The 144,179-nt window shown below is 41.2% G+C and overlaps 8 protein-coding genes across 13 annotated transcripts in view; 2 read left to right on the top strand and 6 right to left on the bottom strand.

Annotated features, from left to right (window-relative positions):
* The window catches only part of LOC144528784 (growth factor receptor-bound protein 10-like), a 41,071-nt gene extending 18,927 nt beyond the window's left edge, over positions 1 to 22,144 (bottom strand). The window contains exons 1-5 of one of the 2 annotated variants that reach the window (XM_078267610.1): positions 21,838 to 22,144; positions 19,584 to 19,691; positions 12,604 to 12,697; positions 7,745 to 7,997; positions 6,843 to 6,966 (exon numbers count right to left, since the gene is read on the bottom strand). In XM_078267610.1, the coding sequence (XP_078123736.1) occupies positions 6,843 to 6,966; positions 7,745 to 7,997; positions 12,604 to 12,697; positions 19,584 to 19,634 (522 nt within the window). In that variant the 5' untranslated portion in view covers positions 19,635 to 19,691; positions 21,838 to 22,144. Of the gene's footprint in view, positions 1 to 6,842; positions 6,967 to 7,744; positions 7,998 to 12,603; positions 12,698 to 19,583; positions 19,692 to 21,736; positions 21,805 to 21,837 lie in introns of those variants that run through there. The other variant, XM_078267611.1, reaches the window with a different exon arrangement.
* Positions 22,145 to 45,433: 23,289 nt separating this feature from the next.
* On the bottom strand, positions 45,434 to 48,229 carry LOC144528517 (uncharacterized). Its single transcript, XM_078267152.1, has 5 exons — positions 48,147 to 48,229; positions 47,993 to 48,009; positions 47,046 to 47,160; positions 46,739 to 46,912; positions 45,434 to 46,543 (listed from the first exon to the last, which is right to left on the bottom strand). The coding sequence occupies exons 1-5, from the start codon at positions 48,147 to 48,149 to the stop codon at positions 45,824 to 45,826; spliced, it is 1,029 nt and encodes a 342-aa protein (XP_078123278.1). The 5' UTR covers positions 48,150 to 48,229; the 3' UTR covers positions 45,434 to 45,823.
* A 1,452-nt stretch (positions 48,230 to 49,681) lies between these two features.
* On the bottom strand, positions 49,682 to 57,101 carry LOC144528518 (uncharacterized). Of its 3 annotated transcripts, XM_078267154.1 has the most exons (7): positions 56,993 to 57,101; positions 55,089 to 55,134; positions 54,542 to 54,579; positions 52,602 to 52,715; positions 50,886 to 50,938; positions 50,327 to 50,712; positions 49,682 to 50,212 (listed from the first exon to the last, which is right to left on the bottom strand). In XM_078267154.1, the coding sequence occupies exons 2-7, from the start codon at positions 55,113 to 55,115 to the stop codon at positions 50,084 to 50,086; spliced, it is 747 nt and encodes a 248-aa protein (XP_078123280.1). In that variant the 5' UTR covers positions 55,116 to 55,134; positions 56,993 to 57,101; the 3' UTR covers positions 49,682 to 50,083. The 3 variants fall into 3 exon arrangements, with proteins under 3 accessions (XP_078123280.1, XP_078123281.1, XP_078123279.1); XM_078267155.1 differs by lacking the exon at positions 52,602 to 52,715 and having other exon boundaries at positions 56,993 to 57,100; XM_078267153.1 differs by lacking the exons at positions 54,542 to 54,579; positions 55,089 to 55,134; positions 56,993 to 57,101 and adding exons at positions 51,038 to 51,783; positions 52,082 to 52,325 and having other exon boundaries at positions 52,602 to 52,692.
* A 3,295-nt stretch (positions 57,102 to 60,396) lies between these two features.
* On the bottom strand, positions 60,397 to 62,409 carry LOC144529441 (uncharacterized). Its single transcript, XM_078268536.1, has 5 exons — positions 62,207 to 62,409; positions 62,048 to 62,064; positions 61,839 to 61,944; positions 61,517 to 61,693; positions 60,397 to 61,418 (listed from the first exon to the last, which is right to left on the bottom strand). The coding sequence occupies exons 1-5, from the start codon at positions 62,207 to 62,209 to the stop codon at positions 60,759 to 60,761; spliced, it is 963 nt and encodes a 320-aa protein (XP_078124662.1). The 5' UTR covers positions 62,210 to 62,409; the 3' UTR covers positions 60,397 to 60,758.
* Positions 62,410 to 65,512: 3,103 nt separating this feature from the next.
* On the bottom strand, positions 65,513 to 69,035 carry LOC144529443 (uncharacterized). Its single transcript, XM_078268537.1, has 6 exons — positions 68,939 to 69,035; positions 67,726 to 67,767; positions 66,460 to 66,512; positions 65,990 to 66,372; positions 65,746 to 65,875; positions 65,513 to 65,581 (listed from the first exon to the last, which is right to left on the bottom strand). Exons 2-6 carry the CDS (start codon positions 67,749 to 67,751, stop codon positions 65,568 to 65,570), a joined length of 606 nt encoding a protein of 201 aa, XP_078124663.1. The 5' UTR covers positions 67,752 to 67,767; positions 68,939 to 69,035; the 3' UTR covers positions 65,513 to 65,567.
* Positions 69,036 to 69,553: 518 nt separating this feature from the next.
* Positions 69,554 to 73,051, top strand: rpl14 (ribosomal protein L14). The gene is made up of 6 exons (XM_078268538.1): positions 69,554 to 69,657; positions 70,266 to 70,367; positions 70,460 to 70,554; positions 71,128 to 71,227; positions 72,357 to 72,410; positions 72,956 to 73,051. The coding sequence occupies exons 1-6, from the start codon at positions 69,655 to 69,657 to the stop codon at positions 73,013 to 73,015; spliced, it is 414 nt and encodes a 137-aa protein (XP_078124664.1). The 5' UTR covers positions 69,554 to 69,654; the 3' UTR covers positions 73,016 to 73,051.
* A 2,643-nt stretch (positions 73,052 to 75,694) lies between these two features.
* LOC144529440 (SNF-related serine/threonine-protein kinase-like) lies at positions 75,695 to 93,215 on the top strand. Of its 3 annotated transcripts, none has more exons than XM_078268534.1 (8): positions 75,695 to 75,774; positions 80,188 to 80,552; positions 80,984 to 81,202; positions 82,296 to 82,542; positions 87,361 to 87,502; positions 88,847 to 89,059; positions 89,211 to 89,345; positions 90,497 to 93,215. In XM_078268534.1, exons 2-8 carry the CDS (start codon positions 80,430 to 80,432, stop codon positions 91,806 to 91,808), a joined length of 2,391 nt encoding a protein of 796 aa, XP_078124660.1. In that variant the 5' UTR covers positions 75,695 to 75,774; positions 80,188 to 80,429; the 3' UTR covers positions 91,809 to 93,215. The 3 variants fall into 3 exon arrangements, with proteins under 3 accessions (XP_078124660.1, XP_078124659.1, XP_078124661.1); XM_078268533.1 differs by lacking the exon at positions 75,695 to 75,774 and adding an exon at positions 76,762 to 77,013; XM_078268535.1 differs by lacking the exon at positions 75,695 to 75,774 and adding an exon at positions 78,953 to 79,061.
* Positions 93,216 to 100,744: 7,529 nt separating this feature from the next.
* Positions 100,745 to 103,907, bottom strand: LOC144528808 (1-acylglycerol-3-phosphate O-acyltransferase ABHD5-like). Its single transcript, XM_078267645.1, has 7 exons — positions 103,804 to 103,907; positions 103,126 to 103,208; positions 102,497 to 102,899; positions 102,123 to 102,274; positions 101,539 to 101,650; positions 101,277 to 101,457; positions 100,745 to 101,114 (listed from the first exon to the last, which is right to left on the bottom strand). Exons 1-7 carry the CDS (start codon positions 103,845 to 103,847, stop codon positions 100,995 to 100,997), a joined length of 1,095 nt encoding a protein of 364 aa, XP_078123771.1. The 5' UTR covers positions 103,848 to 103,907; the 3' UTR covers positions 100,745 to 100,994.
* Between the last annotated feature and the right edge of the window lie 40,272 nt (positions 103,908 to 144,179).

The raw sequence follows: 144,179 nt of genomic DNA, 5'->3' as shown, positions 1-144,179 counted from the left end.
CACACACACATACAACAAATGCACACACTCTTACAAGCTAACACAGGCAGTAAACTGGTTGTCTTAAGCCAGAGCAGATCTGTTCCACAGTAATACAACCCACTGATTGTAAAAAACGATCTTAATTCATTCATAGATAGGGGGGGTGCAGGGGTAGTGATGGCCACCATCTTATTAATGCATTCTGGGATGTTTTATTATTTACAAACCGTGGTGTCAAAGGATAATATAAAACTTACAAATGTAATGACTGGACTTAGAGGTTGACGTGGTTTGACAGCAGGAAAACAAACCTGGAAGAAAAATGATAAAAACTTGGATGCAAAAAAAGCATAATGTGGAAAGTTGTAAGTGGCAATTTATTTGCTGCACCACAGACAAATTAACAGCAAGTAATTACTACTTAGAGTATTGAAAACATAGTGAAGCATACAAAGAAATATAGTATGTGATGAAAAATGATTTGATAAAAACTGGAGAAAAAAAATGATGTCATGTGCATTATGAATGTAGATTGCCAAGAAAAAGAAAGTAAAACCTTTGCAATTAACTACATTTATGCACAATGTATCCATAAAATGTGGTCTAATCTTGATCAAAGTCACAATAACAGACAAATTCTCATCATAGACATAAACATAAACTAATAACACTCAAATACTTTGTGAATTGGCATATTTATTAAATATTCCAATGTTAAAAATCCAAATAGGAAAGCGTATGTGAACCTCTTTACAAGAGACCTTAAAAAGCTACTACAAGTCAGATATTCCCATCAATGAATTGAAATTGTAGATAGTGCTTAGTAGTGCCTTGTTCTTTACAAAACACATGAAAAATATTGACTACTGACACTCATCTCTTCACAAGCTGATGTGAACCATCCCTCATTCACATGTGCTTTCAGAGGACTTCAGAAAAAGCAAGATGGCAAAAAAAAAAAAAGGTGGAAGAGAACGCCTGGGGCACATGGTGTGTTCCATTTGTAATTGGAAGTCGGAATTTTTTGAGTTCTAAGTCGGAAACACGTCCCCCTGAAGTCAGATTTCAGAGTTTGGAAGTCAGAGAACCTTACAGAACATCGAGCAAGCCGCTGCTCCGTGCACCAACAGCAGTGAAAGCTGTGGTAATATACAGTTTATTAGCAATCAGTCTTAAATACAGTACTGTCCAACTTCTATCTGTGGACATGTTGTTACGCTGTTTGTATACACAAAAAACAGCCTAATGTGTTGTTATAAATGGTATCGCTAACATTGGATAGAGCAAACCCCACGGTGAAATTCGACTTGTTTTAACGGAACACCATCAACTCGGGTGTGACGTCATTCCCAGCTCAGCCTTTCAACTTCTGAGTTAAATGGAACGCACTAACACTTACCTGATTTTTTACAAGTTTTAGGGTAGCTGTCAGTTATCTGAGGCTTCATAGAAGTTGTAAGATGTAACACGAAAATGCCATCAAACACAGTGAAACATTAACTACAAAATGGCTTAAACGTAAGAAAAGTAATGTTTCAGAATAGTTAAAGGGATAGTTTGGATATTTTTGAAGTGGGGTTGTATGAGGTACTTATCCATAGTCAGTGTATTACCTACAGTAGATCACTATATTTAGAATGTTTCACCGCTTTACCTTGCTGTCAGACAGCTCTGTTTAAGTTTACAGAGGGGGAAGTGAAAACGTTATCCATGATCTCTTGAAAGCCACCAGACTCCTTTGACAAAACTAGTAATTTTACCTCGCAGAACACGTGAGTTGCTGTCCTACCGCTGCCTCAATCGGTTAGTTTAGTATCACTTCCAGACAAATTTAAAAAATCTGTTAGTTATTTTTTTCTGAAGATGTATATATTACCTGCCAATTATTCTACTGTAAATGGCATAACATTTTTACAAAATGGCTATAGATATTCATTTAACGGCCAATTCTTAGATTGTTCTGCAATAGTAGAAATTATTATACCAGCAACTACAAACCACTGTTGGAGGCTTCCATTGTAGACTAACACACCAATCACCAATGTCAGCATTTGAAGGCTGGTTGCTGGTGACTTCCCACCCTGGTCTAATACAGCATCAGTTGTCTTTCATGTCTGTGAGTGGTCGGGTTTCAAGCCAGACAGAGCTGATTAGCTCTGCAGACAGGCCAAACTCAATTTCACCTCACTGGAGCGCCACCACAAAGCCTCAGTGAGTGGCTCACTTCCCCCCCCACCCCATGACACCATCTCTCTCTCACAGAGAAAGCCTCCGAATGACTGATAGATTATCGATACTTAGTATACTTAGTCCTGGGAATCCCTTCTTGTGTAAGTATCACCCAAAGTTTTTACTAAATAAAGTCATGTGGGCGTTGGTGCAATTTATCCAATAAAACAGAACTTGGCATATAGAAATAAAACTTTAGATTTGGCAGAAATGTTTACACAGTGATTTATTTTTCCATGCAAAGATCCCATCCACCCATCATCTTTAATCCAATTTGTGTGGTCTGAGAAGGAAACACAAAGCTCTGCAGCCACAGAATGAATGCCTGCTGCATAGTTTGGTCATGTACAATATCATTGATATCATATGATAAAATCCCAATAAAACTCCCTCTTCAGGAATTTACATTTTATGTTTTGTCCAAAAGCCTAATTTTAAAAATGGTTTAATCAGTGTTGCAATCAGATGCAGACAATCTGAATTCGTGGCTCCCCTCAAAGTTCTTCCAGATATTATACACTAACAACCAAGGTTCTTAGGTGCCTTAAACAATCAGTTCTCATCATTATCTAGTTGCATTTTCTATAGTTTCTACAGGAAGAACTGAATGTTTCATCAAGTTCTAGTTTGACATTCCACATGTAATCCTCCGACAGCACATTCAAGTGTGTGCGTGCGTGCGTGCCCGTGTGTGTGAAGCGTAAAATAAAAGCAGCAAAGCAAAGAAGAGTATGTTCCCTGATAAATTACAAAGTTGCGTCATTACATTGCCACGGCATTGAAAACATTTACTGCTTGGCAGAAACTCAAAATGTCCTGCAAATCTTCATTACACACACATGCACCTGATCTGATTGCAGTGGGTCAGCAGACCATCGCGTGCAAAAGTTCATCAGCTGACCACAGACAGAGAGGGAGGTATGAGTCTTAAACTCGGAGAGTGTGTGACTCTGACTCAAGTGCCTTAATTTAGTTTTTGTGACACTGCTACAGCATATATACTGTAGCCATAGATTTAAAAATAAGTAACTGTCTTATCAGCTATTAAAAATCTCTTCAAGCAAATTAGAATAAGAATAATGCATAGTAAAATACAGTATTATCAAATCACTAAGCACAGACCGGCTATTAAAAGACAACCAGAAGGCAAACATTGTAAAAATGTGAGGGACAATGTTGTTTAGCATAAGGTTCAGAGTGTTGACACAACGGCTCAACATCAACAATGCTGAATTATCTCAAAAAGCATCCACCTCTTTCAAGCGAGGAGGATGGAGGGGAAAAGGTTTGACAAGTCCATCACAACATTAGCTCCAGACATGTATTAGATATCAAAGACAAATAAAAAGAAATTCTTCTGATGATGTCGCTAGAGGGAAAGTCTGGGGATCTCCAAAATGTGGCATTAACGTCCATGACAACTTTTATGGCAACCCATCCGATGGTTTTTGATCTAGCGGTGCTAGAGGAAAAGTCAGGAGATCATTAAAGGCATTAGGATAATGTCTTTGCAGAATTTCACGGCAGTTCATCTAATAGTTGTTGAGGTATTGCAGTCAGGACAAAGTGGTGGACCGACCAAACCGACCAACATTGCCATCCCTAGATGTGCTGGCATTGCTAAAAAGAAAATCGATCAGAGTGTAAATGGTTGTTAAATTTCACAAGCACCAAATATTTTAATAATACTATAATAACTATAACTATACTATAATAATACACTGAATAACACTCTTTCACATCCTTTTTTTTCCATTAAAAGCCTTGTTCCACAGGGAGGTCAGAGGTCAGGGTCATTTAAAGAGAAGTTAAGGGGTTCAGTGTCAGTGTTGCTGTTGCTTAAAGCTACTGCAGCAGGTTGGATGCTTGCCAACACAGGGGGCTTGAAACAGAGTTCTTTGCTTGAGAGATTGTCTCTTTAACCACTGGGCCTCCCTGCTGTCCCTGATGTTTGTAATGTTGTGTCTCTGGCCACAAATAAAGGCCGGAGTTGCGTTACTGCCGCAGTCATGATGCCAAAGCAAACCCATTCGCCCAGTGTTGAAAGACATGACCTGACCAAATTCTTGTCAAAGCCGGGGTAACATTACTGAAATGTATGGTGTAAGACTGCCACAACTTGCGTGGGAAACGGCTGCTATCAGAGTTCAGCATTAAGTCAGACTACTGAACAGTCTTTGGCAGTAGCAGCAACTAAACCCCATGCAAAGAGTTAAATAAGATCCCCTAAACTAGTTTCTAAAATCTGATGGAGACACAGCATCATGTTATCTGTTCATGATACCCTGAGGACAAATCCATTTATGTTATTAGAGACAATGAGGGCCAAAAACCTGTCATGTCACGCACATACCGTATACAGTTTTACTGGCTCATAATATAAGCTCCCTTAGAGAAAGACTGAAGCTTAGTGAAGAATGTTCAACTCTACAGCTGGAGGGAGAGATCCTATGATAAAACCATGCCAATGCAAATACGATGCAACTATGTCTGTAGACGAACAGATTGTTGTGTCAGCCATCCTCAAAGCTTGGACAAAACTGACTTGCACACATCCATGCATACATGTACTCAAACATCTTCATAATCTTCACTAGCCTTTAGCCTTTCTGTTAGTTTACACATAGCATTACACAACATAGCATGCCAACACAGGCACTGACGTCTGGAGCTAAAGTCGTGGCCAGTGTGACGCTGGTCTTGCTGAACTTAAGTGATTTGATCAGTAAAGGTTTCATTCAATCAGCAGAAGACTAGTCATGGCATTAGAAAGAATTAAAGTACACGATGGTTCCACACGCATCCACCAAAGGAGGCCATTTAATACTGGGGCTGGTTTAGTCATAACATTGTTAAACGAGACTAAAAGTCTACAGTCATGCTAACAGCTATGTAAGGCTTAAGGCTCTGACACACCAGGCCATCGGCCAATATCAGGCGATCATTGATTGTCTGCCACTGTAGTAGCAACTGTCCAATAGCTGCTGATTTTAGTCTGAACCGACATTGCCATCCCTCGAACAATGCAATCAATGTTGCTCCATGTAGCCTTTTAAGCATTAATGTATCACTGTCATATCACTTTGGTTAATGAACTAATCAAATTACACTGGAGAGGTTTCTTTACACTTGTGGCTTTCATTTCCCATGATCCCCATCACTTCCAGCCACACATTTATCAGTCTTCCAGCCACCATTGCTTGTTGTTTCTCTTTTGCTGACAATGATAAACATGATGGAATGTTGGAAGTGATTTTTCCATGAGCTTTATCGCTGTTCGTGCTGGAAAAATACTACCATCTTCCTGTTTTTGTGCCAATAAGCAGTCTTGAAAAATGTCCTGCCTAATCCAACCTGGGTAAATGCTACAAAAAAAATGCAGTAAAGAAGAAGTAAAATGCTGCCTACCTCTGAGCCATAATCAGTTTGAGACATTATAGCAGAAATGTGTCATCTATGTCAGATACAAAGCATATGCAAAGCAGTTTTAAGAAATATCTAAATGTAAATATACTATTTATAGCAATATACAAATGCATTTTCCTCTCTATAGCAATAAGATACATAAGACAATAGATAAATGAACTAAACTGGATAAAATGTAGATGTTCTGGGAAAGACAACATGATGCAACATCTGGTCAGCTCTCACAGACTCAAACACACACAAACGATTCTTTGTACAAACTGCAAACTTGTTCTCTCTCCAGACCTTGTGAGATGAGATCAACAAAATGCAAAAATAATGCTATCACATGTTTTTGTGTGCGTGTGAACTGAATATTGCCACTTGTGCGTGTAATTATATGTGTAAGTGCGCAAGAAAGGTTGAGCATCTAAAATAACTCTTATTGTTCAGGGTGGGCATCCTGAAAACATCTTTGAGAGGGATGGAACATTCCTGGGACAGGAGGCTCTACCGGGGGAAGGAAGGGCAAGGTTAACACACACACACACACACACACACACACACACACACGTTAAGAGCCAAGGTTAAAGCGTGTGAACCGGAAATGGGCGCCTGTCTTGCCAGAGTCGGCAGACAGGTTCAGAGAGCTCCAACCTGCAGATGTTCCCAGCCGTATTCCCAGCTCCGCTACGGAAGTCTGCGCTCTGTCTGCAGCATCCTGGAGACATTGCTCACCTCCGTCCACAGCAAAACATGTCTGTCACTCTGTGTGTGTGTGTGTGTGTGTGTGTGTGTGTGTGTGATTGATAATGATGCTTCCACAAGAACACACACATACAGTACAGTCAGATAACCCAGGGTGAGCTGTGTAATAGAAGGTAAGATTGTCCGCAGCCAAAGTCAACACATGCTGTTCTGACCTGAACATAACAGGCCAGTCAGCGGGTTTCACCACACACACACACACACACACACACACACAATAGTGGTCAAGTAAAGGACATCAAATACAACGAGGAGTCCAAAATATATCACAACTATTGTGATACTGACCAGTAACCATTTCAGAAACGTTGGTGGGGTTAGTTTTTCCCTGTCCCAGCACTGAAAGGTAGCCACTCAGTCACGAAGCTTCCAACACTAGCATACCTGCCTCCTCCAGTCAGTTGTATAATTTCAGTGAGTGTGTATTAGTGCCAATGATGCGGTATGGGTGTGCTTACGTGGTTGTCAGAGGTCTGTATGGGGCTGAGCACGGGGGAGCCTGCTGGACTGCAGAGCTCAGGGAAAGGGTTGGGGATGGCAGGCAGGGAGGCTGGACGCAGCCGATGCTCTTCCTGCAGGCACCTGCAGAGGGAGACACATACACTAATGTCATGGCTGGCTAGTCATCGCAACACTGACAATACTGCACACACATGATGATGCCGCAGGGTTTCCCCCAGTGTATTGCAAGCCCGGTGGCCCACCGGGCCTAAGTTGCCCCCTACCAGGTCTAAGTCTCTGGTAATTTTTTTAAAATGTATTTTTAAGACGTTCTTTAAACTACAGTTACAGTGGGACTGCTCGGTTGGAAACTTAGAAGTAGTCATATTTTCAAATCTCAAGTTAGCTTTTAGCAGTGACTTAATGTAGGGCCCCAATGGAATCTGCCTTTTAGCTTTTTTTAATTCTCAATTTTGCCATGCCATCCATCAAAGAAAATAATAGCCTTTACATTATTGCTGCCATCAGTCTGTGACTGGCCCCAGCTGGGCCCTTGGAAAAAAGACACTTACCACCGGGCGATTAAAAATTGCTTAAAAGTTATCTTTGACCAACAAGATATTTTTGAGTTTGGTATAAAATAGCAAAGTGTTTGTGGCCTTTAAAATCACAATCAAAAACAAAACAAGACTAACGTCAAAATGCTTTAGAAGCTTATTAATAACACTTTTCTAATTAATGTGATTTTCAAAGAGTGTCTTATTGTCTTAATTTATATTTTCTACAAAACAACAAAAGCACACAGTTCAAAAGTGTTCTTCCTATCTTGTTTTTTATACATATTTTCAGTTTTGCCAGCTGTCTTTATCTTAACATTAGAGAGTGAAATGGATGCAGGGGACAGGTAATGTGTGTCTACCTGACGGCCTGGATGTGCATGGGCTGAGAGTGCCGCAGCTTCTCCCTGGAGGGGGAGGAAGGGAGCAAGGGCGGGGTGTGACGACGGTGGGACTGGCCCTGTCCCGCGTAGGCATGGTGCATGTGGTGGTGTTGGTGTGGAGCATGCACATGGCCATTGTTCAGGATTAGCGCCGTGTCTGCCTGCGTAGAGTACACACTCTCCATGGAGGAGTTCATGTCATTCACTAGCTGCTCCAGATCCACATCGTCGTCTGTAGAAGCGGGCGGACAGTGGGATGGGAGAGGTGGAGAAGGGTGGAAGAAGAAAGTGAGTGAGTGGCAGCAAAAGTTGCAGGACAGCAGATCCACTCGCCTCAGGAGGATCCTGTTAGGGTGAAACTCCTACTGTGCATACTGAGACAATGCCACATCATTCTGACCTTTAATTAGTTGTTATTTAACACAGTCAACAGTCTAAATATTGTCAGAAGCACATTGTGGTCCGGAACCATCGAGCACAAGAGCAGAGAGAACATACAGCCTTGTTTTGAAGTATCACTACTCCTCGTGTTGGATTTCATTTTGGCTTGGATTTCTTCCAATGGCTGTGTATTAGACTAACTCGCTAGCTTCCCATTGGTCAGATTATGTGAAACCTGTCATTCAAGGGGCTGAGTTGTTCATCAAGCACTGTAAATTGGAACCAACAGTCACCCACAGACTGAACCCACACTAAACCAAACCAGGGTGAAAGGGTCTCTAGAGCTGCTCTTACAGGGCAGTCAACAAGGCAGTTGCCAGTCATTGCTTGTCTTTTAACCTGACTGGTTATTAATTAACTGAAGTCAGTCCAGGATTAATACTTAATACAGCACAATCAATTGCCCTTCAGAAACAAATGGAGTTGAACTTCCAGACTGCATTTTCTAAACATACACTTCTTATAAGTATATGTGCACTGCCAGCTAGTGGGGAAAAGTGTACTAGCGGGATTGAAATATCTCTCATAAAGCCAGTTTTAGGTCAAGGGCAGATGAGTGCAAGACTTAGTATGTCCATTAAATGTCCCTACAAGTGTGGTATGTGCTACGGCCTGTGTGTGTGTGTGTGTGTGTGTGTGTGTGTGTGTGTGTGTACATGTCCAAAGCCCTTTGGTCCTATGTGTGTCCCACCCCAACACCACACACAGAATTCCTGACATTCCTGTCAGAAGAAATTACAGCACTCAGGGAACGTTCACGATCAGGACAAAGTAGGGCACCAACACACACACACACACACACACACACACACACACACACAGCCTTGGACACCATGTACTCTATGCAGTGTTGTTGAGCATGTGCATGTAATTATACAGAATTAAACAAAAAAAGTACACATTGTACTGCATGTACACACACACACACACACACACACACACACATCTCAGATCACAAAGAGGTATGCATGACACACATACACACACAGAAAAGACATTCTGGGACAGAAGGGCATGTGATGCTGGGGTTCATGAGTGGGACATGGGTTGGGGAGGGGACACACACACAGAAAAAAACAAGAGAGCACATACTGTAGGCCTTTTTCACATTTGTACTTGTCATAGTAGGAAAAGCACAGATATGAGTGAGTCCATATGAATAATACCAGGAAAGGAGACAGCTCAATGAAATTCAGCCATCATTCTTTTTTTTTGAAGATTAGTTTTTGGGGCTTTTCCCTTTATTCGATAGTGACAGTGGATAGACAGGAAAGGGGGAGAGAAAGAGAGGGGATGACACGCAGCAAAGGGCTGCAGGTCGGATTCAAACCTGGGCTGCTGCAGAGGACATGGGGCGCACACTCTTACTGGGTGAGCTAGAGGCCACCCCAAAACTTCAGCCATGATTAATTTTTTATTATTTACACGTGCTTTTCTTACTGTAACATGTCAAAATAGCTTCTGTGAAAAAGGCCTATTACACATTAAAGGCTGCAGGTGGAGCGATAAATGTAACTCTTCAGAACTTTATCCAGAAATCTTATCCTCCATCTTAATTTTGGCAATAGGAATTTTTTTTTTTCTCTTCCCTGTTGAAGCACTACTTTGCGATTAAGGCTGATAAGCCGGCAGGAGATTTACATAAAAATGTAGCCTAGTGCAGCTTTAAGAGGATAATGATGGTTTCATTGGCATTCCTCTCCCTCCTCCCGTTGCTGGCTTGGCCCACACTGCACTACTGGCTTCAGTCGGTGAAGCCAGAGGACATATAGCATGAAAATGCCTCCTCCTTCTCTTCTACTAACTGTGACTTTGAATGTATGTAGATGAACTGCAGCAGCACTCTGGTTAGCTTCTGACAACAAAACCTACCATACAAGTGTGGCCAATTCATTCCTGTAATATCCCAGAATACACTGAATGAGCGCTTTTTGTCCCTGGCCACTTCAACCCGCAATCATCGATCTCTGACGGCAGTCTCGAGGTCAGAGAAGAGAGCTGGGTGTTCAGGTTTTTAAGGGCAAAGTGCAATTGAATTACTTTATTTGCAATAAAAAAATATATACTCCAGTTATATTTATCATAAACATGCACTTGGTACTTTTGCAGGAGTCAACAAATCATTTAATTCTGTACCGAGATCACTTTGAATTTTTTGTTGTCACTGTAGTCACATTTTGCATTGTAGGAAGCCCGTTTTTTCCTTATGGATAATAAAGTGAAAGTGAAACTAGTGACGTCTGAGCACACTCATCACACAGGATGTGTAAGTGCAGGTGAGTAAAATGCTTTTAACAATCATTACTGAGATGCAAGTTTCTGAACTTTTAACTTTAACTAACTAGCATAGGTCTGTATTTATAAAGCTCAATGAATTAACTCTATTGAAGTGAAGCAGGTCAAGTCTGGAGGAAAAGCACACAAAACAAATAAGAGGCTTCATAACAATAAATACAAACAAAACATAAAATCTGGTACAGTATATTGGCTGGTTTACATGCAGTCAATGCCATGGTATGTATGACACATGTCGTCAGATCATCATAAAAGACAGGCCCAGCATAAATGAAGGGCGTGTAACCTGACCTGGCAATATCTAAATATATACAGCACGTCCATCAGTGAGGTTGATGTGATCTTTCTCTGGAGTACAAAGTCAGAACAAAACAGCAGCTGGGTGTCTTTGACTCTGGCTTTTTTGTTAAAGCTATCAATCAGGGTTTTTTTTCTACCAAGACATATTATCAGGGAAACTCAATGATTGATGGCTACACTAAAAACTGAATGAGTCTCCTTAAAAACAATAGGCATTTGACAGATTAAGGCTTATGTAACTTTATATGATGGCCTTTAGCATAGGAAATTCAGATCAGTTAAACATCTCATCTATTTATTTATTTATTCAGAACCAATCTTCATCTTATTTTACTGGCGTCTGCTCTTTGAACATTAACTAATCTGTAAAAGGAGTGCTTGTTTCCCTGATGCTGATGCATGTGATCCACATACTGTAGATGGAAATTTGGATCACTGTACACAAACCTACAGTACACTTTCTTTTGCAGAAAAGGACATAGTAAATTCTGTGGAGTAATAGCGTCTGGAGAAGAGAATGAAGTCACACTCACTCTGTGTGTTAATCTGAACTTCTCTGTTCTTTGTTTTGGTAGGTGGGCTGGGTGCACGTGCATGTTAGTGTATGCAAGTCCCTCCCCTTGAAACTGTTGCCGCCCCCCCCCCCCCTCCGTCTCTTCGTGTTCGGGTCCCACTGGCTAGCTAATCTCCGTTGCTCTGGCCCAGGCCGGGAGTGCACGGGAGAGCGGTGGTCCAATGGCCATTATTACCCATGGTGGCTGGATGAAGTCGTAGCAGAAGCATAACGCACACCCTCTTGCAACGTCAAAGGTGAGCACCATGTGCAGGCAAACCCAGCCCAGACTCTGAATGTCGTAAATAACACCTTTAAGTTAATTGCTGCAATCTATACTTTTTATGTGTAGTTAAGGAAAGCAGGAGTATTATTAGTGCAAAAGTTTTTCCAGTTGTTAAAAAGGCAGAGAAAGCCCCCTCTTATCACTCTGGGGTCGTCTGTGGTGTCACAGCCTGTAATGTAACCACAGTGAGTATGAACCAGCATACCTTCTACTATATCCACCCCCTGCCCCACAGACATATGGCCTATGTACCATAAACTCCCCTCTGCCCTGCACTGGGTGACCTATAGCCCTATATATACACACACACCATCCACTCGCCCCTGTTCATGTGAAGTCTTAGTTAATACTCTCACAGAGCAGACAATCCACTTAACCACCAAGCCAAGTGAAGGATAAGAAAAAAGGTTGGGGAGAGATAATTCACATTCTCTGCTCTTCACAAGTTGGCCGCTTTCCAAAAAGGATTCCCAAGATTTTCCACAATGGCTGAAGGGATTTCTAGGAATATTTTAGGAGCAGGCTAATGCGCGCGCTAGTGTGTGTGTGTGTGTGTGTGTGTGTGTGTGTGTGTGTGGAGGGGGGGTTGTAGAAAAGTGCTGAGCAGTGCTAAAAAAAGTGGGGGAGGCACTTTAACACTTGACTATAACCTCTCCATCTGGAGAGCAGAGCCTGCAGTGATGAAGGGAGACAATGTCCTAGATGGAGTTGGCGATAGCGAATAAGATGGGGATTTCTAGGAACACAGGAAGAACATTCAGTGGAACCGCAAATGTGTTTTGGCTCTGGAGAGATCCCATGAAGAAAGGTATGAAAAAGGGAAATATGGAAGTAACTGTCATCCATCTTTTACAACATTACGAGTAGATAGAGAGAGAATGGGGAATATGACAATATTTCATAGTTTCTGATTTTCATCTCTGTATAGATTTAACATAGGTTGGATGAGGAGAGGAGAGTTACCATGGTGATGTGGGACATTTTGATTGGCTGAGCGCTGAAAGCCTGGAACAATCAGCTCCTCAGGCCTGCGAGAGGAAGTGCGGTCCATGCTCTCCTGTCAAAAAAGGCAGAAAAAATAAAGATTTTATTGCGGTACAAACCATGCAGTGGGTTTGACATGTCGAATATTTCAGTGAAGGGTAAGACAACTTATTTTCTTCTAAGACAACTTATTTTCAGAGTTCAAAGGGTCCGACAAAGGGTGGGTTCATGCCTCTGCTTTCTAGGAACATCAAGCCCTAAGTTCAGAGACCTGTGACACTTTGATCCTGTGGCACTGTGACACTCTCTCTCGCTCTCTCTCTCTCTCTCTCTCTCACACACACACACACACACACACACACACACGCGCACACTAGTCTTAAACTCACAAATGGAAACTCACATGAGATACTGATTTGTGCGTATCAGAAAAAAAGTAGATACCAGAAAACATACCAGCTCACACTTATACAAGTTCACACGTCTGGAGATGCACGCACACACTGCCAAGCTCCTCACATATTGTCTAATTTGAAGCAGCCTCAAGGCAGGATAGCTGCAGAGCAGAAATGGAGGGTAGAAGGCCAAACAAATTGTCAATCTTCCCTTTTCCAGGAAAAAGCAGAACGAGGAAAGCATTGCTTCCAGGAACTGCTCGTGGCCAGGGGTCCAGTTGTGCATTCATGCACGCACACACACTCGCAGCTCCCCTCAGTGCTTCAGAAACATCCATAAATGCCCAGAGTAAGATTTATAGCTCTGAGAAGCCAAAAGCTTTCCAAGGAAGGCAACTTGGCTACAGGGCCTGTGTACTGACAAAACAAAGTCTGCAGGCTTCAGCTAGAGCTACAACAACTTGCTCACTAAACTCCCTCTGATATCTTACTCATCATATGAAAGACAAGCCCTTTTCACACATGCACTGCAAACCTAAAATTATCTGGACATTACCCGGCGGAGCTGTATGTGAGAACACAAATGTCCGAATCAGTTGGACTAGACAATAAATGGTATTTAGCTGCCAGCTCCATAGCACAAACTCTGTGTTATCTCTGATTAAGTCCAAAATGTGAGAGTTCACAGCAAAAGAATGGGCATGTTGATGGTGTTTCATGCGGCTCATGCAGAACCAGAAGAAATCAAACATCAGGGTGAAGAAGAAGAAAATGTCAACTGAAGAGACAACGAGATTCAGGAACTTCTGTTGGTAAGAGCCGATACTGACATTGTCAGACAAATTGAAGGAACAAGAGACTTGGTTTTTTTATGACCAAATTATGAAAGCGTGGTGTAATCCGCATCATGTCCTGTCAGCTGCACACTCTACCCAGCGCCAAGCCAGGTCTAAACCAAACCAAACGTTTTTCCAGTAAGTGAGAATGTGTCTGACACAGACAATCTCTTGTTGAGTCCTACATGTGTGAAAGGGAAAACCCTGGACTATTTTAGAACCACATTTCTCAGACATTGCCTGGAGTTCATAAAGTAAAAAACAAGCAAACATGCAAACAACAATGAGCATTACTCCAGACGAGATAACCTCACATTTACCTCTTAAACTCTGCTGGATCCACAGGTAGGTCCATCTTTACAAACTGATGTTGCATGGACAAACCATGTAAATTGAAAAAAAAGCTACTTAGCTTAGCACACAGACTGGAAATGGAGAAATAGCTAGTTTGACAATGTTCAAAGGTAGAAAGTGTGGCAACCAGCACCTTTAAAGCTCACCAATTTAAATGATAGAGATAACTTACTATTTGTTACATCTGTAAATTATGTGCCGGATTATTTCTTGGCTAAAAGCAGTAACTAAATGAAGCTAGGATATAGGAAATAGTGGTACATAAAGCCCCATAAAACTGTGAATTGACGTTTTTACATTTCAGTTTTTGTACAGATAAAACAAATTAGATATAAAGAGTTAAAATATCTTAGAAAGCTGTTGGTAGGGGGATTTTGTTACCTTAGGAAAGAGCCAGACTAGCTGTGTTTATTCACGGTTTCCAGTCTTTGTGTGAAGCTAAGCTAACCAGCTGCTGGTTGTAGCCTAATACGGCAGACGAGAGAGTGGAATAGATCTTGTCATCTAACTCTTAAGTAAGCGAAAGTCTTACGTGTTTTACTATTCCTCTAAGATACCAGATATGTCAGGCTGTATTATGGGGAAATGTGGATACAATGATGCACAGACACACTTCTACTAAATGTACATAATCTTAACTAAATAAATAAATTAAGGTGTAAGAATCTTATAGCCACAATGAAGAGTTGGGAGTGGCACATAGAGAATATGTATGTCATTGTTTTTTAAATGTTAGGAAACTTAAGGACAAATCAAGAGTTTAAGAGAGAAATGTTGTTGTTGGTAAACATTACAGCCATACGATCTGTGTCCGTAATTCTTCTTTCAGCACTGGTTTGGGATTACCTTTTCCTGGACATAAGAGTGTAATTGTGTCCACTGCATGGAGTTGGGGGCAGGACAGTGTCCTAGATCTAGTAACAGATATCACTAGCAGCGGTGTTAATATATAGCTACAAGTAAACCCAAGGCAAATCCCCCCTCCCCCTCCTCAGCAGCACTAGCTGATCTGTATAGATAGTGTGCAGGCCATGTTGATGTGGCTTCTATGGTGTGCAATAAAGTGCCTGTTGTTAAAAGGTGAACAAGTTTGAGTCTGCAGCCTTGCTAGCAAATCTGTGAGGCTGCACTTGGGCACAGAGGTGCTTTTGAGCTAAATGCTGATGTCAGCATGCAAACATATTCACAAGGACAATGCTAACATGCTGATGTTTGTGTACCATGTTCAATATCTTAAGTTAGCATGCTAACTTTTGCTAATTTGTGCTAAACACAAACTACAACTGAGGCTGATGGGAATGTCATTAGTTTTGCAGGTATCTAGCCATAAAAGTATTGGACATTTTGACCTGATGATGGTGCTAGATGAAAAGTTACGAGCTGACCAAAATTAGTAGGATTCATCCTGAGCGGGATAAGAATGTCTTGAACTAAAATTGTATGGCAATCCATCTACTTTATGTTAAGATATTGTTTGTTAAGATATTTCAGTGTGGAATAAAGTTGTGGACCAATTGACCAACGTAAAATTATAGCTAGTTGACAAAACCCAAACCCAGCACTACTGGTTTTCTTGAAGGACTAATTGGTTGTTTTTGCATCTTTGGCAAGATTTACAGAAATAGCCTTATTAGACATACTTTTCAGATGCAATATGCTGGTGGATTGACTACAGTCTGTGCTAAACCATGTTGGAGTTCCTTCCAAATGAGATTTCTTTAAAAAAAAAAAAAAAAAAAAACTTAAAGTGCTCATATTATGCTCATTTTAAGGTTCATAATTGTATTTAGAGGTTATATCAGAATAGTTTTACATGGTTTAATTTTCAGAAAACACCATATATATTTGTTGTACTGCACCTTGCTGCAGCTCCTCTTTTCACCCTGTGTGTTGAGCTCTGTTTTAGCTACAGAGTGAGGCATCACACTTCTGTTCCATCTTTGTTGGGAGTTGCACACGCGCCGTACCTAAGGACTACTACCCAGTCAGAAGCAGAGTATGAGGGTGTGCTACGCAAGCAGCTAGGCGAGCATTATAATTGAACATTATGTCACAGAAGTAAAGGCTGGACTACAACAGAGCTATTTGGAGCAGTTTGTGAACAGTGTTTTCTCTGGAAGATGGTAATCCTTTGGGGTGGACTTTGGGCTTTTTCACTTTGTAAACCTATAACATGCACACAAAATCTATATATAACACAATAAAGGAAAGGGGAAAGCCAAAAAGCACAATAGGAGCACTTTAACAGGTCAATGAACAGTGTCAAACGGTTGTCAGAGGTTGTGTGAAGAAATCTTGTTCAAGGTTGCTGGCTTTGAACAATGTTGTCTCCTCCCGCTTGTTCCTTTCTTCTGGAGGACTGCTTGCTTTGATTCTCTGTCCTACTGAAATTAAAGAGTCATTTCCTGTGGTTTTCATTTATTTCAACCAATGTTATGGTTCTTGGAGTCCGTAGAACTTCTACAAACGTCACCGCTGTCACTCCACTGTCACTCTATAGCCCCCAGCATTAACATCTAGGCATTTCAACATACTTTCAGAGAATCAATTGCTACGCTTCCTCGAAAGTGCGAGACTGAGCGTGCCCATTGCCGTGGTGACCACTGCGTACAGCTGCTAACATCTGAGCTCTCAAAACATAAAGATAGGAATAAACTGTAATCCATGTTCTCAGACAGAACAGACACGTTCGGGACTGTTTGCATAAATAGTGACGTTCAGGGGAGGATCTGTTGAACGCTTCATTCTTTCTGCTCTTCCGACTGGTTAAAGTCATAACTCAGCTGAGCTTCGAGTGTATGCACTGTGGTTTCTCAGTGCTCTGCAGTTCATGTGTATGCACATGAACAAATACACACTCATATATAAGGAGATGGGAGGGAAAAAAGAGAACTGCTTCCTCAGAGTCATCTCTGGCATTGATCCAAAGTTCTCACTAAGAGACAGACGCATACACTTTGGAGACAGGCCTGGAACGAAGCCCAGATTCCCAAACATGCCTGGCGTTATGTAAGTATGTAGAAAAGAGGGCTCATTTGGTCCTTATCTATACACACTAAACCTACAGTGACTGCCTGCAGAGAGACTCCATGGGGCATATGTGTGTGTGCCATGCTGTGTCACGTCAACGGGCAAGCTTTACATAAAAACACACACAGAGCAATGTTGTAACCCACTTCTCTCCCTCTAACTATGAAACTCAGTTTTTTTCTAGATGCAGAGAGGAGGAATGTTGTTTTCTATGGGGGATTCAATTCACTATTCACTGCAGTCTTACTGGTGCAAAACCCTTTCCTGGAAGCTAACGTGACCCAATCCAACTTCATGTCAGCTCAACAGGGGCTCAGCGGTCCCACGGTTTGGGTTAGCAGGGAGGTGCATTTATGTACCTCCACTAAGAGGAATAGTGGCTACGTCACCTCTATCGTCCCATCCGTCCCAGTAAGACGTCATGCCATCAATCCCATGCTTTCAGGCCTGTCACACAACAAAGCCCACGGCTTGTTATTGTTGTTTGTTTAGCGCTCTATTTATAGACCTCCACGATGCTCTTTAGCCAAATTCTTTAGGTTACTGGAGGGTTAGAGAGGAGAAAATCCGAGCTAAGAAACAAAGGGCACATTCTGCAAGAGTTGGACAGTGGAAGTGGGTCTGTTGTGCTGCATATATGCCATATTTCACCCAACTAGGCTAAGAGTCATTTACTGTGAAGCAAGTAGACTCACAGAGCCACTGTACAAATGTTGATACACACATAGAGGTTTGTACAACTATATGTGTTAGGACGTTCCCCTAACTACAGTATTTCCCTAACTCATAACCCAAACATAAACCCTTTTCTAACCTAAAGATAAAAAGATAATTCCAAATGTAAAGCTGCAATAATCAGTATTTTTATATTAATGAAATAATATGTGTAACATGAACAGTGAAAAGTTAGCAATTAGCTTGTAAACACAGAGGAGCATTTAGCAGCTACAAAAACACATATTTTGTCTTAGGAGACAGAGCTAAAGGAGAGAGAATATTGGACTTACGCTCCCCTGGTGGCCAAGCAACAATCCAAAAAACCTATTCAAAATAAATGCTAATTTAGCTTAGTGTCTGCTAAATACATGAACAGACATCTGTTTGCTGAAACATACACCGTAAAGGTGGTATGCCAATAAAGGTGTTTTCAGATTCTAGTGCTTACTTCTATTTTTAACGTGGATCTTACTTTTGTAGATATTTACATAATTATTATTCATTATGATAACATTTTACTCACCAACTTCATTTCTGAAATGAGAGAAAAACGGCGACAATGCAAGAACGAAGTTTAACGCAGCAAATACACGAGCAGTTAGCTAACAGCTAACTTACGTAGCTTTCGAATTATGCAGGAAAATAGCAAACTTTGCCCCACAGCCGAGTTCACAGGTGTCAATTTGACTCAATGCAGAGGTTTTTATGGACAATATAAAAATGCTGTAAAATAAATGTACCAACATTTGAGCCAAGATATCAATCCTAATCACATTTAATTGATTACTTGGCAAAGACAGCATATGCTTTAGCATTAGCATGCACAAAGACAGCACTATCTACTAACAACACAGATGAAAGTTGGGCAGATCTTTTTTTTAAATACTATGTCCCCCCCACCCCACAACTTTGATCAATAATTAACAATATTAAGAAGCAACTTTAAAAAGGATCCAAGTTGAATTTTATTGAAATAAAAGTTCAGAACGATATTATAAACAAACTATTGTTTTTCACATAAATCATGTTTATTCAACTTAGTTTTATTCCATTTTTCTACCTGGTCATCCAAGGCACTGTATTAAGCCTCACACATAAATGATCCCTTTAAGTTAGTTAACTTTAGTACAAAACATACTCACAATGATTCTATTATCAAAGCAGTTAAGGTTTGCGTGACTTCCTGCCATCACTGATTACAATACTATTACTTTTCCATTGTTGTTGTTTGTCCATCGTGGACATTGACCACCTCTATAATCAAGGCATTTTGCTTTGACTATCGATGAGGTGGAATATGACTCAAAGACATTTGGACTTGTCAACCACAGGTGCAACTAATTACATTAATAATGGGAGCAATGTAATTGTGTATGCTGGCTCACAACTGGCAAAGCCAAAAGAAATGGGGCCATCGTTAAAGTTAGTTTTTCTCAGCTTTTCCTGGTATGTCAAGGAAAGTCAAAATATCCAAAGTAGAAGGGTCTACAGCCCTGCATGAGCTTTTCTGTCTCATGAACCAAACTGTAGTGTGTACAATTGCTGTAACATTTTCTTGATTAAGATGTTCCCATCCAACACTGACAAGCACTCATACATACATACATACAACACCCAAAATATTTACCTGGTAGTTTGAGGGACGCAAGAAGTAGTCAGGGCATCCCGCTAAGGCCATGGTGTTCCTTCAGTGTTCCCTCTGTAGGGAATGACACCCTCTGGTCTTACCAGCACCCTGCTCATGAAGGAAGAACACAGCACAGGATACACAATGTATGAAATATACTGTACATAGAAAAGAAAGCACCTATCACTAAACTGACTGATTAAAAAATGATTGAAAAAAGAGAAAAGTAATGAGGCAACTCACGAAAAAGTAAATTTGCAAAATTAACAAACCATCCCAAGTGAGTGTTGTGATCCGTGCTAAACACCATGCAACAACTTTGCCAAAAATGGTATCTATTTGGTATGCCTAAAGACGAGGCAAAAAAACCCTACACCCCTCTCTCTGCTAAAGAGAAAACAAAGCCTGCATATGCGAATGAATGTGCGTGCATGGATGAACATGTTCACACCAAATCCAAATGTAAACACAGCCATTGTGTACGACACACACACACACAAGTCACTTCCCAAACAAAGCCTGGGGCTTAAGACTAAATAAGAAACCCTCTCCAAGCTAGCAACACATGACCACTCACCACCTGCAGACTGAAGGGGACAGCAAAAAGGGGGGAAGAGGGGGAGAGCCTTTCTGAAGGAACCCGAAATAGGATTCGGCTTTTCCACTGCATTGTGCAGCATTATCTGCTGTGAGTGAACAAGGGGGAAGTTTTGCATGTGTGTGTGTTTGGAAAGAGGATACACACTGCAACAAATTTCCATTTCAACCTCTTCTGCATTGAGTCTTGTGTTGCTTGGATGACCATGCAAATCAATTTATTTTGTGCATTGTTATATAGACGGACATTGATGCAAGTTATCTTCAAAAGTGTTAAAACTAACTAACTTGCAGCAACACCCCAAACCAACCACTTGAATATGAGGATAAATGGGTACCTTGGCCCCGCATTATGTCATTTTTGAATCAGATTTCTTTCTTTATTGTTTTGGCTGGAAAATCCTATTCTCGCCTGTTGGTGGAAATCCCAGATCCCCATCAAAATCTAGTCGACTGCTCCCTCTAAGAACTCATACATATCTGCCCACCCAATTTCATGGAAAGCTGCAATAACATTTAGAGAAGTCCAGCTCATTCTCTCAATTCAAGAAAAATACAAATGATCCACAAAAGGAAAAAATGCCTTGTTAAAGATCAATTTTTCTGCAGCCCACACACAAATTTCAGGAAGGTGCTGCAACCGATACTGCTTCCAACAAAGGTTCGGCAAACTGAACACACACACACACACACACACACACACACACACACACACACACACACACACACACCTCTGCATCTCTCTCACTAAATAGCTCAAATCACTCCTTGACTCTGCTGGTTTTTCTTCACTTTCTCACCCAGCATGTCTCCATTGTACAGGTCATTATATAACAGATATCAGATGGTTCAAACAATGTCTCTTCCTCCTCCTCCTCGTCCTCCTCCCCCTCTTCTCTCTCTTTTCACCCCACTAATTACTGTTTCCACGGGGGCTTTGCTATCTTTAGATTGCTCTGCTGACTGAGAATCTGTGTCTAAATGTGTGTGCACAGTTGCACACATATTGAAAACACAGCCTTTCAGCTGCTGATAATTCCACTCCCCCCCCCACTGCGACCGGTTTTATATCTCACACGTTCTTACATAGGCTTATGCGTGTGGTCACACCTATCAAACTGCTGGCCAAAAGGGCAAACGGGGCTGATCGTATGTTTGGCTAATAAGCCTGAAAGCAAAGCCAAAGCGCTTGACATTTGCTGACATTTGTGGTTCCTCCTGTAGAGAAAGGAAGTAATTCAGCTTTACTGGTCATACGAGGAGATCTACGGAGAGAATTAAATGGAGAACGGAGCAACTTAATAATGCCACACATGTAGACCCACTGGTGTGTTGAGGAGTAGCCTAGTTGTAGTGTTAGAAAATAACTCATGAAGTCAACAACATCTTCTCAGATGCTCTGCATCCTTTATATGCCAATCTCTTCATGGGCTATATTACCTACCTGACAGACTTTAAGATATCTACAGTGACTTTGTATCTCATGCCACAGCTGAAAAAAAAGTATTATCTCTGCCAATAAAAACGCTGGTAAAGTAAGTTGAACGGCGTCTCACCTCCTCTGCATCCATGTGCATGAGCATTAAGCTGAAGAGTGTCTGACACTGAGTTAAACCATATGCCTTCCACACTACAAACAAATAACCTAAGTGCTTACGGTAATCAAAGGGCAGCACGCAGCTCAAGAATCGTGTCCGGGACGCACGGCGGAGCAGCACTCGGCGCGCTTCGACTGTCTTCGTCTGGATCTCCACACACAAACTGATTCCCTCCCTAAAAACTCGTTCCCTCTATGCTCTCTCTCGACTGTTCAGTCGTCTGCACCCTTTTCTCCCCGAGGTGCTTTCCTTGCGCACGTACACACATGAACGCAAACTTGCACACACCCCAACACACGCACACATGCACTGTTCTCAACCAGCACTTTTCGACCAGCTGACGCTACTCGCTCGCTATCCACACACGCTCGCTCGCTCTCTCTCTCTCTCTCTCTCTCTAAAGGAAACCTCTCTCCGCCCCGCGCAGTTCACAGCAGCACACTGCAAAAAGTAAACATTTGTTTTACAAGCTGTTGTTCAATATATAAATCCCACGTTTATCCAAACAAGTACGAGGATACGAATTTATCCCCAGAGTTTTCACTGACGAAGCGGTCATTTTATTTTAAAAGAATTTCCACGTTTTTAAGACTCAAATTAACTATGAAGGTTGACATTTTTTGCAGTGTGTTCAAGACCTGACTTTAACCCTTCAAGTAGAGGGGGCCTTGACACAGGCACAGTTGATTATAGAGTCATCCATCCATCTGGTGTCACTACTGCAGGTTTTTAAAGTATGTACCTGCTGTAGCCTGCAGCGCATTTAGTTCTTTATGTCAAATATCTCATCACTCATATACAGCGGCAGACTAACAAGACAGCCAAACTCTAAAGTTCATACAGGCATATTACAGCAGGAGTTAATCTCATTATGTCACTACTACTGAGTACCATAAACAGAATGTATGGTGCAATGGGATCTTGAGTACAGTAGTGAGTACTATAAACAAACAGAAGGTCGCAACAGAATATTGCATGTGGCCTGAAACCATAGAGGTAAAAAAGGAAAATCACTCTCACTCTATTACTGAGCACCATAAACACACATTAAGTACATTTGGAATTTGTCAAATTACACATGTAACAGACTACAAAAGAACACCTTAACCTCACTTGGCTCACTTGCGGATCACAAACACCTTGTAAGTAGGGCTGTAGCCAGGATATTAGAAATACTGGGGGCAGCAGTAGCTCCGTCAGTCCATAGGGACTTGGCTTAGGAACCGGAGGAATTAGTCCAAGTCTCGACAACGACAACTATTTAATAAATTGCCAGGGCATTTGGTAGCATCTTCATGTCCCCCACAATATGAATTGCAATGATTTTGGTGATCCCCTGACTTTTCATACAGAGCCATCATCTGGTCAAAATTCCATCAAAATATGTCCAATACTTTGGTTTATGTTAAAGGGGTGATAGAATGATTATATAGGGTATTTCACACTGTACCTTAAGGTCTCCTAAGAGGGTATGTAACATTGGTTGGGCTGAAAATGGTCCGATTGCTATTCTATGGGCCCTTAACTACCCTGTGAATATCGCCCTATTTGGAAGAGCTTTTCTTCCAAATATGGTATGCTCATGAATATTTAGATAAGCTGCGCACTGATTGGTTGAGTGAACCACATACACATACATTGGAGACGAGACAGCAGGTCTCATATTTCAGACACTGCAATGTTATACATTGTTTGTCTGCTATTTCGTTATTAAATTTACTTCTGAGACTTTTTTATGCGAGAAATCAACTATGTAAAGCTCAAATATGGTCCGTTTTACGAAAATTGATGGCTAATTGCAAATTTGGTAAATTCAGGAGCTCCACACAGTCTGATGAGAAAGCAGCAGCCTCCTGGGCTCCATACCCAGTGAAAGTCACCATTTCTGGGTTACTGGACTACCGGGGCTTGGGGCTCCGCGGAGCTGGCCGGCTGCCAGCTGCCGGCATAACTATTGTATATTTACAGTTTGAATTTCGTCACAGCATGTATATCACAGCTACCCTAAGGTCTTACAAAGCTAACACTTTTGTCCAAATTTCAATTTAAGGCATTTTTGTGAATTTGAGGGGTCTCTTTAGGAGGAGCTGCTAGCTAGGCTATGTGTCCCATTCAATCCTATGGGAAAAGATCGCTGCTACACTTTCGGCATAACTATAGTATATTTACACTTTGAATTTCGTCACGGCATGTGTATCACAGCTACCCTAAGGTCTTACAAAGCTTAGCTAACACTTTTGTCCGATTTCAATTTAATGCATTTTTGTGAATTTCAGAGGTCTCATTAGGAGGAGGCAAACTAGCTCTCATTGATTTATTTCCCCGATCATTTGTTTAAATAACTCAACACACATATCCATTATAAGATTAATTGGAACCTGTGGTAAGTGGGCGTAACAAGCTCGCTGACCACGCTCTCACTCACACACACCGGCCATTTAGCAGGAAGAGGGGAGGGAGAGCAGCTACTGCAGGCCCTGGAGCTCTGTCAGGGCAGCAGCGTTTGGTAGTCCAGTAACCCAGAAACTGTGACTTTGCGCGGGTATGGAGCCCCGCAGGCTGCCGGCCGTGACGGAGCTCCATCTAGCTCACAGCGAGCCGGGGTCTGTGAAGGAGGACAGGCCGAGCGGCGAGGCAGCAACCCAGGCAGCACCGGCCACTGAATTCCGACACACAGTCGGACAAAATTTGCAATTAGCCATCAATTTCATAAAACGGCCCATATTTCACCTCTACATAGTTGATTTCTCGCATAAAAAAGTCTCAGAAGTGAATTTAGTGATAAAATAGCAGATGAACAATGTATACAATTTCTGAGATCTGCGCGACCTATTCAGAAGACTACCTGATCTCAGATCAGTGGTGTAGCCTATGTAAATGTTGGGGCTTGACAAAGATAGAGACCAGAGGCAAATAAGGTACAGCCACATAGTTGACGTCAACTAGAGATTGCCTGTTTCAAATTGTGAGATTTGCAGAGGAAAGAGGTGTCAAGGGATTTTGAGGTTCTATGTATGTCCTATTTACCCACCAAACTGTCGTTATTTAACTTTGACAAGGTAAAATCGGTTTTGCAACACCCCTTTAAAATACCTTCAAAGCTAATGACATTCCAGCAGCTACTTGTGTTAAGTGCTAATTAGTAAGCTAACATTTGCTAAAATTTGTGTTAGCATTAAGATGGTGACTGACCATGATAAACATTACCCGCATAGTAAATCAGCTTGTTAGCATTGTCACTGTGAACAAGTTAGCATTCTGACGTTAGCTTTTAGCTCAAAGCCCCGCTGTGTCTAAATACAGCTTAACAGAGCTGCTAGCATGGCTGTGACTCTTAGTATTGTTAATTAGTGTGTCAGTGGTGGCTACGACCCTGCGTATAACCCCCTATAAAAGAATACTGGAGAAATTAAGTTAATTTTTGGGTGTTTGAATTTGAATATCATTCTGAACATTATCCCATACCCTAAACAACTGAACGTGAAAAAAGCTTTAGCAGTGGTAGCTACAATTACAGAGCTCCCACCAATGCTATGTAAACATGCTGTCTCTGATGCAATTTACCTTTTTTTTACAGGCCAAACATTGTTTGTACCGTGTTAGATAATCCTTGACACCTCCTCTGCTTTCACCTATCCATCATCCAGTGGTCATTCACAAACTCAGGTTTCACTCAGTCACAGGTTAACTTAACCCTTCACCTTATCTGCTTTCTGACCTGCAGTATATGGACACATGTTGGGGTTGACAGCAGATAAGGAGGAGGCTTGGAGAAGTGGATCCAGGAAGAAGAAGAGGATACTTTATTTGAACCTAGCTATTCATATAACTGCACAACATTCACTAAGGTTAGATGTTTATTGTCCACCTAAGGTGGCACCTTATCTGCCAATCAGACAACCCAGCAACAGCCCAGAGGGAGAAGTATCATAGTAACTGCTTTGCTCTTGCTTCTGCAGACACCCCCCTGCCTCTGACAGCCAGCTTATACACATGTGTAAGCCCGCCAAATCTAACATGAGCCTGCACATAAGTGAGCCCAAGGCCACATGTACGTGAGGCTTCGTCAGATTCGCAGGAAAAAGTTCTGCTCTGTAAGTAGTTCAAAGGTACAGGCTATTTCCAGAATCATTGCTCCACGTAGGCCTTTGTTTACTAAACCAACACCACGAGGTACACTAGAAAAATATTTGGATTATCAAACCCCCTAACCATCACATGGGAGTGTTTATACTCACGTACAGAACTTGGCAGAACTTCTTTGTATCACTTTGGTAGTATATGTACTATATATGTAGTATATATGGACATCTTGATACTTTTCCCCACACAGTGAAACAACTGATTTTAACTATAGTAAATTCAAGTTGATGATAGCTGCTAAAAATAAAAAAATAAATGCCTTTATTGTACATCTATCTTTCAAGTATACATGGGGAAAGTGTTGGATAGTCAAAGGATACATTTTGGGTGGGTTTTGCTTTAAATGTCACATAGATTGAACCCTGTATGAAGACGTGAGCCGTATTTGCAGCAGGAAGGGAATGTATTTTACACTTCCTTCATTTAGATAAATAAAGAGCACTTTTTTACACTGGTTGAACCACAACAGAGCAACCTCTACTGGACTTCCCATCCAATCATGGACAAAATTCTGTACCTGTTCACCCCTTCTTAACAGTAACATTAAACTGCTGACACACACACACACACACACACACACACACACACACACACACACACACACACACACACACTGCAACTTTTTTGAGGAGGAGAAGCAGTCAACTGGATCATCTTGAATATGACTTAGTAACAAAGTGCAGATTGCAACAATTTTCATCTTTAATAATTTACTTTAGGGTAACTGGTTATCTAAAGGACATGTATATGTATATTTCTGCCAGGAAGGCTTTGACATTTTGTTTTCACTGCAGCGTCACCTGTTTCAATAAATGTTGCAATAAAAGTGTCAGTATCATGAAAGAATGCCGTACTGTCCCTTCATTCGACCATGTTTTAAACAGGGGTGTTGGTTTTGAAGCAATTTCAATTATTTGGCTCCAACTGGCAGATTTTCTAACTTGTAAAAAAGACAAAACATTGACAACAAACGTTAGAGAAGATTTTAGGAATATTTGAGGTCTGTTTTAATGCTCAGCTTGGGATACTGCTCATGAATTCCAACATAAAAACCCAGTGTGCTGATAGAAACCAAAGCACAAGCTTTTAAGAGATGAGAACATCCACTACTTCAAAGCACAGTGCCTTCTAGAAAGGCCAACAAACTTTAAAGGCTAAGGCCTGGCTTGATCTGATGACCGGTGAGTCCCACTGCTCTGTTTGTTTGCGTTCATAGGTTATGTGTAATAGAGTTACGCAATGGACAACAGAAACAGCTTGATGCTTCTCCCTGAAATGGGTCAGACGCACAAACACATGGACACGCACAGTGTTTTGAAAACACAAGAGAAGCGTGGTTGTTACATAAAAAATTCCATTGACCCTTTTTTGGGAAATAGTTAGGCAACCCAGATGTGGTGGAATCTGAGTATCTCAAGGTCTTGGAGGTCAACTCAGACTTATATACACAACACACCACTACTCACGCCACAACCACCATGAGCTAAATTGCCTCCAGTTGTACATACAGTGTACAGTATGCTCACATGGTATGCATAACAGGCTAAAGAGTCACATCAAAGTACTGCCCTGTCTGAGTGTGCGTTTTGATGTGTGAGACTATTTAAATGGCGTAAATGGTTGGGTCCAAACTCAGTGTGTTGTGACCGTTTTGAAACCTCTGAGAGCTCCGCAGAGTAAATAAAACTCCAGTCCAGCCACATGGAACTGGGTCATTCTGACATTGTGTGTGTGTGTGTGTGTGTGTGTGTGTGTGTGTGTGTGTGTGTGTGTGTGTGTGTATATGTGTGTGTGTGTGTGTGTGTGTGTGTGTGTGTGTGTGTGTGTGTGTGTGTGTGTGTGTGTGTGTGTGTGTGTGTGTGTGTGTGTGTCATCTCTTCCAGAGTACAACGTGTGCTCACCGCATGTTTTGTAGGCGATTCATTGTGTGCGTTTGTGTTTGGGGGTGTGTCTGTGTGCACAAAGAGTCCGTAGTTGGGTGGTCTGTGAGCTGTTGTTGACAACCTACTGTTTTTAAGTGATGTTCACCTCCGAGCTGGAATGCTGCTACTTCTCCAAACACAATATCATACATGCAGAGAGGTGAAAGAAGTGGCTGATAGAGCAAAGATCTGCCTGAAGTAAATGGAGTAGGGATGATTAGTTCTTTTTTAGCAATGCTAGTGGCGTGGCTCTCGGGATGGCAATGTGTTCTGTCGGTCCACTACTTTAAACCAGACTCAAACATCTCCACAACTATTGCACAGATTGTCGTGAAATGTTGTACAGACATTCATGGTCTCCAAAGGATAAATCCTAATTACTTTAGTGATCCTCTGACTTTTCCTGTACCGCCACCATGAGGTTGCCATTTGTTGTTATGAGTGAAATGTCTCACCCTTTATTATATAATTAGAGTAGGGCGATGACAGGAAATGAGGAGAGAGAAAGACAGGGAATGGCATGCAACAAATGTGAACGTCTAAATGCAAACTAGGAACTTTGTTGTTCATGGTTGGCACATTAACCGCTAGACCACCAGGGTATGTAAAAAAAATAGTTTTCAATACTTTGGTCTAGGACCACATACCTGCAATTCCCCTCAACCTCAGTTGTGCTTTGTGGTTAATGCTTATAAGCAAATGTTAGCATACTAACACGTTAAACTAGCATGGTTAAGATGGTATACAATACTGCTAAATATCAGCATGTTAACATTGTCATTGTGAGAATACTGAAAATACTAAATACAGCCTTACAGAGCCGCTAGCATGGATAACTCTGTGTGTTTAGACGGAAAGAAAAGCAATTTTTCGAAACACAACATTCACAAGCTGGACAGTTATTTGCCCCAAACAGCAAATGACTGTACATACATTAGCTGTAACATTAAGCTAGCTAGCAAAGTCAGCATTTCTCAAGTTCTTGTTATTTTCCTCTAGTTTATCTCCTCTTTTGGTGGAACGTGTACGTTCAAAACTTGTTTTTGACGTGCAACAGAAAACTCAGATTGGACAGATAGTCTAGCTAGTTGTCTGGATTTACCCTGCAGAGATCTGAGGAGCAGTTAACCATAGTCCTCAGAAATCCACTGGAGTTTAAAATTCCAATACAAAGAAAGCAGAAGGAAACGGTCATCCCGCCGAAAAGAGTGAAATCCAGCAGAATTTCCTTTGGCAACGGAGCAATCCCGGAAGTGGAACGTCGTGAATATAGACTAATTTAACCCCAATTGGGCTAGTACTTCTGCTTAATTTATACAATTTCAAGTCATATGCTAAAACATCTATGCAATACATTTTTTTATCTGTCTACTTGATCATTTCTCTCTGCAACTGGAATTAACAACTTCCCTTTCTAAGTTTATGTTAAAATGTCTAAATTAGTCTACAATATAAGATTATGATTTTCAGTTAATTGCTTCCCAAAACATATCTGGACGGGGGTCCACTGGATTTTACTTTTGGTTTTAACCTGGCAACAAATATTTTCAAACGTCACTAATCCCTTGATAATCATTAAATCTAAATTAGTAACAAAATATTTTGTTCCGGTCTTTTGCCTCCACATGGAATTGGGATCTAATCAAGCATCTATTACAAACTTAAATCTTATTAAGAGCGTAGAACACCGTGTTGGAATTTACAGTAAGAGATTTTGGTTCTTTTGGTCGCCATAAGCCCCCTACACACATACCAATACAGACAAGTACATTTTAATTGCTTTATTTACAGTAAATCTACATTCAATTTGTGCACTGCAAAAAAATCCTTAACAGGTTCTCTTTTATCTTTTAAGAGAATATTACTGCAAATTGGGTAAATGTGACTCACGATGGCCATTATTTGCAGCATGTGCAGTGTGTGTGTGTGTGTGTGTGTGTGTGTGTGTGTGTGTGTGTGTGTGTGTGTGTGTGTGTGTGTGTGTGTGTGTGTAAAATGTGCACTGGCCCCAACTCTGGCCCTCCAAAGTCACTTGGAGTGAATCAGGAGATCAAAGTCGAAGCTGTAGATTAATCCACATAACAGGAGCTTTTCCACTAATAACAGAACATTCTTGTCATTGTGGCTGCCTGGTGCATCAGTGCCACCGAGCCTACAATATATAGCACAGCACACCTCCTAGCCGAAGAACGAGTGCCACTCCGCAGCAACAGACTTTCGTTAGCAGCTAACCCAGAAGCTCACAGTCTATGGTAAGACAGTACGCACCCTGAGCAGGGCCCCAGAAGCTTTGAAGCAAAGTGAACATAGTGGCCAAACAGTGGAATTGCAACATCACGTGATGACCTCTGGCCCAAAAAATATTTTCCCCATAGACTTACATGGTGAAAAAGATGTCTGTAAATCATTAGATACATTTTTTGACCATCACAACCCCCCACAAAATGATTAATTTCACTATCAGAACTTGATCCATTCGATCCGATAACATTTGAAATGTCTATAAGAGCCGCATGATTAAAGGTCCAATATGTAATATATTTACTGTAATACAGTAAATCCAAAAATGACCCCAATGCGTCATCAGATATTACGGAAACATGATAAGTTCAAATACAGTTTTTTTCTGACAACAATGCTAATGGCAGTATTTTCTCCTTTTGAAATTTCCGTTCTGTGACAGAATTTCTGTTTGTGTTTTGGCCTGTGTGTTGTTATCAGCTGCCCAGGTTGACAGCCAGGCCAGGTTGCCAGATATACCTGTAAAAACATAAACCTAGCACGTTACAGCTGTTATGTTAGTACAGCATAGTGTTAGTAAAGCCATGAAAGCAGCAAACAAACAAACGGGACCAACGAAGATACATTCTACCCGACCTAAAAAAAAAACCGGCATGTTTTTAACAGTTGCGTGACCAGAGACGTTACAAACCCCTGGTAAATATTGGAGATGTATTTGAAAGATGGAGACAGCTTAGAGCCCAAAAATGACGCTGGCTAATTTCCTCCTGAACAGGTAGCTAAGCATTAGCTTCAGGCTAATTTATCACGGCTACCAAGGACGGGCATTTTATGTCATTTCAACATTCATGTACTCACATTGAATTATATAGCTACAGTACCTGAGTTGGTTACTCGCAAAAACAAATTGAGACACAGCCAGTAAAGTGATCCTGACTGGCCCTGGCTAACCCTAACCCTGCTAACGTTACCGGAGGACCAGGCAAGGGGGCCACTGTTTACAACGTGTAGCCTGTTCAAGCGTCTGTAGCCGACAACGGTGAGTTATTTTAAGCCAAGAGAGGGGGGCTGTAAAAGGGCCGTGAGTTTGCGATTTAGCGATTGTTGCCGTAATTCTTAGCCAATAGAGTGTGTTCAGTCGGGTGGAAAGGACAGGTTGCAAAATTAAGTCTATTTTTTCTATGTCAAAGGGAAAATGACCCTACTTCTCTCTTGATTTATGACCTTTACACACCGGTAAATCTCCACTGGATGACTCACGTCAGTATGGTTGACGGAAACTTTCCCTCTTTAGGGTTTAGCTCAAGGGCGCGGGAAGGGGGGTGCTGAGGGTGCTGCAGCACACCCTGCTGGCAGATGCCGCAGAAAAGCATACAAGATTTTTTCTTCTGGCATAGTAATAAAGCTTAAATTAGCAAGATTTCATCTGTAGATGTTACAGTTGATTTTTCGTCGTCCACCACCGAGGAAAACTCTGTTGGGGCAGCTGAAGAGCCTGAGTCTGAAATAATGTTAGCAAGCAACTTGGCTAACGTTAGCAGCACCATCATAGCATCTAACGATAACTTTACAGAAGGATTCGAAAATCCCTGTCAGCCAAGCAACTTCAGTTATCCTGGAAGGAGGTTCGGGACAGAAACTTTTCAACGGTCTTTTCAGCTGAGATGAGAATGAATGATAAGCCGCTTCTTGTGTCATTTGAGTGCCATCTAATGGGCACAATTGGTAATTAACCTGAAATACGGGAATACGTTCAGCTTACTTCCTATTCAAAGAACTACGCTTTATACGCTGGTTCAGTGTCTCCTGAAACTTTGGTTATTCTGCAAAAGTTGCTTTAAAGAAAATTCCGTTCCCTGTGAGGGCAATGCCTGTAAGTACAATTGTTTTCATTGCATATGTTTTGTGTAACAGAAACCGCTGTGACGTGTGTCCTGGTCGAGAAATGTAAATGTGAATGTAATTGTTGATTCTGCTTTGCTAGGCTGCTGTGTATCATTGTTGGTGCGAGTACGTCGCCTAGTGGTGAAAATGGGTAGTGCATTTTGTGACGTTATTGTTGTTAACTAGTGGATGAGTTTTGTTCCCACACGTTCAAATGGTGAAATACTGCTGTACGGCTGTTCTATACATGTCGGATCCTTGGAGCAATACGTCCGTAAGTGTTCTTTTGGTTGTTGTACGCAGATATCATAATTAACACTTGTGTGAATATGTATGCAATAATATAATAGTTATTAAGATGTAATTTCATGTTAGCGTAGCTCATTCTTTTTCCTCGTGTAAGTTAGCTAGTATCGCTAGCTGCGTGTGTATATGCTCAGGCTAATATGTGTGTGTATGAAAATGTGAAAGGAATATTTGGCTATTTAGTAATTATATTTTTGTTTGTATTCCTTAGTTTTACAAAAAGAAAACAATGCTTGGAGTGAACTCTTCAATAAATCTCCACCTTAAGAAGACGTCAAACCAGCTTCATTCATTGCCTTGTTCGCTATCTGCCTAAGCATTGTTAGGACACAACTGCTAGGACCGAATAACGTGGTTAGGACACATGCTGTGGAGAAGGTACACGTTAGGAAATTGTTGGCGAGGTCATTGCAGCCTGATTATTGGCATATATTTTCAAGCCAAACATCTTTAGTGTGGTTTTGACGATCAGAAAAGTAATTTACCGTAGCTATATACTGAAACAAGCTAATGATGTCAAGTGCGCGTCTGTAATGTTAGGGTGCGCACAGTGGAGTTGGAGTGGTGAGTGCTGTCGCATAATTGTGGAACAGTGGAATTTGTGGCTGCCCAGGACTTTTCTAAAACTTCTCACTCTCACCCATACACTGCGCTAAAATGACGTATTTAGCTGTCAAAATCCGAAACATTTCCTGGGGGGAGAAATCATCAGACATCCATTATTTTGTTATTCAGCACCCCTGGTCAAAAATAGGTTCCCGTGCGCCTGGTTTAGCTTAGTGTTTAGCTTAGCGCAGCACCATTGCAACAATAAACAACACTGGCTTGGCCATGTCATCCTCTCATGCTCCACCCTCTCGCCAAAAATCATCACATCCGGTTGCAAAGAACCAAGATGGCGACGCCTGTATCGCCAAAAGGTTTCAAAACAGCAGTACAAAAACCAAGTGGTGATGTCACGGATGCTGCGTCCACTATTTTGATGTTCTATGGTAGTAACATCATTTTTTAGTAGAGTGCATTTGACTTCTGAGGAGACTTACTACTAGACAGCTAGATATTAAGATAAGTACTTACTTTATTAGGCTTCTCTGCCCACTGTCATTGGATCTGCTGCCTTAAGGTTACATTGACTGCGTTTGTTCTGCTGATTTTGTTCATTCTGCTGCCTTTTGCTGTTTGCTACTTGGTTTTGCTGCTTTTGTTGCTTGCCTCCTATCTTTGCTGCTTTCACTGTGGGTTCTGCTGCTTCTACTTCTTCTACTTCTGCTGTGTGTTTTGCTGGATTTGCTGTGTTTTTTGGCAAGGATTTTGTGGTCTTACTTGAGTGACTGAAACTGTTTAGGGTAAATCAGACTAGCTTAGTGTGAAGTGTGGAGTTGGGGAGTGGTGCTTAACAACTGTCCAGGTGCTTTGTTGAGTGATTAGCTAGGGTGGGGCCTCCTCACCTGTAGCCAACACTAATCACGTCCTTGTATTTAATATTGGCATTTGCGGCAGCTTCAGCGGCAGCTTCATCAGACGAAGACTCAGAGGACAAAGACAAAGGAGTCTACACAGGAGTCTATATATATATATATATATATATATATATATATATATATATATATATATATATATATATAAGTAACGAGTAACGGAATACATGTACCGGTGTTACGTATTCAGAATACAAATTATGAGTAACTGTATCCCGTTACAGTTACTATTTAAATAGTTGGTATTTAGAATACAGTTACATTGTTGAAATCAATGGATTACATGACGATACTTCTCTGTTTCACAGGTTTATTCACTCTTGCAACTCCATGCATTTCCCAGAAGCCCCCAATATGAAAACGAAACAATTTGCTATTTGCGTGATCACTGATAGAGGTAGAGATGGAGCCGGAACGGGCACAACAGGGCCAGGGCAGGAATGCGTTTCTATCTTGGAAATTCAAACAGCAATTCACATTAAAGAAAGAGAAGGGAGAACGAAATATAACTGTGCAGTGCAGTGCAACTTCTGCTTGCCAGCAACCAACTTCCTTTCAGCGTCCAAATTACTCCACCTCCAACCTGAAGAAGCATCTTAAAGTAAGTTATTTTTTAGCCAAGGGTAGTCGTCTGCTGTAGTTTTACTGGTCACCTTGCTATTTTATAGTTGACGTGCGACTTTACATTCTCCTACATGCTGATTTGCTAGCCCCAGAGCTGTTGAAAGACTAGCCCCGTTTGACATGTTAGCTAACGTTAGCTAAAATTAGCTCATGGTAGCTTAGACTGCGGTTAGATTTTTGTAGTATGCAGTTCGGGACTACAAATACAAAAATCTATCTGCTTGTTTAGGTACACATTCAGCCAGTTGGAACAGAAGAACACACCAGAATAGGCCTGTTTAGTAAGCTGTATGTGATGGCCGCATTCCTATAGTATAAAATATAATATACTATACTTATAAAATGCAATTCAATGTGAAAGTAATCCAAGTATTCAGAATACGTTACTCAGATTGAGTAACGTAACGGAATACGTTACAAATTACATTTTTGGGCATGTATTCTGTACTCTGTAACGGATATATATATATATATATATATATATTTCTTGAAGCTGCACTTTCATATGGCTCTTTGTAGTTTTGCTTATAGAAAGCTAATGTACTTGCACTTACTACTTGTTATCTGGAGTTTGCACCTTCAGGGTTGAAAGCACTTAATTAGAAGTCGCTTTGGATAAAAGCATCAGCTAAATGACATGTAATGTAATGTAATAGTAGGGGAGGGGTTATGTTAAAGAGGACTCCTCTGCATTGTCATCAAGCTATGATTTCAGTGTGCCCAAAAAACCTGGACACAGCAATGGTGAAAAGCAGTTTCAAACGGTCTAACTACACAATTCAGTACTACACAGTTTTCAGTCTTTTCACATGTTTTCAACAAGTATTTTCTAACATGTATAATGTGTTTAGAAAGAAATCATTGATTTTGCTTAACCAAGACTTTAACATTACACATAGTCATCTGATCCATTGTTAATATAAAATATTGGGGAGGACATCTATCAAGTCATTATTAATAAGCCCAAAGTCCAAGTGAAATCACAAACCACTGGTATCAAAGGTCAAAGCCAAGTTTCAAGTCTTTATTCATTCTGTCAAGTCCAAAGTAAAAAGTGATATGACTTGAGAACACACCTCTGGCGAGAGGTGAGCCTAATCTTCAAACTGTTGAGAAACCTGTGGTTGAGGACACAGAAGCTCCTACTTTAACCACTTTGAGACCCACGTATTTTCAGCCTAATATCTCCCTGCCGGAAGCAGTGTGCAGCAGATATTCCCGATCAAACAGAGAAATCATTTTTAATGGTAACGCACAGAGCAGGCCTGTGTTTTGTCTCAGAGAGAAGGCCTCAGCCGTTGCCAGGCAGATGTTTGGGTTGGAACGATGTGCGGTGGAACGCCACCCTTCCATTTGGCTCAGGCTCTGTAGGCTACAGGAATACTGTAGAAAGTACTGAGAAAGCAGGGAACACAACTCCCCTTTCAATAGCATGATAGAGAAATGTTATTCCTGCACCTGCAAGTCTTTTCTTTTATGAGAGCACCAGAGCAAAAAAAAGACTTGGAGCAATAATCATTTGAGGAATTTAATTTTGCCTTGGCTAAATCACTTGGAATGTTAGCATTGCGCCTCAGAAACGGAGTCAGTCCTGCCACCAAGGATTTTCATTATGAGCAGGGCCAATGAACCGGGAGAGTGAAGCTGAGTGAAAAATCTGTCTTGTTGAGTAAAATACAACAAACCAAAACTTTGTGAGGAATGTAGATGAGATTTTAGGTATGATTAAAAAAATGTTTTTCTATATTAATCTTTTATCTTGTCATTAAGGGCGCACATTCTTAGACAATGGACATCTATCTGGATTACAACCTAGATAAGCACTGACAATGGATCAAATTTAACAATTTTCCAGAGGTTACATAAGACTGTATAATCATTTAACACTTTAAACTGCCGACCTAGAGCACCAAGAAGACACTACGCTCTAGTCAGGGCTTATCAACTCCAACTGTGGCTAAAAAAACACATAATACCACTGGAAATGCTGCTGTGTAATTGCGGATTCGTGGTATATTAAGATGCTGGCTGTGAAACATTCTGTAGATTAACAGATTTTCCCCTGTGCACCAGGCAGGCCGGCAGTTCCCTCCGATCATGTCCTTTCTCCCTCTTTAAGTATCAGCTATCTGCTGCCAAAAGACTGACTGGATATTAATAGCAACACTCCCAGATTCTAAACCACATTTGTTTAGGTCAAGGCTGAGCTTAGCCTCCATTAAACAATACAGAGAAACTCAAGCAACTCTGGCAGCGTAAAGAAGAGGAATGAAAGATAAACTAAACACATATCTGTATATGTATATGTTCTAACTGCTTCAGATGGAAAAGTCGATTGGAAAGGTTAATCATTTAAACTCGGGTGACGGTGAGTGCACTGCAGATGCGTCAGCCAGCAACTTGGAACCTCGCAGCTGAACGCCAGCCAAGCAGGAGTGAGGGTTGCAGCCCGAAGATCAACTGTAAAACCAAGATGCCATTTAACTCTTGACGACCACTTTAAATCAGAGACAACTTATCATTTTGTACTAGATTAGATGTTACAGCTCTTTTTATGTCAGTTAGCAATCTATATGCAACATGTTGCCAAAAGTAAGTGTACATGTTACTCTTCATGTATTGCGTGAGCCAACTGTGTTTATGCTGAAAGAGCTGTGGTGTTACTGTGAGCTTCAGGACTATAAAACAAACACAGTTAGTGGGGTAATGCCTATGGGTAATGCACAGCAAGGGTGTCTCTATGTAAAACAGTGACATCTAGTGCACAGGACTCAGCAGACATGACAAATAAACAATTTTGTTCATATTTTATTATTTTTGCTGCATCCATAATCTCATACTGCACATAGCAGTAATACAACTCCAGTTGTAACCTTCGCAATGCAGCCGAACAGTTTGATGTTGCAACAGAGTAATTTCAGAGAGGTCCAGATTATTACTTTGTCCGTGCCCAGCGGGACTTTCCGTCTTAGGTGGCAGGAAAAGGTGAAACATGGAGCGCATTATGTAACATGTAAGACTGTGAGTTTGGCCCTGTCGACTGTGACTGGATGACCAATACCAAACCCTGAACAGAACATTCCCTTTTAAAAGTCAAGCCTCATTTTTCTCATAACAGCGGGAACAAAATCCAACAGGAAGAGGTGTGTGTGTGTGTGTGTGTGTGTGTGTGTGTGTGTGTGTGTGTGTTGTGTGAGAGTGTCTGTTCTGCAGGGCCGTGTCTGAACTTCTAGTATCTCTGGAACTGGCGTTCGCCCAAACCTTGACACATCTGTCCAGAATTGGAAGACAAAAACAGAGGGAGGAGGGGAAAGAGTGTGCAAAAAAAAGACTGTGTGTGTCTGTATGTGTGTGTAGGTGTAGATAAATAAGTTTCTAATAGCTTGGGACAATAATACCTCTGCTCCTGTGATGGTTTGTTTCATATAATAACAATAAAACATGGTACTATCCACAGCTTACAATGCAAGCTGGGGCTGCTAACGTGCACTAACATCCACAAGTGTTGAGTATCTGTGGTGAACAGGTTAGGTAAACAGTAGCGCTGATAACCCTGAGGTTAACCTGGCCATTGGGATTGGCTTATCTCTTCATGATGGCTTCAAAAAACCCTGGCTGCCAGCCAACAGAAACAGAGTAGGCAACACACTGTCCCAATCAATGGCAAGGAAACATGTCAGTACTTGCTAGACCTCGTAGTTTTCCTATTTTAGCTGTGATACTCAAATGTTGGGATAGAAATCATCAGAAATGGTTTGAAATAGTTAACCAGCAAGTCAGTAATCCTTTAGGTAGTCTGGTGTCTCATATTAAAAATGTGCTAATGTGACTTAACTTAACCTCAACAAGAATGCACACCACTTACCTGGTGAGTTTTTTTTATTTTTTTTATTTTTTTTTTATTTAACCTTTATTTATTCAGGGGAGGTTCACTGAGAGGCAGCCTCTCTTTTGCAGGAATGCAATATTTGCAGGTAATAATATTGGAAAATGTAAATATGCTACAGAAAAGAAACAAATACCGCAAGGGTAAAGAAAACCGCACAGGTATTCTCACACAGGTTATTTGTTCAGACATTGCTCAAGCAGATTCGGACAGAGCTACCGCTATGATGGGTATCATGAGAGGTCACCAAAATCTAAAATGTACTGATAATAATTATTGAATTATAGAATTATTATTACAAAAATTGTCACAATGTGTGGTGCTATTAGGCACAGCCACTAATAAAGGTATAAGTTGTCCCACCTTATTAGGTGGAACAAAGCTTCCAGGAGATTGACGGAGATGTCAATCTAGCACAATCAAGCAAATAATGTTGCCAATTCTGCTGCCTCAAATGGCCAAATAAAAAAAATCTGTTATTGCAGGCTTAAAATCTCCATCATGGTATAAGCTGTCCTTGCTCTACGTAGCTATGTCCACATCATAGATCTAATGAAATAAAAGAAAAATCTACTGTGGGATTAAGGTATATTCTCAGGTTAGTCTGAGACAGCACTGTGGAGATACGACTGTGTGTAAACATAGCCAACAGTAGTGTGGGTTACTTCAGAGCACAGGAGGCGAGAGGGCAGCAGGGGAGCCTTATTGCACATCTTGTAAATGCATCAGCTGGCCTCAAACTTGAGTAAAAATCTACTGTGAAAAGTCATTATTCTGCTGTCCAGGCCTGAGCTGTTTTTATTGGAGGTAAGGTCATGGTGCAAGCTCTGGTGCTGGTTTAATGAGTGGTGTGTTTCGGCCTGAGAATGCAGGGGAAAGGCCACAATGTCCCTTCAGGAAAAGGTCAAATTTATAACTGTGAGTGTATGTATGTGTGCCTGAAAGTGAACACAACCAAACCTCGAATCAGAGTACCCACCCTTTATTTGACATGAATTGTTACGAGGAGAACTCCTAGTAAACATCATATCATCATATATATAGTAAATGAGGATGGTTTTAAAAGGGGCAAACACACAAATGAATTCCTTGCTGTGAAATAAAATGACCCACATTACATTAGTGCATTTGAAAGTGATTTACTGGCAAAGTTAAATTATGAGCTTTTGTGGCGCTACATAGCTCTGGGCAGCCCAGTGTACACTGCCACGTACACGCACATATACACATGAAGCAATTTTGTTAAAGTGAGCCCCTAAATATAGCCATCGCGTGTTATTATCACAGCAGGGGTAGTGCACTGTTATCTCTCACCCTTCACTCCCATTGTTTTACTACTCCAGCAGATGACAGCTTCACAAGGGCTGGGGCCCACTTGCTCTGTATATGGCCTGTTATATAAGACATGCACTGAAGCTGGTTAGTTCACTGTATTTTCCAGCAGCAACACTTTATAAATGATTTCATGTCAGGTTTTATGGGCCAACGAAGACTACATCCTCCCACTTTGTGCTACAACACACTCTGGTCACACATGTTCTTTTTATTTGTGTTTATCAAGAATGGATTTAGCCCTAAAGGGAAGGCTGAAAATGGCATGCACGTGGTTGTATAAATAAAAATGCATGAGTGCAGGAAAAAAAGATCACAGTTAAATACCAAAGACAAACTCCGTCTTCATTAGACTGTAAAAGCAACAGCTGGACTCTGATTGGTGGGGAAAGCCTGGCTTCTTCTCTCTCTCCCTCTCCTTCTCTCTTTCTCTCTCACACACACACACACACACACACACACACACACACACACACACACACACACACACACACACACACACACACCATGGGAACATTGTGTTACTTTCTTCTTTGTTACAGAGCAGCGATATGAAAACGTCCACCAAAGGATTGCTGAGTCACACATTCAAAAGTGGCCATACTTAACGGCATGATGGGAAGTGATGGTAGAAAGGCAGCGGCCTCATCCAAATCCCTCAAACCCCCTGCTGTGCTGCGGCCTAGCCTTGGACTGCCTGGCAGTCTGGCTCAGTGGTTGCAGACAGACGCAACAACATGAGACACATACACAACTATTCATTCACAAAAGCTATTGTTAACCACGCTGGATATGTGTACTGAGCACTGGCCTCTTTCAGCGTGTTCTAACAACAAAATAACTTACTTTGCTGCTATTTTTGTCACACACACAAAACACAGTCCTCAGGTTGTCCTCTACACTGTTAACACTCAAACAAACGTACTGGTGATTGGGTGGTCAGAGGGATTGGTACATACCAGGAAGAGCTTAGCATTAGAGCTACAAAAGTAAAAGTAAAAAGTAGCAGACTATTGAGTCTGCACCCTCCCACATACAGTACATTTCTGAGCGGACAGGATCTGATGCGATGGCTTCCTTTTTCAGCAGATCTACACAAATCCTTTTAAAGTTAGGCTTTATTTGATTTTAAAAACATCTCAGAAACAAGACCACAGTGCTTACGGTTTGTAATATATGCATGACTCTTATAAGATGAATAAATTAAAGAAATAGTTTAACATTTTGGGAAATGCACTTATATGCTTTCATGCCAAGAGTTAGATGAGAAGATTGATACCCCTCTCCTCAATATCTGAAGTGTTGTTCTTTGTGTGGTTGGGAAGCGTGCAGCAAAACAATATTGGCTTTGCTAGCTGTAGCTACTGTTTGCAACTTTTTTCGCCATGATCTGGATCTTCTTTATTGGTCATGCCTATGTACATTCCCAGTATAACATTACAGAATTTCCTAACAAAAGCTCAGTTATGTGTTTTCTTTACCTATGACATTCAATGTAATCTCGCATTGCCAGACCTTCCTGCACAGTGCTGTGGAAGAGGGTCTGGCTAGTCCACAAAGCATTCCGTGATGGGAGAGAAACATGCTCTGGTTTATTAGCATGTCTTTAAAACAATCAAAATCATCTTGGGCGGTGTCAAGCGTCGCACGGAGCCCCGGTTCTGCTGCAAAATAGCCTCGGGAAGGAACTTGATTTGGTGGAACATGTGTACGTTCAAAAGTTGTTTTAGTCGTGAAACAGAAAACTCAGATCGGACAGATAGTCTAGCTAGCTGTCTGGATTTACCCTGCAGAGATCTGAGGAGCAGTTAACCATAGTCCTCAGAAATTAATTAATTAAAATTCCAACACAAAGAAAGCAGAAGGTGACGAACATCCAGCTGGAAAGGAATTTCCGGCAGCAACGGGGCAATTCCGGAAGTGGAAGGTCGTGGATATGGTAAATCCTAATTCGGATCTGCTAGAATGATCGACGTAGTTAGGTTTAGGCTTGAGGAGTGGGGATTGGTTAGGGTTAGGGTAAGAATACTTGGGTAAGCCAATCAGAGGCAGAATAAGGTGGGCCACAAGGCACATTCTTTGACGTTGACATGTCTAGCTGCTCGCTCACAGATAAACCAGAGAAAACCAACCAGCTAATAGAAAAAAGAGCAGCTGGGTAAATGTTCCTGTTTCCTTACACTTGTGGTCCCGATGTAATAAAGACCTGTCATTCTTTGTGCTACAGTAAAAGTTGCAAATATGGCCGCTAATAAAGGTACTTTGGCGCTGCTTATCTTGTTAGCATGTGCATATCTTCAAGTGAGCCTTTCCAGCCAAACACCAAAACTTCCACGGATCAGTTAGGCTACTGTGTGTTGTGATGGTACATTGAAAGGGTGTGCACGTGTAGGCATGCTAAAATAGCAACCACAGATGTTGTGCTGGGTAAATGAATAACCGAACTCAAGAGAAAATTGTTTGTTTGTTTGTTTGAGAATGAGTGGGTACTGGACAGTTAATCATACTGCAAGTGCAACCTCTTATAGTGGAGTGATGACGATGTGTGTTAACTATCTGAGCATCTGTTTTACTTAAAAACATGCTTTAATGCATTGTAGGGTGGTTCAACAAAACGTACATTAGATCAGAGATGATCTGTCAAACAAACATGACTCAGATTTTCCTGACATGAAACAACAAGGGCAACTTCAGTGAAAATATTACAGTCTAACTGCAACCATCTGTGTGTGTTTATATGTGTGTGCACGCAAGTGTGATGCAGCATTCATCATCTGTGTGCATACTCAATGTGGGCGCTCTCATAGTGAAGAACATTTGAGAGTCCTACCAAGGCATTCGGTTCCAGGTTAGCACCAAGGATTGCCTGTTCAAACAAAGATTAGAGCAGTGAATTACGTAAGGTTTAAAGAAAAATTTACATTCCGTCTCCTGGACGTCACCAAGTGCCAGTGTTTTCATCAGAACCGACTGAGAGGTCAGACAGGATTTCCCTCACCGGTAGCAGTTGGCTACACAAATATAGATTTGAAAACAAACATGTTATTGGAGAGAGGGCCACAGGAAAAGCCAGACAAAGCATCTGTGACGTAGCAGTTGGAAATAAAACCCAAATTTCCCATCACTCATCAAACATTTCCTGAAGAATGACATTTTGTTTGGTTCTCAAGACTTCTGATTCAGAAATGGCAAAAAAGAACACACAAGTAATAATAAGTAATATTAAATTAGTTTGATGATATTTCGCTTTAATGAAGTGGTGGGTATAAGGCAAGGTAATACAATACGACTGTGTCCAGAGTTGGATTTCCCTGATTACAATCAAAACAATCTGTATACATCTGTAACAGTTTTTCATTTTGTTTGCACTGCAGCAGTGCTTTGGGTGAATGAATTCATTGGAGTGTAATTATCCTAGCACTGAATAGGCCTAATAATACCTGATGACAGGTAAATGTGAATTATTTGTTCTTCCCGTTGCACTTTGATCCCTGTCTTTCCTTTAAAAGATGGGAAATGACTATGCGGACCATAGCATGCTTCCTGTCATTGTTTGGTCTGAAAGCTGCAGTCTGGCATTTTAGAGGTGAAGGTGATAGAAGAAGCTGGAGGATCACAACAAAACAGCCAGGACAATGTAGTCACAGCTTACTCCATTTCCAAATTACAATAAAATCTGTACCAGAGAAAAATTTGATTATTCTGCTATTGGCTTCAAGTCTCTGTATTCTACTGTTATATTAAACATTTAAAATACAATCTAATCTATAATATATAGATAGTGAAATGATGATTTTATAATGAGCTCAAAGCAGATTTTAAAAGAACATGGTTGTGCTGCCATCTAGCGGTGCTTCTCTGCCACTGAGACAGCCCTTCAGGAGGAAAAAGACAATATGAAATCACCTGTCAAACTGAGTTTCAGTGTTAATCTTCGGGTCATGTTTAATTTTAAGGTTATGTTATAAAGGAGAAGTGTGAAGTTTATTATGACTATATTTCATGTGCATGAAAAGTCATTTTGCTGTCTCTGGACATATTTGGTCACATTGTGCTAATGAAGATACTTCGCTCCAGCTCACACCTCATATTCAATTTTTATATCTGCTACAGTCAGGACTCTCATCACTCTCCATCTCCCACTAACTCTCTGTTGGACTGATTTATTCATATACTTGCTATATATACTATTTATTTCATACTATACTATACTTTATTATTATATTAATATTCAATTCAATTCAATTTTATTTATAGTATCAAATCATAACAAGAGTTTTCTCGAGACACTTTACAGATAGACTAGGTCTAGACCACACTATAATTTACAAAGCCCCAACAATTACAGTACTTCCCTCAAGAGCAAGCATTAGCAGTAGCTATTGCGACAGTGGCGAGGAAAAACTCCCTTTTAGGAAGAAACCTCGGCAGACCCAGACTCTTGGTAGGCGGTGTCTGACGGTGCCGGTTGGGGGTGTGATGAACAGTGGCAATAATAGTCATAATAAAGATAATGGAACAGTGACTACAATGGTAGTCGTAGTAGTTCATGTCATAGCAGGGCACAGCAGGGCGTTACAGGATGTAGCGTGGCACAGCAGAGCATGGGTGGACGCAGTGGACGCGGCAGGACGCTGCAGGACGCAGCCGGACATTGCAGGGAATCTCAGAGCGTAGCAGGGTGTAGCAGGTCCACAGCGACAGCTGCACCCAAGACCCAGATCTTGGCGTCACCCTAATCCAAGGCGATATTCTGGGCGAAGAAGAAACATAAGGACTAAATATAAACTCCCCAGAGCTAGGTTAGTAACAAGCATTTCTGGGAGAAGGATGCACATAAAAGGAACAAATGAAAAGAGAGATGGGAGAGCAGCTCATTGTGTCATAGGAAGGAAGGAACTTTCCTAGCAGTCTAGAATTATAATAGCATAACTAAGAGAGGCAGGCTAAAGAGAGGTGCCTGGTCGGGCTTGAACTCTCCCCTGCCGGATTGGGCTGTACTTCCTGCCTCCCTCTACTCTCACTATATTATTGACTAAATGATAGGTAAATCTGATGACTATGAAGAGAAGCAGAGAGAAGCAGGGATGCTGTGTCTGCAGCAATACGCCCTGCCCCGCCAGTCTAGGCATACGCTGCAGCTCCTCACTCCCTAATTATAAGTTTTATCAAAGAGGGTCTTCAGTTTAGTCTTAAATGTGGTGCAGTGTCTGTCCCCCGAACCCAGATTGGGAGCTGGTTCCACAGGAGTGGAGCCTGGTAGCTGAAGGCTCTGGCTCCCATCCTACTTTTAGAGACTCTAGGAACCACTAGTAGCTCAGAGTTCTGGGAGTGTTCTAGTGGGACAATAAGTTACTAAGAGCTCTTCTAGATATGATGGTGCTTGACCATGTAGAGCTTTGTAGGTCAGGAGAAGGATTTTAAATTCAATCCTGGATTTTACAGGAAGCCAATGCAGAGAAGCTGATACAGGAGAAATATGGTCTCTTTTCTTAGTTCTTGTCAGAACACGCGCTGCAGCATTCTGGATCAGCTGGAGAGTCCTAAGGGACTTATTTGAGCAACCTGATAGTAAGGAATTACAGTAGTCCAGCCTGGAAGTAACGAATGCACGGACTAGTTTTTCAGCATCGTTTTGCGACAGGATATTCCTAATTTTGTGTTACGAGAATGATCCTCATAAGGAGCAAGATTCCAGATGGGCCCATCTGAGCTTTCATTTTCTCAAAGGCATAGCAGGAAGGAAGGAAGTGAAATGTTCATGGCATGGGACCTTTAATTGAATTATCCCATCTCTATATACTGGCAAAGGTTGCAGGAGAAAAAAAATCAAAAAAAATGATGAATGTGACTTCACATCACTGTAATTTTATTGTGAATAACATGATCAATACATCATACTGTATATCCTATTCATGTGACAAACAAACGCATCCTATTCACACAATCCACACACCATATACAATTTTCAACCCGTTTGTCACCTCAACCTGGCAACCTGTTGCGCAGTTGATCTCTGCGCAAGCTTCGCGGAAAGCAGACCCGAAAGCGAGCCGATAAAAATGGCAGGTGAATGTGGTGTTCCAGCAAATAAATCGAAATATAGCTGTAAATTTCAACAGTGTTGGGCGCAACAATTTACATGCTTCTTACCTAGTCATATCGACAACCTCCACGCTTTTTGTAAGGTGTGTCGCATATATTTGAATGTAGCACACCGCGGGAAAAATCAAAATTTCCCAGATTTTGAAAACCTAATATTGGCAGGTTGTGGAGTGTAGAATTCACCACACCATCTACTTAATCCCATCGTGCCCACAAAACCTTTAAGCTCTTTCCTGACACTGTCTTCAGCCTTCTTCCTGTCCTCATTGTACTTTGTCTCAGACGTTGTCTCAGATGATAGGGCTGCTTGCTCTCTAATTTCTACCACATTTATAAGCAAGTTGCTCACACTTTCAGCTTCTGCACAGTTACCATAGGACCATTCATCATCTGACGTTGGTGTCAACCCAAACAAATTCCCACATGATATACAAGGAAGCTTTTCTTTTTTTTCAGAGAGGTTAAACGCCTGGCACCTGACATGCTTTGGAAGTTTGATGGTTCCATCAAAATATTTCTTCTTGACGTACTGTTTGCTCCGCTCTGGATAGTAGGTCATCACTGCACCAGCTACATAACTGTCCCAGCTGCTTAAACAGGATGCAGCAACCAGGATTTTCCCAGGATTAGGGCCAGAAGTGGACATGGAGACTCCGTAGTACCTGACTGTATTCGGGGTGTTGGTGCTGTGAGAGACACAGATGGTGGAGGAGACCAGGGGCTTTTTTGTTTTTTTACCATCTTTCAGTGGACGGATGAGCTCTTGCAGCCACTTTATTATTTCTGTTTCAATCTCTTCTTCTTGTCTTTCCCCTTGAAGAGTCTCTCTAGTCAGGTAGACAATCTGCGAGCAACCAAAAATATTATCAAGCTGCTGTTATTTCCACAGACGCATCAAATCATTTACTGAGTCATGCTTTGTGTTTGTGAATGCACGTTTATCACAAACTGTAGTATTTGAGGACGTTTAGGTGAAGTATCAATTCTATACAACTGAAAAAGAAGAATTGTGCTATTGTTTGCCAAACTACAGACTTACCATGTCCAGCACACATGAAAATGGACTCCGCCTGGGTAGTTGAGAGGAATAGAGTTCAAAAGGCAGAGGGTAGCGGTCCTTCAAATCATTAAGCTTCTTATCATCACTCACAATATCTTCTGGGGAAAATGGTGGCTTGTTGATCTTTCCCAAAAAGAAGACGCTATGAAGAAACTGTAAAGTCAAAACACATTCAAACAGTTATTAGTTTTTATTTTGAGAAACCAAAACACACTATGCCAGGGCCATGCATTGTGTCCAGAAACAGAACATTTTAAAAGTTTATAACAGTTCTCATCAGACATACCTCATCCATTAACACTGCAGTATATTTTGAAGGGGTGTTACTCAGGTTCCACATTTCCTTGATAAGCGTGAAAGCATTGCTTCTGAAAGCTTCTCCCTGTTTCAGACGTTCTTCTCTAAAATGATAAACATTAATTGTTGGTAACACTTTACAATAATGGTACATGCATTATCATGAATTAATACATGACTTCATGTATGGAAAAGCATGTACAAGGATTAATACTATCTCACGCATGACTTAATGCAGGAACATTACATTAATTACTGCATCAATAAGGTAATTAAGGTTTTTCAATCATCATGATTTCTGATTTATTGATGCTGTTCATGTCTTCTTCATAGGTAAATCTGTAGTTAAAGTGACAGGCCGAAGAAACTGAATTGTAGTGTTGTAATCATGATTAACTAAACATTACTTCTTCATTACTTCATGTTTGTGGCCATTCAAATAAAGTGCTGACCTGGTCCATGTTTAACATTGATAAATAAGATAAGATTAATGGTGGAATATGCAGCAATCATCTTTGTGACCCCACAAATGATAAACATTGTCAAAAAGACATTTCTGGTGTTCAGACACTTAGAAGTTAGTAAAAAGTCAAATTCCCATGAAATGTAGTGACCTCGGTATCATTTTGCCAGCCCACTCCTTTAATTCTTAATACATTACATTTTGATAACATTAATCATATCTTATTTATCAAGGTTAAAGATGGACCAGGTCAGCACTTTTTTTTTTTTTCACAAACATGATGAAGTCATGAAGAAGTAATGTTTAGTCAACAATTATTGATTGATTGGTTCATGCTTTTTCATGCATGGAATCATGCATGAATTCATGATCAATGATGTACCATTATTATAACGTGTGACCGAATTGTTTTTAGGGAATTAAAAGGCAGAGTGCCAGTAACAAGTTGTGATTAGGTAAATCATCAGACATACCTTTGCTGTGCAGCAGCCTGATGCCATCCGGAAAAAGAGAACACATTACAACAATTACACATTTCTCTGATAACACAAATAAATGTTTTGTCGAAATGTAATCGTAATGATACCAAGTATAGGAAAAGAAAAGCACCTAAAAGTAGCCACTTACCATTCTGGATTACAAGTAAATGAAACAGAAAGAAGGAAATGAAGCCCTGCCCCCTGATTCACCACAACTTGGCATGATAGTTGTACGAAGATATGACTACACGGCATCCATTACATCTATTGTTCTAGTAGAATGTCATGGTACAGAAAAGTCTGTATAGTACCTGTATAGGAGTGCCAGCACAAACACATGAAGGGCACAGGCACAAATGTTGGATGCTGAACTCTAAAGTTGTATTAAAACCTGTTTACGTCATGTGGTGGAAATTCGTAGTGGAAAGTATTTATTCTTTGCGCAAAGAAGGTTCAGTTCATCAAGAGGGTCTAAGAGAAACGCACAAGACTTTTGGGAGGGCAGCATCCTTATCAAGTTTCTACAAAGCTGTATAAGGGTGAAGGAAGGGGGGATGGGGGGTCTGAAACAGTTCTGAATATTAGGGAATAGCAACTTGTCGAATTCCAAGGTCAAGAAGCACTAACACATCATCTACTTTGAAACATTTGTGCTGAAAGCAGAAACTGTGAAATGTTTAAGCAATGGAACAACAACATGTATACTTGAGAGTGGTGCTTACACCTCAAAAACGTTGGTGAACTAAAATGAAAGCAGAAATGGAAAACCTAATTTAACCATGGGTCAAATGTACTGATTATAATTCAGGTTCATACAGTAACTCAGCACGGTGTATGATGTAAGCTTTTCCAAAGAATATTTTGTGTGGTTTTCAAGGCTTCTGATTCATAAATGAGAACACAAACACACGCACACACACACACACACACAATGAAAGTGAGCCAAATGTGAGTAAGAGTCATAAGACATCATACGTTTGTGTCACTTCCTCCACGGTTATTTCCACAACTGTAGTTGACAACTATAGAATTCTGGTCTTAATCAGTTTTAACAACCAAAATCTTTTCAGATAGAGATCCCTGAAGTGAAATGTTATCAAATCAGGTTCTGTGACCTAATGTGGATCAATCTAGGGGAACCACTACAGGGGTTTAGATATTTAATTAATTTCAGTCAAATGAGGAGAGTATTTTACATAACTGCACCAATGACCTTATGATCTGTTAATGTAATGTGAAAAACAATCAAGAGGTATAAAAACTTGGGCTGTTTTCCATAATCAACTAGCTATTAATAACAAAATCTGGAATAGATGGAATGACTCAGTTTTGACCGGTTAATGAGGGAATAAAAGATATTCCGTCTAAAATGCCGCACCAAAATCTCCCATAGGTTAAGTTGGATTGAGGTGACTGAAGGCCATGATACATGATTTACATACATTTTCATAAAACCACTCACTGACCCCTTATTGTACCCATTAAAGCATCGCATCCAACATATCTTTCCACTTATTCATTCAGGTTTTTCCTTCAATCCGTCATCAGTCTGTGCGCAGTCATCAACTTTGTGATTAGATTGAACTGCTGAGTCATTAGTTAATGAATCAATAAAACACATAAATCAGATCCGTTTTTATTAATAAAGGACCTCTTGGTTAAAAACAATATAGAAAAAACAACCAGGGTAGAAAAATTTATTATTTATAAATTTGTTTACACGTGACACATACACAATGATGTTTTGCCGCAGCACAGCACCCCCCAAGCAGTAATGGGTTATGTGCCTTGCTTACAGGCAAATGAGGACAAGTGGCCTCAGAGCCCGTTGCGACTTCCTGGAGCTGTCCTGTTGGATCTCTGTGCCGTTTTGGGCCCAGCATTACAGATGACCACTCAGAAAAATCACGCCGTGCCAGTCAGACCAACTTCAAGTAGGATGTCCCGTCCCCTCACTTTTTCAGATCTACCATGGTCTTTATGAAGCTCTTTGAGCAAACCCTTACCACAAAGTTGTATTCCAACACATCTTTATGAGAGTTCAAATTTGAAATGTTGTAGCCTGCAGCCACAAACGTGCATGTACTACGCTAAGATGTAGAATTTCATATTGTCCAGGAATCTGGAGTTTTCTGAAATCACCAGTTTATGATGCTCTTCGTCCAGCTGCTTCCCCACATCGCTCTTCCTCACCTCTGCCCAGTCCTCCTCGGTCTACACACAACAGACAATATCAAACATGTTATCAGTGCTCATAGGCGATCAATCATCAGGGTCAACAATCACACAGCCTTCTTTGTTCCCACAAGCTTAACTGTAACTGCTCACCATATCTTTGAAGGCCTCCCCATCGTAATAGGTCTTGGACGCTGGATACTCTATTCCCATGTGAAATAGCCGATTCAGACTTGAAGCCACCAAATGCAGCTCCTCCCCTTCTCCATCGTAGGCATACACCCGTCTGTCCTCGCAGGTCATCAAAACCAACTGCTCACACGGGCACGAGGTTCCCTCCACAACACCTATAACCTGCATGTTTACTGGCGTAGGAAGGTAGAAATTATTCCACCCGTTCACCTCGTTATCTTCCCCTGAGTAAATGGTGTCATCCAGGTTTCCTATCGTCCATGTGGCGCCAGCTGGATTCATTAAGGGTACCGTGTTGTGTCTATTCTTGGACACAAGGCCTGACACCCTTGTCAGGTACTCTGCATCTACAGCACATGTTGGACAAGAGGAGTTTGTTTGAATATGGAAAATACTTACAGCAAGGTTTTATGATGTGATGCAAAGATGTGTGTAGTCTTCTCTATAAATTGCACGTTCTACTTTGTACTGCAACTACTGCACAACAATGTCTCTTAGGAATAATATAATATTATCTTACCTGTTTCGCCGTTGCACTGTGGGAAATTAAGTAGATCTAGCCAACCTGCCGACCTGAAAGATAAATAAACGTTTGTTTGCGCAATTAAAGGCTGCTAGTCAATCAGTGTGCTTCAGTCCCTTATTACCCGTTTGAACCTAAAGAAAAAATACCTTCGGTTTGTGTTTTCAACAGCCATTTGCACACGGTCTGCTACTGTCTCTCCTAATTTCTCTTTTTCAGTGCCAATGTCCTGCACTAAACTGTCAGCCATCTTGGGATCTTCTTCATCACTTTCTTTATTTCCTCTCCTTTCCCAAAGGGCCGTGAGTTGGTTTGGTTCCTGGCTCCTGTCTCTACGCCACATGTCTCTGATTCAGGTCTTCAGTCTCCAAGAGACAGTCACATGTTCTTACATCATATGTTGTGAACTGGGCCATGTTCAGCCCCGAAAAAACATAACGCATGTTTTTTTTGTTTTGTTTTTTTAAATGGAAACGGGTGCGTTGAACACCCTGTTGTGTGTCTGCCTTTAAACTTTGGACACACCCACCAAACAAGAGAAAACATAACTCAAAGCCTGTTGCACACCATTCCGAGGAAACCTGTTGTTCAACCAGGAAACCGTAGCCAAACGGTGCACACCATTTTGAGATTAAATGTGCCCCTGCTTTATCCTGCAAATGCTGTCCTTGAATGAGTTCTCGCTCCTGTGTGGAAGTGTAGTCGGTCCTCTTTCCTGGTCTTCATAGCACAAAAGAGCTTTTACTGTCCACTTAACATGAAAGTATTCAATTTGCACAACCTAATCCAACATTAAAACGCCCACCGCTGACGCACCTTTGCCTTGGTCATTAAAGTACACGTGGCTCCAGTGTAGATGGCGTGCTTCAAAGGCTCTTGGGATCCTTTGTTGTCCCTAAATAATTGTCCAAAAGCCAAAACTTAAAGTTTAATATGTCAGTCTCTTTATTTTTACATTTTAACAAAAGCAAAGTACATCTCTCATAATAAAACACACTAACTTTACACCGACTAACGGTCAAAAACTGTAGACTTCGCCAACACACTTAACTATGGCTATCCACAGCGTCACACACTGGTCACCATTGAAATGACTCCAACACACACCGGATATTCCATTCTGTTTAGTATCCCTGTCCCGTATGAATTTGATTGGGATTCACAGTTGGGAAGATTTGGTGAAGTTTACTCACTAATCTTCTGGAGATAGCCGTTTGAGAGTGCTGTCCAGATCCTTGCTCCTGTTTGGTGGAATCTTCCCCAATAGCTGTTAAATTCATTGGGCTTGTTCTTAAGCGTTTTGGGACAGCAAGTGTTCTCCGTGTGATTTTCCCTTTCCCCATCCAATGAAGCAGGAGTTATCACAGGCATTTGTCTGGCAGCGCATTTCCTCGATCAGCCATGACTCTCACCGGTATGGGCTCCTCATCAGATTGCCTCCCGCAGTGAATAGAATAGAATAGATCTTTATTGTCATTGTTTCACAACAACGAAACACAGTTTACCAGCTCTTAATATGACAGTTTAAATAACAACAAACAGAAATAGAAAATTTAAATAGAAAATAACTGTTAAATATATAAAAATATAAAATATAAAACTGCCTGGCAGTGTGGGGTCGGTGGGGTTTGCGGCTGTGTAGCTGTCCTATATAGGGAGTCTTTATCCCCTGCCATATACATCTGGAGTTATTGCTCTATGCGCTGTCCATACCTGCGTTTGGCCTCACTGATGCTCCTCCTCAGGCTTCTTCGTGCCTCTCTGTAGGCCTGCAGGTCCCCAGACTTAAACGCTGTGTCTCTTGTTCTTAGAAGGGTCCTCACCTTGCTTTTGAACCATGGTTTTTGGTTAGGGAACAGTTTTTCCTCCGAAACACTCTCAGCGCAAAAGTTATATATATATATATATATATATATATATATATATATATATATATATATATATATATATATATATATATATATATATATATATATATATATAAATAAGAGAACAGCTGATGTTTGTCCCTCCAGGTCTGCCCCTGCAGCAAAAACTCGCCAGTCTGTGTCTTCGAAGCAGTCCTGCAGGGCTGCAGTGGCTTCTTCAGTCCATACGTCATGGATGGTCTCTGTTTACAGCTGAGTGGTCTGGATGCAGGGATCAGGGACAGAGACAGGTGATCTGAGAGTCCCATATGTGGCAGAGTGCTGGCTTTGTAGACCTGATCTAAAGTGTTCTTTTCTCTTGTCGGGAAGTTTACATATCTGTGGAATCTTGGCAGAACTGACTTCCAGCTGCTGGCTAATGGAGTGATGTGGTAAATAAACAGCTGTTTTAAAGACCGATGTAAACTCCCTGGGCAAGTAGTAAGGTCTGAGCTGTAACATCAGGTACTCAATATCCGGAGAGCACTGAGTGTCTTTGACTGCAGCATTCACACACCAACTGTTGTTAATTTAACAACATACTGGAGACAATAGTCTTGTCCACCCTGAAGACAGCGCGGCTCGCTAGCTCAATAGCAGCGTCCGGGATGTACTGATCCTGCCAAGTCTCTGTTATTATCATCGCACAGTGGTCCAAGCTGTGCGAAAGAAACCCGTAGTCGCATCTTGTCCAGTTATTATTGTCTGTAGTGCAGATGTTGTTGTCGTCTGCAACCTTTAGCAGCTCAGCTCTGCTGTACTGTACATATGTTGCTGATAATGTACGTCCAAAAACCCACAAAAAGGACCCAATAAACACAAAATAGCTGTAGCTTGAAGAGCACTGGGCCGCTGCATCTACACACGCTATCATCTTGCCATTTTTCAGTGGTACCAGCCACTGACACCTGTTAAATCAACACCGTGGGTTAGACGTAGGTGCACCTCAAAAAATGTAACTACATGTTGCAGCGATGCACGCCGCTCGGCCGTGGCTTGGTAGCGTTGCATTTCCCCCTACTCATTTCCGGGTTCTCCTCCAAAAACAACATAAAACAAGGAGAGGGTTAACTTTTCCTGCTACAGATTTCCAACCGTGGTCAGGGGAGACACTTTGTTTCTCACTATGCCTCTAGAGTCGGTACACACACACACACACGCCAGCCCTGCTATTCTCTTAAAGGAGGTCAACAAACACTAACGCACAAGTATAAATTTCAGGCCACTCAAGTAGGCTACGGCGAAAGCTCTGTGTGGAGCCTCCGCAGCACCATAAATCAGCCTTTCCGCCTCACATAACAGGGAGAACCATAGCAAAAATACTATGAACCACAAAACTTCCTAAACAGGCCTATGTCAAATGACAAAGTATCAAATAAACATTATACTGAAATTAAAGATTAAGCAGACACAAAGCATTGTTACTTTTGGGAACAGAGGCTAGTGAAAAGGGAGAAAAGCAGCTTTTTAACAGTCCCGTTTATCACCAACATCATTTCCACAACCGTGTCCCTGCATATCCATGCCAATCATCGGCTCCATAACTGAGCAGCCCAGCGATGCCAGCGACTGTTTTGAGGTTCTTTGTATACATTTAGCTATTCATTGTAATGTTGGAAGCATATAGCTTATAGCATTAAACTCCTTTCATGTATTCAAAATAGTTACTGAATGGACCTTATCTTTCTTGTTGTATGTTATTGCTCATTTAAACCTCACTGAACAGAAAAAAGAACTGGTTCTTACTGGCTGTTTTTCACTGGACCGTCATCCATTCTGCATCTCTGTCACCAAGAAAACAAAGTGTGAATGGTTAAAAGCAGTGGCAGAAAAATACTTAAAACCTTTACTCAAGTACTGAATGTACTGATACTACAATGGAATAATATTGTCACAGAAGCTGGGCCATTTTGGAAACACTAGGCAATATACTGCATCAATAAAAAACAACTAACCTATTTGTCAATTTGTTAAATACATTTAAGTACAAGTACTGTTGGACCATGGTTTAAATGTGAGCAACAAAGCCATTTATAGGTCCCATATAGATCTTTATTGCATGTCATACCCTTCTCCATCTTTGTCCGTCTCTACTATGTGTCAGAATGTTTAAACTGTACTTCCATTTGAAACATAGTGGAATTAAATGTTAACATGGTGAACAAATGAGACAACTGAATATTCTGTTTCATTATTTAGTATTTAACCGAAGAAGAAATTAATGAATTTAGAATTTGTATTTAGCTCATGCCAATGAAAATAAAATATTAGCTAACCAACAGGTGTTACTTACTTTTCCGTAGATTGGATCTTCTCCCATTTTCAGTCTCTTTTTATGTCTAAAACAGAATTTTTTTTTGTCAATTCAATAGTTTAAGACACAAAAACTGCAAACATTAAAAGACTGTGGCCGGGTTAGCTCAGTTGGTAAAGCAGGTGCACATGTATAGACGATTAGGCGTCCGGTATACTCGCCGTACCCGACCTGTCGTGCGCCAATGTGACGTCATGGGAGCGCCGTAACTATTTATACTTTCACGTGGCGGTAGCTACACTAGTTGCAGTCTTCTCCTGAACAGAGGTGGCGCTAATGAGCAAAGGCTACCGACTTTGCTATTTCTACGGACCAGAAGAAGATGAAAAAAAAGGTAAACAACGTCAATGCTTCGATTTGATTCGATGACCTACTTCGTCAGATCAAGCCTTTCATTCACCATAAAAGAACTCATCTTAACCCAGTAAGTTTACAAGAGAGACTTGCAGTCACTCTGAGAGTCCTGGCATCCGGTTGTCCTCGAACTCGTCCATGCTTCCTGTTTTCGCTTTGTCGTGCGGTGCTGAAAAAAATCCGGTTGTGCACTTAAAATCCAAAGAGCACCATGTCATGGGACCTTTAAATCCTGGCGCACCAGCGAGATCTACATCATTTTGACGTCACATTGGCAGGCGCCCGATTGGGTGCAGCGACTGTAAAAAGGCCTTGACTCCTCGACGCATGGGCCGCAGTTTCGACTCCGACCTGCGGCCCTTTGCTGCGTGTCGTTCCCCTTCTCTCTCCCCTTTCGTGTCTTTATCTGTCTTGTGGAATTAAAGGCCTAGAATGCCCAAAAAAATAATCTTAAAAAAAAAAGTATAAAATAGTATAATTTTAAAAGCTTTTTAAAGTGATTATAATAATCACCTTACACATTAATAATGGTTTATTTATGATTTTAGGCCATCATAATTTGATCAACAACAAAATCCAATTTAAAGATAATTTTCAAATGCTTTCATTAAAGTACTTTTCAAATGCCTTAATTTCAATGTTAATCGAGTTTGTAGTAGAAGTTGTATTAAACGTTGAACTTTTGTTTCTGAAAATGTGATATTTGATAAATTATTCAAATGTAACATTCCAGCCTAGATTCACTTTCGTGGCAACTGCCGATTTGCTACGAAATCCCCAAAGTCCCGAATGATGTATTACTTTATTTAAAAATAGTGTGCATTATTTGTGGCTTATTAGGCCATATATTAAGAATGCTACATTTACTGGAGATGCACACTGTTATGTTTTCCCAAATAGAACAGTACTTGTATAAATCCGAATCGTAATCTCTTTAAAATTGACTAAGTATTTCGGCTTTCCGTGCGTAATTAACGTTAGCCCTGAAGTGCCTAATGTACCATGAAGTGAGTTTTATTTTATTTGTTATCATTAAATAAGGTTTTAATGTTCTTTGGATGGAAATGTATATCTTTTTTTGACATGTGTTGTAAGTACGATGTCGATGTGTTCAAACACTGTATAACATATTTGTAAAGTTCTCAAATAATAAATAAATTAAATAAAATACAAATTAACGTTAGGCCTCCGCATAATATAAGTGTGTCACAAAGATCAGCAGAAAGACATTTGCCCTTTCATTTCCTGTAAAGATAGAGGCGGAAGCTACGGGCGACAGCCTTGTTTTTTGTGTGCTAATCATCTCAAATGGTGAAAACTAATGACATTTCGCAATGTTAAATCTGAAAACAATGTTTAGTAAGAGGCACAAAACAGCCTTGTTGTCCATTATGACCGTTAATGTTAGCTACTGAATTGTTTTAACAGAGAGAGCTAAACTAAGCTACTGAGATACATAGTTTTAGTAGCCTAGTCCTATGTGAGAAAACGCCTTATGACATGAAATCAAATGAGAAAAGCCTAGTTACCACAGCTGAAGAGTAGCGTGGAGCCTTTGCTGTCTTCACTGAAAAGATGTCGTTTGCATTTACAGTTTGGGTGTATTGCGACTAACGCGCATGCGTTCGCGAGTCGCCAAGCCCTGTTTTTGTGCTGCCTTCCAGTGCCCTCGTCACATGCCACAGGCCATCCCCCACACGCTGCGAAGGTTGCATGATGCGTTTAAGATCCTTTATACTACTGGTTTCGTGCATTACATTCGGAAATTACAAACAGGAACTCTGTACTGGCAGTTTTATGGTTGGTACTACTGGATTTCTTAGGTATTTTAGTTTAATATGTTACCAATATATTTAACATAATCTTTAACATTTAATATATTTAGTTTTAAAATGGAGCCCGCTACAGCCTCTGAAAGACACTAAAGCTGGTCAAAAAGGTTCAGGGCATCTGAGGAAAAAATTTTTTTTTTCAGAATATCATCCTTGGTGATCTTCTGACAGAAAAAGGGGGCAGGTGCAGTGAGGTCTTGTGACGGTCTTGTGACAGTGACCTGAAGTCAAGTAATTCCATCTGATACCACAGCTCGGCAATAAATCCTACCATGAAGTTTATAATGTTTTTGTTTTTTTAGTTTGAACTGTTTTAGAGGGTATGATTAAACTTTATGGTCACGTCTGTAATACCTTGCTTAGTCGGCTGCCACTGCGACCAAGCCCTAGATAAGCAGAAGAAAAAAGATGGATGGAATAGTGAGAGGTGCTCCCCTCCCAATTTATATCAATGATGTTTGGGCTGATGTGTTGGACTGCAATCATTTTAGTCATACTTATTGTTTCATCATCACATAATACTTACGTGCTGTACATCCCAAAGGAAGAGGATGGAAAGAGGAGGATGAGGGAGTGAAATACCACCAGTGAGAAGGTTGAAAGTTTTATTCTGATGTCCGCTGCTCTGCCACCAGACTACAGAGCAACTTCACACACCATAATATACAGTAAATGGCATATGGAATGGCATCTTTTATGCTGGTTTTGCACATTAACATACCACTTAGGGTTGCACAATATTGATAAAATGTGATATTGCAATATCGATTATGAATATTGCGATATAGATATTCATTTTGATATTTTTAAACATATGTAAAATTACAAAAGCTATGGCAAAACGCATCAAAGTAGATTCATAACAAATTAAACAAGTTTTCTTACAACACAAGGTTTATTTCAACCAATAGTCATATTGGACTGGTACAACATGAATAAATAAATAAAAAGGACATGTTTTACTGGTTGGACAGTATCAAATAAATGAAAAGAACAGGACACAACATTTCTTTCGCTTCTCTGATTCGCTCCGCTTTTGTTGTCTCTATCTATTTCTTCACTTACACTGTCACTCTGTCGAAATATGCACACACGTGGTACGCAACATAGGGTTTGTCACGTAGTGGACCCGTGTGCTGACGTGCACTAACATGTGCAAGTGGCACGGTAACTGGCCAATGAAACATGATCATTACAGCGTTTGAAGCGGGCTCTAAATCAAACACAACTAAGCCACACAGCCAACAGACGGGACGCAGCGCTGCACAAAATAAACAAAATATTGCAAATATTGCAACCCCTTTTGATATAATATTGCACAACGTGATATTGCGATAACGATATTGAGTCGATATATCATGCACCCCTAATACCTTTTGCACTTCCCTTATTCCCACTTTCACAAAAGTTTTCTATTTACACTATAGTTTCAAACACTCATATTATACTGATAATACACATATTGCATATACTTTTGTATGTATATACTGCATACATAACGTAATGTAATGTATATTTTCCTTGTAAATTAAATTTAGTTTTCCTTTAAATTTCTTCCTTTAGTGCAATTTTTAGAGTTTGTTCTTTTTCATTGCCTATGTTATTGTTTGAATTCTGTTCTGATTTAAATATTTGGAATATCTATTTATACATTTTTGTTGTGTGTGCAGCATTGAAGGGGCTACAATTAACAATTGTATATGACATTAATACATCCTTAACATGTTACTAGAACTTACATGTGCATTTATTACGTGCACTGATAAGGCATGGTTGAACATTTACCACCAGAGCATTTTATGGTTGAAACCAAAATAAAACAAGCACCAGCGCGCTGCAGACGTCTGATCTTTTTCAGTCCCACACGGTACACTTATGTTGTACCTGGTTCCAGATACTCCTTGTTCCATTAGATTAGATTACATTACAGGTACTAAGAAAATGAAATGCAGTGCTTCTCCGTGTTCTCTCCCACCAGAGGTGGATGTGCACAGCAGAGAAATGCAGGAGTGCTGTGTTCATGGATGTCCAGAACATGGTTCACCAAGCTCTGCCACTTGGTCTCCGTCACATCTGGATCTTCATTAAAGCTACAGTCTAGTACAGGTGGTTGATAATGGCTGGCCTTCACAGTTTCAGGACCTCTCAATTCCTCATACTTTCCTGCAGCATCTGGATCTTCCCCTATAGCACTGTTTAGGAACAGAAACAAAATGCCAGGAGCAACGCATGCAACATCATATTCATTATTAATTTCACTTGTTTTCATTTTAAACAAATTGTATGACCGAAAACAATAAACATTTTCACCCCTTGCCCTCCCTTTTAGCCCCGCCCCTGCTTAGTGAAATCATAACGTTGACTAATCTGGAAGTAGACTAAGCAAACGTTAGGAAACAAGAGGTGTACAGCGGTCACTCCAGAAGCTGCTGCTGACGGTGGAGCTGATGAAGCAGCTGTCTGTACTGAAGGAACCACAGCGTCTATGTGTGTCACACAGTCCTCAACATCCTTTAAATCTACATTGTGTCCTTTTTTGAGTTGATTCTTAGCAAAAACCCCTTTCTTCTTTCACAAATATGTGCTCATTCATGTGTAATTACTTCCACCAACTAATCAAAGTATTCTCGTAAGCGCAGAATCTGACATTCAGAATCATTCAGAATACATACGAGCAACTCGCTCGAATGACGGCAGCCATGTAGCGCCTCCATCTTTAAAATACATTAGCCAAAGAGGGACATACCTCCGCATTTCGCCCTCTTACACCTATTAGCACCGTGACGAATGCCAGGGGGAGATTACTCGCCAGGGAAGCGAAAAAGAGAATTAAAACGACAACGCAAAGCAACCAGACCAAAGTTAATACTGGAGTGGCTAGAACAGCTGCGTGTAAACGGTGGAGAGAGCTAGAAAGTAATATTCAGTTGGTTGTCATATACAATTTCACCGCTTTGGGGAAGAAATTCTTACACAATGTAGCTTTAAGTTAAAAACGTATACTGTGGTCCTTGATGGTGCCCTGAAGCTTATTGTTAAAGGTGTGATTTACTTCTTTAAATGAGGTTGCAGGAGATCAAATCAAAACAAATGAATGAACCTAATTTTTCATCACCATCATTTTATTGTGAACGATACATTTAGCAACTTTGCATCTTCTGCATGGTTCATTTAAACAAAAATGTTTGTTTACAATTCGTGCCATGAATGCACTGATATCTTTATTGTTACAGAAGCAGCTGGAGCATTAATACTTTGCCACGATAAAGCATGCTATCTGACAGCTCTGATCACATGATTTTCATGTCCATATAAGAAGTAATTTCAGTTCTCAGAGGTTAACAGTGAAGTTTTTACTGATAAAGAATCATATCAAAAGAGATCTAGTCACTTTATAAGAAAGGACCATGAGAATTGTACTTATCAATATTTAATACCAATTAATGTTTCCCCTTTTTTAAGATCAAGTTCCTTGTGGGGTGTAGAATTGACCTTTCCATTTAAATCTCTCCGTGCGCACAAAACCTTCAAGCTCTTTCCTGACATTCTCTTCAGCTCTCTTCCTGTTCTCCTCTGTGCATGTCTTAGCTTTTGGTCGGGCTTGATCTTTAATTTCTACCACATTTGCGAGCAAGTTGCTCACACTTTCAGCTTCTGCACAGTTGCCATAGGGCCATTCCTTTTTTTCATTTGTTGTCAAACCAAACAAATTCCCGCATGATCTACAAGGTGGCTTGTCTCCTTCTTTAAAGAGGTTAAACGCCTGGCACCTGACATGCTGCTCCGGAAGTATGATGGTTCCATCAAAATATTCCCTCTTGACCTTATTTGGATAGTAGGTCATCACTGCACCAGCTACATAACTGTCCCAGCTGCTAAAACAGGATGCAGCAATCAGGATTTTCCCAGGATTACGGCCAGAAGTGGACATGGAGACTCCGTAGTACCTGTCTGCATTTGGGGTCTCGGTGCTGTGAGAGACACAGATGGTGGAGGAGACCAGGGGCTCGTTTTTACCAAGCTCTAGTTCACTGATGAGCTGGCGCAGCTTTTCTATTATTTTGTTTTCAATCTCTTGTTCTTGTCTTTCCCCTTGATGAGTCTGATTTGTTAGGTACACAATCTGCAAGCAATCACAAATGTTATGTTATTATGTTTTAGGTATTATGTTTAAGGTTATCAATAAATAGTAACAACACCAAGATGAATTGTGTGTCTTACCATGTCCAGCACACATGAAAATGGACTCCGCCTGGGTAGTTGAGAGGAATAGAGTTCAAAAGGCTGAGGGTAGTGGTCCTTCAAATCCTTAAGCAAGTCTTCATCATCACTCAGAATATCTTCTGGGGAAAATGGTGGCTTGTTGAGCTTTCCCAAAAAGAAAATGCTATGAAGAATCTGTAAAGTCAAAACACATTCTGTGTTATGTGTAACTGCGAAGAATCAGGTGTACCAAGCACACTATGACAGGGCCGTGCAATGCATTGTGTCCAAAACTGGAACATTTCAAAAGTTATAACAGTCCCCATCAGACATACAGTACCTCATCCACTAATGGTGTGTTAGCATGTTCTGAATTCAGCTTCACAATTTTATTGATGATCAGAAAAGCATTCTTTCTGAATGGCTCTTGCTTCAGATATTCTTCTCTAAAATAATAAACATCAAGAATTAGAGATAGATTAAAGATTAGAGATTCAAAAGCAGAAAGCAGCAATAACAAGCTGTGGTTGAGTAAATCAGCTGACTCACTTCTGCTGTGCAGCAGCCTGATGCCATCCGAAATAAAACACAACACATTACAGTAGTTACACATTTCACAACACAACACCAATGAAGTTATGAATGTAGAATGTAATCATAATGATATAAAATATAGGCAAAGGAAAGCACTTAAAAGCAGCTACTCACCATTGTAGATCACAAGAAAATAAAACAGAAAGAATGAAATGAAGCCCTGCCCCCTGATTCAAACTACCACTCCTTAGTTGCTTCCATGATGTAATGTATAACCAAAGAGTGATCCACTAACAGAAATAGTGAGAGAGATCTTGAAGGTCAGTTTGTTCTACTGGAATATCAGAGTACTGCTTTGCTACAGGACAGAGACGGAAGTCTTTGTAATTATGTTACTGTAGAGGGAGTGCCAGAGAAAAACATAGGAACATTATGTTGGACGCTAGATAAGATTGTCTTGCGCAGGAGACAGGATGTTTTTGTGTTAAGTGCGACCTCTATTGCGGAACTAAACTGAAAGCAAAAATGGAACACCCTGCCTATGCAGTAAGACCTAACTTATCCATAGATACTAAGAAAGAAACTTTTGAATTCTGCTTTACTGTACATCTTTACTGATTGAAACTCAGTATGGTGGCTTGACCTTTCTCGAAAACATGTTTTTGTGTTTTGGAAACAAACTAAATATGTAGACGTGCCAAAATATGCTTTGTTGGTCCCAGTTTTGCTATTATGTGTGGTGTCCTGATGCATCTTTTCCATGTGAACTCCTTTCAAGTGTTGAAGTTGGTCACACAATTCAGTCTAAAACCAATGTCCTCACATCGTGTGGTTTGTCAGTGTTCATTTCAGCCTCCCTGAAGAGAATAAACATATTTTGCAGTTCAGTGGTTCATACTTTTATTGTTGAAAGCAAAGTTGGAAAAAAAAAATAATATATATACTGTAGATTCATTTCAAGTTTCAACAAAGGAAAAGCATTTTCTTAGAGTCTTTTTGAAAAGTGTCATGTGCCATAAACTAGTGCTGTGATATATTTACCACTCTTATTATCCTATCCTATTATCCTAGTTATTGTCCTTTGTGTTTCTCTCTCTCTTTTGTAATATATCTCTTCTCACTGCACACTCATTTGTGTAAAGTCGGATTTAATTCGGAGTGTGATGAGAAAATGGTGGTTTAGCTAGAACTGGCTGGATTTTTGAACTAAAATGTTCAAATATTGTAATGATGACTTTTTCTCTCACTCCATCGTACAATACAGAACAGTCAGTCTCAGCTCCTCTCCCTCTGTTACACTGCCTGTACGTCATCTAAACATGTTTCCCCTATGTCTCACCTTCATAGTACATGGAGAACCATTTTAAATAAATGAAGCCTCCAGTATTAGGCTAGTGACTGACATGGAGTATCTAAATATATTAAATAATGATATTAAACTGCTGCAACCCTTAAATGTGTTTGGGAAAAAGACTTGGGTACTTTTTCGATGAACCTCAAGCAGCTTGAGATATAGAAATAGGCGCAGATCTACATCACTAGATGAGGTGATAGATTGGTTTAAAACAAATCTTTAACTTGCATGTTTGGTCCACACTTAGATCTCAGTACCTTGTTCTTAAAACTTAAAAACTGTTCGTACTGCGGTCATTGATGTATGAAGGATATTTTTTGATGGTGTCCTGAAGCTTATTGTTAAAGGTGAACCGTTTCCATCAGGCTTCTCCTGTTTAAGATACTTCCTGGTTAATTTAATTATACCCTCTCTATATACTGGCAAATTATGAATGTGACTTCACATCACTGTCATTTTATTGTGAATGACGTGATCAATACATCATACTGTAGAGTATATCCTATTCATGTGACAAACTAAATTGATTGATTGATCAACTTTAGCATCTTTTATTTATTCAAACAGCTGACATACATGTGGATTACAATTTTTGCCATGAATGCATTGGTATCTTTATTGTTACAGTAGTAGCTGGAGCATTAATCATTTGCAATGCTAAAGCATGATATATTGACAGCTCTGATCACATGAATTCCACGTCCACACAAAAGTAGGGATTTCAGTTCCCAGAGGTTTACAGTGACGTCCGTTTCATTTTAAAGTTTATGATCCCATGTTATTGTACTCATCAATATTTCATATTCAATTGTTTCCCCTTTTTTAAGATCAAGTTCCTTGTGGGGTGTAGAATTGACCTTTCCATTTAAATCTCTCCGTGCGCACAAAACCTTCAAGCTCTTTCCTGACACTCCCTTCAGCTCTCTTCCTGTTCTCCTCTGGGTACGTCTCAGATGACGGGGGGGGCTGCTTGCTCTCTAACTTCTTCAACATTTGTAAGCAAGTTGCTCACACTTTCAGCTTCTGCACAGTTGCCATAGGGAAATTCCTGACAAATTCCCACATGATCTACAAGGGGGCTTTTCTCTTTTTCAAAGAGGTTAAACGCCTGGCACCTGACATGTGTCAGTGTCATGTGCCCTTTGATGGTACCGGGGAAAATCAAGAATTATTAACACAGTGTTTATTTTTAACATAAGCAAAAGGTTCTCAAAAGGTGGAGGAGGATGGGACTTGAAGGTTGTGCCAAACAATCGAAAGTAATATAACAAAACACTACGTAACACACAGGGCTGTGTATTGGCAAGAATCTGGCGATACGATACGTATCACGATACATGTGGTCATGATTCAATATATTGTGATAGAAATTACGATACTGTGCGTAAGGCGATATATTGGGATTATAATTTAGAAATTTAAAAAAAGACATGATGTGCATAAAAGTCAAAGAAGTTTACTTTAGGTAAACAATTCAGTACACAGAAAACCAAACGGCCAGTTTGGGATTGTGGTTCTTAGTGAGCAAATTTTTATATGTTAAAGTAGGCCAAAGTTCAGCCATAGCTACATTGTTAGCTTCTAGCAAAAAGTCAGGCACTGCTAGGCAAGGACACTAGTGGTGCGTCTCAGCATAGCCATCTAGCGGTAGGGGGTTAAACACAACATAAACATGAACCACTGTCTTACATGAAAAAAAAAAAATCGATATTGCGTTTTTGAAAATCAATATAGTATTGCTAAATAAAATATTGCGATACTCAAGTGTATCGATTTTTTCTTACACCCCTAGTAACACAAGAGAATGTATCACAATAACAAATATTTGTCTCGCAAGCAATCTGTTAAATATTGCATGGTAAATATTGGATTGAGATCTGGTGAAGGCCATAGCATAACATAACTCATAACTCACATCATTTTCAAAATGAAAACCTTTGACCTTGACCCCTTATTGCGTGCATTAAATAAACTGCATTCAACACTAATTAATTTAGGTTTTTACCTTGAACTGGTCATCAGTCTGTATGATTCATCATCAATCGTGCTTAGACTGAATACCACTGAGTCATTATTTGATTAAAACAGATACACTAGATCAGGCTATTATTAAAAGAACCACGGAACAAATTATATAGTGTATGTATGTACTTGTGCAAACAGTACAAAAACCAAAAAGCATCAGCTGCAGACTCCTAAGAGGGGACAGGAAGAGAGAGAGAGAGAGAGAGAGAGAGAGAGAGAGATGGGGAGAGAAATTAGACGGCATATTAGATTGCTAAAGAAATAAATGAGTGTGACAAAGAAATTAAAGGTGTGACCTTAATCTTCACCCTGCAGCAAAGACTAAAAGACCAACCTGTGGTGTGTTTGGTGGATTTGAGATTCTTCAGGAGTTCAGACTTTTTTGACATCACCAGTTCATGATGCTCTTCATCCAGCCTCCTCCCCACATCGCTCTTCCTCACCTCTGCCCAGTCCTCCTCGGTCTACACACAACAGACAATATCAAACATGTTATCAGTGCTCACAGGTGATCAATCCTCAGTTTCAACAATCACACAGCCCTGTTTGTTCCCAGCAGCGTAACTGTAACTGCTCACCATATCTTTGAAGGCCTCTCCTTTATAATAGCTCTTAGACGCTGGATACTCTATTCCCGCGTGAAGTAGCTGATCCAGACTTGAAGCCACCAAATGCAGCTCCTCTTCCTCTCCATCGTAGGCATACACCTGTGCGTCCTCGCAGCAGATCATCAGAACGAGCTCGTCACACGGGCACGAGGTTCCCTCCACTACACCTATAACCTGCATGCTTACTTTCTCAGGAAGGTAGAATTTTCCCCACCCGTTCACCTCGTCATATTTCCCTCTGTACATGGTGTCTTCCAGGTCTCCTATCGTCAATTTGGCACCACTTGGATTGATTAAGGATACCGTCTTGTGTTTATTCTTGGACACAAAGTCTGACACCATTTTTTGGGGTTCTGCAACACATACACAGGATTAAAAATGGAGAGTATTTATCATAGCAAAGTTTTATGATGTGTGAGGCAGTCATGTGTGTAGTCTACCTCTTTCTCTGCTGATTCGCTCAAGCATAGGCAACTGCAGATCGTCTGCTGACCTGAAAAGGTAGAAAAGTCAATCACTCAACATTTATTTTTAATAGCCCTTTACAGCAACCAGCAGGTATCCAAAGTGCTTTACATCAGTGACCAAGAATAAAAACATAACATACAGATCCAATCTGAAAATAATACATAAAAGCAGGAGGAAGGAAAATGTCACAGCACTAACCCTAACCCACTATGTATTAAATCCATTCTAAATAAATACGTTTTGAGGTTAGATTAAAAAAATAAGATACGTCTGTAATAGTGCGAATGTCAGGAAACCTGTTCCAAAGTCTCGGGGCAGCAACTGCAAAAGCGCAATCACCCCACAGTTTGTACCTCGAGTGAGTTTACAACAACAGAGCTGAAGGAAGAGCTGATATTGACAGCAGTATTCACTGAAGCACTTCAGGAAGAATATACTGTAGTGATGATGACCACAGGAAAAAATATAGCCTACATATAAAAAAGGCAAACTGGTGCCTTGGCTTAGGATAATCCCCCCGCTGACATCAGACAGTCTGACGCAGTTAAAAACTTTATATCTAAAACTCATCTTTTCACCCCAAGTTTGTTATTTATTCATATGGTGACTCGGCACTCCTGTACCTTAACATTAACCTTCCAGAGTGTTGGTCTCAGTCAATAAACAGCACTTTTTGCCAGAGTAAATTACATTTCACATCACAAGAATTCTCCTTAACTTTCTGAAAATCACAGCACCACACTTTCCGTTTGTATGCCTCGGTCTCTCTTACTCTCTCTTTTTTTTAGGGATGTTCCTCTTCACTGAATCCATCGGCCATCTTGTTAGCTTATCTGTCTATTATTCTCTCCCCTTCCTGCCTCCTGTCTGTACTCATTCATAAATCTCTGATTCTGGTATCCATCCTCCAGGAGACACTGCCAATGTTTGCTCAGTCTTCAGTCACTGTTTTTACATAATATGCGTATGGTGTCCTTAAATGAGTTTTCACTCCTGTGTCGAAGTGTATTCTGTGGGATTAAAACTATATAAATAAAGCTGACTTATTTAAGCAGCACAAACAAACTTTCATCCACCCCCACTGTATTGGGGTTCCTGCTCAAGTTTGATAGCATATATATATATATATATATTTATTTTTTTTTCAACAAAGGCTATACAATTATTAAGATGTACTTGTCTTCCTTATGTCATTCATTGCTCTTTTAAACCTCCCAAAACAGAAAACTGGTTCTTACATGAAGATCACTGAACCATCCGCCATTCTGGCTCTCTGTCACCTAGAAAACAAAATTAGTTTTGTTAAACGTAGTGGTAGAAAAATAAACCCTTACTCAAGAACTGAATGTACTAATACTAAAATGGAATAATAGCACAGATTCTGGACTCTTTTTATTTTATTGACAAAAGACAAAACAATTAAAACCTTATCAACAGAAAGCAACTAAACTTTGCCACATACATTTGAATAGAAATACAATATACACTTATTTATTTATAAACACAAAATATTTGCAAAATATACAGACTTAATTACGAAATAAATAATTAGGCCAGTTTTTTGTGTGAATATTTGTAAAATAATATATTTCTGGATTTCCGTAGCCTATAATCCCATTTTTTATGTTTTAAATAAACAAATTAAATAAAAGTTGTATAAATAGGAATTATAGGAATATCTCGTGATATACAAAAATAACATTATTATTATTATTATTATTATTATATTAGCCTTATTATCATCATCATAAAACATAGCCTACGCTGAGATACGCATGCTGCGTCTAGTGATGGGACAACCGACTCTTTTACGCGAGTCGGTTCAACCGGACGGTCGTTGGTTGGCCTACAGAGTTAATAGATTCGGTCACCGGTTCGCGTGACCTCGAAGACTCTTGCGGTTACATTCGCTCTCGACATACTATTTACACACTCATACTGACCGACACTAGACTCACGCACTGGCCACGGTTACATTCGGTAGCCTGGTGCGCGGTCTCCTCGTGACAATCTACCATGTAGCAACATTCACTTCTCTAACATTTAACTTAACATAACTACCAAGATATGGTATGGCACTCGATTCTCTCGGTTCAGTGACAGGAGTCGGGATAATTAACCGACTCTTCGGTCAGTTCGTCAACACCAGCTGCGTCACAAGGAATCATCAGAAACATATTTGCCCTTGCATTTCTTCTTCGATCTTTCATCCCAAACGTGAAACTATAACAATAATCAAATTTTAGAATGTTAAATTTGAAAACAATGTTTAGTAAACTACGCAAAAGGCACAAAACAGTATTAAACTAGCCCTTGTTGTTTTCCATAATCAACGTTATTGTTGCAAACTGTTTTAATCGCAATTAGCCTACTTAGCACTGAAATAGATTTATCGAAAGCGTGAGAACAATCCACATCAAACAAACTAAAATAATAGTAGGCTATAGTTACCTTAGCTAGGGAGTCGACTGAAACCTTTGCTCTCCTCACGGAAATATGACAACAACGGCAACGTTCACTCCCTAGTCCTGTGCTGCATTCAAGTGCGCATCAAATGTTGCACACGTATACCAACGCTAGTAATACGTTGGTCTCAAATTCCCTTGGACAGGAACTATGGGCAGTACCGGGGTATATTACAAACAGGAGCTCTGTCGTACCGATAATTGTCGGTATGTTTTTTACAAAATCAGCATTATAAAGATGCTACATGCAAAGGAGGAGTAAAAGGAAGAAGTCGTACGTCCCCCATTTCACTATTTTAAATGCAAAACCTAAATATCACTCTCCATTTCCAAAACAACACTTTTGTGTAAATCGTGGCTTTCTTCGTTGTGTTTACAACCACCACTTAAGCTGTTTATGTGTTGGGTTGATTCTACTAGAATAATATCGATATTGCATAGTGTCTGTGAAGGCAACAAAGATTGTGACGCAGACGTTTTGACCTGGCGGCCCAGTGCATATTTTACAGTTTTGCGTCATATTAAGCTTACTTTGTCGAACGCTTTTCAAATATTATATCATTTTAACAATGAGTAGCTTTATTAGGATGCTCATGTAACAATATAAAACCAAGACTGACTGCGCATGCGTACTGTATAAGCGGAAGCCGTATGTGCGCCAGGCGGAAGCTGTAACGTCCTTTCTGCTCCCGGACTGCCATCATGGTGAGCTCGCCATAAGAGTTTTAGCATTTCAATGTCGAATTTCTTGTTATATATGTCATTGTTCTGGAACAACAAGAGTCATGTGTATTTCTAACACACTCATACGCATATTTGTTAAGTGTTTGATATGGGCATGCAGGTTTATTTTAAGTTTTAACGCTTTGTAAGATGTCGGCTACTGCCCGCACTACAACGTGGTCCATCAGGCTAAGAAGGCCGAGAACTGCTCGGTTAAGCGAACACATTTCACTTGTTTTGTCCGCAGAACAAAGGCTTTTATCCTGCGCATACGGCGTTTTTCAATTTAAAAACGCTTTATACATTCTGCTCAATATTGTCCTACGGCACACACGTAGCAGAAACGTTAGCTAGTCGAATGTTATCAGCTGCTGCTGTACATTGCAATGCTGCAATGCTTTAAGTCGGATAAAGTTAACGTTAGTTCCTCAGCCTCCAAACTTACCTGTTGGGTTGTCGCAGAAATAGTTTGTGTGTACACTTATATTTAGTTGGCTAAAACTGTACTGTACCCAACTGTCCACGTACAATACAGACAGACTCCTTTTCAATGTTAGGCCTTTCTGATGTGCAGCTCTCTGTCTTCTCAGGTGTTTAAACGCTTCGTTGAGATCGGCCGTGTTGCCTACATCTCTTTCGGACCCCATGCTGGCAAGCTGGTGGCCATCGTAGATGTCATCGACCAAAATAGGGTGAGTGTTCTGTAGGACAGTGGATTGATCAGTGTTTTGGCCTCACCTTTCGCCTTGTTGATTTACATTTTTTCACATGCTGTGCTTTTTAGGCTCTTGTTGATGGTCCCTGCACAGGCGTGAAGAGGCAATCCATGCCCTTCAAGTGCATGCAGCTTACAGACTACGTCATCAAAGTCCCTCACAGGTAAATGGAAATGCTGGTCAGATTCTTAATAGTAAAATGACTGTGGAAGATTTGATTGCAAGTTTGATTCTAGTCCAAATGAACATACCTAAGGATGTTTAATTGCAAATATGTCTGTGTTTTACTCAGATATTTAGTGTTTTTATAAAGTGGAACAAATGCATATTGCAGTAAAGATTTGTCTTTTTTTATATAAAGACAACCACCCATGATGTACTTACCAAGTTCTACCAGGCTACATGCATTAATCTGTTTTAAAACATTTTTTGATATTTTCTGTCATTAATACAGACAGCCCAGCTTACCAAAATTAATATTTGTGTCCACGCTGTACTGCAAATATGCACATAAGTGCATCCAGTGTGACCACCTGGATTTCAATATGTCTTGTATTAACTGTCCAGTTAACTGTCATCACATCACCTTACACATGGCCAACTTTGAAGGGCCTTAGAAGGCCAACATCATGATTCGGTTTTTTTTTTTGGGGGGGGTTACTGTAAAGTGGTTACATGTAATGAAACCTTAATGATTCCTCTAGAATGAGTACTGACTGTATGTAATGGTTTACAGTGCCCGCCAGAAGTTTGTGAGGAGAGCCTGGGAAAAGGCCGAGGTCAATCAGAAGTGGGCACAAAGCAGCTGGGCCAAGAAGATCGAGGCAAGACAGAAGGTAAAGGCTATATTTCAGTTTCTGGAGATCTTACAATGTTTGATAAATATATACATTACAGTCACATTATCTCAGGAGTAGCAGTTTAATTGTCCTGCTGTTGGATTTCTTGGCTTGGCTTCTATAGCATAGATTATTGTTAAGAGGTGTTAACATTTCTAAAATGTGGCAGTATAGTTTTTTTTTATCCATATTGGGTTTTACTGTTAATTTGGATGTGAATGCAGTAAACTGTAGGTGTAATTTTGCCAGTTTATTACTTGGGAGACATGGGTATACATTTTAATTTTTTTTTTTTTTAAGTTGCTTTACACTTGAAATGTTTAATTTACATGACTCTTATAGCCTAGGTAGTTGCTAATGGTTAATTGAAGACATGGGCTCCCATCTCACCCGAGGGAGTTGTCTGAGCAGCTGGGTGGTATTCAGTATACAAATATGTTTAGATGGTGTGCCGGTTAGGACAATCCAAAACCTGACCGGTGCAGTGGTAGCTAGTGCCTAATGGATTAATTTCATCGCCACGTCAACCAACATGCGTCAAGGCAAAACGCCATGTGTACCAACATGGTAAACCTTCGACTGCAGGGCACCCTCCGGGAAACTGGTCAATTTTAAATTGCAAACTAATTTTAATCCAGTAGTTAGTGTAAAATCTTCATCCAGCTTGTATACATCACCTTAGTGCTTCTTTATTTACCATAAAGAATGTTTGATAGATCACTGTTAACGACTGAGTTGAGCATGACAGATCCGGATGTTGTCTTGTTTGTGATCATTTAGATAGTAATTGATGGTGTAAACATATGACCCATCCGGTGTGAAATACTTCTGAACGTTAAGGTTGTATTTCATAAATCGGTTTCTATTGATGGGGCAGTACTTGTATTGAGGAGACGGCCCACATCCCCCTCAACAGCTGTAGGCAACTCTGGATTGTTTAACACACTTTTACCACTTACCACACTTTTTACCATTGGAAGGGTGTTGAATGTAAATGGAGCACAGCTACTGTTCACGCCACCAATGAACATGTCCTTCCTTCCTAAAACTGAATTCTGGTGTGCTAAGGCGATTCTTAAGGAAACTGGTTGTATCCCTGACCTTTTCTTCTTTGTAATCTTTGCAGAGGGCCCAAATGTCTGACTTTGACCGCTACAAGGTGATGAAGGCCAAGAGGATGGTAAGTGCAACAGTCAACACAAATCACCGCATTTAAACAGGGTTTAATTAATGCGAGACCAGTGGGCCAGCAGAACAACATATGTTTAATCCTGGATGTTGAGTACAAACAAATGAGGGGAAAACATTATTTTGAGCACACATGTCACAACTGTCCTTTGTACATTTCTATGCCTCATTCATTCATTCCTTATTGATGATGTTCATATCATTTTTATTAATTATAAGGTTTCCACTTGTATGAGATGGGGGAGCATAGTTGGTTTAGTGAGGCCAGCTCTCAAATATACCCTGACTATTGTCCACCTTGCTGTGTGAGGCTGGCCTTGTACTGCCGTTGGATACAGCTCCGTCAAATGTAATCAGTGTCAGTCTTTTCACAAATGGTTGACTAAACTAAAATTAATGATGTCAGTTTGATTTAATTGTGCCTTAACAATAATAATGCCACTTCATTTTAAATGTTCAATTAGTTTAAAATGTAGCAATCCTACAGCAGTCGTTAAGTATCTTTAATTAATGCACTTATAATTTCTGTCCCTGCAGAGGAACAAGATCATCAAGCATGAGGTGAAGAAGCTCCAGAAGGAGGCAGCAAAGAAGTGAACAGTTGTCACAAAATAAATCCCCTGTTCAATTGTTCATCCGTGTCTTCTCTTCTTTGCCCACTCGGGAAAACATGCAAGGGCTCCGTTAGAGATGTTTCCACTTTGGTGTCCTTTTATTATGAATACACTTTATGGACTGGTAAATGTCAACTTCCAATGTGTTACATTTCATGGAAACATACAACTTACCATAATGTGTAGGGTGCTGGAGAATGTACTCTTGAGCTGAACACATGATGCAATTTGCACTAAAGATTTCTTGATGGGAGGCTGTATTTTGTAGCACACCATGTCAGTTAACGCTGTAGTACAAGCCATTTCAGGCCAAATTAAAAGGTCCCATGAAGTGGCCTCTGCCTATTTAAAATTTGTATAAGAATTTATGTATCCACTTGTTTGCAGAAGACTGAATGTAGTCTGAAGTCTTGTTTTGTCCAGCAGTGTAGTGCATATCTGTAGTGGTTCTTGTTCAAACATGTTTTTATGAGGTAGCATGCTTCTCATACAGACAACACTGATTCAGTTGCACGGTTCAGCAGTCATGAAACCAAAGGATGTTATAAAAGCATCCACTTGACATTCAGTCACTTAAAAACGTAGGAACAGTAGTTTAGAAATGGGCAAAGGAGTTATAATCTTAAACATTTTCTTTTCTTTACAAACTCAAACATTTACTGTATAAACTGAAAAATGTCTCAAGGGTTTGCTTTACTTTGAATCACTCCACTAATATTTAGTTGCATAACCATTGTTTCTGAGAACTGCTTCACATCTGTGTTGCATGGAGTCTGACCAACTTCTGCCACCTGTGAACAGATATTCCAGCCCAGAACCATTGAACTACATTCCACAATTCCTCTGCATTACTGGGTTTTGCCTCAGAAACAGCATTTTTGATGTCACCCCACAAGTTTTCAATGGGATTGAGGTCTGGGGATTGGGCTGGCCACTCCATAACATCAATCTCTGCTCGCTTACTGGTGTGTTTTGGGTCATTGTCTTGTTGAAAGACCCATTTCAAAGGCATTTCCTCTTCAGCATAAGGCAACATGACCTCTTCAAGTATTTTGATGTATTGAAACTGATCCATGATCCCTGGTATGCGATAAATAGGCCCTATCACCACAGTATGAGAAACATCCCCATATCATGATTTTTGCACCACCATGCTTTACTGTCTTCACAGTGTACTGTGGCTTGAATTCAGTGCATGGGGGTCGTCGGACAAACGGTCTGCGGCCCCTAGACCCGAAAAGAACAATTTTGCTCTCATCTATCTACGGAATGTTGCCCCATTTCTCCTTTGGCCAGTCAATGTGTCCTTTGGCAAATGTCAACCTATTCAGTACATGTCTTTTTTTCAGCAATGGGGGTTTCTAGCTGATAGCTTTGCTTCACATAGCCTTCTTCTGATCCTAACAGTACTCACAGGTAACTTTAAGTCTTCTTTGATTTTCCTGGAGCTGATCATTGATTGAGCCTTTGCCATTTTGGCTATTCTTCGATCCATTCAAATGGTAGTTGACCATTTTTTTCCCACGTCATTCAGGCTTTGGATGTCATTTCAAGGCATTTGAAATCATTTTGGCTGAGCAGCCTATGATTTTCTGCACTTCTTTATGTTTTCCCCTCTCCAATCAACTTTTTAATCGAAGTCCGCTGTTCCTCAGCGCATGTCTGGAACGACCCATTTTGCTGAGTATTTCAGTGTGAAATGCACTATAACCAGCATGCACAACATTTGCTTCCTTCCTTCCTTAAATATGGGCCATAATTGACACCTGTTTCTTCACAGAATCAATCACCTCACTTATTGAACACAACACTGCTATTATTTTGAACATGCCCCTTTCAATTACAGATTAAATTACACAGAATGAGCAGCATGCATGCCATGACTGTTGGGTCTGTTGGTTTTCTATGACTCTACAACACTTACTAGTAAATTATTTGCCATGTAGAAATATCACTTTTACCAAAAAGTTTGATTCATGAGGTTAGTGATGTTGGACTGCTATTATTTTGAACACAATTGTATTTACCTAAATACTGACGTGTTTAGGACCTTTGCTCTTCCTAATCTAGTCTTGGCCTAGGACTTAATTTGATCTGAATTGCTTCACTACAGCCCTGGTAGAATTATGAGTGTAAATCGTTTGATTTGAAATAGGATGGGAAATTCATATAAAGTAAAACGCTGGACAAAATCATATTCTATTGTTGTTGTGTTAGAACCCTTTTCTCAAACATCCACTAGATGGCAGTCACAGCTAATGGTGGATTTTGACCCCTTTGTCTATCTTTTTATTCACTTAAAAGAAACAAATCTTGAATATGAATTGAAAATGAATACTTTTCTAATTGAATTGGTGTCGCTCACCACTCATTAATGGCTTTGACTTGTAACCAGTCTATGCTTGTAACTTATGATCATTAAAAAAGATGTTATTACAGAGCATATGCAGCCTGCAGCCCAGTCCTGGCTGAGATGAATTAGCATGGTAGGAGATCATGTCCCCAGCTAAACAGGCTCTACTTCAAATCCCAGAGAGGAGCTTGCAAATATTACATAACAACACACTGGAACATTGTCCAGCTAGTTCAGATTAGAGAACAGGGTCACATAACAGAGTTAATGCCAACACACCTTCCCTCTCACCACCACCACCACACACCAAGCGTTGGATTCCTCGCTGACAGCCCAAGAAATGTGGCGGGGGAGTGTTGAAGGAGGCCCGAGGAGGGCCGACTCAATAGGTAAGATAACAGCTGATAATTACCTATATTATTCTTCTGTATCCTGACTGAGCCATATTCTAATATCTATTTCACAGTTTATGTTGCGTTTAAATTCCTTAAATTATGTGAACATGAGTCAGGTAAAGATAAATAAAGTACATTCTGTGTTATTATCATGAGGCCTGTCAAACACGCTTTTCTCTGAGCGTAGTTCTGACGTCAGAGATGAATGGTAGCTACGGATGCGCAGTGAGTGAGCTGTCATTCAGTAGTAATGACACCGGAAAACAGGCCAATTGCCCTTCAAAATAAAATCATAATACATAAAGAGTGCCCATTTTATATCCTGTAGGGCAGCATAAAAATTGGAGCCGATGTCAATGTTTTCTAATGTTTTTGAAAAAAAACAATACCTAGGCTTTGAGGCCATTGCCTGTTATTCACAGTTTTAGAGTTATTTCTTTATCTTAGCAGTTCTCACTTATTGCTAAATATATTCCAAGTTCGACTTCTGTGTTCCTGCGTTAGTTCCTTCATGTCTTGGTATGCTGTATGCCAATATATATATATATATATTTTTATTTTTTTTATTTTATTTATATATATATTTCATATCATATTTAAATATCTCTCTTTTCTCTTCCTATAAGAAAGTTGTGATTTAGCATAAAACTCAACAGTGTATTTATCCAATCAAATGTGATTAGTTGTTGAAAGCTTTTGTATTTGAAGATCAAAATGATTTAAACATACTGCCTAGTGGTTCATTTTCTGTTAAGAAAGTTATTTAAAACTCCCAAAAGGTATGAATAAGTGAGGAAAGAAGCTGAAAGCCAAAGCAAAAGGTCACATGCCTATCAAATTAAAAATCACGTTTTACATCTCAAAACGTTACTAAAAGATGTATTTCATAGCTTAACTATTCCACTAGAACTAATAAAGGACATGCTTTTATTTTGAAAGCCAAACGTCCTGTAGTATCCTGTTACCAGTGTTTTTGACGCAGCTGAATTAAGAGCAAGTGAAGAGAGGCGGAGAGAAATACAGAGGTTGAGTTGAAGACAGTGAGACAGACTTTACACAGGGATTCACTGGAATAATCGTTGGCCGGTCTTCTGTTAGTCGGTACCGAGTGTTAAACTGCCGGAGGATTTCAGCCCGGTTAAACCACGCAGCTCACCGCGCGTCGCCCCGCACACATCCGCAGTTTTAAAGAGAACAGATAGGACGGCTGGCGCTGCTTCAGATTCCTCTGTGGTAAGTGGACTGGTGAAGCGCATGCAGGCTGATGGTGTGGTGCCCCTGTAGTAGTATGTGTCAAGTTTAGCTCGGCTCCGTTAGATATTAGGGGACTTTTTTCTTTAATGCGTATCCTTCGAAGCGCGTGTTAGCATGCTGTCCGTGTCTTCACAGCGCTCATATGTGTGCTATTGGCGCAGGCTGGTCTGCGCTGTTATGTTATTGTGGATGCTGCCAACAGGCATGTTGACAGTAGAGGGGGGTTGGAAGGGTCCCATATGGACAGTAGCACCTATGCAGTGATAACTGATCTGTGTAGAATGGTCAGCACAGCTTGAACACAACGACCCTTTGATATTCCACTTAGTTGACAGTAGTGAACTATTTATCATACATATGATGCTACTATAATTCTATTATATCCAACTAGGGACTTGATGGTGTACTGTGTAGTTTACAGTGACCTCTCATAGGTATCTTTATTATAGTCCTACAATAACCCCATACAGACAAGATAATGTAGTGTATTTTTCAGTACTAAATAAATGTTATGTTCTATGCATATGACATTCTTAAAGGCTGCCTATATTCAGTGTGTGAAAATAAAAAGTACTGAGTCCAACAGAATAAAACACTACATTGTTCCTGTATTATTTCTATAGGGACTTAACCATATTTATATAGCACCTAATGTCACAACCACTCCTGTGGTGTCCCTATAATATTCCCTCCAGTGATGTATATTTCTGTCATATTGTATATGAGTAGAAGTGGTTCCCAACCTGGGTACAGGGATCCCTGCAAGGGTTTGCAAGTACATTCTGAGGGGCCATGAGATTATTAGGATAGGACAGCAGGAAAAAAAACACATTTCTGCTACTTAAAATGATAATTTTTTTTCTAAGCTAATCTTTAGTTTTTACTCTGTAATTTATATATAAAAGAAAATCTATAAGTCTTCGGTTGAACTGGTAACAATTAGTATTAGTGGTGTTTTGCCAAAACGGTTAGGTACCACTGTATTATTGTCCTTAACTAATCTAATCTACCAGATCTTTGTACCAGTATTACATCTTGAATTGCTTACCATCTGCAGTGTGTCAAAATCTTTTCTTGTAAACAGACTTGAACAACTTCGACACATTAATATCTTAATCAAGGTTGTATTTTGGACCAGGAAACTGATTCCAGTTAACCAGAGACTTGATAACCCCCAATTCATATCTTGAATCTGGGCAATGAGAGTGGAGCAGCTCTTATATAACAGGTCCTTGACCTCATATGTGTGTGTGTGTGTGTGTGTGTGTGTGTTTGGGTGCACACATGCACACTACTACCTTTGTAAATCAATAGATTTGGCATCTCGAACAGTTACATAACCGACCACAAAGCGTACATGACTGGTACACTGCCGTACTGTATGTTCACATGGACATCAAGTGCATCTTTAAACCAATCAAGTGATTAAAAACACACTCTTGAGGTAAGAGGTCTGGATTTAGACTAGCAGATCCTGGTTTGACCCAGGCCAACACAACAGCTCACCACCACCCGACAGCCCACGTTGATCTCACCTAACCTGTCCCTGTCCACGGAGTAGAGACAGATAGAGATGTCATCCTCCTATTATAAGAACAATGACTCACTGACTCTTTTCTCACAGGTACAATCCTCAAACTGAGGATCACATAAAAAGCCCAAAGAGCTTTTTAGTCTTTCAAAGTTTCATTTGAGCAACCACATATGTGGGTTAGAGACGTTTTCATTTTTTCATCTTACTGTATCTAGTTATGTTGATAGGCGTGTTCCCTGGTAACAGTTATGCCTGATTGATTGCCAGTTATCTCTGTGAATCCAGGTGAGTGGGACACACCTTGACAAAGATCACCACCCAGGAATGTTCCTCTTTGCCTGTACATTGTGTGTGTTTTGCTGTCTCTGTGCTCTTGGCACGCAGGTAGATTCCTGGAGGAGGAATGCCGTGCCTCCCCTGGAGGCGTTGTTTCATAATCAGGGCTGTGAAGCAACACGCTGTATTCTGGTGAACAGAGCGGAGGGTCAGAAATGTGAGCGTGGCATTATGTGAGATGAATTAGTGTAGAATAGTAGTGTTTTGTCATCCTTGAGGGGCAGAACATATCAAATGACCCATTCATTATGAAGAAATTCTAAATATAGTCCAATAAATAGTCAATAACTGATAAGTAGATTAACAGAATATTAGTCAGCGATAGTTTTAATCAAGAAAAAATAAATATTTTCTGGTTCCAGCTTCTCAAATGTAAGGTTTTTCTGCTTTTCTCTGTTGGATTTCTTTGTTAATTGAATGTCTTTGGGTTTTGGACTGTTCCTCTAACAAAACAAAACATTTAAAGGCGTCACCTTGGGGTTTTAAGAACTTGTTTTATTACTCTTTTTTTTGACATTTCATACACTAAACAATTAATTTACTAATGAAATAATATAAACAAATTAATCATAATACAACTATTGGTTAGTTGAACCTACCTTTCTTGTATTTTCCCTTTATCAAAGCTGTGTTACTGACCCCTTGTAAGAGTTAGTGTATTAATTAAAGTAAGAAATGTCGCATCAACACATGAGTTAATTGTATATATGCAAGAGGACTCTGAGTCAAACTTTACTCTTATCCAATGCCAGTGATTGTCCCCAATTATCCATATAGAAAATGGAGTCATCAGTATATTTGATGATGCAGGCCATGTGTTGGGTGGTACACTTCTGGGTCTGGGACTACTAGTTTAAGTTTTAATTTAGCTTTTTGGTTTTGTAGTAAATGAAGATTGGAAACTTTTTTTGATTTCACAATTATAACAGATTTTGTTATTAAATGCATCAGCATGTTAACGTGACATGACTGTCATTGTGAGCATGTTGGCACACTGACAGCGTAGCTGTAGAGTCTTAGTTTCATTTTGTTTTGATTTGGTTACAAATGAATTATAGGGACCTCTTTGATTCCACTATTATAACTCATCCAATTATTAAATAGACACTAACATGCAGAGAATGTGGCCTTGAGGATCCCAGTTCATCAGACAGGTTCATGACGCAGGATTTCCTCCGAAGCAGTGACTCAGTTCATTGTAGAGATTCATTGAAGGGTTATATTGTCAATATGAATGGGTGAATTTTGATTCCCTCTCTCTCTTGTACCATTTTCACCCTAAGATCAAAAGAAGATGGGATTGAAGTGAGCACTGGCAGCGCAGCAGGACAAAGCTCTGTGAATATTTACCGGTGCCATCCAGTAGGGGATCTTATCATCAAATCCCTGAAACTACCTCGAGAGACCTACAGCTGGTCTAAAATCCACCCAACCAAATTCCACCTAACTTCAGCCTACGCAGGAGGAGATGGAGAACTGACCGGAGACCAGAAGGCAGCTCCTCCATCCGCGTCCACCAGCAGCGATGGCGGGGCTCAAACGTCATCACGATGGGAAGATCGCCGGGCTGTATGACCTGGACAAGACGCTGGGCCGTGGACACTTTGCTGTAGTCAAACTGGCCCGACACGTATTCACTGGGGAAAAGGTACGCTTGCCCATTTCTGTACATGCAAGTGCAAAACGTAAGTGTCTTAGAGACAGACATACCAAAGAAGGGTGATGAGTAACACTTGTAGATATTTGAGTAATGTCTCATACGTGAGATGCGTGGATAGATTTGCCAACGTATTGTGTTGATCTTGGCTTTTGTGAATGTTTTAGCATCACATGATGGTCTCAATGGTGTTCCTAGAGGCGTTACCCACCTGACGAAGACCAAAACACTAAATACTTGTAATGTTTCTGTTTGATAACCATTGCAACATCTTTAGTATCGGCTCTACACATCAGCAATTAACTGATTCAGTCGGAAAGTGTCAACAACCTCTACAGTATGCAAAAGCTGCTGCTGATAGTTGTAGATCGGGACAGATGTATGTCATCAGTTCTGTATTTGACATTATGTTGCTCCTCTAGGTAGCAGTGAAGGTGATAGATAAGACTAAGCTGGACCCGGTGGCGCGGGGCCACCTTTTCCAGGAGGTGCGCTGCATGAAGATGGTGCAGCACCCCAACGTGGTGCGCCTCTACGAGGTCATCGACACGGCCACCAAGCTCTACCTCATCCTAGAGCTGGGAGACGGAGGAGACATGTACGACTGCATCATGAAGCACGACGGAGGCCTCACTGAAGAGGTGAGTTTGTCCTACCTGACATGGGGACTCGCTACCATCTCCAGGGGTTGCTCGAGATAAAGCAAGAGAAAGGAGATCAATAAAGTATCATATCCATATTTATTCTCCTGTGAAAGAATAAGAATAACTGAAGTTCAAGTCTCTAGGGGCAGAATTGATGAATGAATAGATGTAGCTCTTTTTCATTTTAGTTGAGACTATTTTGTGGGAATGCAGTGAAGGGCACTTCAAAGGTAGTTAGAAGCTCACCAATGCATTGCGCATACCAATTATTTCAAGTTAATCAATTACACACTCCAGGAAACAACTGTGTGACATTGAAAGCTGTAACAGTATAAGTTCAGCAGGGAAAAAGGGACGCGGCGTTCTCAAACTCTGCAATGGTAGCTGTGGCTTTGATGCGGTCGTCAATAAGCAGGTTGAAGTTGGTTTTGCGGTAAAATAAGTTGAAATAAGAGTTGGCATCTTTGGTAAGATTTGTCCATGTTATACTGCAGAGAAGTAGTTTAGAAATTGGAAATTCCTTAATTTTTTCCCAACCTAAACAAAGACATTTAAAGGTGCCGTAGGTAGGATTGTGAAGATCCAGGACTTAGCTAAAAAATTTGAACATTGACAACTTCTCAGTCCCTCCCCCCTTTCTGCTAAAGCCCAAAACGGTCTCCTAAGCCCCTCCCCCCACAAGGGAGAATGAATGCGTGTGCATAAGCAGTGATTGACACACAGTTAGACACCCCCCCGGCCCTGATTGGTGCATCTGAACAGGGAGCAGTGGATTTTTGCAAAAAACTACAGGCTGTAGGTGGTGCCAGAGGAGCCATATATATATATATTTTAATTACCTGCTTCATGTAGTTCTACTGGAACATTGGGTCAGTTCCAGCAAATATGACAGAAAGTTAGTTTTATAAGTCGTACCTACTGCACCTTTTAAGGAGACACGCTTAAATAGCTTTCATGTACAGAGTTATCTTCTCATCTCTCACCAAGAAAGCAAATACAAAATGTTAAACTATTGCTTTAAAGAGTCCATAAAGGCATTGCCGAGATACATTACTATTGCTTGCTACCATTCCTGTCTCTCCTCTCCAAGGTGGCCAAATGTTACTTTGCCCAAATTGTCCACGCCATCTCCTACTGTCACCGGCTGCACGTGGTGCACAGGGACCTGAAGCCAGAGAACGTGGTGTTCTTCGAGAAGCAGGGGGTCGTCAAGCTCACCGACTTCGGCTTCAGCAACCGGTTTCAGCCCGGGAAAACACTGAACACCTCCTGTGGCTCATTGGCCTACTCTGCTCCTGAAATACTGCTGGGGGACGAGTATGACGCTCCTGCTGTGGGTGAGTCTAAAGAGCTGGCAGACAGTGAGTTCTACGTAGATACTATATCTATGCTGATTTATCAAAAGTTAGATAGTTATTACAGCTTTTACTGTCTCAGTCCGTAGTCCAGCGTGCGTTGCCAGCAACAGGACATGGTACACACTGCCTATCAGCCTGGTTAACCGATGCTTTCACATTCACACACTCTGTGCAGATGTGACCTACTGACAGCTATGAATACACCTTGAATATATTGTAAATGGCCTACAGTACTTTGGATGGGCCCTGCAGACAACTTAGGCAGCGTTATCAGCCAGCTTATAGAAGGACGAGATCTGCTCAAAGATCAGATCTTGTTAGTGTACCAGGCAGCCTGCAAATTAGACTACAACTTTATCCACAGAATTGCAGACCTTCACCTGCAGTTTATTTTTGTCTGTGGTTGACGTTCATTGACAGTCATGGCCTGTCTGTGTATAATAAAATCTGATATCAAATCAGGCTGAAATTGGTTTCCTCAGCACTGTCAAGCAGCGTCACCCCGACCGCCGCTGCACCACCAACCCTCCGCCTCTCCCATCGATAGTGGTACCAATTCTTGCTGAGCCACAGCTTAGATATTCAATCAAAAATGTAATGGAAAAGAAATGAAACAGAAGCGTGCAGATTCAGAGGGGTGAAAGAAGCGTTCAAGGGGGGGCGGGGGGGGAGGACGGAGAGAAACAAGAGCAAAAGAGACAGGGTGAGAAAAAGCATCAGTAGTCTTTCTGTTTACCCAGAGGCCACTGCGTCAGAGCAAGACAGAAGCATTTTCTATTTTTCTGACTGAGTGGATTTCGCAGTGGCTATTTTCTTCGGTCTGCCTTCTCTCTGTCTCAGTCTCTTTTGCGGCCAAGCAGATGAGCTGCTCCCAAATATTGGAAGTGTAGTAATTTAAATGCTTTTTTTTTTGGGAAGATCGTGTGAGTAGCTGGATCTGTGTGGTCAACCGTCCTGTAAAAGCCTGTCTGAGACTCAGATGACATTCTCGCCCGTGTCCCAGGGCGACAACCCCATACATTTTTTGTAACGTTACAGCATAAAGCATCAGCCTCATCTGGCTCATTTTCTGTAGTTTCTGTAACGTAACTGTCTGCTGCAGTGTCACCCGAAGTTGCAGTAGCTTCAGGGGCAGGCTTAAGAATATAATGAGAGTGTAGTTTGAGTTGGCTTTCATTTCATATTTACTTTAGTGATTCACGTTACTTAATTTCATGTTTGCACAGAGAATGACCGTCAAGCAACTGTGTTGTTGTTCCTAAGTGACTCGCAACACAGACGGGGTATATGGAAACTCTTGACCTTTCCTAGTGGGTATATGGCGTATAAAGTACCTGCGTATCCCGTAGACTGCACCACTGAGTGTGTGTTCTGTTCTCTGGAGTGTTCATACTGCCTGTGCGCTTTTGTTCATTCAGCTGAGTTGATGATGATGTTTTGATTGCGGGGATTATCCACCCAGCCGGGATGTAATATTGCGTGATTCTATCATCGGTGCAGTTTGATGTGGAACAGGCTGAATGGAGGCCAGAAGTCCTGACTTACGGGGCTTTGAGGTAACCTGGCCTGGATTTACACCGCTGCCAAGGTACCTGTCGACAGCCGGTAGGGTGCTGAGTTTTGCAGGTGGCGTGCCAGGTGGCGGCCAGCCCGGTTTTTTGCAGAGATAAAGAGGCTGTCCTCGCTCGTCCCTCGTCAGGTCGAGCCTGTTTGGAGTTTGTTGCTCTTTTTAAGGAAGTGCTGAAAATAATATAAGCTGGAAAGTGATACCAAATAGAGAAGGGGGGCGGGTGGGGGATGTTGCACCAGTAGTCAGTCCTACAGATGGAGCCAATTAGCAGGCACAAACTGCAAAAAAAAAGCAGAAAAAAAAGAAAGATTTTAAGTGCTTCTACCAACAAATCATTCTCTCACATGCTTGGGTAGACTTGTCATAGTTCCCAAGGTGTGAAACAGTGTGTGAATAAAAGGAAGTTTGAGGATAGAATATGTGAAATGTATTCTTGTGCAAAATAGTTTTTGAAGGAAATCACAGGTTTAACACTAATAAGAGCAATGAAAAGATGTCTGCCTCATTTTGCCCTCTGATATTATGCAGTGTGTGGGCTAAATATAGATTTCTGCTTCCTCTTCAAGAAGCACAAGCTGCACTTCAAAAAACATTAACTTACCTGATGGCAATTACAAAGAACATATCCTGGGCACATGCATATCTGTGCCAAATGAATATGTGGGAGGACTTTGTAGAAAAAGTCCTGTAGCATAAAGATCAGCAGGACAGGATGCTGAACTTGCCCCCCTCAGCCTCGGGGTTAAGACACAAGGAAGTGCTTGTTGGTTATCTCAGGGACGCAAACCATAGGTGTTAAAATGCGACACGGGGCAGCACAAAGGGATGTTTACACTCCCAGCTGTCGCCAATAAGTAGCCGGCATCGTTAGCTCAAGTGATGCTAACGTGCAGTGACGCGAAAGGTGTCGTCATCAAGAGATGTGTCAGCCATCTGGTTTATAAATAAAGTTATCGAGGAAGGAAGTTTGGCGGACAGCTGACGCAAGCAGTGAGGGAGCGGGGTCACGGTTGCTAGGATACGTTGGCTAGGGGGATGGTGGTGGGGACTGCAGCAGCGTTTGCTCCCTTCATCAGCAGTACGAGACGCTCCTTCGCAGCCTCAGAGCAATAAATACTCACCACCCACAGTAAACGGGCACATTTACCAGATTGCAATCTCCAGCATATCCTGGCAAACTGCAGTGATTTGAAGACATATCACTGGGGATGTTGGGGAGGATAACCCCACTTAGTTTACTCAGTTTACCTCCTTTTTTTGTGCAGAATAAGTCTTATATCAAATACAATAATAATAATATATCAAACTGATGCAAGCTACTGTACATAATTGCAGGGTCTGTTCAAGGTAGTAATAGATACGATAAGTTATCTGCTTCGCAGGAAGTGAAGTATTTAACATTTCTGGTTTTAATAGTCAGATGAAGAACTGATATTTGGCACAGAAGGCTTCATCAACAGAATGTATTTAAGAGGAAAAAGTCACACAGTTTGATCGAATAGTGATCACTGCAATCACTAATATTATATAGTCAAATGATAATGTTGTTGTGTAATGTTAAAGTGGTGGCTCATGGTGACAACGCCACAGAGAATTATCACTCAACTCTGCAGCTCACCTCACCCTTACGAAGCATTTTAGCATCTTTGAGCTCATTGTTTTGGTTTTACGGCTGCAACTTTACTGTTGCGGTAGGCAGCTGGTAGTTAAGATTTTGATAAACCCGTACGCCATACGTTTACTGCCCAGAACCAAATGGCAGACAGCAGCAAAATTAGCAACTAGCTGGCCAGAATCACATCTCCTAATTAATGCTTTTGTGGCTTTGTCTGCTGAATGTGTCTAGTTTAAAAGGCCATATGTCGGTGTTGTGTTTCCAGCTTATACCGCTGCCCCAAAGTGGCCAAAAAAAGATCAATAAATGCAGCTTTAAAAATGAAGAAAGCTACTGTAAATCAACTGACTTTTGCTGATACTCATGCTGCTCGCAAAGAAGAAGAAATGCTTTAACTGCTACTTTTAAAAAAAAATTTACTTACAGACTGCATTACGTCACTTAAACCTACATTGTGTAATTTTTTGAGTTGATCCTTAGCAAAAAAAAAAACGTTTGTTCGTTCAAAAACATGTGCTCATTCATGTGTAATTACTTCCACCAACTAATCAAAGTATTCTCGTAAGCGCAGAATCTTCCATTCAGAATCATTCAGAATACATACGAGCGAGTCGCTCGAATGACGGCAGCCATGTAGCGCCTCCATCTTTAAAATACATTAGCCAAAGAGGGACATACCTCCGCCTTTTACACTCAGTGGCATCGTGACGAATGCCAGGGGGAGATTACTCGCCAGGGAAGTGAAAAAGAGAATTAAAACGACAACGCGACAGGCAAAGCAACCAGACCAAAGTTAATACTGGAGTGGCTAGAACAGCTGCGTGTAAACGATGGAGATGCTAAGAGCTCATTTCGGGTTCGGCCACCGTAGGAGTTAAAACTCGCTCGGAATGGGAGGGGACTAGAAAGTAATATTCAGTTGGTTGTCATATACAATTTCACCGCTAGATGGGAGAAATTCTTACACAATGTAGCTATATAGCCCAAAATCTGGCAATCCTGCAACTTTTGTTAAAGTCTTTGTGAAAAAAGGGGTCAACACACTGAATGCTTTTATGTCACTGTCTCTCTGCTCGTAGTCAGTGTACCACTGCAGAATGTGTGTCAGTGGGCCATCCCGCTGACCAGAGCGCCAGCAAACGCCCGGAGCCAAAAGTTGCTCCTTTCAACAAATAAACGGATAATCGGACCAAGAGAACTGTTCCATGAAATAAGCATTTGTTTGAAGCTTTGAGGGATGAACACGTTAACCCATTTTCCCAGGACTGCACGTTTGTGCAGGGGTGCATGCATGTGTGTGTGAGCATGACACCGGCGGCAGTGCAGAGCCTCATCCTTGGTTAGACAGATGTGGCCTTAGTCAGTACATATTTATGGAAATGCCTCTGATCGAATATGATTCATGCTTTATTTGAGATGGGGGGGGGCAAATCTTGTTATTTTATATCTAGGTCACTAAGCAGAAAAGACATAGTTTTTTGGTCTGTCATCCTTATTCTTTTTTAGTTTCTGAGGCCATCTACTTTAAATCACACTTAGTTTGCATATTACCGGTATGTGCACAAAAGGGTCATTGGTATGAACGTACGCCATTCTCTCTGTGTCTCTGCAGATATCTGGAGTCTGGGGGTGATCCTCTTCATGCTGGTCTGCGGTCAGCCCCCCTTCCAGGAGACCAACGACAGCGAGACGCTCACTATGATCATGGACTGCAAATACACAGTGCCTCCGCACATCTCCCATGCATGCCGAGAGTGAGTAACACGCACGCGCACAGACCCGCGCAGATGGACGGAGTACTCTGCAGGCGCTGCATATTTCATGTTTATAGATGTGTGAACGAAAAGAGAGGAGCTGCCTCGCTTCTGCTGCTCCTCATTGTCCTGCTTTCACTCGGCGCTGCAGTCTGTCTGCTCCACCAGAGATGCAGCGCTGCGTTAAGTGTATCTAATGCACCCTTTAAAATCGGCCCTCTATTTTTAACATTGTGAGGGTTTAACGACACGTCAGAGCAGAGCAAGGCAAAATAGGTGCTGAATACATTTTGAATGGCTGTAGCTTTGAAACCACATTGTTTTTGGACATGACTTTTATTATTTCACAATTGGCACACGTCCTGATTCATGTGTTGTTTGTTTGATACTTAAACAGGTTGCTCATGCATGTGGTCTTCAAGAAACAGCACCTCATCCTATATGGTGAGCGTGTTTCAGCCAGTGAAGTTAGTTACGCTACTCCTTGCTGGACTGCAAAAACAAATAGTAAAGGTGGATAGCTTGTTTACAGGATTATCCCAGGTGGGGTTTGACTGATCTGGGTTTTAAAGGCATACACTGATAACAGTGCTGTGGGATATCAGCTGCAGAGGTGATGTTTTGTACTGATATCTAATATCTTTGTATTTAACGGTTTGCCATGCCAGCGGAGTTATTGGTCGATTACATCAAGAGCATGTTATTGAATAAAGTGCATCGTATCCCTTTTGTTGGAGGGAGAAGGCACTGAATAGCCATTAATAGATTTTTGATTGGCATCAGCTGCTTCCTTCATGCATCACAATCACTGGTTCAATAATCAGCTGTGTGGCTACCAGCCAACTTATATTAACATCCAATCATATACAGTACATGCTGTGTAGGTACAGCATGTCCATTGTAATAATTTCTGGTTTGTTGAAACTTGGGTCTTGTATCCTTTTTCGAAGGTATTTTGCGGCCGCTATTTCTATCAGTAGGCCAGTTTATCAAATCCATTTTATTTGGAGGTGAAACGTAAGTGAGCATATGAAAATGTTGTACATTTCACAGGAAAACTGTATTCTTAAACTCACTACGGCAAGTACAGTGGGTCAAAGTTCCCACAGAAGTCGGTCTGTAAACTGTGATGGATGTTTACAGCGGACAGTTTGGGTAATAATATTACCATTAACCTTTTTGGCTAACCTTGGTGTTTATTTAAAACGGTCTAATGCCAGCTTATAATAATAATTGTCCCAAATACTATGGGAATATTGGTGTGTATCCAAACACAGCTGGAGTAGTGACCAGATGTTTCTGTTGTTCCTCCATGATACTGATCCCCTCTGTGCCTCCTTCCAGCCTTATAGCCCGTATGCTGCAGCGGGACCCCAAGAAACGAGCGACCCTAGAGGAGATAGGGGCCCACGAATGGCTTCAAGGTGTCGACCCCTCCCCAGCCACCAAGCTGTCCACCCCTCTGGTGTCCCATCGCAGCCTGTCGGAGGAGGAGCACGGCTCCATCATCCAGCGTATGGTGCTGGGAGCCATCACAGACCGAGACACCATAACTGAGTATGTTTCCCTCAATCTCATATACACACACACACACGAACATGCAGCTGGGTTTGGTGCTGATCTGCGTTGTTGAAATGTGGGTGTGTGTGTGCATGTGTACTTGTGTGTGTTTTGTAATTCAAATTGATTTGTCCCTCCATCTTCTCAGGGCTCTGGAGTCAAATCAGTACAACCACATCACAGCTACATACTACCTGCTGGCTGAGAGGATGCTAAGGGAGAGGCAAGAGAAGGAGCAGCACAGCCAGACGCGATCACCCAGTCCCAGCAAGGCCCAGTTCAGGTACACACACACACACACACACACACACACACACACACACACCCACAGCCACACACACACGTACATTCCTCAAGATGGACAGTGTGCTGCCTCTGCAGTGCTGTGTCCTGTCAGTTTCTAAAAGACAAGTTTGACAGCAGATGGAGAGAAGGAGCCTGTTTTGTTTCAGGAGAGAATGACAGACAGACATAGATAATAGAAGAGAGGTTGCATATCGGCAACATTATCAGGGATGTACTGCCAAAAATATCTTGAAGTAAAGGACAAACAGCTCATATTTCCCTTCTTGAGAAAGTGGAATTTAAAGAAATTGTAAGAGATTCAAGAATATTTATAAAACAGGTTAGTTGGGTTGGCTCTTTAGCATAGCAGCTAGATATCTGGTTAGTGTTTCGCACCTATTCATACAAACTAAATGGCAACATTTAAATATATGATAATAGGATATTAACTTTCCGCACTGTAGTCTGCAACACTGACCATGCTACCTTTCTTTTGGTTCATGTCTCATACACCAAGCACGACTGCCCATCTGTGATCTATAATTAGCCAATCAGTTGCTATTACTTTGCCAATCTCATCTGGTTAAGTGTGTTTGCATCATGCACATTCATTGGTTCCATCTTTTACACAACTGAAGCATGTACAGTACGTATTTTATGTAAACTGGAACACGTTTTATGGAACAGTGCAATATGGCCATTCATTATTCTGAAGTTGATTGTGGGATGGATCTTAAATGATATGTGTATAGTAATATATTATGTATAATAGTATATTTAAATTAGAATGTAAACTTGACAATTTGTTCCATTAGGTGGAGTTACACTATGTGCTGTAAATATTTTTTGCCAATACAATGTGTTCATTGGTGAGCTGTAGTGGTGTAGCAGTGTTTTTAATTTAGTACAGAAGCAGGTTTCCCCTGTCTGTATGCTAAGCTAGGCTCGGCCTCACTCCTGCTCCTTACTTGACGACACAAGAGTGGTTTCAATATAACTCTTGGAAAGAAAGCAAATAAGCATATTTCCCAAAATGTTGTACTTTTTCTTTTCTTTTGCAGCAAATAATGTAAATACATACATACCAGTATTGCTAATTCTGTTCAACCCACTAAACCTTGTTTTCTCTGTGTGTTTAACCCTTCACAGGCAGTCCTGGCCCACCAGAGTGGATGTTAACCAGGATGTCAGTGATGGCTTGGGGGGTCCGACTATCTCCCACCCCGGGGGGCCACAGTCACCTGCCCGCAGTGCTGAGAGCCTCCATAAAGGCCCCAGGCCCAAAACAGCTCTGCTGGACCTCAGCCAGCGGCAGGAGCACCACACCCCAGCATCCAGCCAGCAGCAGTCTGCACGACAGAACCAGGAGAGGGGGCTCAGGTCCCTGGTAAAGCCCCACTCCAACCCCCACAGGCTGGGCTCTCTGACCTCAGTGGGCCCTTGCAAAACTCGTAGTCCCAGTCTTTTCAGCGTGGAGGAGGATGAGGAAGAAGAGGGGAAGGAAGACACAGGTTTATCCGCTTCTGCACTACCTGCTCAGGTGGTGCTTCGTTGCAAAGCCTCTTCCTCATCATCTACATGTTCTTCTGGTAATCGGCTGACGTCCCGTATGAGCGCTCCAGTTCTTAATCAGATTCACGAGGAGGATAAAGAGGATGAGGAAGAGGAGGAGAGGAGGGAGCTGCGTGGATTCGGCCCACCCAAACCCAGCCTCAGCCTCAATCTGAACTCTAGAATACCATCACCGCCAACACTCATACCATCACCTAGCACTGTTGGTGTAACGGCACCGGTTGCCGCTTTCACCTCCAGCTCAGAGACTAGTGACGACGAGACAGAAAGTCACCATAAACCAGATACGGCAACTGTAGGTGGACAAGGGGATGAGAGAGAAGGGAGGAAAGAGGATGGAGAGAAAAGGGGGTCAGGGCAGGGCAGTCCCTCCAGCTGTGCCAGTCCTGGATCAGGTTCGTGCCAAGGCAAGGGCACAGCCAAAGCTGCCAGCGGCCTGGTGGAAAGCTTAAAGCTGATGAGCCTGTGCCTGAGCTCTCAGTTCCACAACCTGACGGGGGGTGGAGGAGGAGGGGGAGGTGGCGGCAGCAGTGGTGCCGTTGTTGCGGGGGACACCCAGGACCATCCCATGTGGAGGATGTGCATGGGCGGCTCCACCGGTAGCCTGGATAAGGTCTCGCTACTGGGTGGCCCCTCACCCAGGGGGAACCTGTACCACCACCACCCCTCGCTGGGAGACGCGCTGGCAGACCCGCTGCTGGAGGGCCCCTGCACAGCCACGCTGAGGCTGGGAGAGCTGGACCTGGCCAGGGAGAACCACAGGAACATGAAGAACCGCGTTCTGCAGATGCCTCTGAGCGACAAGACTCTGTCCGTCAACATCCACCGGAGCCCCAAGGAGGGTCTGCTCTGTACTCCCACCCCACACAGCTGCTGCCAGGTCATCTAGAGCCCCTCCACACTCCTCCGTGCTCATCTAATACATCCCTTATCATCTTGCTTTTGTTTTTAAGTCATGTCACCACTGGCTCATGAGTTCACATTATGTTTTGCATTTAATGCCGTTTCCTATTATTCAGCACTTAACGGTGGATAACTGGGAGAAAGTCCAAATGCCTACTTTGCACATTTACAGACACAAAAAGTCTCCATGGGAGACTGGGTGCCATGCCAAGTATGTGAAGCACTTTCAGCAGATTAAACGGGACACTAACGGAACATTTGAACCCGCTGGTGTGTTTAAATAAGAGACATTGAGTATGGAAATGGACACAGGAGGTGCTCACATCCCTGCTCTTACACACTTATATACACTGTATGTACACATTTTGTGCACATCCACAGGCACACCTATATCACTCTGATAAGCCGATAAAAGGGAAAGCTAATGAGTTTTAGTATCATGTTACATATCGTCTTTTGTTGTACTTGATGCTGTTTTTTTTAATACCATTATTTTTAAAGATTTAAATTTGTACTGTTTTTTTTTTTTAAATTCTGACTGAAAGAGTTAATGCCTGTGTTTTCATTCAAGTAAGGACAAAGAACGGGGTGAAAATGGACAGCAGCACATAAGTATGATGGTGGCACACAGTATTTTGTAGTCTATCACTGTTTTATTTTTCTATCTCTAACATGTCTCCACAGACTCTGAAAGAAAAGGCACGCTCACTAGTCAAGTCCTCTGCGCTGTTACATGGCAGAGTTTGTACATATGTGAATAACCTCCTAACAGTACTCTGTACCTGTAGTATTGACAGTAAAGTTGTATTGCAGTAGAACCCTGAATACTAGATCCTTATACACCATTATTCGTCACGCCTACTGGATATTCAAGGTTTTTGGTTGAACCCCGAGCTAGAAATGTGTTTGATGGCAGGATAAGAACATTAAAATGAAACTAAATTATTGTACAAGTAAATGCAGCTCTTTAAATTCAAAGAGACTGACTTCTAGGTGTAACCGAAACCATGTACATCCTGTAGCTGTCCAGGATCACGGTAGCCACTGTTGTAGCGTATTCCAGGACAAAAACAACAAAGGGGTTTCAATTGAACATACCACTGCCCCTTCAAGTATCGGTCTGTGTAACTGGATGTGTGACCCACCCCTAGTGGAATATATAACTTGACAGTGCATGCGTTTTGCTGTAGCAACCTTATTCTTACTCACTGAGGTCAACCCACCTGCTGTATCTACCTGAGTAACATTCAAATGGTCACTTTACTGTAGCCTCACAGCAATACCAGCGACTGCAAAATGTCAAATAAAAATGGATGTGCCATAAATCTGTCTTGAGCATATTGTACTGTATGTATATGATAGAGATCTATTAAAATAAAATGATGTGAAAGGAGTCTGTTTCTTGACTTTTGTTGAGTGAAAGTTGTGAAAGCGCACCTTAATTTTCTTTTACCAATCCACCTTTCATAGGTTTCGGGACAGTAGGGTGAGGTATTTAATGAAAACTAAAATGAAATCTGTTGTGAAGCCATATTGGCAGTTCATAAATATGAGCCAATCGGAGTGATTTATTTTTACAAATATCTAGGCCTGTCGCAATATGCAATAAATCAATTAATCGCATGATAAATAAAAATGAGCTTGATCATTTTTAAATGGAAATTATAGCGGCCGGAAAAATTTCCGTTTTGTGTTTGGTTTTTATTCCAGTGCATTTTTGTTAAGAGACTGAGAGTCCATTTTATTTATTGTTTTTGGTTGTTTTGTTCTTTTATTGTGGATATTTAAAATGTCTTCCAGTTCCAGTGTTAAATATTCTTTAGAAATAAAAGTTTATTGATCTTTGAAAAGATGTACCTGCATTATTATGCCATTGTCATTATATTAGATGAAAATGCTCTCAGAACGACAATATTATCGTTTATCGCGATAATTTCTGGGACAATTTATCGTCCAGCAAAATTAGTTATCGTGACAGGCCTACAAATATCTGTCTTTTTGGGAGAGTAAATGAACATTTACTACATTACTGCATAGGGACTATTGAGGACACTGAGGTCATGTCTGCGTTAATATGTATAGGAATTTGGAGTATATAAGAAATGAAAAGATTACATAAGGTTTTGTAGTACTGATCCTGAATCTTAAAATGTGGCACGAAAAAAGATAAAAGATTTAGTATTTACTACTATAACTACATACCTGGCAGTGTGGAGACAGCTTACAAACAACATTTTGGGAGATAATATTGAAATATATAAACATATATTTGATCAGTTTGATTGTTTTGAATACTCTGAAACTATTACAGTTTAGTTACGGCTAGTGCATGTCTCCGATGGATGGGGCTCTGCTGTTGGGAATTTAGAATCCATAGGGTATAAGAAGAGGCACTATTGACTTGTGGGAAATGTAGGATCCATCATTTTCCCAAACTTGACTTGTACCAGGGGTTAAAAGTCAGGATGTCTGTTCCTCTGCTGCTTCAATTCTGACCATTCTTTTTTTTTAAACCCACCAGTAACCCTTTAAAATAAAATAGAAAATCTTACAGTGAAAAATGTTTTTCATCTCCTTAGATTGTTTGCTGTGCAGCACCTTTACTTCATCTACACACAGGGAAGGTAATGCCTCGTAGTTTTAAACGTTTTTTGTACATAAAATATGTTTTGCTTACTTTTTGTGAATTTTGCCCCCAAAACTGTCGGACCTCAATTGAGCATAATTTGACCCTTCAATTTAGTCTAACACATAATTGCTAGCTACCGGCATAACGTTCATACTATAGGGTATAAAGTGCCAGAGATAAAGGCAGAGGTCACTTTAGTGCCTATGTTGTGTTATCAGTAAAGTGATATACCATCCTCCTGCCAATGTCAGTCATCTGTGATGTGTAAACAGAACAAAAGAGGGATTGTCGCTATGGAGGAGCAGAACGGGCCTGTGTGCAGGACAAATTCTCCCATTGTGATTATTTTCCTGAACGGTCTCGAAGCTTTCCTACAAACACTGCAGGGAGTTGTAATCTCTGCAACATCTGGGCTACTGTTTCACATCAGCCAGCTGGGAGGAAATCAGATCAGACCAGATGAGCCTATACTGTACCTAAGTGAGTGACCCACAGGCGCGCACACACACACACACACACACACACACACACACACACACACACGATGCAGGTGACAAGGTTGTCATGTGCGATTCAAAAAGTGAATGGACCACTGAGGATAGTGTGTCAGAAAGAGGATGTCATGTGTGAGCCGAGGCACATGCTGGAATCAAATTGTATACCCACAGAAAAATCACTGCCACCTGATCTCTCTCTCTAATATGTTGAACATGTTTCATATGGCAAGGTGTAGGCAGCTATGTGAGTCCAGATACGTTTCTGTGGTTTCTACATTGGATGCTGTGTGGTATTAAGGGGATTAATCTGGCAGACAGCCAGGGAAACACCATCTACAGACACTACGCTCACAGCAGCAGACAGATTATCTGGTTCTGGCATGTCAGTGCGCATTAACAGTAGAGGTTTGTTCAAGTTAATCCTTAACTGACATTTGAACTGATGCAAAACAGTATTTTCTTTTCCTTAAATTTGTATTAAAACTACTAAGATAATCCTCTGAAATGTAGTAGTGGAAGCATAAGTACCTCCAAATTGCACCTAAAGCTACATTAATCATTTGAAAAGCCCTCTTTTCTTAAAGTAGCTCTTCTTTTTTTCATCCAACACATGTGCTTTCTGACAGCAGTAATATCATTATTATCATTGCACCATTATTGCAGTTGGATCCTGGGAATTATGTGAAATATGTATGTCCCTTTTTTTATATTCTATGGTCTTTATCTGGAAGGGTGTGTCTGTCAGCGGAACATTTAATCTTAAGGCTGAACTCCTGTCAACGGAGCGGCTGATAAAACTGCTTTGAGGAGCAAAGCCTCCCCAACACACACACACACACACACACACACACACACACACACACACACACACACACACACACACACACACACACACACACACACACACACACACACACACACACACACACACACACACACACACACACCTCCATTATTGTAAAACTTTATTTATTTGTGACTATGCCCAACCAGCACGCATGCACTCACACACACACAGTTGGTCTCAGTACAGACACTGTTTGGCCTTCTGATGGACTTTTTTCTTACCTGACATTGAAAAGTGTGTGTGATGCTTTCTTGATGTGTGTGTGTACATTTGATTTTACTGTAGGCTTGTTCAGAGTGTTGAAACTGTGTTTGCCCATCTCACACAATGTGAAACCAAGAACTGCCAGAGGGAGAGAGGGAGAGACAGAGAGAGAGACAGACAGACAGACCGACAGAGAGACAGAGAGAGAGAGAAAGAGAGAGAGACAGAGAGAGAGAGAGAGAGAGACAGAGAGAGAGAGCCTGGGAAAAGGCAAACAGGAGAGGGAGGGTATAAAAGGTTCAAACATGGAAATTCAAATGATATGACCTGGAATAGAAGGAGCAGACAGCAGCAGGGAAAAGGCAAGGAAAAGAATGTGATGGAAAAAAAAAACAAAAAACGGTGGGCACTGTGAAGAAAGCAGGACCCAGCTGGAAAACACTGGGTATAAAAAGGCAGTCACAACACTTCTGCTAAACAGGAAATCATAAAGCAGCACAGCACAGAGGCAGAGAGCTGCAGGTTAGCCTTAAAGTTGCAGCTTTAAGAATGTGAGAATTGAATTGACAATAGAGAGGTCTTATTTATTTCTAGGACATCAGTGGGGACTTCCTCGCAAGCCAAGTCCTTTGGGTTCTAAAGTACACCTGCTTTTAACGATCTTAGATATGAGAATAGCCTTTTGGATTTTTACCGAAGCGTGTTTTTATAAGAGCCCATCGAGACTCCTAAACCGTGAGACAGAAATTCTGGCAGGAAGCTCTTTGTTTCTGAAGTAATTAACAATTATAGCCAGTGGCCTTTTTTTTCAAATTAGGTAAAAAGCCTGGAGGTTGACAATAAACAGTCACTGTTTGGTTTAGAGGAGAACTTAATTGATTTTACACTTTTTTAATCGGTCTCTTATAAAGGCTCTGACACACCAACCCGATGGCCGAATAATACGTCTCCATAACAGCAGGCGGCGCTAATCTGTATTGTCGCCCAAAAAATGAAAACCGACAGCTGATTGGACGAACGCGTCACGTGGGTCTGGCTGCTCCCGGATTTTACAACCGAGCCTAATGGCAGCTTCGTTCGGAATACGATCTCATATTTTACGAAGATAGTTCACTGAAACGTGTTTCTGAAAACATTTTAAGCGAGAAATAGACCATGCAGTTGCTGAATCTGTCTTCATTTCAGATCGACAAAGGTCAGTTTAAAAGATTTTCGTCAGATTTTGAGAGGCGTTAGTCAGGCTCATCCCGCTCGTCATTTCTGGGTTAGCGCTCCACCAATCAGATTGGCCATTGAGTCCGACTGCCCGCCTTCCGATTCAACCTGTCAAATCGGCCCAAATGAAGGCAGACGGCTCCTCCGACTGACAACGGCACGGAACACACTGAACAGACTCGAGTCACTGACCTCGCCAGACTGTCCGACGGCTGATAATCGGGTTGGTGTGTCAGGGCCTTAAGTCCTCCAACTTCCAGTTGCCACTGGAGATCACTGGAGTACTCTTTTTAAAGTTCTGTTTACCGTGTTTACAGCCTCAGTATATATAAATTAGCCATCTCAACACGGAATACTAATGGTAATGGAATAATGTGTATAAATAAGGGAATGAAGAAGGCCCAGCTGTATTTTTAAATCAATGTAATCAAACAGTTGGAAGAAGCATGGAAATCTGCTTGGTGACAGGCTATCGCTCCAAGACCAGATTTAGATCTAAAGAATTAATGGTTGAAGTGAAGGGAAATAAATGACCCGCTTTACAGGATTTTATGAATCAGCAGCACTTCAGCATCAGTCCCAGTGTTGTCACTAATGAGTCTCAATGTAAAAGTCTCAATGCCTCGTTGGATCCATTTCACTCCTTCTGCGAGGAGAAGTCATCACATCGACATGCTTATTCCTGTGCTGTGTCTGTAGAGAATAGCCAACCAGCTGGCAAACTCCAGCTCTGGTTCTGTTACTTTTCTTTTTTCCTGATGCACTGAGTCAGAATTGAAATCCTGTGATCATTAGACTCTTGGCACCTTTGGTGTAATGTGAGCGCTGTGAGGTGCTGTGAAGTGCTCTCATTGCATAAAGGCTAAGCATTTTGGAAGTTCTGGCAAAATAACTGGGTAAACAGATATTCCTTTCAACACAGTCGTGCTGCTGACTTAATTAAAATATTGTCCTCTTTTTTTTGTGAAAATGTCAGTCTGGCTGCCAACTCTGGGGTATAAATAAATCTCTGGACTGTAAATATCATCAGTCACTCATAAGCGGACTATAATTGTTTGGTTTAGACAAGAGCGTGATGCATGCATCTCATTACACTAGTGGATTGTCACATGAAAAAAAGAACTGCATTTTTATGGGGCTTCTGCACTGAGGTGATGGATACCTTTCATATGATGCACAACAAAAAAAAGTGGTGCTGGTCCAGGATAGCCTTTAGAAAGACTCCATGCTCATTTATATCATAATTTGTGTTCAAGTAAAGGACTAAAACTATGGGTTAGGACCCAAAAAGAGTCAGAAAAATGAGTGAGTTTCAGTTCGGTCTTGCAGATCAGAGCGAGATATCACTGTTAGCTGTTAAAACTGAGCTCCTGATGCTTTGGCGGCACAAACCTGCATGTGGTGGTACTGATTAAAGATAAACTGAGAGCTGATAGGCTGCCAGCAACAGTGTGTGTTTCTGTGTGCGAACACCTTTTATGTGCAGTTATTTCAGGCCTTCAAGCTTTCAATTCTATCCAACCCCAGTATGAAAGCTCCCGTCACGCTGACAGAGAGACATAACGAATAAGCCTGCAGGCTTATTAAGTGAGTAATATGGACAGAGGCCTGGGCACATTATGCGTGCACATCTCCATCCCAGAGAGGCTGCGCACATGTAGCTCCCGCTGAATGTTCCTGCCTTGACAAGCAGCCAGCCAGCGTCTTGAAGAAAACAAGCAACCCATAATTACCCCATCCAACCACTGCATCACTTCCTGCAGGTGGAGATCCAAAAGACTGTCTCCGTGGCTACCCTGTTGCCAGGAGACAGTTCGGGTGGGCCAGGTTTATGACAGAGACAGACAGAAGTAACAGAGAATAAACTAACATATATCCAGGTTATCAAGTGTCTCCTCCATTACTTTACTAAACTGCAGCCTTAACTGCCATCTTTCATCTTCTGCATCAAGATGTGGGAGACATTCATTAGAATATAAAGGCACTGTATTAAAAAGTGCCTTGTTGAGGGTTCTTGTAAACAAACTCAAGTTATGTTTGCATTTTGTGTTCATCACCAAAAGGCATTGTATGCATTCTTGATGTCTAACAAATGTGTTGAGTGCATTTCCTTCCGTCTGACAATGTTATTGAGTTATGAGTGCAATTCTAAATAGGTACACTTTTAAAGTGTAGGCACAACTGAATCAAGAGAGAAACTATGTTGTCCACTGCAATAAAGCCACTTGACAGACCTTGTATGTATTTTAATATTATGACTTCCGTTTTCACTTGTAGTACCATATTCTGCCAGGAGAATGCATTACAGTATAGAAATGGTAAAATATGAGTTTAGTGTAGGAGTATAAAAATGCAACTAACAAACCCACAACATGTCAAAGACAAATGTCCATTTAAAGTGCTCATATTAGGCTCATTTTCAGGTTCTTATTGTATTTAGAGGTTGTACCAGAATAGGTTAATGTGGTTTAATTTTCAGAAAACACCATATTTTTGTTGTAGTGAACATTGCTGCAGCTCCTCTTTTCACCCTGTGTGTTGAGCTCTCTGTTTTAGCTACAGAGTGAGACGTCTCACTTCTGTTCCATCTTTGTTGGGAGTCACACATGCGCAGTAAGTACTGCTAGCCAGTCAGAAGCAGAGTATGAGGGCGTGCCATGCTAGCAGCTAGGGGAGCATTATAACGTGTTACAAAGTGACGCATGTTCGTTACAGAAGTAAAGGCTGGTCTACAACAGAGCTGTTTGGAGCAGTTTGTGAGCAGCGTTTTCTCTGGAAGATGGTAAGTCCCTTTGGGGTGGACTTTGATCTTTTTCACTTTGTAAACCTATAACATGCACAAAAAAAGATATATAACACAATAATGGAAAGGGGAAACGCCAATAAGAATAATATGAGCACTTTAAAACTATGGCTTTCTTGTTCCAGGTATTTTTTCAGACTTGCATATTCACAAAATTGTAGGTTTCCTAGTACATAACCAAGTTGTTTAACTCATGTCGACCCCCTTGAAACAGGTTTATTTTTAGTTCAACACACATCTCTGACCCTATTCTGTCACTGCCGTTGTGACTTTAGCAGAGCAGAGTGTCATGCTGCTCTTAAAGCATCACTGTCCAGGTCTCCTGAGTAGGTCACTCGACTCAATATATGCATGTGAGGGCACTTTGTATGGGATTCACTGTTACCCTTCTGCAAAGGAGAGGGGAGACAACGTGCCTATGCTGCTACTGTGCTGCCACCTGCTGGCCGCTCTCAGTCACAGTGTCTCCAGAGAAGTTGACAAGTTCCGTGGAAAATACACCAGCCCTTTGCCCTATACACTTCTCCCTCAGATCTCTCACAAAATGGGTAAGGGGTCAAAAAAAGAACATCCTGTGTACTTTGCCTAGACCTCAACCCAAAACAAGATATTCCCTTGAGGGATGATTTCCCTTTTTTTTCCCCCCCCTTTCTTTTTTTAACAGAAGAGTTGCCCAATAGTTTCTCAGATTATTTAGCACTGACTGCTCTAAACCCCTTGAGGACACAAAAAAAAACTAAGTGAGCAACAAAGACTGCATGTCACATTTATTTACAAAAAAAAAAAAAAAAAAACTTGACATGAGGTTGACCCCAAGCCTTACGAATAGCGAGTGAAGTGTCCTCAGTCGGTTATGGTTCTCTCTTAAGAGTAAGTGCATGATAAAGAGGCTTGCAGTTAAACAGCTGAGGCTGTGTAATAAGTTTGGGTTCGTTAAACCATGTGCCCTCCTGTGAGTCGTCTGAATGAGGGAGCTCTCACTGCTTCGTTCCCTCACCTCGGCTTTTCTTCTCCGTCCCAGCGAGGATATGAAGGACCGTCTGGTTGAAGTCATCGGGCTGGTCGGCGAAAACGTAATGGCCTGCTCCTCTGATGACCTTTACAAACACAAACACACAGTTGAACAGAAAGAGTCAGCTGTTTAGAGATAAAGCTGTCATGGTTCACAGGTAAACTCTGACATGAATATTTTTCTTTTTAAAACCACATTTTGAAGAGAAGTTGCAACAAAAAAAAAAACTCATTTAAAAAGAACCTACCATGATTTGCACATCTGGTCTGGTTTTCTTTAACGCGTATCCAGAGTCACTGTCAATGCTGGAGCGTGATCCATAGATGAAAGAAATGGGAATGTCAGCCTGCACTTGGTTGATCCTCTCCAGCATGGGCCTCTTAGCCCAACCATAGGGAATGGTCATGTTCTTAAAGGCCGTTTCTCCACTGAAACAGAGAAAAAAAATCATATTGGAGAGAAATAAAAAAGTACCAGTGTACAGTATATCGGCTTAAAAGGTTTCCCACCTTGGTGTCTGGGCATTTAGATGGTAGATGTAGTCAGATACTGTGTTGTCGTCAAACACGGAAGAGTATTTCTGCTTGAAATCTGACCTGACTGTCTGGACCAGCATTGGACCTGAGAGATATCAGTACGATAACTTCAAACAAACCAGACCACTGACAAGAAAACTAGCAGCCCTCTACTAACCTCTGCATTGCATTTCATGTTTTGTGCCACGCAGATGCCAAACAGTTGGGAGTTTTCAGAAATTCTTTCAAAAGCCGATGACAGAAATAGAGAAATGATGATGATTCAACAAGTTCATCTTTTTCAGTCAAGTGAAAACAATCTAAGCGATGACAACGCAGAGCCAGGCAAACAAGTAGTAACATCCTTTTTTAGGAAGCAAAAGGGTTTACAGGAATGCTTTTTTTATGTGGAAAACCATTTCAAAACAATCGTACACTACTACTGGCATGGGGTGGTATAGGCATGTTTAGCAAGCCAAGCCTCAAATTTAGTATACTGAATATGAAATGGAAGTAAAAAATACATGTGTGTTTATGTGCGTGTGTGTGTGTGTGTGTGTGTGTGTGTGTGTTTTGACCTAGAGGCCCAGCCAGTCTGAGTCCAGCCAGAGGGTTGAAGGGGCTCATAACAGCCCCCATGGCTCTGATCCACACTGGGATGGAGTTGTGGTTGGGGTTCTCTGGACGTGCTGGGAACCCCCATGGCTCCACTAGCAGCAGATGTTTTACCCTGTGCACACACACAGTTAGATTTTAATTACAAATCTCCACATTTGTAACAAAGTATGTAAAAAGACAGTGAACATAATCATTTCACAGACCTTTGAGGACTATAAGTTTACACTCGGCATGAATTTGATAACATGTATTCCAAAAATAATATAAAAAGGAGTTCTGAAGATACTGTGTGGCTAGTTCTTCACTAAACACTAAATAAAACACACCAAAGCACCTGTGTGGGTATTTGAGTGTGTAGGCAGCAGACAGGTATCCTCCGAGGTTGTGTCCCAGCAGCACCATTTCCTCCAGTCCCACCTTCTCCCTCCACTCCTCCAGGGCCGACACAAACTGCTCCTCAGCCCCCTCAGGGTCTGCGCTGAACTGGGGGTGGCTGCTCCTGCCGAAGCCCAGCAGGTCTAGAGTGTAGACCAGTCCACTGCTGGAGAGAGAGTCCAGGTTTTGGGCCCAAAGAGCAACCCCACCTCCAAAGCCATGCAGCAGAACCAAAGGGGGCCTGGGCTGGACAAGGGGCCGGGAAGGAGCGCATGGCGGTGGCTGAGTGAAAAAAGCCAAGGTCCACAGATAGTTGCTGTTGGATATCCGGACGTGCTGCCTGGAGAAAGGCAGCTTCACACCTGCAGTTTGGGACAGAGGGGTCCTTACTGCTTCAGATTCATTAGACTGAGAGGTGGTTTGTTCAACAACCAGTTCTGGTATTTTTTACCCTTTTTTATAAGACAAAAATATTAAAAGAAATTGCAGACACCAAATCCTCTCAGCATTTAGACAATGCCAAAACTTTTAACTGGAAACCACCCAACGTTGTATCAGTGGTTCAACAGCTCTTTAAGGCCCACTTACTCTTGAGCATTTTTTCCTCTGCATCTTTCAGCTGAGAAGGAGAAGTGGGGCACCAAGAGGGAAGCCAACTTGATATCCAGGAGCTGTGATTCAGACAGCAGACATGCACAGGCAGGCAGACAGAACATGTAAAGTACATGCAAACACAGGCAAAGGCAAACTATACATTGAACTTTGACCAGATTACAATTCTGCTATCAGTGCTGAAGGAATGCAATCAATAAAGAAAGACTTAAGAACTTACAAAATAGTAGCCATTGCTCAATTCGGCATGCAAAATGCATCAAAAGACAGTTACACCAATATTTGGAACAGAGAGGCAGGTGGAGATTTCATCAACGAATTAAAAAAAAGTTGGTCTTTTTATACCTATCTGCCTAATGGAAAACGTACGTTACCTGAGAAGATACCGATCGATTTCAATTGTTTCAACGTTATTTGGATATCTGACAGAAACATAATATTACACACTTTTAACAGAGGTTTAGATAGTGTACATTTGTAAAGAAAGCTAACGTTACTCCGGAGGGTGTCAGTACTAGCTGGTTGTAGTTGGGTAACTTACTGTCATCACAAAACAGACGGCATTCAAAGAGAGAAACAACAGGCAAACTTACAAAACCAACCACGGTATGAAGGCAATTTAAAATTAAAGCGTTTTTAAGCAGTAAAACTTACCACTGTTCCTTGGTAGGTTGTATCTCCTCAGCCATCCTTCGCATGGTAGTTTGTGATTCTGCTCGCGACAGTCCGTAGCATAGACTGTAAATATTAACAGTCTATGGTGGCAGAGCCCTTAGTAGTCAGCATTTATTGCGATGCGTTCAGTGACATTAAGTAAATAATTAAATCTACAATTAGATGTAAAAAATTACAACTAAGAACAACATACCATTTTACCAAGTATGCATCTGTGCAGCATTTGAATACTTTCGAATGCATTATGGTAAACAGAAATATTAATGTAAACTTATAAGTGTTCCTGACAGTTTAGCACTCGGGGAATTTTTTGTCAATTCGTTGGATGGCTTTCAGAGGGCTCAACGTTTGTATGTCCAACTACATATGAAGGCAGCAGCGTGGTCTGATTTTCACAACCTTCTACCCGTGAAAGTGCGTTGTACTCCCAGTTACAGTTTTCACGTCACACACACATAAACAACAATGTCGACCCTTTTGATGCTGTACAGATGCCGGTGATTAACTGTGAGAAGTAGACATACATAGGCAACGTAAAGAACAATACACATACGATTGTGTACTACTACAGGTTATGTTTATTAAATTAAGCCCACAATATGTTGCCGACTAGAAATCGCTAGTATCAGCTAGCGCGAGCTAACGTCAACGGTAGGTAGCCGCTAGCTAACGCTAATGCTAGCTAGAAGGGTTTGTCGTGACTTTGCCTGGAACGCTACAAAGTTGTGAGTCGTGACTTGAAGACGTAGCTAGCTAAAAAATGTGTCTGGAACGCAGCATGAATCTCTGCCGACCTGTGATCCCCGTGCTCTGAGGTCATGACTCCGCCATCCTAGTAAAAAACAATATAGCAAACGGTACCGAACACAGGTCTTGTTTTAGTTTGCTAGGAGAAATCTCTTCATCCAGTTTATGCTAACTTCGCGAAGTTGTGCTTTACATTTGATTCGTTAAGAGGCGTTTAGGCACTGCGCCAAACCGTATTAAGTAATAAGTTATGCAGCTGACTCCTCCAATAGCTTCCTACAACAGAGGTAACGTTAATATTGTATAACAAATTATACAACATAGTTTAACATCTAAATCTGTAAATAAATATGATGAATTAAACAATTCAACATTGAAAACATTAGTGTAAAATTCAAGTTTCATCCAATTTGTTGGGCTAGCATATTAGCATGACTGACCCAAATTGAACTGAATAACATTACAACATTAATGGTAATTATGATTGTTAAGGTCACTTTTAAAAAAATATATATTTGGCATTTATACTTTTTTTTTTTCTTGAACATTACTGAGTAAATGCCATTTCACACACGAGCTAAACATGGCCTATTTCTATGCATAGGCTACATATAACATTTTGGCTAGTTTTTGATTATCTTGAAGCATATTGTGTTGTGAAATACTGTATTATACTTTTTCAAATATAAGTTTTTACTAAACAACTGGTTAAGGCTTATGCTGCTGTGAAAATAGAATTAGAATGAAATACACCAACAGAAATGTTCCAAATATTGCCTGGAAGAGCTGAAAAATAAATCTGTTTGCATCTTGTGCAATGTCAAACCAAGGTAGATGACTTTGGCTTTTCTTAAACTAATATCTAGGCTAATAATAGACAGGAAAACCTCAATTGCTGGCATATAGATTAAACCTTTGCTTATCTGCATGCATTTCATACTATAATTTAAGATAAGGAAGGAGATTAAAACGAAAGTTAATTTTATTCATTATCCTCAAGGACTTGAGTGGTACAGTATGATCCTGCTGCTGTGGGAATAGCGCTTCTTCTATCTCACTTTTTATTTTTTCTAACTTTTACTCTTACTGTGAATTTCATTAAATCCTAAAAGGAGTTAATCTTAGAGATTTACAGAGGTATGACCCTTGAACATGTCAGGAGCGCCATTCAAGAAAGGATTTCTTTAGTCGGTGTTTGCTGACTAGAGTTATTTGTGTCTTTTGGAAGACCTCTGGAACTGGGAGCCCCCTAACGAACCCTAGATTTAAATTAGTCTACAAACAACATACATTATAAACATGGTGGCAAGACACTGTGTATGTAATCACTTTTCAATCACAGTGAAAAACTGAAAAACAGCCACTCTTTCTCAAAAATGATTTGTGATTTTCTCTCACAGGTCTTGGACTATTTGAGGAGAGCCCAACCAGTCCACAAGGTGGCGTACTTGTGTTCTATTAGTATATACACACACACACACACACACACACACACACACACACACACACACACACACACACACATTCTCTGGGTACTTTGTCCTTTATTCCTCAACACAATTTTCCTCTCATACCACCCACTTCTGGTGACTCTCGGACTATGGGCTGGCTGAGTGGTTCCTGAGTGGTTCATTTCCTTCACTCTCATACATGCACACACTCTTTCTCTCTGTGTTACTGCCCGTTCACTCTGCTGAGCACTCAAAATGTCATAAGCCAGTAGACAATGAAGCTGTAGTCAAGCCCATAGAGTTGCAGTAGTATAAGGGCTGTAGCTGTCTGGAGACCAGAAGCTAAGTGAAGCTTTTTACTGAGACGGCGGCACAAAGCTGCAGCATGGGGCCGGCCTGCTCAGTGAGTCTCACAACTAAATGCTAGTCATGCTAGCTAGAGGTTACACCGCATATCCTCTTCCTCTCGTTTTATCAAATGCATAAAATCAGTAACCCATGGTCTGGCAGTAAATTGACTTAACAAAAGTCTGTTGAGTCTCATCACTCCTGGGACAATCAGGAGGACATTTCACAAACAGGCAAATCCATTACAATTTGGTCTAAATTGTCTCATTGTGTAATCTAACTGATTGTCCTTGGAGGTGTAGCGTCAACTCAGTAAGTACTTTACTGTAGTGGGAGCAGGCATCCTGTGGAGGAGCATGCAGACATCTGTAGAAATATGACACAAATGTTCACAATGCCATGCAGTGCAGACTTAGGCTTTTATCCAGTGATATAAATACTTGCGTCTTAAAGTCATGTTTACGTCATTATCTTGTCAACCTGAATACATTTAAAAAAAAAAAAAAACACTGAAGTTTGTACAGTAACCAAATACAGTCCCCCACGTTATTAAAATGACCAAAGCATAGGTGGCCTGAAGAAAACTGTGCTTGGATTTCAAGTGATTACTCCGTTCTATCCAAGTGTCCCAGAAAGCCATGACAGTGAGTCAGCATGCACAATACCAGGACCCTGAAACTGAAGCAGCTAAATAGAAATCAGTCATCATTAATCTAATTAGTTTCATTATTTACACCTGTGCTTTTCCTACTGTGATGTATATACAATATACTATGAGAATTAGTAACATGAACTGAAAACATTTAATATGTAGTAAGAAACCCACACAGGCGTTTTCACTTATGCCAAATAGACGTGTGTGTGTGTGTGTGTGTGTGTGTGTGTGTGTGTGTGTGTGTGTGTGTGTGTGTGTGTGTGTGATCAGTATGCCCATTTTCTGCTCACAGTGAACTGTTCTGGAGTCAGCTTATTAGGTCTGATTCGTACAAGGTTAGTACAGACCCACTGTAGATTAGTCAGTTAGCTGTAAGCACAAACTTCACTCTGTCATGCCCCAAGTTTTTGGGGCATGGCCCGGTGCAGTATGGGTAATAAGAGTGACCAAGCTGTTAGCAGAAGATGGAAAGGGGATGGAGGAGAGGCGGAGGGTCTGTCTGGTTGCTAGGATACGTGGTTGGCGCCAACAGCGGATATGATTTATAATGGCCAGTCTCACTGTCTCGCTTTCTCTGCTAGTTTCCTCCTTCGTCTCCTCCCTCTCACTTTTCCACTGACTCTCTCCATCCTCTACCCTCATTTCTATCCTCAGCATCTCTACGGGTCTATTAACTGGCCCTGTCTGATCTGATCTGAGTTCTTACTGCTGGCATTAGTCAGGGCTATTATTTATATGGGTGTTCCTGATATTCTCCCCTGTGTCCACCATGAGCATGCTGAGACAAATTTCAAGCAACTTCAGTTGATTGGGCAATAACGACTCATTTTGAATCCACCTCTTTACGGTCTTGTGGGTCATACATACACACTATAATTATATGTGCAGCAACTCCCGTGCACGTATGTATGAGCGCTCATGTTCACATGATCATGCATGAGCTGCACCCACATGAATGGATGATATCGATTTGCAGAGACTTGAACCACCTCGGGATGTGAAAAATTCTCAGGGACAAATAAAGTGTGAGGAAGGAGGAGGCACACAGCCATGCAAAGGAAACAAAGAGATAAAAGGGGAGATGGAGGGCCATATGTAAGATAAAAGGATGTTATACGGATATAAGGATGTAGGGATGTTCAAAGCAGTTTTTGATAAAGATGGGTTTTTAAAGACGGATGCCAGCTCTTAAAATATATTTCTGTGCCAAAAGTGTTTGTCTCAGAACAGTATTCAGATGACCATGAGACCCTGAAATGTTCTACTAAAAGACGGACTTAATAAAATGACCTTTGTGTTAGTGGCTCCTTTAAGCGGAGTGACACAGGTTGCACTGCATATGTGAGAGTCGCTCGATGGTGTTTTAAGCCCCCAACGTCTCCTTCCAGGCAGCACTTCGACCGTTGACTTCAAGGCACCTCACCTTAACCCTAACCCTAAACACAGCACTTATTACAAATTTTTAATGGTATGTGTATTTTTTAAAGCGTAACTCTCGCCAAAATGCAACCTAGGGTCTTTTTGTGAATGTACCCGAGTCAAACTTTCGTTTAAAAGCATATTTAGGACGGAATCGCCACTTTTAAGATTTACCATATTTTTGTTTTTCGGTCAAATGGCCTTTTGAATGGGAGTGCTAGGGGCACTTTTATGCTAGCCTCAAAATAGCTATTTTTAAAACACTAAGAAGGCTCGACACAACATGAAACCTTGCTTGAAGTATCACCAGGGACTCTACACCTCAACAAAAGCATTGAGAACATTGTTTGTGTACACAGAGTTTACTAAAAAGAAAGGTTTTGACGCGCTTAAAGCACCGATAAACATGAAAGTCATCTGTATTTGCAAGCCAATATGGTTTATGTTGCTGTGGATTTATGTTTGACACAAAGGGATTAATGGGAGTCCTGCTGTAGACACCTACAGCATATGTTTTGATTTATGGTACGAAGGATTTAACCTGCTGATAGCACCACAGCAATGTATCGTACGTTATCAGGCCAGTTGTCAGTAATTGTGTTCATATTCTTTCATTTACTTTGTCATAAAGAGTGACCGTGGGATATGCATGTACTAACATAACTAAAGTTGCATCCTGGTAGCTTCCATTTCAAAATGTCTCATTACTAAATATAAAATACTACTGCGCAATGGCCGTATTTATTTAATTTCATTCCTTGTGATGGACAGCGGGGACCAGTGAGCAGAATGTTTGCAGTGGGCATGGCTTTGTTAGATGTGTGTTACTAAAAGGCTGCTGAGTCTTCTTCTACTTCCTTATAGAATAGCAGTGTTTTCCCTAACTTTGTGGAAGACTTAGGTACACGTACTTGGCGGGGGCTTTGGGCATCCTTCCTCAAGAAAAGGTTATGTTTAAAAAAAAAAAAAAGAAGCAATTTCCCCATACATTTTGTGTCTCTTTGTGGGTTTTTGCATCTCTTTGTAGTCGTGTTTTGTCTCTATTTGGTCATTTTTGTTTTCTTTGGGATTGTTTTGGGTCTCTGTGGTCATTTGGCATCTCTTTGTAGTCGCTTTGTGTCCTTTTGTGGTAGTTTTGCATCTCTTTTTCCACATCATTTTGTAACCATTAATATTACCATATCTGTGTCTGAAACAGTGGATAAGCTAGAGCAGATAATAAATAAATAGGGCTGTCAGCGTTAACGCGTTAATCGCGATGCAAATAAGGGCCGACGCGATGCGATTCATTTTTTTTTAATCGCATGCCGGCATTTATTAATTTATTTTACACTTCACTCGGCTTCGCGTCGTGCCTAACAGGCTACTATTTTGACCCTTTGCAGCACCGTTACTTATCATCAAGCTGCCACTTCCTCCTAACACATCCTGCTGCTGCAGGCTGCAGGCATGATGGAGAAAGACAGCAGCAATAACTCTGAATGGAGATTTTTATTTTCCAAAACTCCCGGACGGCTCGTAGACAAGTCGAAAGCCATATGCACGTTGTGTAAAGCCGAATTAAAATATCACCGAAGCACGTCAAGCCTGTCAGCATCGTAGAAGACTCGGGTCTTAAAGACGTACTATGGTTGGCATGTTCTGACCTGTCTCGTTGCCGTCGAGGGGGACAGTAGTTTCACCACACACAGCCTGTATGACACGGAGAAAGCAGCCAAACTGGAACAGCTGCAAGGTGCTGCAAACGCTGTCTCATTAACCAGTGATCACTGGACGTCAGTGAGTAATCAACATTATTTAGGAGTTACTAAACACTATATTGACTCTAGTAAGGATAGGGATTTTTTGTTTTTTAGTTAGGTACTTGGAGGAATTGTGCAATAATGACAGATTCACACATTTTTCTTTTGTTTACAGTAAATAATTACAAATCTTAAAATCAAGTTCATAAAGTTTCTTTGCATTCATTTGATTCCCAATCAAGATACACTGGTAAGAATTGCTTTCGATTGTTAATATGTACTTAAAAACTGTTCTGAAATGCAAAAAAATAGAATTTTAATCATGTGATAAAATATGCGATTAATCGCAATTAACTATAGAAATTCAGCGATTAATCGCAATTAAAAAAATTAATCGTTTGACAGCCCTATAAATAAATAAAACTCAAAAAGCTTAAAGACAAAACTTGCTCAAGAAGTCCAACTACAATCATCAGATCTGAGTAAAGTCTTTTAGTTACATTCATCAGGCTTGGGTGCTGCCTAAAACGGCTCGGGTGCTGCACCTAAACCTTATAATGGCAGGGAAAACCCTGGGATAGGTTCACATTCACAAGTCATATGTTTAACAGCATGCCAACAGGTCACTGTAATCATTCCTCCTGTCCTTACTGGCTGTGAAGAGATTCATTCCGAAACCAATTCAAATGTTAAGCGATGGTGGACAAAATCCACAGGCCAGACAGTGTTTAATTGCTGAGTTGCAGTGGGGGGGGGAACAATAACAAACATGGAATTCTGTACTAAAAAGTCATCATGGACAGGAGGGACAACTACAGAGACCAACATGTGGGCATGTCAGTGTTTTAAAAAGATGTAAACCTCTCCTTTATTGTTACCTCCACTATTAGCAATCCAAAAATGTCTCCTCTGATTAGCTGAGGCACCGTCAGTCTTACAATCTTCTTAACTTATCCGCATTTATTAAATTAGATTATTTGACAAAGCAAGAAGTATTTTGCTTGCTTGTCTCTTAGCTTGCATCCATAAGTGATCCAGGAAGGCATTCAAACTAGTGTCCATATTTCTCTTTCCCTCTAAGTCGGTCCAGTGTCTTCCAGTAAATGGAGGATAATTTTAGAGCGATAAAGAGCCCAGAGGATATCGAGGGGAGGGCACACACGCGCACACACACACACACACACACACACACACACACACACACACACACACACACACACACACACACACACACACACACACACACACACACACACACACACACACACAATAAGATGGTCCCTCATTCCCTGTTGCACCTGCTGACCCCACAGGATCCACTGAGATCGGCTACTGCTGAGTGTGCGGCTTCCTCACACACTCAAACACACACACACACACACACACACACACACATACAGGAATGCGTACGCACTTTGACTAATAGGCCTAATGCTTCCTGAAGAGGGCCCAGCACTGCATTAGCTACGGATGTGGGATTGATTTAGAAACTGAAAGCCTTCTAGTGTGCGTGTATGAATATGTTATGCACTCACTGGTGTGTTTTCCACTCCTCTAACATTATCTGTTTACTCACAAATGATGCACACAGTGAAAGACACATGAAGGAGGTTCAACCGATTTTGAAGATTAATATTCAATATATTGTTTGCTATATATAACTTTACATTTGGACATTTTATTCCAAGTGTTATTTATATTTATTCCAAAATGTTATTCTTTTCAGACTGCAAAAGTCTTTGAATGAACATTTGCATCCGTCACTAATAGTCTCTCGCAAATTTTTGAGTTAACAGCAGGGCTAATTAAGGCAGTTTGACCCTTCACACCAATTAAACTGTCGCAAAACTCTGAAAAACATTAATCTTTCTAATGACAGATTAATTCCTGACATCAGTATTAAAGGATTAAACTAAAGAATATAATGGACTAATGAAATAAAGGCTGTTTTGATGTGACTGTGGTCCATCATTGCTGCAGTGGACCACACTGACTGACACTGTGCAGTATTTAACACATGAAAGAGCCTAGCTGATTTGCTACTGACCATGTCTATAAACTGCCAGTCATTTAGCTACACTGACTTTTTGGCTACAGGAGTGGAACACTATGTTGCAACACCAAAGCTACGATTGCTGGCATTATGGAACACAATCTTGACCCTGACTATTGCTACACTGGCCCTTCGGCAACTGCCTCACTATTTTTGCTACATTGTAGTAACATGATACAGATGTGCAAAATGTAGAGCTTAAAATTAACAAACTGTATAGAAAACATCCAAAATTAGACATTGCTGCTACATTTCCATTAAGGGATTGGTACATATTTTTTCACGTCTATCTTATACAATACTCAGATGCCATATGTACATGGAAAAATGTTCAGATGCTGTTCAACCATCTGACTAACGCGTGGGTTGGAGCATACAGACACCTTACTGTAAGAAATGGGGGACGGAATCCACAGTATAGCATAGCTGAAACTAACAGAAGGCTTCAGTAGGCTGAGTTGTTAAATCAAGTGGTGATCTCCCACCATCTTTTCGTACATAATTCAGCATCAGAGGAATACTCCTGGCAGTTACATGTAGGTTTGTTGCACTGACAAAAGGGAAGTAATCCTTCATGGGAGGATACCCTCTTGATGTGTCTAACCACGGAAGCCTCATATTAGTCTCATACATTATAGCCACACTATTAACGTATCGCTTCTCGGCCAGTATGGACAGGAAGAGAGATTAAAGCAACTCTTTCAACGTACATACGGCATGGGAGTACCCAAAATCCCAACATATCCTTTAATATCTCTTTTGAACAAGACATGATATCATATTGTACATGTCAAGTTCCAGTCACCTCCTAGATGTTGCTGTCAAATGCATGCTGGGAAACATTGACACAACTGAGATATAACCTTAGCATGAAGCCTTGTGGAGCTAAATGGAGAAACAAAAAAAGGCCATGGTGTGTGGGGGAGAATATTGGTAGAGAACCAGGTTGACTGGCAGAGGATGCTGGTAGAAAGAATGAGATCGAGGGCAGAAGAGGAACGGGTTAAAACGTCGAGAGCGGAGGAGAGGGTGAGGTGGCCTGGGGGGAGGAGAAGAGAAAGAGCAGAGAAACAGAAAAGCAGACGTGGAGGAGGTGGGGAATTGACGAAGCAGAAAGCTGGGTTATTCCTGCTGTGAATCTATGTCTTTGCTGTGTGTGTGTGTGTGTGTGTGTGTGTGTGTGTGTGTGTGTGTGTGTGTGTGTGTGTGTGTGTGCGCGCACGTGAGTGCGAATATGAATGGCAGTAAATGAAACTGTTTATCAGATCGATATGGCCATCATGTCCCAGATGACTGTGGCCTCTACTGAAGAGCAATCATAAATCACAACCAAATATGGAGGACACAATCTATACCGTGTGTGTGCGGGCATGCTGTGCACAACCCTACGTTTTTGTGCGTTTGCAGTAACCTGTTTGTGTCTTACTCTTTATACGTGTGTATCTGTGTGAAATCATCTTTCTCCTGATGCGCTGAGATTTGAGATGGAGCAGTCATAAAAATGGAGACTTGAGAAAGACAGACCACACCTTAGACCAGTCTATCTACATAGCTTCACAGTGTATAAAATGAAGATGTTAGACAATACACATATACGCGATCAGCCATATTGTAAGTGTGACATATCCTCCGTCCTTTTCCGTAGGGTTAACAACAGCGCTCTTGTTCTGTCTGCCGGCCCCCAGTGCTCTCACTCTGAATAATGTAGCCTCCCGATATCAGTGACAAGAGTCTTGAAACCAAAATAGCATCTTGAGCTCCGATAAATATAGAAGGTTATTAAATCGGCAGCAGGAGAGAGACAGAGAAAAGCTAGGAAAAAAGGGATGGTCTGCTGTATATGTGAGAATAAAACTCCCCTCTGCAGCAAACTACAGAAGATCAGTTGGACGTTAACGAAACGCTGTTTGTTGTGTGGTTCCTTTTTTTCTCACCCCTACGTTGGTATTATCAGTAATCAATTTTTTGTTTGTAATCATCCTTAGTGAATATACTGGATGTCAAGGTTGGGTCTGTGTGTGTTTTCGGGCCTGCCAGAGTGCAGTGAGTCAGCAGTATTTCACTGGCTAGTTCTCAGGAGACTCGGCCGCATGTGAGCGCTCACTGCCATCTGCCTCTTGCCACTCTCTCGCCCTTCTTTACTGCCTTTCTGCGTGTTGTGCTCCTTTCCCACTTCGTCTTATCCTATCTTTTTGTCGAATGTTTTCAGTTCATAGTGAAACTGACGAATCAGGGATTGATACTGCGTGTGACACCCCGCAGAGCAGTGGGGTGAAAGGTTGTGGGGGGGGTTGGATCTGCTTGTCAGAGCAACCTGCCCCCATTTTGACATGATCTCCTCTGGGAAAGTAAGTGTGTGTGTGTGTGTGTGTGTGTGTGTGTGTGTGTGTGTGTGTGTGAGAAATGTTGTGACAGAAACTGACTGACAAGCCCCTTCGCAGCCCAACACCAGTCACTGCAGAGAGACTAATGATGACAGCTCTCAGGCCGTACACACTGCTCTCTTTTTCTCTTTCTCACACACACGCACACACACACACACACACACACACACACACACACACACACACACACACCATGTCTTCCTATCTTTCGCTCTCTTTGTCTTGTGTCTTTCCCTCAGCTACCTCTTCCTCTATCACACGCCCACACAGACAATGGCATCCTGTATATCGTCTCCCTGACACAAAGGCGCAACAAACACACACATTTACATGAACACACAGGCAAACACACACACACACACACACACACACACACACAGTCATATTAGTCTGCATGACAAATATTTCTCAAATACACACAGAAGGTACACACATTTTTTTCTCTTGCATTGTCTGTCTTTCTCTCTCACACACACACACACTCGCGCGCACACACACGCACACACACACACACACACACACACACGCGCGCTGCACTACTCTCTCTGTCTTGGAATTTTACATTTTGATGAAGGAGGAAGCACGTCGTCCAATCAGAGCAGCGGGAGCAGGGAGAGACCATCTTGGTGCAGACAGCAGGGTGGTGTGGAGCAGTTCGATGGCGTGTTATCAGGGTCGTCCCTACCAGCTCTGCCCTCTGGCGTCCCCTCGTCTGCGGGCGGCTGGTGGTACAATCCGCCAGGCTCGATAAGAACCCCTCCTCTTTGTCTCCCCCTCTTCTGTCAGTGCTAGGGTGTAGCTACTGATCCTATACTACAGCAGAGAGAGTGAGAGGGAGGAGGGACATCAGGTGTCACTGCTCTGCAACCTCAGTTGAGGCTGCATTATCACGACAACCAGCTCTAGGGGTCCTGCCAGGTGAGTCTGAGGACACGCACATACTCTCACACATACACTTTGACACACATGCTATACCTATGCACAATGAGGTGATTCCACATTGCTTTCACATAGTGATTTGTTGAATTGAACCGATTTGCATACACAGGTGTGCAGCCGCTGATGTGCTCCAGGATGTGGGTATTGTCACTGCATCCAACACTACTAATTGAGTAGCAGTGTAGTGTGTGAGCGTGTGCGTAGTTGCTGTCAGCGAGTGTGTGCGTGTGTATGTTTCGTAGCCATGCCAGAATGTACAGCATATGTGTGTGTGTACATCCTTCCCAGTGTGATGGTGGGAGACAAAGGGTCCCCTCTGTCTGGCGCTGTAGCACCGCTCACACCGCCGCTAATGGGTGGGAAAGTTTAACTCTGTCAGCAATCATGTCTGATCGGAAAAAGATAAGTGAAATTGGGTGCCTGCCCCCCCCCACAAACCCCCACCTTCCCACCCACCCATTGCTGTCGAACACTCCTGACTCATGGTGATAGGAGGACACGGTCATAGCAGATGATCACCCAGTTGGTGGGGGTTGGGGTTGTGGTCGGGGGTGGGGGTGTGTTCTGAGGGCATGGAGGCTGAGAGGATGGGGGGGGGGGATCATGGTTGGCAGTCATTACTACTGTAATGTGTGATAGACATACCATAAAGAATGGAGTTAAAACAAACACTTATCTGAGGAGGGGTCATCTGCCATTCACATGACTGTGTGTGTGTGTGTGTGTGTGTGTGTGTGTGTGTGTGTGTGTGTGTGTGTGTGTGTGTGTGGAAAGAAAAAATTAAAGCAGGAGCGTAATGTGCCCAACTGTCAGCCATTACTGCCCGATAAACACAGACAAAGGGCGCCGGATCATATGTGCAGTCTCGTGTCATACTCCGCGTGAGTGTATATGTGGGTGGGGAAGTAGGGGGAGGGTTTGTATGTCGAACGGTCACGTATACGCAGGGCACCTCCGTAAGCATGTGTGTACAGTATGTCTGATCATCATGTCTGAGCTCGTCCTGTAAAGTGGCAGTCGTCTCTAGAAGATCACATGTGCGCATTGCGCTGCCGTGTTCTCGGTCTTCTCTCCGTCTCAGTCCCTGACGCCCTCATTCAACCCATCCAGTTTTGACAGCCGGCCGTCATCCCACCCCGACTCTCCACCGTCATGCAGCACCAGCGGAGTCTCGTTCAGCCTCTGTCTCACAAGGATGTAGACTGGTTCAACCCAGTCCATATGACACTAAATTATCAATCCCCTCTTTGTGTCAACTACTGTAATAGATGTGCTCTTATCCTTATGTGGCCTTTGTTTAATCCTGCCCATGTAATTGCAGATCTTTCTAGTGGGGTGCGGCCTAGTGTAATTTGTGTAATATGTAGATTAGCGTTTTAGGACTAGTCAACGCTTTTTTGGTTTAACAAATGCTGTATCAGATAAATTACATTATTCTGTATTAAAAGAAGACAATATTCTGCGTTCAGAAAGACCCATTGGTTGGGTCCACCCATGTAGACCCTCTACATGCGTGGGCAGTTGGGCTCGAACTCGCAAGTGCACAGGTCATGCATTCACCTGCAGTGACACTGGGCCGCTGTGCAGTAAAAAAAAAAATAAAGAATTAAATATTTGACGAAGACAGCATCCCATTGTCTTAATTAGAAATGTTTTATTAACTAAGAAGTATGGTGCGTGACAGGTGTGGGCTGTTGTTACCCTCTATTATCTGAGTATTGCATATATCATGAGAGCGGCGTAATCCATATTCTTCTCCTCCTATATCTCCGAAACCAAATTATCAGTGACCAAACTGCATAGTCTGTGTGTAAAAATGGTGGCGACGAGAACAAGCTGTACATTTCTCTTTCAGTGCCCCTTCTCTCCTCTCTCTCTCTCTGTCTCCCTCCTCTTCCATTTTATTCCATTTCTCACCCTTCCCATTCCCTCTCTCTCTTCTCTGTGCTCACATAGACACAATCATTCCCTCCTCCATATGTGAGCACTGACGAGCTGTAGGGCGTGCCCCCCCCAATCACATACGTTACAGCCAGCCATGTACATGCGTACATACATTCACGACCATGTGGAGTTCACACATGGCTGCACAATAACCAACATACTTGCCGTCACATATGTCCTGGTTTACACTATGGGGCCTCTGCGCTGAGAAAAGACATCGGGAGACACAATCAGGATTTTCTTCTATAATTTGGATACTATGTGGTGAGTGCAGTCGCACCGTGACTGTTGCGTATATGATGTCTGTAACGCTGAGAAATGGTGGCGTAAGCAACAATTACCCTAATTGAACATTCCAGAGCAGCCCTGCAAAATGGCTGCCGAGCCGGCACGCTGTCTGTGATGGCCGACAAGAGTGTGTAGGTCTCAGGTGTGTGCGTGTATAGCTGCGCTTGTCTATGTGTCTGTGTGTTCGCCTCTTTGTCTAGGTGTGTGTGTTCTGCCTGTGTGTTTGTGCTAACTCTATGTGAGAGTAATCCTGCTTTTGCTCTTTACTGACTGCTTTGTGTCAGGGGAAGTCTCCGCTCACCGAAGATCTCTGGTAATCCGTAATTACTAACCTCAATATACCTCAACTGTAGAAGCCATTATATCAAACTGCCTCACTGTAACAGGTGATGATTTGTTTCCTGGAAGCTGTAGAAAAAAAATCCTACGTTTAGCTTTGAAAATAAAACTCGACTCTCAGCTTTAGAAAGCGACGGCGCTGGGAGTCGCCCTTTCAGCTTCACGTCCACCATCTTCAGAATGTCGGCATTTTCACAGACGAGCATTACGGTGCTGAATGTGTCTTAACAAACAGCTGACCTTGTTGTTTCTTTACAGCTCTCTGCCTTAGCCAGCCCTGCACCCAGCCGGCCACCCAGCCAGCTATCTACCCATCCATCCATCCAGCCATCCAGCCAGGCCGGCCCTACCCTGCCCAGAACTGGCAACCTGCAGGAGTCATCAGGGTTAGTGTGCCTTTGGCACACCTCTGTGCCAAAATCATCTCCAAGCATCAGGCAGGAACTTGTAAATTTATAGATCTGCACTTAAACCAAAGGCCAGACAATCAAATAATATACTTACATTAGAGAAAGAGAGAGAGAGAGAGAAGGGGGGCGATCCCCAGCCATCCATAAAACACTGCCACTGGTCCTGATTTATAACAGTCAATAGGACAAGTCAAGAGACATGCATAGGTTTAATTGAAGCACAAAAACCAATGTTTCATTAGAGGAGAAATCGAGATGGCAATTTTGTTTGTTTGATTTATGCTTGTATTTCTTTATGCTTCGACACAAAGAGAGCAATGAATCCTCTAAGGTCACTAGTCCAATATAATATCTCTGCAGCTTTCAGAGGTGGGTACCTTTTTAAACACACACACACACACACACACACACACACACACACACACACACACACACACACACACACACCGAGATAAGCAGCATTCTGTCATTTACATACCCACTTTTTCTCCCATTGATATTACTATAGATACACAGAGGACAGATCACTGGATTAAGTTAAAGCTGTGCCGTTAATAATTCAAATACTGCAAGTGCTAGCATTTTCTGCAGTTCATCAGGGAGACACTGTAAAAAGACAAAGCTGAACTAAATGACTACCAGCGCTAAGGCCTTATCTCAGCTGTGTGGGTGTGCTCATGTGAGAGAGAGAGAGAGAGAGAGAGAGAGAGAGAGAGAGAGAGAGAGAAAGAGAAAGAGTGTGTGTGAATGCGAGGCTTGAATGTGACAGACGAGGGTCGGGCTTACACATTAAAATCTCCTGCCGCTGTTTGTAATGCATTTGCCAAGCAGTAGTGTGGTCACAGCGAACGGCGGAGATACAGCAGAGAGGAAAGACGACAATGATGAGGGAACACACCGCTGTACATTCACAACAGACCATAATGGGTGTGTCTGTGGATCTGTGCGTGTGTGTGTGTGTGTGTGTGCATGTGCGTGCGTGCGTGTGTGTGTGTGTGTGTGTGTGTGTGTGTGTGTGTGTGTAAGAGAGGGCACATATGTGAATGTAAGATACCTCAGCTATTTACTACTGATTGGAGTGAATAATGCTTCTCTCTCTTTCTCTCACACACTTTGACAACTATTCCTCTGTGGATATAATGGAGCCATTTATTCAATGTCTATGAATACAGTAGACCAGTCCTAAAAGCACAGCTAAAGGCAGGCATTTTTCCAGTAATAAATTAAAAAGAAATAACAGTAAAAAGCCAAAATTAACTAGATCCCAAAATACAATTTATGAAAGTAAAGAATATGATTTTCTTAAATGGCTTTCTGTTTGATTGGATTTATGTGTTATTGTATATACTGACAATTGTTCTGGGTGATCATCACAAAGCACATTTAGAAGTATTATATGTGTATGAGCTATTAGAAAGCTACAGTAAGTGGAGCGACCAGTGGCTCATTTAAAAGAGTTTCTGGTATTGACCGATATGCATATGACAATTACAAAATAAGACCATAAAAGAGATAAAGTCAGAAAGGCCAGGTTAAAGAAAAAAAAAAAAAAATTTGTTATCCAATTTAATTGGAAAGATATCGATGTCCAGGGAACATGAGGACAACGGTCTGCGTGTGCGTGTGTGTGCGTGTGTGTGTGTGTGTGTGTGTGTGTGTGTGTGTGTGTGTGTGTGTGTGTGTACCTATTTTGGCAAGGGACCTTTTAGACCTGAGTAAAGAGGAAATGGATGCTTGGCAAATGCTCAGCCAGCCTCCTTATCACTGCTGCTCTCAGAGCTGACCACCACAGCTTCTTAATAATAGCGGACACAAAACACAAAGTAATTTCTATTCATGCACTCCCTAACAACTCTCAGCCTCCCAGTGTGTTGCTACAGGTAATACTAATGCACAAAATAATGCATCCTGGTCCAGGAGATTGTTAATTTCTATTAACACAGTCATTTATCATCTGATTAAAAGACAGAGAAAGAGGCGATGCGGCACACATTGAAAGGGGAAAAGTAAAACGAAAGAAATTAGTAAAGCTTCTGTCTGTCTCAGCATGATGCTGAATAAAAGAGAATAGTGATTGACACAAGTGGCGGTCTGCTGGTTAATGGTGTGGGTCTAACACAGAGATGGGCAGGATGTTCTCCACAGCAAAAGCTTTTTGCCTCCCTGGCTTCCACCCCAAGTGCAGACAACAGCCGTCGTTTTCCAACTCAATTTACAGACGCATTAGGAGATGCTGAGGCGCGCCCAACTCTCTCAAATGCAATCAGCCTGCCTGTGTGTTTTAAGAAGAAATTGAGGGTACCATCTTTATCGACCTCTTTTTTGACTTCTCCTCTTTTGTAGACTCCTTTTATCACTAAAATAATTTCAAAACATAAACTGCTGCATATGGACTTCTTTTTTTTCTTGACTACCCTGTACTGATTTGTCTCCCTTTTAGGCTGCGTGAAAAAAAAGACAAAGAGGATACTTGTGAGGACTGTAAACTCATCTAATACAGATTTAGATAGATTCAGATTTCCAGAGGTAAGTTCAAAATATATCTGGCTACATACAGACTTTGTATTTAGACCTATGTCCGCCTGGTTTATGTTTATCTACTATATTGCAAAATGGGTGTGTTCTCCAAGTGTGTGCAATTTCTTTAGGTTTTAATTAATTAAATTTGAGGCCTCATATCTCATATTGTCATTTTTTTTTTTATGAAGTTTTATTTTTTGAAGCACCTATATTTAAAGATTATACGGGTTGTTATCATATTTACTGATGGGGTAGTTTTTAATGAATTTATTTATTATTTGACATTCATTAAAATAATAATGCTATTGATGGGATGGCAGTAGTTCCTGAATTTTTTAAGTCAGAAATAACCCAGTTTTGACAGGTTTTTGTTCTATATTTTGTTGTTAAATTGATCTTCAATTCAGTTCCAGGCAGCGTTAAAAAAGCTCTTTAAATATGTGAAACCTGCTGATACCCTGAAAGTCTGCCTCTCCCTCTCCCCCTGTAATTGATTCCACACCTTTGAGCCTTACAATAGTTTCCTAAGTGCACTTAGGGGAGAGATTCAGGACAAAGCCAGTTTGTGAGGTACATCCATGTACGTGCTGCCTACAGTCCTGCACTCTTAATGTCCCGTTTGACCCTCACCTTACATATGCTTGGGTAAAAACCGAAGAGAGAGAAGCAGCAGGACAAAGGACGGGGGGGCTGGGAACGGCAGAAATGAGAAGAGGAGATGGGAAAGAGCTGATAGAAAAAGTCAGGGAGATGGAGTTATTAAGAAAAGAAAAGATGTTTTTGAAAAGATTGCCTTATACTCTCCTATCTACAGCTTTCTTTCAATTCCTTTCTTTCAATTCCTTCATTCCCTCAAAGATGTCACGGATCATTCATCCTCTTTTTCACCCTTCATTTCTCTCTGTGTCACTCCATTTCTCGTACCAGCTGTTCACTTCTCCGTTTCCCTTTTGATCTTGTTTCAGATTTTTCCCTCATTTTCCTTCTCTACCTGCTTAACATTTTCTTCTTTCTTCCCTCATATCCTTCAAACACTAGTCATTTTTTTCCAATAAGTGCGTTTTTTTTCATTCTTTCAATCACCCGCTAAGGGAAGCTGCCACGACAGCCGATTGATCTCACACAAATGCATTGCTCAAATTATTGATTATTTCCCACACCGTGGACATGTAGACACACAAAACATTATTCATATGTGCCGTTAAGTGGCTGCATCGCTTCGGCAAATCTCTTTTCCCCCGAGCGGCAGCGTGGATCTATAGCGTTCAGGTGGAGGAGGTGTCTCGAAGCATGCGGACGTTATCTTGAAACGAGGGGCTGGCTGCCATAGCAACCAGATGATGAGGCGGGCAGGGCTATTTAAAGGAATTCAGTTGCTCGCGTTACCGTCAGCTTCACATCGGTCCAGTGAAAGACAAAGATGTAGATGTGAATGCAACAAAATATAGATCCTTATAGTTCCACCCCCACAATCTAATGCCTGGTATTAAGACTGGGTGACTAAAAAGAGTGGAATGCAACAAATCCCTCAATAACAGTGTAAATAAAGGGTTACTTACATTACACAAACGAACAATGCTTCACATGTATTGCTTTATGGAGGTCTGAATATTTATTTCATTTGCCTGAACTCCTAATATCCTGCCATAAAGATGCACATTGATAGAATATTTAAATTCAATATAATATACTGTATATAAATATAAATATATGCAAGTGTGACTTGTACAATGTAGCTAAAGCTTGCTTGCACAAGTTTTATTTTTTTTTTACAGTGATGTGCATATGCTTGAATTACCTGCAGAAGGGGCCACTGTAATGTAATGTCTAATATTATTCACAATAATAAAAAAAAACATACTTTTTCTCTAGAGAGGTATTTCTCAGTGGACAGCAACACATGGGGAGACAAGTGTGCGAGGAAGAACAACTGCTGTGCACCTACTGTGCCTTGCATGCCAAACAGAGAGAGGCAGAACACGCAAAGGAAAGCAGGATTTCTTATTCACATCTTTTATACACATATTTCTCTGTCAGATGTACACCTGGAGGAAATTGACATTTATTTCCCCATCACCTACTGAGTGCATTGTGGTAATCTTAACTCCCCCATGTGTCTCTGTTTAGCTCTGTTAATAATAAGCATTCCTTCCTTTCTATCCTATTTTTTTTTTTTTTTTTTACCAAATAACCACCAAAAGATAGCTGTTTTGAACACAGTGTTCGGATTATAAAAGTTAGCGTTCCCTAGTCTAAAAATAAAACTATTGTTTCTAGATTTCCTCTGTAATTACGGAGCTGGTTTGTACTGCTAGTCTGACAGGCTTTTGGCCATAAGTGATTAGTCCATAAATGGACAGAAAATGAATCAGCTATTCACTATTTTGAATAAGTCATTTTTCAAACACAAATGCAAAACATTACTCAGTTCCAGCTTCTCAAATTTGAGGATTTTATGCTTTTCTTTGTCTTTTGTGACATTGTTTTCTCCATTTTCTGACACTGTAGAGACTAAATATGTAATTGATTAATGGAGAAAAGAATCAAAAGAACAACGGTTAATGATAATAGCCATTAGTGGCAGCCATTAACAGACTTCTAGCTATTCTTCTGTCTCAGGACAAGACACTGAACCCTTAACGTGTTCTAGAAATCAGCATCAGCTAAGTGCCTGAAATAAAAAAAAACATGTATTTATTCGTAGGAATTGACCTCACTGGTCTGGGCTCACAGGGTTGATAGGTGATTCTTCCGCTCCTATACGGAAATGCACCTGATTTTTTTTTTCTCCCTTTCATTGTGCTGATATTCTACAACATTTTAATTTGAAGTGCACAATTATTGGGGAAACTGCCGGTGTTCTTTTATCACTCAGTTGAGCCCAGTGTGCTATTCCAACGCCTGCGAGAGCAGTCAGGAAGATTTAAAGTGCTTCATAGAAGCAAAATTCTGAGTGACCTCTCTCATAACACTCCCTCTGCTCTTCACTCTGCTCTTTATCTCATTATAATCCCAACTCATTTCATATGCTAAGTAAAAGCTTATATCCCTCTTCACTGTACGTACACACACACACACACACACACACACACACACACACACACACACACACACACACACACACACACACACACACACATCCCTCATTGCTGTGGTGTGATTATAAAATTTGCATAGAGGATGTTGTTGGAGCTGTGGAGCGCAGAAGCACCGGAGAGCTGAAGCAGGGGGTTTGTGGGTGGTCTAATGTCTTGTCAGGTGGAGAAGTGGGGCTCCCATAATCCCTCATGTCTGGATGTATGATGAGAACTCAACGCGAGGAACCCAGAGAAAGTTCCTACGTCTCAGTGTCGCTCGCTCTCTCTCCTCATCTCGAATGGTTTCCTCGTAATCTAATTTGCATGTTCTCTTTTCACAGTTGTCACAGATGTTGCGACGATTAGGAGAGAGCGGAAGAGAGAGAGCTGACTCTACCACCCCGAGGAGGACGCAATGAGATGGAACCACTTCTCTGCTTTCCAGTGGAAAACCTCTTCCTCCGCCAGAGTGACATCTGCTGGCTCGGTGGGGCGGGGCAGCTGGTGTTGTGAATCAGGCCGCTGCAATCCAGGGACCGGCTACTTCCCAACACCAGGGTCTCACCCTCACCCCTCACGTCCTCACCTCTGGTTTGAAGGATTCAGTCAGCATGTATATTTAAATCTGTGCTTTATACTTTCTTATGCCTGATGTGACGGTGATTATTTACTTGTAATATTAGCCAAATCTGTATGAAAATATATTTCATTTGCATCGTATCCCCTTAAATTATGAATCAGAACAAAAGTACCACAAACAAAACTATATCACACCCCATAAAACATATGGAACAAGGATACTGACATTTATGATTAGAATAGTATTTTCCCCAAATAAATCAATATATATTTCAAAAATATGTCTGTGGTTATTTTAATGACTTAGAAAATACTGTACCTGTTAAAGGCTGATGCTGTGTCTCTCTGCTGAAGTCTCTGCAAAAACTGAACCTCATATTGAATTGCTTTAGCGTGAAGTATATTGCAAGTTGTACTCCCTCTGTAGACCCTGGTCTTATAGGCTACAGCTGTACAGATACTTGATTATATTAGGTTTGTCTTTGAACACAATGCATAATGTCAAATATTCTCTTGTTTTACTATTTAGGCATACTATATATATTTTTATGTAAAGGAAATGTTCCACCAGAGAATTACCTTAATGCATCATGTACTGTATATATACACGCACACCATGCGCTAGCCCTGCTGCATAAACAGCTGTGCACATGCCTATGTGCTCAGTGTAGCAATAGTAGCGTATAGGACAATTAAGTGTGTACCTCGATAATGGTCAAACCGTGCTCTGGGGCTGCAGTAGCCATGACGGATCGACTCTAATCACTTCAGGATGATAATGTTTGATTCAGTTTGTCCAGTAGAACTGAATCCCAGCACCACTCATTTGACAACTGTGCATCCATGTTTATTCACAAAATACTATGTATTGTATAATATGCTGCCCCTTCCCAGTATTTGCAATGGCCAGTTTCATAACTCAAATGTTGAATAGTCCTACATTTTGTATGTTTTATACATCTCATAACAGTTTCAGGTGTAGATTTGTTAAGATCTGTGATTAAATCTCTCCATAAATATTTAAATGACAGGAATTAAAGTAATCACACACAGAGTTGCATCAAGCTGATGAAAAATATACCATGATTTATACCTTTTCTGTGAAATATCTATATATAGTTTATCTGCATGTTTTGTTCTATAGCCTACCTGCCTCTGTAAATCTATTTTTATTTTCACGTTCATTTTCTTTGTCCCATGGTTTCATTTTCCACTTCTACAGCTGTATTCTAAAGAGTTATTTCGATTCTGCCTTTGACTTGTTTATTTATTTATCTAGTTAATGTATTTAGTCACTTTTTTTCGTTCATGTTTTCTTTATTCCAATAACTTTTATGATATGTTAGCGGTAAACATCGGGATTACAACGGATTAAACTTCAGAAGAAAATTAGACTATGTAGGTTACAGTATATTATAATAGGAATCTACTGTTATATCAACATAAATACGACAAACACACAGTGAAAGTATTGCAACATTACATCCTTAATTTGCATGGCCAATATGTATAGAAATAGAAAGAAATAGCCTCCTATTTTAATATAACAGCAAAACTCGCGCATGCGCAGAGTGGCCAGCACACCTTCGTACCCATGTCAATTTGTAGTTAATCTGAGCAGCAGGGAAAGATGAATGGTAGGATCGCTCGAGGCTAGTTTTGAAGTCGTTGCATTTTACTCTAAAGCACTTTTTATTAAGCGAGTATTATTTTTTAGCTTTCGATAGTCATTGTTTTATATGACAGCATGTTACCATCTTCTAACAGGGTAAAACTTAACCGTGTGGCGTTAAAAGACCTTGTTGGTCGACCAGTGCCGCGGCGGAGACGAGTCCCGAAGTCGTTGAATAATGTTACAACTGACTCCAAAAAACAAGAGGAAAACCAACTAGTTTCTGAACCAGTGTCGATAAAAGACACGACCTCCGTCCCTAACAGCAATGAACCTATCCAAACCTCTAAAACCGGCCCCAAACAATTGGGCCCAGAAAATGTGACCGATTCAACCGGTAACATCGCTAACGGAGAGCCGGAGGAGAATTGCGTAGGTACGCAGAAGGCAAGGAGAAGAAATAAGTATCAGCCATGCAAAAGGAATAGTAGTGTGGTGGTTAATGAACAACAAGGGCCGTACACTAGAGGCAAGTATCAACAGAGCAAACCAAACACCAGGAGCAAGTGCAGGTTGCACAGCCTCAAAAAGTTCTGCAACCTTAGACTGAGGTTTACTTGTTGGCTGTGCACTGGCTCTGCTTCAGACAGTGCATTATTTAAACGGACGGAGATCCACCGCCAGGTAAAGCCGAGGCGCACAATCTCCACAATGTCTTGTCAAATGGAGTTGAGTAGCGGGGCCCCCTTGACCACAAGCAAGGCTACAAAGAACAAGACTCTGGTCGATCTAAAGTTTAATGTAGACAAATGTGCTGATAGTTGTAAATCCAGACAAGGGAAAACTCGTGTGGCCCGTGTTGCTAAAAGTGGAAGGGACAGAGGTAGAACTGGTAGGAGCAAAGTGAAGGCCAGGCCCACTGGGTGTGATCCGCCTCAGCCTGCTGCTTCTGCTGCTGTTGCAAATACAAGACAAGTGCAAACGGGAACACGGTCGATACCCACTGGACTGTCAAGTAAGGTGCACTTTAGGCTAAAGTCTTTAGCCGTGTTGTTTGCTTAAATTTGGTTAGTTGACCATAAGTAAGCGTGTAAAATAACTGGCATAACTGTCCAGCTAAGTTTTCAATTAAGGATATTTTGGTAGTTAAAAGCTTTTGGCTAATTGTGTGTTGGAACGTGTCAGATGCTAAGCTAACGGCGCGGCTAAATCCTATCCTCACTTAACTACTCGAAGTGTTTTCTGTCAGTGGATAACGTAAGGATAATTTATATAATAAGTAACTAAAAACATAAAAAAGCAGCTAGGTACAGACCCCACTTTTTTTTTTTTAAATACTGAATTAAATAAGCTACTAACTTAGCTAGCTAATAGCATGTCAACTCAACTCACATTAACTGCCATGTTTTACTGAGATCCTCTGCTAAATACTATCTTAGACCCTTGGGGGTGTTAAAAGATTACTTTTGGTAAGCCACTGTGCTAGATTGATGGTTTGTTGTGTCTCGGTCAGACTGAGCTGTATTTACCAATTTGATTATTTGGTTGCTTGATTATAAGGCTAGTTAAATGTTACATATTTCCATTGGGATGGTGTAATTTTCTCCACTCACCAGTTTAGAATATTGTGAAAAAGTTGATTAAAAACATGGTTCCCCATTTGGGATTGTCTTATTCACAGTCCGGAAGATAGTCCCAGATAACTGATTTGCTAAACCAACAAGTTAGGGAACTAAAACATACAGTTTGATGATGCCTCTAAGAAAGCATACACCTCACTTTTTGTGTGGCCTGTCCAAGTTTGTTTTTGACTATGGAATGGGCTCATTACTTCTCCTTGTAGCTGAGGACGGGGTGCGGAGAGGACAACCACTGCAGCTGCGCTTTTTTTGCCAACTGCAGTGGATGTTTCCCACATTATAACGCCTAGTAATGGAGAGTAATGAACCCATTACAGCTTGGCGGATCAGAATGAGGTGAACAAGATGCTGCACTAGAAAAAACGGCTTTGGTAAGCCACACAAAGGTGAAATTCATGCTTTATCAAAAGTGTTTTACGAGAGAAAGGACTTCACAGAGGAGGATTAACAGGTTGATTTGTCAAATGCGTGTCTTGGTAACATCTGATAAACAACTGATAAAAGCCGCTCCCCTAAGCTTTTCGTCTCATCTACTCCTCCCACAACCACAGAAAAACATCTTGCTATGCTGATAGATTGGGTTCTACTTAGTGCTTATTAGTTACAGATAGGGACTGATGCTCTACTTAACAATTTTTTGTTTCCACTTGCAGACATTGATAGAAATATGCACCCAAGCCCCACAGGACTTGCTGGTACAGAAGGATCTTTGAGAAGAGCTGTTAGAGCCTCCAGCTGTGGTGACTGTAAATACATTTACTTTCAGCAGAAGACATTGGGTGAGCAAAGACAAAAAAGCAGTAGCCCAGGGCCAGAGCAGTCTACGGTTGATTTTAAGATCAAGAAAGGAAATGCATTCACTGAGACCTCTAAGAAGATTATCATATGGATAGACCAGTATCCGAAGGTGACGCTTTGCGACATAGCTCAAAAATGTGATGTTTTTAGTCGCGATTGCGGCTATGTGTTACCGGATGTTCTCAAAACCAAGGTTGTGCGCTGCTTCAAACAGGACATGAGAGCTTGTCCCAGAATTCAGTCTGAGAAGAGCATCTGTCTGTCTCAGAGCCTGACTGAACACCAAAGAGACCTGAAAAAACGCACAGATGTGCACATGTCATCTAGTCATACCACGTGTCATTCCCTCAACAGTTGGACAAGTGAAGGCTCTGCAACTTCTTCTGCTTCTCTTTTACTAGGTGGACATATACAAAAGGGGGAATGCAGGACTGGCATGTTGGACAGAGATGTTGAGGAGGATCCTGGGCCAGGATCTGGCCTAATGGGATCTGAGATTCACAGGGACAAAAGAATAAAGCTTGGGGTTAGTGTTAAAGATGGGATTTTGCCATCCACTCCAAATTTAGAAAGCATCCGTCGCAAAGACCCAGCAAAAACTGACTTTAGGGACCAAGAGAAAGCATGCCATTGGATGTCTGATGACAGTCAGTCATGTTTAGAGCATGAGGTTGGGGGCAGCAGCTCTTTTGGCTCAGCTGTGAAAGAAAATGGTGTCCACAAGAAACCTTGTTGTGAGCTTGACAATCCCACAAAAACCGATGCAGCGCAAATGTCACCAGAACTGTTCTGTCAGAGTAATGAGGTGGACACGGATAACCTAGAGTCATTCACCTGCCAGAGAGTGATGGCCTATCTCAGAAAAACAAAATTTTCTTGTGCACGCACATACATGTCCTGGCCCTTCTCTAACAGTGGCCAGACCCTTACATTACATACTGGTACAGGCTGTCCATCCGATCCATCAGATAGACATAACAGCAAGTCTCCATTAGATCAAAATCAGCAATGTTCATCCAAAAACCGAACCAAAGACTTGCTCCCAGATGCACCTACAGACGCCTCTTCAGGCACAGCCCACCAGGTTTCTCAACAAGACGGAGAAAAGCGAGAAGAGGATGGAGAGAGCATTTTAGCAGGGAGAAATGGGAAAACACATGGTAATATGTCTTCATACTCTTTGGAGTTTGCACCTCACGTCATGGGGGCAAAAGAATTATTAGCAGGTCTTCCCTCAGATACTGCTACCCTTTCTAACCCAAGTCAGCATGGAGGAGACACTGACACAGTCTCAGCCTCATCTTCACCAGTTAATGTACCTGAAAGTGACCACTTCATGTCTACCCCTTCCCCCTCAGCACTTGGCCTGGTTGACTGGGAAACTGCCACTACTTTGTCTCCCGTGTCATCTCCATTTACACATGGTTTGAGCAGCCTGTCGGCCACACCATCACCTCTCCCACCTTCATCGTTCCTACTGAAGAAAGTCGAATGCGTTGAGTTGGCTGAGGCTCATTCTGCAAGCGTGTCACCCAAATGTATGGTCAAAGCTGTAGAAAAAGCATTGTTCTACTGTGAAGAAACCCAAATGACTTCATGGACCCCTCCAAACAACTCTGATGCCTTTGAATCATGTGATTCCTCCCTCCTGCTCCCTCAAGATGAGTATGAAAGTGACGAAGGGATTTTCACAGGCAGGAGTCCACCAATACTGGAGCCATATTATAATACAAGCCCCTTTTACCATGCTCTTTTAAAGGACAGATCATTGCATAACATCCACACAGAAAAGCGTGTCGAAACAGGCTCAAATGAGTTTATGCTTCCACCACTGCTCTCTCCTGTCACTTCACCACAAAGACGCCCTAGAAGAAGCCTCCTGCCCCAAAGCCCAGGCTGTTCAGATGAGAAGGAAATCAACAACACCAGAAAACACAAAATATTACCTGGATGTCACATGCTACACATTGTGAATAGCAATAATGAAAACTCGGATAACACAAATAATCTTGAACATGGTAGTGATGAGATGGAAGGAGTCTCAGCAAATTGCAATGCTATTTTAAGGGATCCTCAGTCTTCTCCAAGCAATGTTGAAGATGTGGATGATGGTAATGATGGAAAGGAAAGCCAGGATGGAACCGGTTGTGAATATGATGTTGAACAGGGTAACAAAAAATCAGAGCAAGTTCCCTCCGACCCCAAAATAAAAGAAACTCTTACCTCTGGTGCCCTGACAAAACCCAGCTCTTCTCCCAGCAGTGATGGCGATGATGGTGGAGCCTTCAGTGATGAGAGACAGGCCTGTTCTACCAAAGAAGAGGGCTCTAGTCCATCTGAAATAGCGGGCAGTGAAAGTGATGAAACCGATGCAGAGGCAGCTGGTGATACTCAGTGCGGCATTTTGGATGAGTTCACGGCTTACGAACAGGATATCCTGCTTGTTGATGTGATCCAGGACGACCCAGAGCTGTTTGAAAACGTGCCCCAGGAAAGATTGCTGAAACTAGGTCCCACCAGAGTTACTGAGTCCCCTAAAACCAGACCTATTGGAGTGGTGAAAACGCTGTCGCCCAAGATAGGTGAAGCATTTCTGGAGTTAAAACAAAGGTAAGCTCTCATATTTGATAGCATTTCCTTATAGTCACAGATCAGTTGTGTATTTAACAATTACAATTATTACAAAAGAAATAAAAAATTAGGTCTTATTTGTGTTTCAGCTTGACCCCAGTTCACTGCGACAGTCCTGATATCACAGGTATGACCAGTGCCCCAGTAAGGAAAAACGGAGCAATGATGAGTCATTTTAAGAGACAACACAACATTCAAAAAGTTAAAAAGATCTTCAACGGAAGATGTATTTAGTGTACATTTCTGATGCTTAATTCTGCTTGCAGGCATCGCTAATGTCCCTGTATCAAGCTCACAACTTTTGTGTAACCTTATATAAAAAAAGAAAAAGATCTGTCCATTTTGAAAAATTGGATTTGCATTGTGTGTGTGGAATGTGATCTATTTTAGCCGAAGATCATCTCAGGATTACATTTTTTGTTTTGTTTTGGTGTGCATTTTACAGATGAGAGCGACAGCAGGCCATGGAGACCTCAGTGTAGCAGCATCTCTTCCGAAACGGAAAGCAACACATGGCCTGCTACAGAAAAGCAAACCAAAAACTTGGTAATGTAGTGGGTTTAAAGTTGTCATGTAGTGGACAAGTTTCCCGGTACTGTCTTTCAGCATGCTACTGGAAGGCACAAAACATAAAACAGGGTATTTTCTGCAGAAATGCTCCCTGTGCCTCCCCACACTAACATTACATAAACTAAATAACCAAGAGTGTTTGATACTGTTCAAAATAATCGTCCTAGCTTAAAGCTTTAGTGCGTAACTTTTTTATATTAATGAACGTCCGTTACATTCAAGCTATTGCCAAATGAGTTGCTACAAAGCTAACTAAGACTATCTGCTACACACAACTCGCTCTCTGTATTTACTCAGTATGGCTATGTTCAGAAGATTGTGACTTGCCTGCGCAGAAACTCGAGTGAAGATAATGACCTCTTTTGAAGAGTCCATCATGTTTTTTTTTTTTTTTAATCCTCCCGTGTCCCATGCCCTCCTTGGCTACTAGCAACTGCCTGGAGGTGGGTGCGCACGGTCACGGAAGGCTTGTATCATGTGGACGTGCTGACAGTGTTGTTGTCAGTACTTAGCATTCCTCATGGGGGCGAGAGAAACTACGCACTATAGCTTTAATAAACATAGGATTTTACAGGAACTTATAATACCCTGTACTACTACTGTAACATTGGGTCTACTGCATTAAGACTCCTGGATGAAGTAATGGCCTTAATGCATGCAAGAAGATTAGTTACTACAATAAGAAGTAAACTTCTTCATGTTAAGTCTGTTTTGTGTTTTTGAACAGGGTCAGCCTGATGCCAACAACAATCATGTCAACGGAGTCCTGGAGAGGTAGCTGTTTGCACACAATGACACATTTCTTCGGCCATCTTAATCTCTTTGTTTTGATAACCACTGTGTTGTCCTGTAATAGGAGCTGGCCCATTCAGACAGTAAACTCCCACCGTAATCCCATCCCTCCACTTGTGACCGCAAGAGATGGTTAGTGTATCTTGTTTGCATTGATAACTCCTAATTTTGTCATTAATTTGCCAATGCAAATGTTCCCTCCAGAGTTCCTTATTTAAAACTTCAGCTCCTGGGTATGACTGCTGTTCTTTTGCTCCTCTGCTCTCTCCACAGCACCATGGATCCCAAACCCAGCAAACATAACATCATTCAAGCAACAGAAATCTAATGTTGTAAGTGTTCCATCAAATAAAGCACAGTCACTGTCTTCCCATTAAAAAGGCCTCATTTATAAACCCATTTATTGGCTTTAGTATGGATTATATTTTCTAGTTATTCCAAAGAATCGGACCAAAATGAATCAGTTCTAGACATACTTAACATAATCTTACTAAGTACCTAAAAGAATGCAGAATGACGGAATATAGTTCCTACTGTATGCCAGTTATAATCTCTGTTCTTTTGATATGAAGTTAGAAATACTTTTATAATGAGACTTCTGAGATTTCTTTTAATTATAGACAAGTTGGTATTAAGGTCTGCTTTAGAATAAATTGCGTGGCGTTGGGTATAAAATAAATTGATTACCTTGTTTAACAGTCATTTAGTTTTATGTAAACAATGTGCATTGATGGAGGCAGACAATGAGTGCCCGGAGATGTATTACAAAAATGCTCAGCTTGTTAATATATTTAATAAAAACTTGTTGAATATTCTCCTGCCACAGACTTTTTGTTTTAAATTTTACTTGAGTAATGTAGCAACTTCTCTCCCTCTCTAAATCCTCAGTACTGCAGGCAGTACTTCAGCGAGTCGCTGTCCTGCGGGTTCAAGATGTGTCGCTTTCAGCACGTGCCTGTGGACGGGGACGAGAAGGTACGCTCAAATAATATTTTCATAGCTTGCCAGCATCATGCCAAACAATGAACACACTGGAGCGCTGTAAGGATCTTTACTCTACATTTTCCTTCATCAAGTAAAGGAAATTAAGTAGACAAACGTTTGATCTATGAGTCAGTTATAGAACTGATGTGTAAAGCCACTGGCTGGAATGTGGAGTCATTCTAAAGCTCGCTGGTCACAGAGGAAAACACATCCTCTGCTCTGCCATAGCTGTAATTTCACTCTAAATTTCAGAATTGTGAAGTCACCTCACTTTTTTCCCTCTTTCAGTTGTGCATTGAAACGGTGATACGGTTCACCAAAAATCCAACGTGTCTTCAAAAAGCAGGCAAGTTTTTAATTTCTGTTTGAATGTCAGTAACATCTCTCCCCCTAAACTCACTGTCCTCATTTACTTTGCTGCATTATCTGTCTGCTCTACTTGTCTGACTCCATGGGTGTCTGTCTCCAGGAGCTGTGTTTACAGGCTACTACCAGAACAACCCACCAGGAGTGTACTTCTCCATGCCGGTGCTTCTGTCACTCCTCTGGGCTCTGCTCAAAGTTGGCATGGTGTCTGATGTGTTCTCAGTCCTCAGTGTCAGCTTGGATCACAAGATTGTGGTCAGTGTGGTTTTCATCCATCTTTTAACAACAATGTCATGCTGCAGTACACTGTGTAGTCCAGTAGAGGGCTATTTGGTATGTGCAGAGAAGCCCTTGATGGTTACATATGGTTGCATGTATATTCAAATTACCCATTACCACTATAGGCCTAAAAATAATTAGGGCTGCAACAATGAATCGAAAAAAAATTTGATTATTAAAAAAGTTGGCAACGAATTTCATTATCGATTCGTTGTATCAATATGCCACTCAGTCGCGGAGATAAAAAAATAAATTGAGTTGAGCGGAGCAGCGCGAAAGAAAAGAAAAAAGAGCAGAGCGGGGGTAGAGGAAATACGGAGAGAGACCCGTAACGTTGTTCTGAAACACACGGCGGAGGCAGAAAAATCAGTACGACCTAAGTCATCCAAGGTGTGGGAGCATTTCACACTAAATAAATTGAAAACGTGTTAATTGCAAGATAAGCAAAAGCGACATGGCATGGCACAGGCGCACCACGGTGATGATTCAGCACCTAAAACGTAAACATGTTGTCCTTGATGAGGAGGAAGGGAGTTCAACAGCAGGGTAAAGTCACTACAGAATCCTGCTTTTGTTCCGTTTTTGAAGTGAGGAACGTAATGTCCCTCCAGTAGCTCTTCTGGTGCTGGTGTGGTATTTACTCGCTAGCTTGACTAGCATGAAAAGCTAGCGTTAGCTCGTTAATAACAGTAGTAAAGCAGGGGTGGTATAATTTGCAAGACTAAAGACACGTTTTTATTCACTCGCCTTTTTTGGCCCATTCATTTTTCAATCTATTGTCATGTATATATTCTGCTTTGTCCCATATCAGTTATTGTTGACAAATATATTTGTGTGTGTTGTACTTTTTAATTTCATTTTATAGTTCTTTTATAGCACTTGGTCATCTTAAGCTGTGTTTAAATGTGGTGTACAAATGAACTTAACTTGCACTTAGTACAATGATGGTAATAATTTAATGAATAAGCTTCGTGTGTGGTCTGTATCTGCTCTTTGGGTTACTTACCTTTACACAACTATTAACTAAAACAACAAGTATGTATTGAGTTGATGTAAATTAATGCTTTTTTGTTTTTTTTTATCCGATTAATCGGGAAAAAAAATCGACAGATTCATCGATTATGAAAATAATCGTTAGTTGCAGCCCTAAAAATAATAATATTCCCCTCTTCCTCTCTTGCTAGCCTGGCCATGAGTTCTTGTTGGCCCTCTTTAACATTGTGAGAGAAAAGGGTCTCATCGGTGTTGTACCTGAACTCATGCAGCTCACATTCAAGGTATCTCGACTCCTACACTCTTAACTTACCGCAGGGCAGTAGGATCTGTATATAATTTAGTTTGTGTATATGGAAACATTTATTGTGCATATATGTTGACAGATGACCGGTGCCGGCCTAGTGCTGAGTTTGGACTGCCTTGACTGTGTGAAAAACACTCCTGAGTTCCAGCAGACAGTCGATCCAAACTCACTTACGTCTGGTAACCACAAGTAAGTGGCTCTTCAATTCACATCGCTCTACAAAAGTAGTTAATTATCATCCATACTTATTTATGACTCTTATTTCTGAAATGTAGTATTATTTATTTATCTTTTTGGACAAGTTGTATAAGTGGCTTACTTAATAACTATCTTTGTATGTATTATAAAAGGTTATCCACCAGTGCACCTGAAGAGTACCTGAACTTGGCCCATTCCATTGTGGAAATAGAGGTTTGTTCTTCTCTCCAGAAGATTACTTTTGTCAACTTATTCAAGGATGAAATGGTTTTGTGATCCATCTGTCATTGTATTCAGGCCTGCCTTTATGTTTCAGCTTTGTACCAAGCAAGAGGACTGGAGGCGGATGGGGGTGGTTTTCAGGTCCATCTGCCAATCTAGCAAACTTTCCAACCAAGTGGGGCGAATCAGCGGTCGCATTGCCATAGCGCTCCTGTCTGAGAGCAAAGACAAGTTGTCACTGCCCTTTGTTGCCTTCGCTGAGACAGGTTAAACCTGTGACTTTATACTGTACACACACACACACACACACACACACATATATATATATATATATATATATATATATATATATATATATATATATATATATATATATATATATATATATATATATATATATATATATATATATATATATATAAAAAATATTTCTTTATTAATTTTTTTATAAAATTTTTTTAATTGCATTTGTTTCCAAAACATGCTTCTGTGTAATTACTATTTTCCCAGAACATTACTTAATAATTAGTGCTGTCAAACAATTAAAATATTTAATCGCGATTAATCGCATTAATGTCATAGTTAACTCTCAATTAATTGCACCGTTTTATCTATTCTAAATGTCCCTAGATTTCTTTTTGTCCAATTATTTTTTTCTCATTTTAATGCGCTTATCAACATGGAAAAGTGGATCGGCTTGCTTTTGTTGCCTCGCTTTGACGAGGGGGCGGAGAATTGGCATCAGCTGTGTGCTTGGCCATCAAGTGGTATTTCAGACTGGACGTGCTGCGACGATAGCTCAGTTCACGACGACAAAACACACAGATCACTTTGGTCTTGTCAATGGAACCATTTGGCAACTTTTTAAAAGTAAACTTTCCATTCAGAATCTTATTGGCATCCATTTTCGGCGTCTCGCGCTCGCCTTCCACTCAAAACGTAACGTTAGCCTACTACTCTTTGGCCGGATCGCAAGCCCAAACAAGTGTGCGGTGTGTCTGTTTTTTTGTTTCCGGTCTAGCTAGATCTGGTGTGATGTTGTAGTTTTTCTAACGTTACTAGTTGTTGCAACAGCATGTGAAAAAAACTACAAAGTTTGCTAGGCCAAAAAAAACGTTAATCTCGCGATAAAAAAATGGACGCTGTTTGCGTTAACGCCGTTAATAACGCGTTCAACTGACAGCACTAATAATAATTGCTGATAATTTGATTATTCTGATTTTTAGTGTGTCAGAATGAAGGTGAAGACAGCCTGATCACAAGCTTTTTAGGCAGAATTGGAGTCTCTCTCATGTTAAGATACCACAAAACGCATCAGTGGGCTAAGGTAAATAAACCGTCTTGGTTTGTTTTCACACCCTTGTCTCTTATTTACATCTGGGCCTGTATTCACAAAATCTTTTTATCTCAGCACTCGGAGGACTCCTAAATAGCACTGAAAGTTTCTAGCGTCGCTGATTTACCATGAAACAAAAAGTAATGCAGGCTACTGACTAGTCAAATATTTCCTAGTTAAAGCTATAGTGCGTAGTTACTCTCCCATGCGGAATTCTAAGTAATGACAGCAAAACTGTAGGTGCGTCCACATGATACAAGCCTTCCATGATTGCGCACCACCCCCACCCCTCCTCCACACGGTTACTTGTTGCCAAGGAGGACACGGAGGCTTAAAAAAACATGATGGACTCTACAGAAGTGGTCATTCTCTTCACTTGATTTTCTGCGCACGAAAGTTGCTGGACGACACCAGTTTCTGAACACAGCCATACTGAGAAATACAGAGAGTTGTGTGGAGCTGATGGTCTTAATTAGCTTTGTAGCAACTCATTTGGCAATGACGTTCATTATATCAAAGTGACGCACTAAAGCTTTAAATATATGTGCACCTAATTGTCAGCTTCTTACATCTGGCAGCTCATTAAAAATTTGTAGGTATCCATATTCCTGTAATTATCAGACTACAATAACCATGGCTGAAAGAGAGGTGCAAACGAAAACCAAACTGGACGCAAGAACAGCTTTTACTTCTTGCCCAACTTGTGCATGAGAGGAAGGACATTATTAAAGAAAAATTCGGAGTTGGGATAACTGCAAAAGCCCAAAAAAAGCGATGGAAAATGTATGCCTGGAAATAATTCTAAATGTTGGCGTGATTACGAGGCGGATTGCCAGTAGCAATTGTTTGTGATTTCCTCCTAGTCACTTAGGAGTCACCCTGACTACTTCTAACTCTTCACAGATTTAGGAACTGGTATACTCTATATACTAGAGAACTACTAGAGTAGACTATACTGGAATACTCTTAGACCAAAAATGTAGTGGTCTTAAAATTAGGACTTGCACACACAATTTTTTAAAAAGTAATTCCTAAATCAACTCAAGTTAGGAGCTACTTTTAGTCTAAAGATGTTTTCTGAATACGGCCCCAGATCTCTGTCATAACCTACCAGCCACCACGAGTCAGGACAGTCCTGGAAATGATGCGTGTGCCCGTTGCACAACATTCATGATGCAGGGCCTGTCTTGACTCAGCAGAGTTCATGTAGCCAGCTACGATCTGTGTGTTTTTTAAATGTCAATAGCTTGCTAGGTTACATTTTAACAACTTTAATTTCACAAAAAGTTTTTTTTGTTGTTTTTTATGTTCTAATTAAGACACAGGATTATAGTTAAAGAACATCACATTTAAGATGCAGTAATGTTGCTTTCTTTTGTGTTTTGTGTGTGCATGTAGGGTCGTAGGGTGGTGGAGGTGCTGTCCATTTCCAAAGTCAACTACTCAACACTGAAGGGTTTGTTTGGGAATGAGGATGGAGCAACACGCTGCTACCTGGTCACTGTGGCTACTGAGCTCTTTCTCCTGAGTGGCAGCTTGGAGGGAGCTCTAAACACACTCCGAGGTAATGGCTCGGACCCTGGAGTAAATGGGTAGCCACGATTGGCTGGGCTGACCATATAATGCATCAAAATGTAACCGGTGTAAACACCCAGTTTTTCACCCAGGGGGTCACATTTTCGCAACTCCATGGTGGTGACGTTTTAACATTTAATAGAACCACATCTTATAATTACCTAATTACAATTTTAAAATCCATAATAGCATTTCTCCTAGTCAGAATTATGTAAGAATGGTAATTAAAGATATCCACAATAACATTCTTACTAGTAGAATTTGATTTGATTGATTGTCAAAACTAAATTCAAGATATCTTTAAACTATGGGTGGTACGGTTCACAAAATCCACGGTTCGGTTCATATCATGGTTTTAGGGTCACGGTTTTCGGTTCTGTACGGCTCTCATTTTTTTCTTTTAATCTTTAACACTCCAGAAATATACATCAGCATATGATATATAGCTAAAATTAGCATATTGAATGCATGTTGCACAATACATGCACACAGTGGCAGTTCTATCTATGGTTTTATTTCCGCTGTCGTCATAGGTAACATGAAATCCAACATGTTCCCACACACCAGACTATATACGATGCTGGCGCATCCTCCAGCTCGGGACAGCCTTCCTCATCTCTCCCACTTGACATTTCTGCATGTGACGTGACCTGCAGCACTCCACACTCCACCTGAGGAGCGCTCGGCGCCTCTCACAATCTGACGAAAATCTTTTAAACTGACCTTTGTCGATCAAAAAACCAGACAGATTCAGCAACTGTATGGCCTATTTCTCGCTTAAAATGTTTTCAGAAACACTTTTCGGTGAGCTATTTTCGTAAAATACGAGATCGTATTCAGAACGAGACGCCATTAGAGTCAGTTTTGAAATTCGGGAGCAGCAAAACCCACGTGACGCGTTCGTCCAATCAGCTGCCACGTGTTGCGTTCGTCACGCTCATCCCCCTCGTCGTTTCCAGTAAGGGTTTTAACATGGGTGTCGAAAGTGGGCACTACGGCAGTAAGTGGTTAGTGCACATTAACAGTGGACTGACGAACCGTGCGACACACACACACGCTCCGAACCGAGACAAGCGAACCGAATGGTTCGGATGTTTTTTCATGAACCGTACCACCCCTACTTTAAATCCTTAAAAAGAAAATTGGCCGTTTTAACATGTAATAGCTAGACTGGATATTTATTGCAGATGTCCTTAGTTCAATTCTTCCTAAAGCCCTATTCGCACGGGATTAGTACCATCTGGGGACCTCGTGAGATTTAGAAATTACGCCCCCACATCTGAGTTTTGTGTGGCTCATTCGCACGGGATAAGGAGGCCTGGTTTTATTTGAATTTACTGACATATGTAGCCTACCCCCGAGTTGGCTACCCAGAGGCACGCGGAGGACGGCCAGGGTGAGGCTGCCGCACCGCACTTGGGTCGGGGTTCCGTATCTTTTTGGGCCAGGCCCGGTAGAGGTTACCAGAGGCGCATACCCGATCCCCGCCACGGCGACACCCACACAGCATCACCTTCAGCCCTCGGACGAAGCCAGGGGGAGCGCGTCGACTCGGGGATGGAGGTCTCCGGTCGGGCAGTGATCTAGACTAGGTTGGTCATGAAAGGCGGCGTCCGCAGCCCCCCCCCGCAGTCCCATATCCAAAAATATATTTTGACTAGTGAAAATGCCATTAGGGATATCCACAATTGGCATTATGTTTTTTTTTTTCTGGTAACAATTATATTGCAGATATCCAGAATGAACATTCTGAATTAAAATGAAAATTCTAGATATCAAAAATGCAATTGTGGACATCGGAAATTGAAAGCCTGATACATGAATGGCCAAAGTGACGTAATTTGTCCCAGGAAGAATGTTGTGAATATCTGAAATCACAATTTAGTGTATAGGAAGAATGTCATTGTGGATATCTGAAATGCTCATTTTGACTAGGAAGCATTGAATTACTGATATCTGCAATAAATATCCAGTCTACTTATTAAATATTAAAACGGCTTGACATAGACGTGTACAATGTTGCCTGGCAGAAAAGCAGTATTCAGTTTTAGACAAAATAACCTTATTTATTGAACAGGATTTTGAGTCTGAAATGGAGTTGGACGTTGATGTAGCTTAGTCTGTTACAAACATTACAAAGAATCAAGATCTTAATAGATTACCATTTAATGGTATACAGCAGCCCTATGCTATACCCATACTGTTTTTTTTGGTCGGAGTTTTTGGATAGGGCGTTTTGTAGATGAAACTTCTGTTAAAATATGCCTTTGAAAAGTGTTTACTTTTTGTTTATACATCTCTTAATTCAGAAAACAAATGGTTCCTGAGTTCGTGCTCGTGGCCGTGTGAGCCTGCTGATCTGGAGAGTAGGAGTCGTGTGTTGATGCGTCTGGCTGAGAAAACCTCTCACAGAGACACACTGGAGGTCCTCTGTAATCTCCCTGGGCTCAAAGAGCCAAACGGTGAGAGGGAAAAAAATATTCTCATTGCCTGTAATGTTCAGAATCCCAGTTTCATCACTTTCAGTCAAATATGCTATAATATACCTGTATGTAAAGGTTAAGAGAAACATGTATTAGACACATACTGTTAATATTAATGGACAACGCATCCGGTTCGGCGAAGTGCTGCAAATGCGGAAGTTCCTTAAACCTGCATTCTATCTGAATTCCAGCAGGGGGAGACAGGTGTGGTTGCAAAAGGAGGTCGGTTTCTGTAGAAGTCTGAGAAAGTGACCCACTTCTCACTTGATTTATGACCTCAGTAAACATTTTCATAATGAGTTTATGGTCTCAATCGCTAGTTTTAAGTCTTCTGCAACACAGAATGTTAATTCTTTGAATTATGGTCTCGGGGGTGTTTTAGGGCGTGGCTATGATGTGATTGCCAGTGAAAGTGCGTAACGTAGTGTGTAAGCAGCTCCTCCCTCTCGTCTAAAATCGTCGCATCCGCAACCAGGATGGCTGCGCCCGTAACGGCAAACTCAACGACGGATAGCAGATCTCCACAAACCAATGGGTGACGTCACACGTGCTGTCCATTAAAGGTGCAGTAAGTAGGATTATGAAGATCCAGGACTTGGCCAAATAATTTGAACATCGACAACTTCTCAGTCCCTCCACCCCTTTCTGCTAAAGCCCAAATGGTCTCCTAAGCCCCTCCCCCCACAAGGGAGAATGAATGCGTGTGCATGAGCAGTGATTGACACGCGGATGGAGGATCTGAACAGGGAACGGTGGATTTTTGCAAATCGCACTACAAGGTGGTGCCAGAGGTTTTATTACCTGCTTCATGTAGTTCTACTGGAACATAGGGTCAGTTTCAGCAAATATGACAGTTTTATAAGTCTTGCCTACTGCATCTTTAATATACAGTCTGATTAGACAGTACCAAGACCCATTTGATTGGGGCCCAGACCTGTCACTTGTTTGACTCAGTTGTGAATGACAGAAGTCAAACCTACGAGCTCAGTACACTTTCCAACCATTTCATAATGACTCAAAGTTCAGGGAAATCAACTTGATTTTGACTATAATCCTTGGCAGTAATTGCTATAGTGTTGCCTGTCAGCAAATTTGAATAGCAAAAGTAAGGAGCATCAAACATTGTTGGAAATTGAAATACAAGCAGCATCTGAGCAGCAACGTCTGCGGAGCTGAGAGGGCTTCACCCTAACCCATAGGTAAGTACACTAGTAGGTAGGTACTAGAGCTGTCAATCCATTCAATCGCCAATTAATTGCACTTTTTTTTTTTTTTAATCTGTTCAAAATTTACCATGAAGGAATAATTGTCAAGTATTTACTGTAGTTACTCTTGTCAACATGGGAGTACACAAATATGCATGCTTCATGCAAATGTGTATATTTGTTATAAACCAAATTAACATCACAAAAACAATACATTTTTCTTTATCTGAACAAATCCGTTGAAATCTGAACAAATCCGTTGAAGTCTGACATATTTAAATCTCTCTGGTCATAATGTTTATCCGCCTCTGTCTGTAGTCACCACTCAGCCTCACAGTGACTTTCCCACAGCACTATCTGATTGGTTACCTGTAGAGATGGCCCGATACCATTTTTTGCTTACTGATTCCGATACCTGAACTTGCGTATCGGCCGATACCGAGTACCGATCCGATACTAGTGTGTCATATATTTTATTATGTTTTAAGAACTGTATACTACTATCCCTTTATGGATGTGATATTATTTCTATCTTTGTTGTCAGTCTGGCTCAGGTTAAACTCTTTGTGAAACATAATGCCACAGAACTTTCTTTTATTATCCAGTTTGACAGTCAGTTATAACGGAAAAAGAACATAAACTACTTTTAACGTATTTTTTCTTTAGGGCTTTATTACGTGGTATCGGATCGGTGCATAAACTCCAGTACTTACCGATACCAGCGTTTTAGGCAGTATCCCGATACTGGTATCGGAACATGTCTAGTTACCTGTCACAAGTAATAGCCAGTCAACACCACTGAAGGCTGCTGTGCCACAGACTCAGAGCTGCTCCGGTGAGCGAGCACAGCTATGTGTTGAACCTAAAAGGCAAATAGATTACAAAAGTTTCAATAAGTGTCAGAAGTTGGAAAACGGAAAAATGAAAATCACAAAAGGAAAACCGTAGTTACTGGATGTTCAGTTCTATAAGAGAGCTGCAAGGAGAGAGAGGGAATGAGGTGGCGCCGGTACGCAGGCAAGCGATGTGACCCGCGACAAGATTATTGTAGTTAAAATGCAGCAGTTACGATACGGACAATTTATACTCCTGACATTTGTAATGTGGACCTGCAGGTGCACATTGAACCTCCTTTGGACCTGTTAAGAGACTCCAGTCTGCAGTGTAGTTTATGCACTTCACTGACAAACCAGAGAACTGTACAGTTACACCTGGCTTCATGATCAATTATAACCAAACTTGCGGAAATGCAAAAACAATTCTGGCGTTTAAATTTGCGTTAATGCAACAATGAAGCGATAACTTTGATAGCTCTAGTAGATGCGTAAAGCTAAAAGATAACTCCCAATGTGTTTCTGGCTACTGCCCTCAATATAATTGAATGTAATTGTATGTTATGTTTTCCTCAGACTTGGTCGATATCTCCAGGTATGGTCCTCTGTTTAACTCTCACCTACAAGTGTGTGTGG

The sequence above is a fragment of the Sander vitreus genome, chromosome 14, assembly GCF_031162955.1.
Source record: "Sander vitreus isolate 19-12246 chromosome 14, sanVit1, whole genome shotgun sequence".
NCBI lineage: Eukaryota > Metazoa > Chordata > Actinopteri > Perciformes > Percidae > Sander > Sander vitreus.
The sequence above is the reverse complement of the archived record's forward strand: the minus strand, read 5'-3'. Positions and strand labels throughout refer to the sequence as shown.

What these genes read in the sequence shown, in the direction of transcription:
- LOC144528517 (XM_078267152.1), bottom strand. An exon ending in CTGCAGTGTTAATGGATGAG is followed by an intron (nt 46,913 to 47,045) that starts GTATGTCTGATG and finishes TTGACTTTACAG; the next exon opens with TTTCTTCATAGCGTCTTCTT. An exon ending in TTTCATGTGTGCTGGACATG is followed by an intron (nt 46,544 to 46,738) that starts GTAAGTCTGTAG and finishes GGTTGCTCGCAG; the next exon opens with ATTGTCTACCTGACTAGAGA.
- LOC144528518 (XM_078267153.1), bottom strand. Translation starts at nt 51,231, where the DNA reads ATGTGGCGTAGAGACAGGAGCCAGGAACCAAACCAACTCACGGCCCTT. An exon ending in GTTGAAAACACAAACCGAAG is followed by an intron (nt 50,939 to 51,037) that starts GTATTTTTTCTT and finishes TTTATCTTTCAG; the next exon opens with GTCGGCAGGTTGGCTAGATC. An exon ending in ACAGTGCAACGGCGAAACAG is followed by an intron (nt 50,713 to 50,885) that starts GTAAGATAATAT and finishes CATGTGCTGTAG; the next exon opens with ATGCAGAGTACCTGACAAGG.
- LOC144529441 (XM_078268536.1), bottom strand. An exon ending in ACACACCATTAGTGGATGAG is followed by an intron (nt 61,694 to 61,838) that starts GTACTGTATGTC and finishes TTGACTTTACAG; the next exon opens with ATTCTTCATAGCATTTTCTT. An exon ending in TTTCATGTGTGCTGGACATG is followed by an intron (nt 61,419 to 61,516) that starts GTAAGACACACA and finishes GATTGCTTGCAG; the next exon opens with ATTGTGTACCTAACAAATCA.
- LOC144529443 (XM_078268537.1), bottom strand. Translation starts at nt 67,751, where the DNA reads ATGGCGGATGGTTCAGTGATCTTCAT. An exon ending in GATGGTTCAGTGATCTTCAT is followed by an intron (nt 66,513 to 67,725) that starts GTAAGAACCAGT and finishes CTACCTTTTCAG; the next exon opens with GTCAGCAGACGATCTGCAGT. An exon ending in GCGAATCAGCAGAGAAAGAG is followed by an intron (nt 66,373 to 66,459) that starts GTAGACTACACA and finishes TATGTGTTGCAG; the next exon opens with AACCCCAAAAAATGGTGTCA.
- rpl14 (XM_078268538.1), top strand. An exon ending in GTCATCAAAGTCCCTCACAG is followed by an intron (nt 70,555 to 71,127) that starts GTAAATGGAAAT and finishes AATGGTTTACAG; the next exon opens with TGCCCGCCAGAAGTTTGTGA. An exon ending in AGATCGAGGCAAGACAGAAG is followed by an intron (nt 71,228 to 72,356) that starts GTAAAGGCTATA and finishes TAATCTTTGCAG; the next exon opens with AGGGCCCAAATGTCTGACTT.
- LOC144529440 (XM_078268534.1), top strand. Translation starts at nt 80,430, where the DNA reads ATGGCGGGGCTCAAACGTCATCACGATGGGAAGATCGCCGGGCTGTAT. An exon ending in ATCTCCCATGCATGCCGAGA is followed by an intron (nt 87,503 to 88,846) that starts GTGAGTAACACG and finishes GCCTCCTTCCAG; the next exon opens with CCTTATAGCCCGTATGCTGC. An exon ending in CCCAGCAAGGCCCAGTTCAG is followed by an intron (nt 89,346 to 90,496) that starts GTACACACACAC and finishes AACCCTTCACAG; the next exon opens with GCAGTCCTGGCCCACCAGAG.
- LOC144528808 (XM_078267645.1), bottom strand. Translation starts at nt 103,847, where the DNA reads ATGCGAAGGATGGCTGAGGAGATACAACCTACCAAGGAACAGTG. An exon ending in ACACTCAAATACCCACACAG is followed by an intron (nt 102,275 to 102,496) that starts GTGCTTTGGTGT and finishes GTGTGTGCACAG; the next exon opens with GGTAAAACATCTGCTGCTAG. An exon ending in CAGACTGGCTGGGCCTCTAG is followed by an intron (nt 101,651 to 102,122) that starts GTCAAAACACAC and finishes GATATCTCTCAG; the next exon opens with GTCCAATGCTGGTCCAGACA.